Source organism: Amphiprion ocellaris, chromosome 2 (genome assembly GCF_022539595.1).
Source record: "Amphiprion ocellaris isolate individual 3 ecotype Okinawa chromosome 2, ASM2253959v1, whole genome shotgun sequence".
NCBI classification, from domain to species: Eukaryota; Metazoa; Chordata; class Actinopteri; family Pomacentridae; genus Amphiprion; species Amphiprion ocellaris.
This window is the reverse complement of record NC_072767.1, coordinates 32,871,410-33,015,588: the sequence shown is the minus strand read 5'-3', so window position 1 is coordinate 33,015,588 and position 144,179 is coordinate 32,871,410. Positions and strand designations below refer to the sequence as shown.

At 37.8% G+C, this 144,179-nt stretch overlaps 6 protein-coding genes and 2 long non-coding RNA genes across 10 annotated transcripts; 4 read left to right on the top strand and 4 right to left on the bottom strand.

The window, feature by feature from the left end:
- Window positions 1-5,637: 5,637 nt before the first annotated feature.
- tmem131 (transmembrane protein 131) lies at window positions 5,638-41,609 on the top strand. Its single transcript, XM_023289098.3, has 41 exons — window positions 5,638-5,925; window positions 9,389-9,450; window positions 9,854-9,894; window positions 13,067-13,135; window positions 14,209-14,329; window positions 18,817-18,933; window positions 19,041-19,163; window positions 19,259-19,339; window positions 20,571-20,721; window positions 20,806-20,862; window positions 20,966-21,027; window positions 21,122-21,230; window positions 21,729-21,837; window positions 21,930-22,083; window positions 22,178-22,348; window positions 22,862-22,972; window positions 23,318-23,452; window positions 25,899-26,003; window positions 26,110-26,196; window positions 26,340-26,492; window positions 26,584-26,659; window positions 28,193-28,307; window positions 28,415-28,553; window positions 28,671-28,780; window positions 28,862-28,934; window positions 29,044-29,195; window positions 29,283-29,425; window positions 30,740-30,926; window positions 33,551-33,736; window positions 33,833-33,988; window positions 36,983-37,422; window positions 37,506-37,690; window positions 37,781-37,911; window positions 37,993-38,111; window positions 38,192-38,344; window positions 38,437-38,587; window positions 39,861-39,976; window positions 40,064-40,145; window positions 40,231-40,334; window positions 40,446-40,594; window positions 40,688-41,609. The coding sequence occupies exons 1-41, from the start codon at window positions 5,766-5,768 to the stop codon at window positions 40,943-40,945; spliced, it is 5,403 nt and encodes a 1,800-aa protein (XP_023144866.1). The 5' UTR covers window positions 5,638-5,765; the 3' UTR covers window positions 40,946-41,609.
- A 1,811-nt stretch (window positions 41,610-43,420) lies between these two features.
- LOC129350119 (uncharacterized) lies at window positions 43,421-56,232 on the top strand. The gene is made up of 5 exons (XR_008603372.1): window positions 43,421-44,082; window positions 44,860-44,956; window positions 49,979-50,050; window positions 52,605-52,739; window positions 54,058-56,232. It is a non-coding gene; the product is annotated as an uncharacterized LOC129350119 (long non-coding RNA).
- Window positions 56,233-71,462: 15,230 nt separating this feature from the next.
- On the bottom strand, window positions 71,463-72,747 carry LOC129350101 (uncharacterized). Its single transcript, XR_008603340.1, has 2 exons — window positions 71,742-72,747; window positions 71,463-71,678 (listed from the first exon to the last, which is right to left on the bottom strand). It is a non-coding gene; the product is annotated as an uncharacterized LOC129350101 (long non-coding RNA).
- A 5,257-nt stretch (window positions 72,748-78,004) lies between these two features.
- Window positions 78,005-82,019, bottom strand: si:ch211-201h21.5 (uncharacterized protein LOC555526 homolog). Its single transcript, XM_023291439.3, has 6 exons — window positions 81,508-82,019; window positions 81,234-81,431; window positions 79,702-79,884; window positions 79,509-79,620; window positions 78,707-78,843; window positions 78,005-78,631 (listed from the first exon to the last, which is right to left on the bottom strand). The coding sequence occupies exons 2-6, from the start codon at window positions 81,414-81,416 to the stop codon at window positions 78,266-78,268; spliced, it is 981 nt and encodes a 326-aa protein (XP_023147207.2). The 5' UTR covers window positions 81,417-81,431; window positions 81,508-82,019; the 3' UTR covers window positions 78,005-78,265.
- Window positions 82,020-83,820: 1,801 nt separating this feature from the next.
- LOC111582634 (basic immunoglobulin-like variable motif-containing protein) lies at window positions 83,821-95,717 on the top strand. Of its 2 annotated transcripts, none has more exons than XM_023291429.3 (10): window positions 83,821-84,080; window positions 85,747-86,301; window positions 86,440-86,566; window positions 89,448-89,543; window positions 89,654-89,758; window positions 89,842-89,936; window positions 90,021-90,153; window positions 91,192-91,275; window positions 92,103-92,199; window positions 92,294-95,717. In XM_023291429.3, the coding sequence occupies exons 2-10, from the start codon at window positions 85,821-85,823 to the stop codon at window positions 92,594-92,596; spliced, it is 1,521 nt and encodes a 506-aa protein (XP_023147197.1). In that variant the 5' UTR covers window positions 83,821-84,080; window positions 85,747-85,820; the 3' UTR covers window positions 92,597-95,717. The 2 variants fall into 2 exon arrangements, with proteins under 2 accessions (XP_023147197.1, XP_035813655.1); XM_035957762.2 differs by having other exon boundaries at window positions 83,821-84,166.
- zgc:172121 (uncharacterized protein LOC337599 homolog) lies at window positions 95,535-101,922 on the bottom strand. The gene is made up of 8 exons (XM_023291431.3): window positions 101,673-101,922; window positions 100,184-100,251; window positions 99,702-99,859; window positions 99,518-99,621; window positions 98,503-98,664; window positions 98,213-98,418; window positions 97,169-97,248; window positions 95,535-97,086 (listed from the first exon to the last, which is right to left on the bottom strand). Exons 1-8 carry the CDS (start codon window positions 101,775-101,777, stop codon window positions 97,022-97,024), a joined length of 948 nt encoding a protein of 315 aa, XP_023147199.1. The 5' UTR covers window positions 101,778-101,922; the 3' UTR covers window positions 95,535-97,021.
- A 454-nt stretch (window positions 101,923-102,376) lies between these two features.
- nme7 (NME/NM23 family member 7) lies at window positions 102,377-123,562 on the top strand. 2 transcript variants are annotated; one of them, XM_023291426.3, is made up of 12 exons: window positions 102,377-102,521; window positions 105,173-105,274; window positions 105,811-105,977; window positions 107,262-107,372; window positions 108,883-108,933; window positions 109,108-109,315; window positions 109,435-109,540; window positions 113,893-113,957; window positions 114,571-114,639; window positions 114,906-115,007; window positions 122,761-122,868; window positions 123,431-123,562. In XM_023291426.3, the coding sequence occupies exons 1-12, from the start codon at window positions 102,519-102,521 to the stop codon at window positions 123,461-123,463; spliced, it is 1,125 nt and encodes a 374-aa protein (XP_023147194.2). In that variant the 5' UTR covers window positions 102,377-102,518; the 3' UTR covers window positions 123,464-123,562. The 2 variants fall into 2 exon arrangements, with proteins under 2 accessions (XP_023147194.2, XP_054870171.1); XM_055014196.1 differs by lacking the exon at window positions 123,431-123,562 and having other exon boundaries at window positions 122,761-123,200.
- On the bottom strand, window positions 123,493-133,380 carry atp1b1a (ATPase Na+/K+ transporting subunit beta 1a). Its single transcript, XM_023291428.3, has 6 exons — window positions 133,130-133,380; window positions 128,086-128,214; window positions 126,634-126,789; window positions 126,231-126,415; window positions 124,956-125,039; window positions 123,493-124,845 (listed from the first exon to the last, which is right to left on the bottom strand). The coding sequence occupies exons 1-6, from the start codon at window positions 133,221-133,223 to the stop codon at window positions 124,588-124,590; spliced, it is 906 nt and encodes a 301-aa protein (XP_023147196.1). The 5' UTR covers window positions 133,224-133,380; the 3' UTR covers window positions 123,493-124,587.
- Between the last annotated feature and the right edge of the window lie 10,799 nt (window positions 133,381-144,179).

The following is a 144,179-nucleotide window of genomic DNA, read 5'->3' as shown; positions in this document are numbered from 1 at the left end:
TGTGACATTTAAAGACACGGCCACATTAGGACGTCAATGCAGCAAAAGTCAGTACATATTTCATTAATGATATTCTAATCTTTTATTTTTTGAAAACTTCCCATGTCCACCTTTGGTCTTGATGACAGACTCGATCCTCCTCAGCATGGAGGTTACTAGTGTTGCGTCGATCATTGGATAGATGTTCTGCCAATTTTTCTCAGCTGCTCATTGCTGGAGGGGTTGTGTTGCACTGCCTTTCTCTTTAAAATATCTCAAAGGTGTTCTATTGGATTCAAGTCAGGCGACATATTTGTCTTTATAGCCATAGTTTTCTTTTTTTTCTTCTGTAGAAACTCATCTGTAAACGTCATCTCCCCAACAACTTTTGCACATATGCAACCCATATTATCACAGTCCCACTCTGTGCTTCACTGTCAGGATTATACAGTCACTGGTTGTCCTGGTGAGGTTCACACCAAACATGTTGGACTCCATCAGAACAAAATAAATGTGTCTATATTGGGCTTCTTTTTTAATGTCTCGTAGCAAAGTTGAATCTAGCAGTTTTGAACCAAACAGCAAGGAAGTGTGTTTTTCTTGAAAGCCATCCATAAAGATTGATGCTTCATGAATTTATGCAATATCAGTCACAGAAAGTCAGATTTCTATTGTTAATTTTTGTTCCAAGTCTGAAGCGCCACAGATTACCGTGGCTCATTCTGTAGCTCTTGATTACTGCTGCATCCCTGTTTCAGATCACATTTAGCTTATCGCTGAGCTTCCTCTATTCTCACAGTCAGATTTTCTAGTTCCTCTGGTAAATCTTCCCACGTGGAGCCATGAGGCAGACATGCAAATAGACACAACCCATAGGTCAAAAACCGAGAAAGTTCTCTTGTTTACAGGTCCTTTTAGAACTATGTTCATGCAGTTAGGCTGATTGGAAATCACAGGTACACTCAAATTTATATTAGTGATTACATTTTCTCTAACTTTTGCGGTTGTATTTTATTTTGTTCCATTGAGTTTCTACTTTGGGGCCTTTATTTTCAGTTTAGTCTTTCTAAAGGTATTGGCTTTTTGATAGTTCATAAGGGTAAATGCTCTATTTGTCAGCTTAGAGATACTACAGTTATATAGAGGTGATAACGTTTTCAATCATTTGACTTTTAAGTGGTTTTTCACATGGGCGTAGTCACCTTTGTTGTGCGCTGTATAATCTTCACCACAGAGACATTCTGACTGGTCATGGCTCTGTGCCATGTAGATGTGCCTGTGAGTCACTATGCAAAGTAGCAGCAGCACATATGATATGGTGGAGTGTATGCAATGCTGTGGTTCATGCTGCACAAAACACCTGAGTGACAAGTCAAAATGTCAGCAGCTTTAGAATATTTTATTAGTTTAACTCCAAAATATTTGCTGTCTGTAAGTATTATTTCAAATCCAGATGTAATTTCCAGAAAGAATGTACTCACTGTGATTAGATTTGTTCATCCCTTCATTCATCCACTTTCTTTCAACATTTTCTTGTTCCTCCTGGGGGATCTTGATGCGTTCCTAAACTAGTTGAGTTATGTGATCCCTCCAAGGATTTCTGGGTCTACTTCCACTGGGACATGCCCAGAAAACTTCCGGTGGAAGGTGCCCCGAAAGCATCTTAAACAGATACCTTAGCCCCCTCAGCAGGTTCCTACTGTATTTATCATAATAAAAGTTTCACTCGGAGTCAAAAGTAAGCAATACTCAACATCTCCAGCCTCCTTTGACCTCTACAGGATAAAGCAGGTACAGCTGATAGACTGATGGATGGATTACAGTGTGAAGTACAGTGAGAACACAGAACAAAGCAGTTGATAAACTTGCTAAATAATGACAGATGGCTTTGTTATGATTAACGTGTTTCTTAGACAGCTGGTGTTGTGACAAGTGGCTCTGCAGTCAGACATCCAGACAGCAGCTCCAAACAATACTTAGGCCCAGTGTTTGCTGTGTAGCGTAAATGCTAAATATTCAAAGCACTCCAACCGCCCACAAAGCTTGTTCCCGAGGTGACAGTGATAGAGCAGCTCTGAAATGAGCTCACCTTGCTGCAAGAAATGCTGCATAGAAACATGAAAGTGAGCATTCCTGGAAGCTGTAAAACAATCTGTTCTGCCTCAGTGTTTATGTGAACGACATCAGTAGAAGACAGCTTTGACCGTGTCTCAGTAGATGTCAGCCCTCCGGCAAAAACTACTGTTCTCCAGCTTTTCATCCATCAGTCCACCTGCCTACAGCTCTCAGGAAATTAGTTGTTTTGCTCTTATTGACCCCAACAATATGGCTCACTTTCATTAGTTCATCACAGACCCAGAAACTGAACAGTGAGCGAAATGATTTGCTGAAAAATTTAAAGAAAATTTACTACATGTGAATAAACAAATCCTTCACTGTGCCAGTGTCCAGTTTCCAGAGTCCTCTATATAACGCCATCAAGCTTTTTGACTGTTGGTAAGTTTGACTTTACCATTTTGTGCTTTTTATCCACTCATCAATCAATTTTCTGTCTTAATTTCAGGGATTTATGATTACTAAATAGTAAAAATAATATAGGCTCTAATGAGTTTTTGTAAATCTGTTTCTTGTTTTACCTTGTTGTTAATCCAATTTTGCAGACAACCAGAAAAAGTAATGACAGCCAGAACAAAAATGTGACCATTCAGAACTGTAATTAGTCTGAAACTTCATGAGCCAAGCTTCCTTTTTGTGCCACACTTTAGCTGTAATAAAACTAAACCTGCCAGGGTTTTCTGCAGCTTTTAGTCTCTCTTTAAGTCCTTGAAATGGATTTAAGTTTTCATTCACAAAAAAAGTGTTTTTACTTATTTGAGTTTTACTAAGTAAAAAAAAAAATCTAAAAACATGTTTTGTTACGTCATTATGGGCATTTAAGTGTAATTAATGACTACAATTGTGTGTGTGTGTGTGTGTGTGTGTGTGTGTGTGTGTGTGTGTGTGTGTGTGTGTGTGTGTGTGTGTGTGTGTGTGTGTGTGTGCTCGATTGTGATTGGGTGAATCCTGTTTGCTTTATATTATTATTAGAAATGCACACACTGCCTGACAGGGCAAAAACAAAGCCAAGAAGTCCGTCCAAGAGCTCTAAGTAGAGCTCCATGATAAAATAGCTGTGAATTGAAGATAAGGACCAAACATTTATACAACTAAGACAACTCTGTAGCGGCATCAGGACAAGCCTGACTGTCCTTGAGTGACTCAAAAAAGAACCGACTTAAATCCCATTTAACATGTGGAGAGACCTGAAAGTTGCAGTTAACAGATGCCTCCAATCAAACCTAATGAAGCTTGAGAGGATCTTCCAGGAGCAATGGGATAAACAGACCAAATCCAGGTGTGACAAGCCTGCAGAGACTTACACAGCAGAGCTTCACCTGCTGCCAAACGAGCTTCTGTAATGTGTTAAGTCATGAATTTAAATGAGTAGTTTCAGTTTTGATATTTTGATATCAAAAAAAAAATCTAAAAACACTTTATTATTATGGGTTATTGAGTCTAGATTGATGGAGAAAACACCAGTTGCATGATACAGGGGAAAAAAACATCCTTTAAAAAAAGCTTGTATTCTAAAGTGCAAGTGATACTTCGACCTGCTTTGTCCCTGGAAAACACAGACATGTAAACATGGCAGGAGATTGCATCATTTTGTTTCCTCAAACACACTATGCAAACAATTAGAGGTCAGTGACTCATAGTTATCACCTACTGTGTGTTTTAATGACTAATAGCTACTTGATCTTATTAGGTGACTCATATTTCTTTTAGAGATATTACAGTAACTTGATTGAGACAAAAACAAGAATATCCTTTATTTCTATTTGCTGAAACAAGTTGTGTTGATAGCTGCATGTGTCTGTCTAATATCACTTAATCCGCTTATGCAGAATAGGCTAAACAGCATCATTCTAATCTGGGACCTTGTCATGGTGCAGTAACAGCAGGAAGGCTTTCACTTTTGATCCTCTGTAAAAATGTATTGACAGTGTTGTACTGATAAGAAAGAGATGTTGCAGCCTGCAGAAAACAGCCAATCTTTGCACCGTTATCAAGCAAGCATTTATTAGTGTTATCTTTTTATGGCTGTCAAATTTTGGTTTTGCAGTCCAAAATAGCTCTCCCATTGTCAGTACAGTATCAGAAGTGAAACTCGCACCTCGCAGCAGAGTGCAACTTGTTTTTAGATGCAAGGGCAAGCAGCAAACTTAGCAGCCAAATGATGTAAAGCAACAAGTTGAAGTCTCCTGAAGCAGCGGGTCTTATCTTCCGTAGGTTTCCCGGTCACTTCTTATCTTAGTTCATCCTCAGTGTCCATTAACATTGTCAGCAATCATCGTCTTTATCTCAGTAAACCATTAACCATTAATCTAGTTTTATTTTTCCAGCACTAGCCACATGCTGGACTATTTATTGGGTCTCTTTTTTATCTGAATAAATTCCTTGATTCTGTATCTGGGACTACATAATGCAGGTGTTTACTGTTGTGATTGTATTGCATTGTTTGGACCAAATGAAGATTAGCAATGGGAAAGCAATGAAAAAAACAAGAATGGGAAATAGTAATAGTGGGAAATTACCAACCCTGCATCATCAGTTACATAAAGGTTTTGTCTGGAAAGTGGATTCGTGTGGATGAACATGCTTGACCACATCAGAGCTAACAAATTTATCGTGATTTCATCTGATGGAACAATGTGCTCCCACCCATCTCATCTGAGGGATGAATAAGCACATCACATTCTGAAAAGAGTCACACAAATAAAGCCCCATTGATTGATTATCTAACATCTAACATTACAATATATGTAGCATTTATAGTCAACATGTAAATTAGTATATTTTTCTGTGATTTGATTTTGTGAAAACAGGAAAATCTGTAAAACAACAGTCACTTTTTTTTTTTTACAGTTTTCAGCCCTTAATATACAGAATGTTTCTGTCAAATAACGACAAATATTAGAAAAATAATGAGATTTTATGCTAATTTAGATCTAGTAATTTTATGGTCAAATGTTGTAAAGGAATGAAGTAGCATTTGTAAAAAATGCGGACATTATTTACAGCTTGTGTCCCCTATTTTAAATACACAACACTAGAATAGTTAACTTATTTGCTGTGATTTGCTGGTTATTCTCTGTAATTTAACAAAACAAGGTAAATCAGTAATATACACAAAAATTTTTTAAAAACTTGTTTTTTCAGTATAACAAGGGAAAGATATTTATCAATTTATTTTTTACTGTTTATTTTACTGCTATTATTTCATTCCTTCAATGTTCCTGTCCACTGAACCGTCAGAGAACGTCCAGAGAACGTTCCGTGAACCGCCAACCAAAAAAAAAAAAAAAAAGCCCAGTTACTTTATACTTAAACTCTTATAATTATCACGGCCTGGATGACTGAGAATCCACGCAGACAAATGGCAGATTGTTTCTTCTTGTCGCCCTACTAAAGTTCCCACAATATTTGAATGATAAGTTAATAACTGTGAGAGATATCGGCAGTGAACGCCGCAGGACGTGTTGAGCCGTTGACGCGTCACGCAGCTGACGAGGAAGAACAGCAGAAGAAGAAGAAGAAGAAGAAGAAGAACAGCAGAAGAAGAAGAACAGCAGAAGAAGAAGAACGTCCTGTTCGGTAGTTAGCCTCCGCTGCTGCTGCTGCTCTCAGTTCAGCTGAGTTTCACTTCACGGCTATGATTGACAGAGTCAGCAGAGGTTTACACGGACATGTCCGCACACTCGCTCGGTTGTTATCGTAACAGAAAGATCTGCAGCATGGCGAGTCCAGAGAGAGCCCACTCCCGCACCAGAACCAGAACACCGTGTGTCGGATTATTGAGGATGTTATTTATTGCTTTTATCCACGCAGCGCGGGCGAATAAACAAGGTTTGTAACTTAGCTCTGCTACGTTAGCTAGCGCTAACTTCCGTAGACATTTCTGTGAAGTGTGGGTTGAGGTTAGCGTTACCTCTGCGGGCCAACTTTATCACAGCTAGCCCCGCTAACGCCAGCGTCTCCACAACACTGCGAAATTATAAGCCGGTTCTGTTTGCTGTTAACGAAGTTTCATTACGGACCGGGGTGTGTTGTCGTTTGAATGGCGAGGTCGGTTCAGAATGAGACAGCCACCGTCAGTTAGCTAACTAATGTATATGTGGCCTTACTGTAAACGTTAGCTCCGTTTGTAGCTTGTTGTCATCCTCTCCATATAAGGCTAAGTTAAGCTAACAGTTAACCCAGCAAACATACCAGATAGAGCAAGGCAGAGACGTTCAGAGTAGCTTGTTAGCACCGAGGCTAGTACTCATGTTAGCTCTCTGTACGATCTTAAAGCACAGGAATGAGGAGATGTCAGATTGACTGCATTAATGGCAGTCAGGCTACCGGACATTACTTCCTCATACCGGGCTCAGTGAAGGAAATCGGACAGATGGGTGATTCTTGCAAACGTGGCTTTGATTTTGACCCTTGGTTGTGTTTAGCCCAGGCCAAATGACAGCCGCTGGATATTTATCCTGCTGTCAGACCTGCTGATCATGCCGTGTCACAGTGACAAGTGGACAGCTGTCATCCACGTCCAAGATAAACTGTGCCAACTTTGAAACGTGTCTATAAATTGTTTACATTGGTTCCAGACATTTGCAAGCAAAGCTGCACGACATTGGAATAAAACTGACATTGTCATATGTAGATTTCTGAGGTTTAGATATAAACTGCAATATGAAAAAAATATGGTAATTAGTGTCAGAGGACTTGAATAACTATTTAGTTGGGGTGGTTTTGTAGAGAAGTGCATCTGCATAGAGACAAAATATTTCTAAAAGCTGAAAAAAGCCAATTGAAGCATTTCTCATATGGTATAATGTTATGTTTTTTGCTTTGGATGGCATTCCGATCTGGCTTTGCACTCATGCAGAACTTGTGCTGATTTAAATGAAACAAATTAGTTGTGTTGCTTCCTGTGGTGGCAGCAATTCCAAGACACAGCTGCCGGTGTACCTATTTTTGATCAACATCGTCATCTTTTCTGCCGTTGAAATATTTCTGTACCACTGACGTGTTTGTTTTTGGAGACAAATCCTCCTTTTCATTGTTTCTCTCCTGTACATGTGGAACCTGCATGTCGACAAACCCAATTTCTTCTGAGTGAAATTGACAAAACATGTCCAAGAACCCTTAATTCGGTGTAAATTATGTTCTATCACACAGATGTTTCTCCTAGTTTAGTCATGGATTAGTCAATAAAAGCCCTGTCACTTTTCATTTTGTAACAAACAGCAAAAAAATGTTGCAGCACGATATGTTTGAGTCAATTTGCCTTGCTTGACATTGCACTTCCTCCAGTGTGACTCTTGCACATCCACACATCACAATGGTGTTGCTAAAACAGTATATTATGTAGCCCTACTTGCAACACACTTGAAGCCAGGATCGCACTAGAGCGACACGCTTGTGATAAAGCCGCGTTGCATGAGATTGTTTGACAAACAGAGTGTGAATTCACTTTGTCATGCCTTCTACAAATGTTAACACTACGGGCTAAGCATACTGAGTCAATGTTAACTAGAGCGCTGCAAGATGGGCTTCAATGTTTAACCTATCTGGACAGATTCACACTGGCCTCTGCCAGGGGAAGTGACATGTGATTTAAAGGCGAGAAATGATCAGACTTCCTACTTTCTTTCAGTTGGGCAATCGCAGAGTACCTCACAGTTGTACTTTACCAGTCATTGTGACCGAAAGGCCTTCTGTTAATGCTTGTTTTAAACTGATTGAGAATACTGAATTTTGTAATATTTGGTACACATTTCTTAGTAAATTGTAACATATTTTGTTTAGATTTTCATCCACACAATTGTCCAGATTTTTAAAACTATCTTCCAACAAGTGCTAAATCTTGCAAAAATAGTCATTTAAAGTGTTGGAAAACATTCAGTTTCATTTTGAATGGATTTGAATTCAGTGCTCAAGTTCACTATTTCTAGCCGTGTTCAGTCTTCACCATTATACAGTAGTAAACCTTACTTCTTCTGCTGCAGCTAATGATTATTTTCATTGTCATTATTTTTTATTAAGATGATATCCTCCAGCGTCTTCAATAGTCCACAGCACAAAGCTAGTTTGTTTATTGTCATAGAGGAGCAAAAAAACAGAAAGTATTCACACTTAAGAAGAAAGAATCAGTGAATATAGACTTTTTTTAACCTTAAAATAATACTTACACTTATTAATCTGTTATCAAAATAGTTTGATCAATTTAACAGTTGACAACTAACTGATAAATTGTTGCAGCTTAGTAAGGCTTGATGTGAGCTGTGTGCCATGAACATGTTTAATGTTAGGAAATGCAAGGAAAAGAGGAAATTAGAAATTGAAATACTGCTGTAACTGCTTAGATCACCTGAAACTGCTGCAGAATTTTAATCTAAAACAGGCTTTATAGCTGACAAGGCTTAATTAAATGCAACAGTTTAGTTTATCATAGCAATAAACAGGTATCCCAGCTGCAGATGTGCTTTGAGTGTGATTGGCAGAAGGTTGATCTTGCAGAACAAGCTGTGGGATTTCTATGGTGTCGGGTTCTCAGCACAGTTGGAACGTCAGAAACGCAGAGATGAATTTGAGGCTCTCAGATTATACTGTGAGTAAGTCACATAGCAACCGATGCAAAGGACATCCAGCCCTCAAAATCCTATTGATAATGGTGCCATTATTTAGGATTTACTACCCTTTTTGCACCCTTAAACCTTATGATATCCTGTAGCAGACGTATGTGCTTCAGTCACAGTGGCAGATGATTTGGCTCTTCTCAGTACAAACTGGGTGTGACCCCCAACTTCTCTGTGGAGCAGGGAGTGAACTCAGATCTCAAGACAGAACTTTCTCTTGTCTCTTGTCTGCATTTCGAGCACAAGAGATTAAAGTTCAAGCAGGGACTTATCTTTGCTTGTAGTATTACTTTGTGGTTTTGGCAGATACGCTGACTGCTGACAGATGACTTTTGCTTTTGGAGACTCGGGTAGAGGAGTTACTCCCAGAAGGTTATGTTTGATTATTTCTGATTTTGCAGGAGTTTGTCTTTTGTTAAATTACAGCACTTCTGCTGCCCAACTTGAATCACAATGGTGAATCATTTAGAATCAGTGTTGGGGTTTCTAAGGGTGCTTTGCCATGCAGAACAAGTTAAATGTCTCAGCGACATGCGAAAGTAATTTACTTAGCTGTTTTTTTTTTTCATATGTACCCTTTCACCTTTAATCAATTATTTGAAACTGTGCTGAAATCTACAGCAAATTATTTAAATTATGTTGATAATACTTATAATGTTTTCTTGTTGTTTCTTTTACAGCATTCATTCAGTCAGACACAATTCTAGAAGTTCTACATTTTGGTGAGGGAAGCCTTTTACAGGTAAGGGCTTGTGTTTTGTTTTTTTCTTGTGGTGCTACAATGAAAAGTTGACTGTAACACTATAATTGATTGTAACTCTCTGTGTATGATATATCTCAGTAGGTGCCTCTTTGAAAAATACAGTATTTTATAGTATCTTTTCTAATGCTTTATTTTCTTTTTTCAGTGTTTTATTTTTGCTCCTTTTTTGTAAAAGACTTTGTAACTCTGGTGTTAAAAGGTGCTATAGAAATAAAGTTTCTTATTATCATGATGATTAAATACTAATATTTACTCCATTACAGAGCAAGAAAAGGATGAAATAAACCCATTTATTAAACTTGCAAATTCTCCCGCTGAATGTAATGTCCAGATAATTCATGTTGCAATGAATTTTTACTGTATGTTTCTGTTCTCTTTGCAGGCAGAGTCTGACATCGATTTTAGTTTATATCATCAACAAAGGTAAGAACTATCCTCCTTTCTTTTGCAGAAAGAACTTGAATGGACTAGATGTTAATGTATGTAAATGCCACTATGTTATGTTGGGGTAGATAGGTGCTGTTGTTGTACATCCTCACCATTAAGCATACACGATTTATCTAGATCGCATACTATTGCAAGCAGTTGCTGTAAGGTAGCCGTAGAAGTGGAAAGTGCAGCCTGAGGAGTTCTTGACACGTAAAACAACAGCAGTCTTATGCAGCACACGTCACTGTTCTCCAGGCTTTAACACGACCAGCATTCCTGAGCAGAGCAGAAAACAACAAAGATGCTACTGAAACTAGACAGTAACAAATACCAGCAAGCAATCAGAAAAAGCTTATCTTGTCAAGGTTGACCACAGCGGGCAAGAATTTTATTTGTCTATCCAGCTATACAGTATAAGCAAACAACCAAAAAACAAAAAAAGCTTGAGGATATTAATAACAACCTGCTGTAGCTTACAAAGCAAGACAACCACAACTTTAAGTTGCGCTGACTGACAGGTTTGCTTTATAGCATTCAGGTCACACCCATCTCACCTCCTGGCCGTGTCAAACACATGCTATTAACAACATCAGTCGTCAGGGAAACCTTTCAGTCTGTGTCACCTGTTGTTCGACCTGACCACAGCCCAACCCTCCCTTCCACCATAGCTCTGCAAAAGAGTGGCGTCCAGCAGGGCAGACCTTGGAGGCGTTTGTCTGACAGCGTGTTCCCACGAGCAGACAGGATTGCTAAAATGCCTTGAGTGCAGACACAAACATGGCTGACCCGAGGGCTGTTTGAGGAAGTTGTAGTTTGCTTTCTAGTGTCAGTCAGAGGCAGACGTCAGAGTGTTGTATCAAAGTGCTGTGGGAACTACAGTGACAGGGAATGCCTGAACACTGGGACCGCTTTTTGCAGAGTGTGTCTTGACTGATGGGAGTGGGCTCTGTGACAGAAGTGCTGAAACAAGTAAACAGTGTTTCCATGGCAGGAAGCAAGTAAACATCAGTCAGTCGACTTTTTAGCACCGTGTTTCTGTATACACATCACAGCTAACCCCGTCTGTACCTTTTATGCGTGTTTTGTCTGTATGCAGCATTCAGCCAGACTTTACTATTTGTACAGTATGTTGTAATCCATAAAGAGGTTATCTGTTGTGGCATGATTACTCCCTCGACAGAGCTTGGTGATGGGGGTATTTTGGCCTTTGGCTGTGCTGTTTGAGACTTTCTGTAACCCTCTGAACCCTGTGCTGTTTCTTGGCATTTGTTTTGCATTTTTCAATACAAAAAAAAGTCTTGTACCTTTTATGGAAATGGCACAACCACAGCTACAAGCAGAGTCAACTCAAGATGTTTTCTGTGCTGTATGACATGCATACAGTGCTATAAATCATTAAAGAAGTTAAATGAAATTTGAATTTCTATGACTATTTATTGTATGAGAATTGAAAAAAGCATGCACAAAATTTTTTCAAGTGCCCATAGATGTTATCAGTACTGGAAAATGCGGACAGTACATGCTATACACACCTAGCTATTTATATTTTTTTTTACAGTTTTCACACTACTCTGCACATCAGCCTTAGAAAGATATTTCACCATCCTGAATGTATCTTCTAGCAATTTGCTGACAAATTGTTCCTCTGTTGACTGTTTTTGGCCCATGCTTTGTTTATTTTATAGCTGAAGTGTGTTTCATTATGCACTTAATCTCTCTTCTTGTCTTATTCCTGCTCTGTGTAAACATTTCCTGCAATTCACCTAGAAGGCCTCAGAATTTGTGTCACAACTTGGTTGTAGCTGAGTTATTCATGGTTTTCAGTGCAACCAAGGAGCACAGAATTATTTTTTTTTTTAATAGAATCGAGTGCAGTGTTTATTTTTGGCAAATTCTGAGACATGAGAAATGAAACCTGTAGATTAAGATTAAAATTGGGATTTAGAGGGTTAAATGTCTAACTTCCCCTTTTTTCTTCTTGATGTGTCCATTCAATGTTTGTAAATATTTTCATTGTGAAAAAAGTTGTGGATTCCACTGGAATTAAAATACTTTTCACAGCCACTCTATATGTTCTTTTAATGCACTTGTGATCTTAAGGTTAACTTGCCACTGGACATGAGCAGGTCTGAGGCCAAGAGGCACAGCCCTCCTCATGATCTCCCCGAGCTACTCCAATTACACACTGACATTCAACACATTAGCTCTGAAGCGGCAAGTGAAAGGCAGCGCAGAATTCACAGCCAGGATCCATTTGGATCCATAATCCCACAAGAATTTTGTCAGTAGTTGTTATATTAATGGGAGAAGCGAGGGCAGGCTGTAGATGACAGATTATCCCGAAGGAAGACTGCATGGTGGATCAGTGTGAGCCTCAGGGGATGGAAATCCATCCTGGCTATAGCTCAGCTATTGGAGTGCACAGCTCTGTCTGTTGTCTGCTTCTGTACATGAACGCTTTGTATTAAATAGGTGAAACTGATCTCCTGTTAATTGTCTGACTCTAGGGTGGTGTTAGAGTAATTACATGTGAGTGATATAGCAAAGGATGGCGTTGGTGCAAAAGATAATAGAATAAAACTTTATCATTGATTTTTCTTTCTTGCATTTATGATGTTTCACTCAAGTGGTTCTCTTTGTAGTGAATGGTCACGTCACATCCAGGTGCCACGTCTGTATCAATGATGAACTTGTCTTTCCATGAGATTTTCATGAAGGCTCTCATTACACTGTTCTGTTGTGTGTTTCCTCTGCCAAAGAAGAGTTGCTGCTCTTTGAGGACACCTTGTCTATTGTTAAAATATACCTGTTGTTAAACAGGTTTGGTGAGTCATACAACTATGTGGGTTGCGCCCGATGCTCAAAAGTTGCTGCCTGTGTGAGAGAAGCACTGCACTGTGAGATTTTCACCAGGGATCAGTCTTTAGTGTCCTTGTCTATTTTCTTTAGCTTATGGATTTTCATGGAGGTTTTACATAAGGAAATGGTGCGCTGCAGATGGGAGTAGTCCCTTTGCCGCCTTAATGCATTGATCAAAAAAACATAGACGCAGACTCTGGTGTCTGTGCTTACGCATTTAGCTTCTCGGTTGTTTCAAATGCACAAACATGGATACTATTTTGCCTAGCCTGCTTTTGCTGCTATCACAGCTTCCTGTTTTTCGCAGCACGTCCCCGCATCGTGGGAACTGCCGACCTATACGATTTGAACCTCCAATGTTGGACTTTCATGAGCAGTGAGTGTATTTTTCTTTCATAAAATGGCTTTGTTATGTCTTATGTGATCTTATACTTTGACATTGAGACATCTGTTGTTTCTTTTTTTCTGTCGAAATTGTCCTAAAAACTAATTTACACCGTGGAGAGTTTACAGACAGGTTCAGTCAGTTGTAATAATGTAGCTTTCTAGAAAATGTCGACTAAAACCTGCTCTGAGAAAGCTGACCTTAGCATGTCAACAATAAATGGATTGCAGAAGAAGCATTTTAGCAATCTATGGAATGCACTTTAGAAAACCACATCTTCTTGAACTCCAGTGCCAGCACCTGGCTTTACCTTTGCTATACTTATTAGATTACATTCCATCCTAACAGCAGGTACACACCCATGTAGCGTGGCCTAGCTTTACAGCACATAACCAGGGTGCAGATTCAGGAGCTCTCAGAGCAGCGGGGTCACACTGAGAGAGCCAGCTGTCTCGGCCCGTCCTCCCCTGTCCTCGATAAACAATCCACTTATCAGCCGTGAATGTTTTCAGGGCATGAAAATGAAACCTTGAGAAAGTCTCACCCGGCCTCTAATGTGTCGGAGATGATGGCAGCATTTGAATTAGTGGTCTCATTATAAAAGGCCATATATGGAAGCTCGATTTCTGATGTGCATGGTATTAAAATGCTCTTTAAAGGAGCATGCAGTTTCAAGTTTCTGCGGGCTGATTTTTTTATATCATATTGAAATAAAAGAAACCCCAGACAGCCTCGGAGGTATGAAATCAAAGAGTTTATGGTGCGCTTTGAATGTTGGATTAGCAATGTGGAGATGGTAGCTCATGAATGTCAAGTCTCCACAGGAAGGTCTGTCATTTTACTTTTACAGTTAAATTCTTCACCACATTTGTTGTCTCTTCTTTCAGTTTTCATGTCATTCATTCTGTTTGATTTGAATCTAAATCATTTTACAACATTATGTCCTTTCCAAGTAACTGTGACCACTTTTATGAGAGGTTTTGTTCTGTTTCTTCAACGGTTACTTTGAATTTCTTCAATTGCAGTGCCCTTTTCTTACGAAGCCTTCTCTTCCTCTTTTACAGGCCTGTTGGAATGCCAAAAATGGAGAAAGTTTATTTACATAATCCTAGTTCAGAAGAAATTAGTTTGATATCAATATCAGCAACAACAGCACATTTTCACGCGTCCTTTTTCCAGAATAGGGTAAGTATTTATCGCTTTAAATTTGTTGTTTGTCTTGACTACTTGTCTAATAGGACTTTTGGAAATTCAATCATCCTGTTATTATAGAAAAGGTGGAATTATTATCTTGCAGTTGTATGCCTCTGCCAACTATCCGTCTATCTCTATGCATGTTCTTAAGTTATGGTGTTGAAAAATAGCCAGAAAAGTGTTGTTGCAGAATATTATATGTGATTTTCTACTCCAGGAACCTGCGGGCCATTTTGGAGCAGTCTTTGTGCATGTTCTGAGTGCAGGAATCGCCCCTGTAAAAAGTGTGTTAGGGCTGTTTTCAGGTTAAACTCCAGGCAGATACTTCTGTATGACCCAGAAAAAGCTGCTGGGCAGGGCTCGATGCTGAGTGGAGAAACTCAGAGAGGACAACACCGTTTGGTTATACGAGCGCTGTTTTTTTCAGCCTCTCTTCATGTCCTCATACAGTCAACATCCTCTCATTGCAAAATCAGCTTCTGTAACATAAAATTCAACATATAGGCTAACATAATCACAAACCATCGATTTGCATAAAACTGCAGATCTGTCCAGTACCTACTATTCACCGTTGGTTTGGCACACTTGGAGTTGCCACCGTGGTTGAAGCTGTTGGATCCTACACCGCAGTGAAGACAGAAAGGCTGAGACACCGATTACAGGGCCGACTGTAAACATTCGCATGACCTTGTGCCTGCCCTAAGTTCCTGCGGTGGAATGGCTATTTGAGTTCTGGCCAAAAAAATGTTTTATGAGGTCACAGTGACCTTTTGCCACCAAAGTCTGATCAGTTCACCCTTAAGCCCGAGTGGAAGTTTGTGCTAAGCTTAAGAAGTTCCCTCAAGAAAAGGTATTATTTTCATGAGAATGGGAAGACGACCATAAAACGTCATGCCTTGCAGGGGTGGAAACATACAAGTATTTCTCTTGATCTCCAGTCATGTGGTTGTGTCCTGATCTCAGCATGTTATTTGATCTTCCTCAGGGGTCATCGTTGACATTTTTTGATCCGTGTGGTAACCACTGTAATTATTGTAGACAAGAGATGCTAATCAAAAAATAAAATGCATCCTTCTTGTGTGTCTCAGATGCAATTTTCTATAGATTTGTTTTTGTCTAGTATCAACAGTGAACAAGTAATCAGCAGCCTATAGATGCTGACAACAGCGTGAGAAATTCAGACAGATACCACATGTGCTACTGTGACATGTGACTACACAGAAGATCTGTGGGGACTGTAGTCGCTGGCACTGCACAGATGAATGACATTTTGTGAAGGGACAGTGCAAAGGACATAAACAGTTAACCACAGTAGAGATGTGGACCAGATAGCATACACATTCTATACAAAAAACATACAGTTTAGTGTGGAAAGAATGCTAGAAATGCTAAAATTGACTCTTAAACACACAGGATGCAGTGTCTCAAGAGGGTGGGTCTTATATAGCTCCTCTACTGTAGGAGGATTAACTCCTGACTCTTTTTTTTTTTTTTTTTTTAAAACAGTGTGTTCACAGATTTGTTGTTCATGGCAATGTGACACTAACATTTGGAAGCATCTGCTCATTCAAGAGTTTATTTGTGTTGTTTACTACTTTGTACAACAATACTGAAGGCATCAAAGTTATTAAATACCACATATGGAATTAGGCAGTGTACAAAAAATGTATAAACCAAGCACAATATGTTCTAGTTGTTATAGAATAGAATATGCTTTATTGTCATTATACAGCGTATAACGAGATTGGAGAGCTTCTCCTTATAGTTGTCAAAGTAGCTCTTTCCTTCACTCAGTTGGGTTCAGGTGTTTGATTGTGGAGGTCAGGTCATCTGATGCAGCGTCTTGGTCAAACGGCCCTTACAGAGCCTTCAGGTGCGTTTTGACTCATTGTCCTACTGAAAAACCTCTGCGACTGGATCCACGATCTCCCGCCAACAGATGTGTCTGCCGTTTGAACTCGAGGAAGCATTGTTGTCGACTCTAATCTAAGAAGCTGTTAATTATTGATTTCTGAAGCTGGTGTCTCTACTGGACTTCGCCTTTGCATCAGAGGGAACTCTTGGTCTTCCTTTCCTGGTGCAGTCCTTCTCCAAACCAGTTTCATCACAGCGTTTGAATTTAAAAAAAACTTTTCTTGACTGACTGACGTCCATGTCGTAAAGTCACAATGGATTTTTAGCTCTCTTCACATCGTTGAGCGGTTTGTAATACTGTGGATCATAACAGTAGGTGAGCTGGAATATTTGCTGTGTAGCAACGCAACTGTTGGTCTCAAACACCTAAAGAAGGCAAGAACTTCCATCAGTCAACCATTCCCAGCGATGACTTCATGAAGCAGTTTAGGATCATGTCAGAAATGTACAAAGCTACACTGAGTAATCTAAAATATGTTTAGTTTTTAGATGTTCTATGCTTTATGAGATGCTAAAATATGGAAAAACCCTTGAATGAGTGGATTTGTCCCTCTGCATCGCATATGAAGAGTTCGTTTGAAAGAAAAAAAAACGGTTTTGTGGCCTCACAGTAGACGCATTTGGCCTTAAGGTCATCTGCAGAACCATTTTTGTGGTTGGAACAACGTGTGCCACAGGGCGTCCAGTTGGCTCTTTTGTTCAAATAGTAGCTGAAGAATGTCGAGTTTTTATCAACTTGCTCTCTTGGTGTAGTTTTCCTCAGAATAATAGAAATATCCTTGTCCGTAAAAGTGCAAAGAGAAACATGATGCAGACTAATCTGTACATCAAGATGTGACTCTAATATACTAGGTCATGCACTAAGGAATATTTTTTTTCTTGTTTTTTACTTTTTTTTCTTGAAACAGACAAAAGTCTCAATTGTAAATAGTTAAATAAATCAAACTTCAGGACATGAAGTTGTTCAGTGGGAGTGAACTTGGTGCAGTTTTTAAAATTAAATTAAGGCCTCTCTGTCACAGGATGTGTTTCAAATAGAGGCTTTTTATATCTCTGGTAGACAAGTTCATGTCTCCAGGAGTTTTTTTGGTTTGTTTTTGATGCCAGCATTGGGGAGCTTTAGTTGAGGTAGAATTCAACATTTGAGATCACTACACAACTTTCTTTTTTTAAATCTAAACTTACAAACTCTTCTTGTAAGATGTAGAACAAAATTTGTTCATAGATAAGAAGATGCTAGGATGATATTATATCACAGGGTGTTATTTTGGACCCTTTTTATGTCCTGTGTTTAATGAGTGCATGTGTACCTGCAGCAAAGAGGTGCAAAAACTTCAAACAGAGGTGTAAAGTGAACATATAAGAGCAATTAAATAACCGGTCTCTATCATTTGTATGACCATTAATCGGCAACTGACATTTTATTACTGTGAAAGCCGATTTGTATGCAGCAAGAGAGTAATTTCCACTTGGCATTGTAATAACCTGCCCCCTCACTTTTCAATACCTTATTTTAGTTCTCCTCACTTGGTTTCAGGTTGAATTTGTACTAAAATCTCTCCAGCCCCCATAGTCGAAATAGCAGAAGAGACGATAAAAATGGTGATACACTCATCTAGGTTGTTGTCAGTTTGAACCTGAAGTAAATCCCTGCAATGCCTGTTGATTATTAATTTTTAATATTCTCAAATCACCCGTGAGCAGAATCAATCACTGTTCATTTTGTTTTATTTGTGTGGAAGTTGCAATGATTAGTCAAGTGATGCCAATCTATGAGGATTTGACTCTTTGTCACACGTTATGAAACTGGATATTTTTGATTTTGGACAAACAAATCAAGACAGTCAAAGAAATGGTGGTAATTATGTGCTATTTCATAGACAGTGATCACTGAATAAATTTGAAATTTGGCACAGCTTCTACATTGTTTACTTGAGCTTCTACCTCTTTTAAGATTAATACACACTTCAGAGTGAATGTTTATTATTACACTTCATCTTCTTTTTGCGTCAACGTTTCCACCGAGCCTGTATTTGTCAAGCAGTAAGTTTCTCACTCTGAAGTGGATGTTAAAAGCGTTTTCTAAATTCCTCAGCGTTTTCACTGCCTCCACTATCTGTGCTCTGAAGACTATGTGATGTTCTGCAGCAGCAGATGTACCGCTAGAAGATCTGTTGTGTTCTGTGCTTTACTTTATTTAGTGCACAGTATCGGACAGCAGGACATCTTCGTCTATAAGCACAAACTCTCTATTTCTGTGGTTAAAGCTGCTTCTGCTGTTTGCTCATGCTGGTGTAAATGCAACAGGAAACATTTCAGGGGAATCTGCAGCACAACACCCAAAATAATCACCAGCTGAAACTACAGTCACCACCAAAATGCTAAAGTTAGCATGTAGCTGTAAGGTTTTCATACCAACAGACCTTTAAGGTCAGGTGTTGTGGAAATGTGTGTTGAGATCTTTGAAGTTTTTGGGTCAGTACATGTGAATGACTTAAAACATCTGCTCTGTTTGTTGTACTGCTCATAATGTATATTCTAACGCTTTTTTTATCTTTTAACAGATAATTCCACCAGGAGGGAACACATCGTTTGATGTGGTGTTTCTGGCTCGAGTAGTTGGGAATGTAGAAAACACTTTATTTATTAATACATCACATCATGGAGTGTTTACATACCAGGTACAGAGCAAATAAACAACAACACTGTTTTTGTTTGTTTTTAAGAAGCTGGAGTCGTAGTGCCCTGAAAGTGTGACTAATGTTGCTTTTCCACCTGTGCCCTGAAGGTTTTCGGGGTCGGCATCCCAAACCCCTACAGACTGCGGCCCTTTATCGGGGCCCGAGTTCCAGTAAACAGCAGCTTCTCACCTCTAATACACATCCACAACCCCTACAGTGAACCGCTGCAGGTAACTTAGAGAAACTAGATTCTGTCACAGTTATGTTTGCACACATTTGTTGTTGCACTCATTGATTTGTGTTGTTTTTCCTTGTTTCTCTCCAGGTTGTCGAGATGTACTCCAGTGGTGGAGATCTACATCTAGAGCTTCCCACAGGCCAGCAAGGAGGCACTGGAAAATTATGGGTGAGTTCCTCTTTTGTTCCTTTAGCAGTTGGTATCAAGCATCATGCACATCAGGCTAATCCGGTTTTGAACGTATTTAAGATTTGATGTTTACTAGAGCATAGAGAAATGTGGTTGTTCATTTCCCTGTGAACATTCTTGTTTGCAACACAAAGTGTCAGTGTTGTTATTAATGTAACTGTTAGCCTAAATTAATTTGACAATGGCCGTTTCAAGCAGACTTAGCACTATTAACTTGCCAGCATTATGTTTTGGTTTTGGCCTTCTCACCTTTTTGAAAGCACTTGGAGACAACATCTGAACCAATGAGAATGACTGGAGTGAGCGGTTGTGGGAAAAAATCATTTGGTTTGTGTTTCTGTTACTACACTTTGTAGATGTGCCGGTAGTCAGCAGCAGTCGGAAACCAGGACAAGATGTATACATGCTACAGTATCCTGGTTTCTTTAGTCTTCCAACTTGCAGAAGCAGATTTCTCAAAGCCAAGTTAAAGACTTATCTAGGTTTCTGAAATCAGGTTGTCAAGTCAAATCACAGTTTTTACTCCACCAAGGAATGCGGTGGAGTTATGTGACGACCGCCGTACGTTTGTCCTTCCGTCTGTTTGTCTGTCTGTGTGTAACATTACTCAAAAACGGATTTGGATGAAATGTTCAGGGACGGTCAGAAATGACACAAGGACCAAGTGATTAGATTTTGGCAGTGATGCGGCTTATAGTCTCGATCTATGGATTTGTTAAAGATTTCTGTATCATTGCGAGATAGCAGCACGGAGTCACTGTAACTATGAAAACAAGTGAACGCTTCTTCAGCTGCCCGCTGACGATCACATGATTGTGATCCTACTACAAATCCACCGCTGCGGACTTATCTGGATGTATCAGTCAGAAATAATACGACGATTAAGCAGCCTTGGCGGAGTATTGCCCTCTCTGAGTGCTTTTCTTGTTTTGTATGCAGCACTTTTGAAACAACTTTTGCTCCAAAGTACTTTTAAGGAAAAACGATTATGATTGGCATTGCAAATTTACCTAACAAGTTTAAATATTAAGAGGAATTAAGATACTATAGTGTTACAGATGTGACTTTTGCATCCAGAAATACAAAAACTGGATACTTAAAAACCTGATTTTAACAGGGATTTTGAAGTCCATGTGAATTTAGTCATTTTGAGTTGAAGACGAACTCTTAAATGCTGCCCCACTTACCCACTGTGATCCTTCCCCTCCAGGAGATTCCTCCATTCGAGACAAAGGGGGTGATGAGAGCCAGCTTCTCGTCCAGAGATGTCGACAACCACACGGCTTTCATCAGAATCAAAACCAACGCTCCCAACGAAGACCAGTTCATCATCCTCCCTGTAGAGGTGGAGGTCACATCAGGTGTGATGCCAAATCGCTGTCATATATCTTTTTAATTTATCGCTTGTAGTACATTTATTGTAACACCTGCATCGTTGTTTGCAGCCCCTGGTATATACTCCTCCACAGAGATGCTTGACTTTGGTACACTTCGATCTCAAGGTATGCAGTCCTAAACAAATACTACATCTTACTATCTTTTAAAAGTATTCTAAGTATTTCCTCTGACTACTACCATCCTCTGTCCAACTATTTTGCATTACAGATCGTCCAAAGCTGCTGAATCTACATCTTTTAAATTCAGGAACAAAAGATGTTCCGATTACAGTAAGTGTCTTCTGCTGGTTCTTAAAACCCAAATACTTACTTATATGGCTGTCTTAACTTTTTAGTAATCCGTCATTTTATCTGTGCCTTTCAGAGTGTACGCACAACACCATCAAACGAAGCAGTCACAGTAGACTTCAAAGCGGTCACACTGAAAGCAGGAGAGAGCAGATATACCAAAGTTGCAAGTATTAGTTTTGATGGTAAGTCATCTTGTTGACTTTTTAAAAAAAAAAAAAAAAAATACACATTTCACAATAAATTTCAAGAGAAAAAGGGAAATACAGTTGGATGTTACGGCCTCTAATAAAGAGATAGAATTCTAAGAGAAGCTGCGTTTCCACCAAAGATGGGCTCTTAACAAGGAAACTCTCAACATGATGTCAAGTTCCTCCTTTAAGGCTTCACTAGTAGACAAAACATGATCTTAACAAGAAGTATAAATGCAGTCCTGTGTGCTTAAACCTTTTACATCATCTTCCTTTTTTAAATGTTTGGCTTTATGTTTTTTCATACACCCTAGTAAAAATTCATAAATGATTAGACGCTTTAATGATCCTCCTTCGATCATGTCCTGACTCAAGCAGTTTCATGCTTTTCTGCTTCACCGTTGCACAACTTCCTCTTGCGGAGAATTGTATCTTTCTTTAGTGCACTTATCTGCTCTGTCAATCTGTTGTTTTGTTTTGTTTTTTTTGCAGCCTCAAAAGCAAGAAGACCATATCAGTTTTCTGGTAAAATAACTGTTAAAGCAAAAGAGAAGAGTTATTCCAAGCTTGAAATCCCATACCAGGCGGAGGTTTTAGAAGGGTGAGTTATTTTGTGGATATGCACCGAGTTAAAAAAAAATGTTCTGGAAGAGATTATTTTAAGTTTTACAGGTGTGTCTTCTTTTCTGGTAGCTACCTGGGCTTTGACCACACAGCTACGTTGTTCCACATCAGGGACAGCCCTGTGGACCCAGTGGACAGACCCATCTTCCTCACAAATGCCTTCAGCTTTGCAGTCCAGATACACAACGTGTCGCTTCCTGAAGAGGCCAAAACTATGTTTAATGTGAGCTTCAGCAGAACTGGGATTAGCAGGGGTTGTTTTAAATGTGATCTGTACAGAGAACAAGATGACATCACTTTTTCTTTTCCTGTTTCAGGTGCAGAACTTCAGCACGCCCATCATCATCCCCCCACACGAGTCACGTTACATGTTCTCCCTCCTCTTCCGGCCAGTTCGACCATCCATTCACATAGACAGCAACATCCTGCTCATCACAAATGCATCAAAGTTTCACCTGCCTGTCCGAGCATACACAGGCTTCTTGGAGGTATGCAACGGACGTAGCATTGGTGTAGAACTGCTCATTATTGTAGCTTGGTTTGCAGATTCAGTCACCGACAGTCGAAATTCTGAGCGGGAGCCCTGTCCGTCATATAAAACACTTCAAAACCTTCAGTGCCCAATTTGATTCTGGTTGTTATAAACATATTCTTAATCCTCCTGAGTCAGAATTCGGTTAAGTGAAAACACATACACTTACTGAGGATGTCACAGTTTCCATATTTGCAGTGAATAAACATCTGTAAATCTGCATAGAAACCACAGAAATAAGACGCTTTGCTATAACTTCAGAACTTGCCTTAAATTTGTCTGGTTTTTACTTTTTTTTTTCAGTATCCAAGTACTCAAGGGATAGTTATGTTTCCAGACAGGATCTGCTAACATCTAATTCAGCTTACTTTAATAGTACCAATTAATGGTGTCTCATTTTTCTCAATAAAAAAGAAAATTACTCTCTAGTTTTTGTGTGTAATGTGTTTATTTGTTGTTATGTAAACAGTCTCTGGTCCTGCCTCCCAGTCTGAAGGAAAACCTCCTGGACTTTGGTGTCCGCAGTGCAACGGACACTAGCAGCATCGTGTTTGTGGTGGTCAACAGTAATCCTATAGAGGTGAGAAGCTACCTGAGCTGACGGTGTAATATTTGAAACAATTTGTGGATATTTGTTCAGCAATAAAACTGAATTATAGAGTTCCATCAGCAGGGTGATTTTTGACCAATGCACTGCTCAGTCCATTGTGTAAGGAATATTTAAGTTTTTGAATATGCAGACTTGTGGTTTTGAATGCTTTGGGTACAGTTTAATCATGTTGCACCATAGGCTTTCATGCTAATGTCTTCATTTCCACAGAGGTAGCTGATAAAGTGTGAATACAGTCACACGTTGTTCAACAGAAGGACAAAGAGCCTCTGCGTCCAAAGAGAATGACACACTTCTGTCCTTTCTGTCCTCCAGCTGGAGATTAAGTCCTGGCTGGTCACAGGGGACAGTTTGTCCATGGAGCTGCTAAAGACAGAGAAAGGAAACACAACAGTGGCCCTGAGTCGCCTCCGAGACCTGCAGAACACTTCAGCTTCCCATCACAAAACGGTAAGGTCTCCACAATGTCGCGCATCATCACCGTCACTTAGGGCTGCTAGATCAAAATCATAATCAATATCACTAGTTATCAGTATTTGTGTATTTCTGTATCAGTATTTATATCATTATTTATTAGAATCATTTACTGGTTTCAGTCACAGCGTACTTTTACTGAATAAACGCCATAGTATTCACTTCCATTTTGAGCTGCATGTACAGTTGGTTGCATCAAAATAAGACTTAAAATCTTTACATTAATTCTGTGTGTGTCCTAGAGGCAAATTGTAAATACAGTATCCCGAAATGCCTCAGTTAGTGATCATCTGCTTAATAAGAGACATTGTAATTTAGCCATGTTCTCTAAATGCCACACATGCAGGCTACAATAGAAGCTAGCTACACCGCTGTGCACACAGAGCCTTCTAGTCTCCATTCAACTGCTCAGACAAGCTTGTGACCAAAAAATTAGTTTGAAAAGAGAGAAATAAGGCATTCTAGTGTTGCACATATGACTCAGGTTAAAGCCATTTGTTGAAATGTGAGGGTTTTTATAAGTGAAGCCTTTTAATTGACATTACAGTTGATCATGCTTATGTAGTTGTTGGAAGCCAAAAATGTGATTGTGGTGACTATTCAATTAATTGTGCAGCTCTGCCGCAGCTCTAAATTTAATAAATATGCATTGCTTTCTCACTGGAGCAAGCAGATGACAAAGATCCAGCATGGAATCATACGTTGATACAGCTTTTCATATTCGGCATGAGGACTAAGCCACTCAGGTTTCACTTCAACTTACTGGTCATATTGTAGCTTGTAGTTTCTCATGGGTTTATTTTTCCATATGGTGTTACCTCTTCTTTAAACTGAACATGCAGTTTGTGATTCCAAATTATGACCTTTATCAGGTTCCGTCTTGCCAGAAATACGTTTTTCTGATGAAATAACAGTATTCTTCATAATGTGGGCGAATCAGTGGCCCTGTTCTCCTGTATCAATTCCATGTTCTGCTTCTTTACCATGTTTTTACATGGTCCTGTTACTGAGGATGAAACATTGAACGTGCTAATGGCGGCTTCAATAAGCTGAGAAGATGATGGAATTTTGTGCAAGCAGGTGTTGTGGTGTCTCAAACAGATGGTGTTATCAGACAGTGTGACACTGATTCAATGCCAGATTGAGTAATTTTTAAAAATATTTACCATTAGCCGAATAGCTACTTTACTTTGCAGTAAAGTAGTAGTTTCATTTATTAGTAGTTTTAAAGTAGTAATCTGACATCTGGTACTGTAGCAGGCACACAGTGATGGGGAGGGTCCTCATAAAGACAGGAATTAAACATTACCTCTATTTAATATCAAAACTGCATCTTGTCATATTACAGAGCTTGTAAACTGCATACTGAAAGCAGCAGCTTGCTACAATAACATCAAGTAATCTGTTGACAATAAATTCATATCATAAGAACTTGTAATACACAACTTTTCAGCTACTTTTGAAACATGAAGAGTTTACTGTGGTGTTTTGATTATTTTTGCTCCTGGAAGTAAACCTGGTGTCGATCTAAAGTAAACTGAACTATAAAGTTTTTTAGTTTTAGTCCTTGGCTGTCTGCTGTGTTTCTGTGGCTTTTACCTTTAGGTTTCTGAAGTTTTATGGCCCTTTTTCCGATTACCGGTATTGTTATTTTTGTTCTCTGTTGTCACTCTGTGGTCTCAGAAATGTCTCTCAAGCAAAGAATGAACAAGAAACACAAGCTGTTGCCACAAACCAGGAAATTAGCTTCTCACAGTAGCTAAGACTGTGCTAAGAGCTAGCGGCTAAGTTAGAAGGTAGCTACATTACCAAGAAACAGAGTGGAGGAAAGGTATAATTAATAAAGCTTTAATATCTGGACCTTAGTGGACAATTAAAGTGATCTCATAGGGAAAGATAAATAAAATAGAGAAGAATAGCAGAAGCAACTGCAAGATTGACCAACTGATCAATCTCAGTTGATACCACATAATCAGAGGAGAGCATCCATATTTATTAACTCCTATTTTCTTTTTTACATATTCATGTATAGTTACTCTTATCCCTAGTTCAAATCTGCCATCTAAATTTAACATACGTTGCTGAATTGTTGCTTACCGGCCACCTGTCTTATATCATAACTCACCTCAAAGATTAATACAGTCATTTTTTGTATTAAAACAAAAGAAGACCAAACTGTCATTTTCTAAAATGGGGAAATTCTAGCTTGTGTTACTTTCCTGTATGTAAAAACTTTAAACAACAATATCAGAGAGCAAACCTTGTACGTTCACAATTTTGAGGTTAAATGCAAAACAAGGGACTTTCCAGCTTTTCTTTACGGAACCTGCAGCCTACTTGTTTTTAGCATTGAAAAAGCCATATCCATGCACTACTTTGCATAAAATCAGTCAAATTTATGTTCCTATTTTTGCCTCTGCAGGTGATATTAGCATCTGGCTATTATGCAGCATTCAGGGTGACACTAGTGGCCAAAGCACTGGAGGGCACGTATGATGGAGCCATACACATTACCACAGATTATGAGGTAGGTTGATCGTCCTGTTGTTTTTATGCGTTTTTTTCAAAGGAAATCACAACCTGCATTAAATCTAATGTTTGCTTGATGTTTTTTTTTTTTTATTTACCCCTAGATATTAACCATCTCAGTGAAAGCTCTCATCGCTGTGGGCACATTGAACAGCTCTCCCAAACACATCGTTTTGCCCTCTTCATTTCCAGTAAGTCACTTTAAGATCACGAGTACGGTTTCACTGTTGTCCTGCACAAGATGAGATAAAGTGTGGGTAAAAACCCACCTTCCTGTTCAGTGCCTGAGGTGTTGTATCTCATGACATGTCTGTATATGTCTTCCTTTGTTTAGGGGAAGGTTGTTCATCAAAGCTTCAGCATACAGAGCTCGTTTACACAGAAAGTGAGACTACAGCAGATACGCTCCCTGACAGAAGATATACGATTTTATTACAAACGGCTCCGCAACAACAAAGATGAGCTGGAGCCCAGACGTAAATCAAAGGTAAGAAATCCTCCCCATGGGTTGAAAAGAAAAGTGAGTCACATTTCTCCTTATGAACATAAACTTAATTTCATTTCTCCATGTTTTTCAGGTGGCAAATATTTATTTTGATGCTGGCTTGCAGTGTGGTGATCACTGTTATGTGGGCCTCCCATTTGTGCTTAAATGTAAGTTGTTGTTTTCGAGTGTGCGTGCCTAACATTCAAATCTCACAGAAATGAAGTCCCATTTGGGCTGGATTTATCTCTCTGTAGGGAGGTGGGATTATTTTAGCATCACCTGTGCTGCTCAGTGATGTTAATATTGGCCATTGTTCATCTGCCTCCCATTCATGAATATAGGTGATACTGTTTTTTGACAAACTCAGTGCTGTTTTTGTCATTTAAATCCCATCCGGAGCAACATCTCTGTATTGTGAAGTATGTTGTTCTTGCTTTATTTTATCATCTCTCTGTGAAACTAGAAGAAGGTGTTTTGGGATAAAAATAAATGAAGCCATCAGAGAACAGAAGCCATCAAACTGCCAAATGTTCTGTTATAGTGTCAGCTGCAGGTATTCTGTTTTGAATCCCTTTTTAATCATCCCAGTTTAGCTTTTAGCAGATTGGGTTTGCAGTGTACCCATGAATATACAGACAGCTGCCCCTCTCCAGTCAGTGGGCTGTTTTCCACTCCAAGAAACTAGACTGTTTAGGGCTGCCTGAACCTCTGTATGTGTTCTGACCACAAGAACCGTCCCTGTAGAACCTCTTTTAGGGCCGTTTTTTGGGGGAAAATATCTAATTCAGGGTAGGTACTTCTGAGCAGCCCTGAAAAAAAGCTGTGCAAGTCTTAATGTTAAATTGTCAAACTCGGACAAGGAACCAGGTGCCATAATTGTACCCCGCTACTTGTCCACCTCTTAAACATCGCCATCAACCACATAAAAGTTACCATGTAGTGTAACAGACACAAACCCTCCGTTGTTCTGTTTCCTACCTGCACACAGAATTGGAGTTTGGTCCAGTAACTGTTTGAGTTAATGTCATGTTGGATCCTTCAATGGAAACAGAAAAGCTTGAAAGAGCATATAAAAAGACTATCCTGTACATGTTTGCACCACTTTGCACCTCTTGATTAAACCCTTATAAACTCATCTTTGTGTATCAGAGTTACATAATTAAAAGTTTATCCATGAAAATCATCCTTTTCTGCCTTCCAGATTATAAAACGACACCATATGATTATGTTATCTAAGTAAAAAATTTGATTTTCACCAGAGGGGTCTTCAAAAATGGGATTCCAAGACAGTGCAGTGACAGAGAAACAAGGAGTGTCTTTCTTCTATGATTTCCATGTAGATTTCTGAACATGTATTTGCAATGGAGTTAGTGATATCATCAGTAAGTGCAGCTCACACTGAATGGTATCAGATGGTGTTTCATTTTTGTGTGTTCACATCTGACCGAGTCATGACTCCAAGGAAGGAGTGCAGCTGTGACGTATTACCTCTCTCCCACCACACCCCTGCTCGACCTCTTTTTTGCTTGCCTATTACAGGCAGTATCCTGTAATTTCCCAATGTTTTTATATATATTTATATATGAGGAGCACAGTGAATATTTGATATTTTATTCCCCACCTCCCACTGTAGTGTTAATTCCATCCAAATGGGGCACAGGAGTCCCAGTCAAATTACTAAAATGTTTTCTCTTCCACAGCTGAGTCCAAACCTCATGGGCTGGCATTACAGGAGGATATCTGGGACGCTGATGTAGATCTTCACCAGAAACTCCTCAGACGATGGCAAGAACTGAAAGAGCGTGCAGGACATAAGTAAGCACATTAGGGATTCAGTGATCCCTAATAAACGGTATTAGTTGTTCCTTAGTGTTGAACTGTTTACACAACCTAACAAGGTTTTCTTTCTTTTTGTATCGAAGGATTGAAGCCGTCTTTGAAGTCAACACAGACCTTCAGAAAAACGTGCAAGCTAAAATAACAGCACATTTGACCTGGCCTTCGCTGGTCAACTCTTCACAACGAATCATGTTCCCGCTAACCAACACAAATAGCTCCTCTGTGAGTGGAAACCACCCGTCTCTTGTTAGCACATTCACACCAGTGCATGCATCAATGTTTAAAGGTGTTTTATGAAGTTTTATGTTTGAAATCAACAACTTTCTGTTTCTCCTGCAGGATGAGGAGGTGATTCTGCAGAACCCTGCAGACGTTCCGGTCTACGTCCAAGTTCTCCCCTTGGCACTGTTACCCAACCCCTCCGTGTTTTCTGGAAAACTGGCCGACAGGTGAGAAACCACAAACACCTACATGTTCTGTTTTCCTCTCATCTTACTCTGACACTCATCTTCCCTGCAATTATTTTCCAGATTGCCTTTAGGAAATTTGTCCAACATCAACATCGACACAAACACCTTTGAGTTCCAGGTTCACAGAAATCAAGTGAGTCCTGCATCATCAAGAATTCAGTGAATCAGCCAGTTATTGCACTGTTAACCACAGTGCATGTGGAAGCTGTTTGTCTCTAACACACGCTCTGTTTGTTTGACAGACATCCCTAATAAAGAGCAGTACAGGGTTTGTCGAGGGCTCAACGAGACCCTTTGTATACAACCTCCTCCTGCTGCCTGGAGAGGTCAAGTCCTTCAGCGTGAGGTTCACTCCCGTCAGCAACCACAGTGTCTCCTCCCTCCTCATAGTCAGGTAATGGCAGATTTTAATGCTAGCGACAAAACAGTCTCTTCAGTAAGTGTGTGTTCCTTTTCTGAAATTGTACGCTTTGTTGTTCAGGAATAACCTGACCGTGATCGACACAATCGTGCTTCACGGACGAGGTACGACGGAGAGCCTGAAGGTTGCGGGGAAGCCTCCAGGACAAGGCAGCTCACTGAGGTTTAAGATGACTGAGACCCTGCTGAAAGACTGCACAGAGAGTGAGTTTGTTTTACTGAGTTTGAACGTGGACCACATTTTAAACTCCACTAACTTTCACAATATCTGCATAATATTCACATCTTAATTAAAAGAATCTGACACTCACTAAATGCATCGCCAGTGAGCTACATACTGGTCATCAGTGTCAGTCTTCATCCAGCCCAGTGGCTTGTAGACAATGCAGAGCAGCCAAAAGAAGATGTTTCTGTACTTGAACATTTAAGAGTTAGCATAAATAGCTAACAGACATTTATAATCTCACACAAATACATGCTAATACTTCTGTATGATTGAACCACTTGCCTCAGCTGATGTAGTTACTCCATGTGGACTGGTTGATTGGTTGCTCAGTGTGCATTCATCTGACCAAATTCTCATTGGTTGGACAATTACTAGTGTTTCTTTCGTGAGGAGAAAATTTCTACATCAGTAACCTTCCAGGATTAGTCTATTATTTTAGACTGCAAGAGGAACAGACACCCCTGTGTTTTCACAACTATGACATCACCAAACCTAATGGAGACTCAAACTCACTGACACCATGTCAAATACGTTTTCGGTGTGGCTGCATTTTGTTCAAACAAATGGCCAAAAAGACAAATGTAAACTTAAAAACAGCAGTTTGACTATCACAACAACCAACGTGGAAGTTCATCTAAACACTAACAGCTAACTGGGTCTGTGTTAAATTCCTCAACTGTTCTTGTTCTGAGATTACCATTTTTTTATAGTATTGTTTCAGAAGTTATGAATACTGTCTGCTTTGAATACGTTGTTAACATTTCAGTATAAAATAACCAGGTTCAAATGATTTAATATTCTGCAAGTAACAGCTTTGTTGAAATTTAGAATTCATTGAGGACAATCAGGTGAGCAGTTCGAGTGCACTCAATACAGTGTGGCCAGTTTAGTACATATATTTGTACAAATTCTATACTGGGGTATACTTACTTAGATGCCTCGTGTATAACCTCTACCCTTCAAAATAAAAGTCTGCCAAAGCCACATAGGGAATGCAGAAATGTACATGAGCACATATTCACACAGTGACCAAATAAAAGCAACCTGTTACTGCTGGAATCTCTCTGATACTAAATTTAAAGACTTATTACTGCAGTGAAAATCTGACCTAAAAAGAAATCAAACACTTACATTGTTATAACTCTGCTTCAGATCTATTTATTTTCTTGTTAAATATGATTTATTTGACCGTGTTGTTGTATCTCTTTACATTTCGCATCAGCTCCTTCTTTCTCTTTCAAAAACTGACATGCCTCATTTTTATTAATTTCTGTCCCCACATTTTTTTTCAGAAACAAAAGTCAAAGAGCCAGACTTCACTCTCAAAAGAGTCTTCAGAGTGGAGAACACAGGTTTGCTCCCGATCACCATCAGATCGGCAGAAATCAACGGACAAGCCTGTGAAGGATACGGATTCAAAGTTCTCAACTGTCAAGAATTTGCACTCAAGCCAAATGCTTCAAAAGACCTCATCATACTGTAAGTGAACAAACTGTGTGTGTCTGTGTGTTTTCACCCCTTCACCCCACAAGCTCTATTAATACTCCTCCTGTGTAAGCCTCCAGTAAGAGGATGAATTGGTTCTCTGCTGCTCTGCAGCTTCTGACCCCCTGGACTGATTCTTTTCATCATGATTAAAAGTTCGAGCCCCAGTTTGACATGGAGACACACACTTGTTATACACTTTTTATCCAATTACAAATTTAACACTCCTCCCCCCCCCCCCCCCCCCCAAAAAAAAAAAAAAAAACACAAAAAAGACTTGAGGTCATTTTGAGGTTTTAAAACATTTTTCTTTGAGTCAAGGTTTAATCAGAAGTCACAGGACGGTGGTTCAGGTGGTATAAATAGGCGTCCTTTCGGCTGTATTCTGATGTAATCACCAGACTCTTCCCCTTTTTAACAAAAGTAGTACAGTGAGGCTGAATATGACTGTAGTTTAATTTCCCCCTATTAAGGGTTATGACACATTTAATTGGCAGCAATTTTAGTCATAAGAGAGCACAAACATTGCATTGTGCCTGTTCTGCTTTGCAGTGACCCTAATTTCAAGCTGTTAAACTTCTGTAAACTTTCAAGAATGAAATTACCTGAACTGTGATACACTGATGAGTACAATCTAAAAGATAAGTATGTAGTGTAATGTTTTCAGAGCCCTACATGCCCTGCAGGTGGTTCCTCTTCTTTTGCCTTGAAGCTCTTCTCAGACCAGCGTACATGTGAAGGGATGAATTCATCGTCACTGCGCAAAGTACACCGGGTTTAGATGGAACCCTTTTATCACTCTTTTTGGCTCCCTTCCATCATAAAACCTGACAGTTCACAGTAGGAAAAACACAGGTTTAAATACTGTAATTGATTGAGGAATTCCATTTAGCTGCTTGAGTTTCAGGGTTGTTGAGTGAAACATGCTCGCTCAGCTGCATTCAAGCAATGTTTGCACAACAGGAAGGACAAGTAAGGACAGTTTATTTTGTAAATTTAGCTAAATTGATTGTTTTAGTGGCAATAATCTATTTTATTTTGATGTAACCAAGGCTTGGTGCGCTTGCAGCCCTTGTGCAAACATACTGTTGACATGTTTAGGATCTTTTCAGCAGTTTTTTCCATTCCTGATTACAGTTTTAACAATATGGCATAAATGCAGCTTCGCTGTCGCACTTATTGAGGCTCTTGAGTAGAACAGAGTTATTGCTGATGTTATCTTTATCACCTGCACAGCAAGTCAAAATGTCTGGTGGGGAAAAAAAGCTCCATTATGACTTACAACAGCAGATAAACCACAGATAAAAATAATAAAGTCAGCATTGGCTTTGTTATGCTTCATTCTGTCAGTGAACAGCACAACACCAGGGGCTGCAATTAAAGATAATATTTGATTAAATGTCAGAAAGTGGTGAAACATGTCAATGTGTGTGTTTTCTAAAGCCCAAGATAATGCCCTTAAATGTTTAGTTTTTTTTCCCACAACCCAAAGATAATTAGTTAGAAACCAGAAAATATTCAAATATGATCTGTTTAACCAATTATTAAAATAATTATTGAATAGCTGACAATTAATCAAATAATCGGCTACCAGAACTAGAGGGTGCAGCCTCAGTCTCAGCAGATAATAATGAAAAACAAGTGAAGTGTGGTTCACTTAGTCCTGGAGGTGATCTTGGTGTCTTTCTAAGAACTTGGAGGTGTGGCTTCTAAGGTATCATGCAGTCAGGCCACATTTCACTTCCAGTCCACATTGAAAGTGACACATCAGCTAAAGTCTCATTGATGAAGCGCAGAGCTTGAGCAGATTGACACGCAAACTTAGAAGGCTGTCCAACATAGGAAATAGGGTTTGTTTATACTCCTATTGTGTAACTGCACAGCGGGCAGTGACAGAGGTTAACGACAATAAAATACCATATAATTTATAAAGTTGTTAGCTGCCAACATTCCCAGGCTGTTTACTGCTTGTTACCTGCCCGCTACACTTTGGTCTGACTGCACTTCAGCACAGGATGTAAATGTTCAGTCCACATGCAAATTAGCAAACAGAGTCCAATGATCAGGAGACATGTCGACTTGTCATGGCAGGAAAAGAACAGGTAAAGTTTTATAGATGGCTTTTGATGGCTTTGTTTTATTTATATTTTCCATTAGATCATACCAGTTAGCCTCTGTGTTCAGTAGCAACGCCCACGTACTGACACATCTGGATGGAATGCCATGCTGTCTGTAGTATTTTCTATTTCCTGCTTTCGCATGTTAACATCTCTGTCTTAAAAAATCAACAGCGCTATTTAGGACAACTTCTAACCAAACGCGTATGTTTTGAGAAAGGCCATGCATGCCTCATTTTATTAGCTGTTTGTCAGGCAGTTATTGTTTCTGTCAAAGACCTTTAAACTAACCACACCCGGTTATTTTTTAAATGAATATATCGTGATGCATATAAATGGTTAACAGACTGATGAATCACTCGGATACCTTCCAGCTCTTTCTGTCCATCCCTGCTCACTGTGTGTCCTCTGATCCAACATTCAGGAGTCACAGGTTGATCACATGGTCAGATTGGTGAGTTTTTATGTCGCTGAAAATTCTTTTTCTTCTTTTCCTTTCAGGTTTACACCCGACTTCACCTCGTCTCGAGTGATCCGGGAGCTGAAACTGGTGACATGCGGGGGCTCCGAGTTCGTGTTTGTCCTGAATGCCTCTTTGCCGTACCACATGTTAGCTGCATGTGCAGAGACTCTGCCCAGACCAGGCTGGGAGCTGGAGCTCTACATCATAGTGTCTGTGATCATGAGGTGAGTGTCTAAAACGGCAGCCATAAAGTGCAGTCAAACCTTCCTTCAACCCGTCTAGCAGCTCACGTTTGTTTATGTTGTTTTTTGTGTTTGCAGTTCCATGTTTCTGTTGGTGATCGTCACAGCCTACCTGGAGGCTCAGAGCATATGGGAGCCTTTCAAGAGACGAGTGTCTGTGGAATCCAACTCCACCTTGGAGACTGGAAGACCCTTTAATCTCAGGGACATTGTGCAGATTCACAGTGATTCAAAGTAAGTGCAGCATGGAAAAGTCCAAGTTATAAAACATCTTTGGCGAAGGCTAATCAAGTCACATGGTTATCAGGCCATATACATTTGTATGGAACGATAAGGGACCACAGGGCAAATTACACACTCTGATGATTGAGTTTTGAGGTGAACAGAAGTAGATAAGACTCCTGAAGGAAACACAGGCAAAATATATCTTTTTTTCACAGAACTTGAACATGTTTCAAAATGTAACAGTTTTTGTGGCATGTGCAAAAGTTTGGGTATCACAGCAGGCAAAGAGTATTTGGAATTTTCCGCCATTCTTCCTTGCAAATCACTTCTCACAAGTAAAATGCAAAATTCCCCATAGATTTTAATCAGTTAAACCAGGGGAGGTTGTGTTTGTTGAAGTTGGTTTGTAATAGTTTTGCTTTGGATCAGTTGTTCAAACTACATCCACACTGGTATGTTTCCATTTATTAATTGCATAATTTCTGGACCAACTGTCCAGTGTGGACCAACGGTCCACACTGGACAGTTGGTCTGGCGTTTACTAAAAATGAGATCTTTTATAAAAGGCTGCTGATCATGTTTTAGTTTTGAAACTCCAGAGATGCATTTCAGAGCAGAAACTGAGCCTTTTTGGAACAACAACACCTATTTTCACTTTCTGATTGAGTCTTTACAATCATTCTTTCCTGGAATCATCATGCTCCTATCATGTAACTGCTTACTAGAAGAAAACAAAAAGGTATACCTCGACTGATTCAATAAGCTTCTATAACAAATTAGACTACAGATGTTGTTTACCTTGTTGTTTGTGGCAGCAGCTGTTGTGCAGCTACTTCGCCATTACTGTTCTTCCTCTATAGTATTTTCTACAAACAACCCCCTGCTCTGTGGTTACAGCAGCAACTGTATGCCCAGTGTACATGAATGGTCATGTGATATGCCTTTCAGGCGTGTTAGTGTGCAGAAATATTCTTTATGAAACAGTCTTTGGCATTTGAACTGAATAGCAAAACAAGACGAGCAAAAGCAGAGCCTGTATTCCTATTTATCTACTCGTATATACGCCCATACACAGATATGTTAAGAGTGCAGTAAAATTTCAGTCTTCTTTTGTTTCATTGCTGTGTTGATCTAAAATTCAAATATTCAGCACTTGTTCCCAAAGTTACTATCCAGATGTTGCTTTGCACACCTCAGATATTTACTTTGATGAGGTTGCAGGTGACGTTACCTTTTTCTGACTCTTTAATATATATTATGGTTGTCCATCAGTGCTGCACATTAACGGTGATCCGTCACTCCTCTGTCAGATGAAGCTTCCTGCACTACTTTTCAGTCAGTGAGGCTTTCACTTCTCTCTGCTCAGCATCTTGCAGTTTCCTTTAACTGACATTTTTGGAAGAGGTTTTGGGCAGTCGATACTTCAAACAGGAAGTACTTTGATGTATTTTTTTTTTTAGCCTTCCTCTCTCTGCCACGTTAAGCTTAAAGCAGCCAATAGTTGTTTAGTGTCACCACAAGGTTTGAACAGAATTTTGCAGCTCTGAAAGTGTCATCAGTTGACAGTTTGGATTCAGATTCAGAAAACTTTATTTGTCTCCAGGGGGCAATTATTGTATTGACCTGCCTCAAGTCCAAATAAGTCTATTAAGGCCTGACAGGTTAATGAAGTTGTGAGACTTGGCAAATGCATGATTCCCAAACCTTCATACATGCGGCAGTTACTGGTTTGTTGTTTCTGTGGTTAAAGTTAATAGAAATAGGCATATTAATGTTGCAGAACGGCTACTTTGTTGACCTCTGTTTGCTTCAGGATTTTATATTTACTTCTCACTTCAACCATCAACAAAACTTAGCCCGGGTTCCTGCAGTGTGTGTCTTGACTCACTGCAGAGAAAGATCTGCCTAATAATAAAAACTAAGTGTTCTGGATTCCCAACAGCTCTTGGCTTGTGGCTAACCACAGTTTTTAGCATACCAGGTGCTGTAGCCACTCATTAGCACGTATCACTGACCATTTCCATAATTTAATCTGGGACAGATTGTTAGAGAGAGAATGCAAACCACAGCTTAAGTGGTAAACGCTTTATCGCATATTTTTAATTTGCATTCTTATCCATATTGAGAATAATTTCACAGTGGTATGGAAATCTAGATTCCTTTCATTGTCCTCAAGTCTGCTTAGAACTTTTTTAACAATAGCACTTTGGGCATCATTTGTTGTAGAAAACAGAAAACTACAAAAATGTTTATTACAAGAGCCCAAAGTGAGATCTTCTGTCTGACCAACTGTTCAAAACCCAAAGACATTCACTTAACTGTAACTTCAGACAAGGAAAAGAAGCAAATCCTTGCAACCAAGGAAATCAACTGTTAAATATGTGTGTATGTGGGTTAGTGTTATGTATGTGTGTGTGTGTGTGTGTATATATGTATAAATCAATCAATATGATTGATTGATTGATTGATTCTTATCTTATTTAGAATATTTTCCGCTTAACTGCAGAAAACATGAGATGTCTTCTGCAGTGGAAATAAAGCTCATTATGCTTGCCCTGACTGGGATGACCCTCTGGCAGATGCAGACATAGAACAGGGTGCATTTCAAATGTGCACATTCGCTGGACAAAATAAGAAACTACATCAATTTACATGTAAAACATTTACATTTTTAAACTCTGAATTTATGGCCTGACAGGACCCACATGCCAATTACCATTGTGAATCCCTAATGTCAGTAGTTCGTACAGTAGTCTAATTTTTAACAATGTGACAATAAACTTTTATCTAGTTTAAAAATTACCAGATTGTCACTTCCCAGAGCTGCAGAGCTTTCTAAATTTAGTAGGAAATTGTTCACAAATCAACTAGCATTAGTCTTTACAGCTATCTGACATCGTATTGCAGATAAGAAATCTAAGAAAAACTGGTTTAAGTGGCAGAACATGTAACCTCAGAGGGCAGATGCAAAGTAACTGACTTGACTTCTCTGTCATCACTCAGGCTCAACGACTACAGCGACTCGGCCCAGAGCTCCAGAGGATTGTACACATCCAGCAACGGAGCAGCTCGAGTCGGAGGCCGACAGAGCAACAGCCGAACCTTATCAGACTCAGACAGCCAAGATAAGAGATCCAGGCTCGGCTTCAGCCGCCCATCTATGCAAGCTACTTCCTCCCAGCTGACCAAAGGAAGTTCAACCTCAGGCCAGGAAGGCCCTCCAGCTGTCAGTCAGCTAACCCACCGGAAAGCTCGGAGCACCAAGCAGCTTGACCTCCAGAATCAAAGTTTAACCGGGCCGTCGCTGCCTTCCAGAGCCCTCTGCCCTGAGGAGGCAGAATACGCCGACCTGATAGGAGCCATGGACAACGACCTCGACCGTCCAGAATCACTTGGTGCCGAAACTCTGCAGGAGCAGAGCTCTCAGTCCATACAAAACAAAGGTACCCACATCTGTCTGTCAGAGGAGAGTCAAGAGCTCTGTGATCATTTACAGCTTTGACAGTGTTGTTGTTGTTGTTTGCAGTGTTGGAATCCAAAGGGAAGCTGAGGGGTAAAACAAAAGCTCAGAGGAAGAAGGAGGAAAAAGAGAAAAAATCAACAGTAAAGACTCAGGGAGACGAGCTCAAAGATAACCTGGCTGATAACGACGACAGCTCCTCCACCACCACAGAGACCTCCAACCCAGATGTGGAGACAAACATCAAAGAGGTACACAGAAATCACAATACTGCAGTCCAGCTCACGTCCTCTGCTGTGCATCAACTCTCTGTATCTAATAATGTGCATCACATCTTTCAGGAACCAGTGAAAAAGAAAGGAAGGACAGTAGTCCCTGGAAAAGTTAAAGAAGAATCTTCAAATTCGCTTCTCAAACCCAAAACCAAGAAACAAACAACGACAAAGAAAGAGAACCCAGCAGAAAAATCCAGGTTTGCTTTTTAAACTAAAAGTGACAGTTTTACTTTGCCTGTTGCTCTGTTCTCTTTCTGATGAATCTTTTTTGTTCTCAGTTCTCTGGAGCTGCCATATGTAACACCACTGGAGAACAAACAGCGTAAGAGCTTCACACCAAAAGCTCTGCTCCCTCTCACCAACATCCCAAAGACCAGACCCCTCCAGAAACAGAGATGTGAGTTTCCTCACTTGAATGCTGTCGTGTTCTCGCTCATTGCAGCACTAGATGTGTTAGGGACGTGTTTGTTTTGGCAGTTGACACGAAGCTGGAGGACGGGCGACCCTCTCTTTTGGCCAAACTGTTGTCCAGCGGTTCGGTGCCAGAACTGGGTCACAGCAGCAGCTCCGAAGGCGAGAAGGAGTTCGCTTCTCCAGAGTGGGACGTCCCCCTTTCCAAAAACAGCATCCGTAAGTCAAGACCCCAATCTGTCATTCAAAGAAAGTCAACTCTTAAATCACTGACTGACCAGAGATGATTTTCTCCTGTCTTTCTTATGCAGAAGCAGATAGTCTTCAGCAGATTTCCCTCCAGACAATAAACGCAGATCCCTTCCTAAAGAGATCCGTCACAGCCGGGACCTGCTCCCCTCCACCCACCTCCCCCAGTTTACTGTCCAGAGGCTCCTACAGCAGTGTGCTCAACAGTAACAGGTATCCATATGTGCTTAAATGAATGAACACCTCAGTTTACAACATTTTAGACCTCCTTCTCCAATGTGAGGAAGCTGGCAGGTATGAGATCAATAACTGATCTCTTGTACAGATTAAAAATATCAGTAAAGTTTCTGATCACTTAACAGCAGTGGGTGATTTTTTTTTTTTGCTAATAGCTGATGTTGCTTGTTGTCCATTTTTTGTTCTCTGCATTTAATATCGTCATTCAGCCAAATTAGTTGGATTACTTTGAGAGATGCTTGGCATCAAGAATACTTGAAGGTGTTTAACTAAACCCAGATATTTCATAGTAATCATCAGTCTGGTGACTTGGTGTTTCTTAAGACTCCATCCTGGGCCTCATTTTGTTCTCTGTGAACATTTCCACTGGGACTCACTGTCTGCATTCCAACTTTAAATGTATACTCCAGCTGTCCTTACAAAATATATAGTGCAGTATGAAACAGTTGTGACATACTAATCCATCATAATATTTCACCTAAGGCTGTTTTCACACTATAAATGACAAGTTAGTAAACGGCCAAATGCCAGCAGCATTGTTGTCTTTTGAAGCGCTTGTTGAAAAAAAGGTTTAACAGTTATAATAACTAGCTAACAATGGGGAAATGTTTTGTAGATAAACAGAATAGGACAGGAGATTGCATAGAGAGAGAAATGAAGTGGAAATAGTGAAAGAAAAACGTGAATACTTGACGTTTTGCTGTCATTGTATCACTAAAAGTAGTTAGGAACAGCTCAGCCTTGATTGTCATGCAGCGATAAGTGCTGGGGTTATAGCTTCATATCGCTGTGCTCTCAGCAGCTCAAACTTGTTTATGCTCTCATGAGAAACTGTGACATATGTGATGTACCGTCCAGCGTGCAGAGGATTATGGGTCAAAATAGGCAGAAAAACATGCAGGAAGACATCCGTGTATTTTTTGGCATTTGACATACGATATATTGGAACATACAAAATCTTTCTAGATGCTAGTATGGGTATGTAAGGTAGTAGACACACATGATCTTCAAACACAATCATTGCTATGTGGATGATACTCTTTGTATGTCAGATTAAAAACCAGTAAAGAAGACACAACATGCCATTAGTTGCCCAGTCGTGCTTCAACTTACTGAGAAGTATCTTAGAAATCAGGTCTTCCCTTTTTGGCATTTTATTGACTTGTTTTATCGTGACCATCCAACTCAAAGCACACTATCACTGCTGTTCAAATAAAGTTATTCAATTCTACATTCTGTATTTTTACAGTGAGGGCAACCAGAAGAAGGCCCCTGGTAATAAACTGTCAACAGCCACTCCACTCCCGGGCAAAAATGGGAACCCCACCTTCGCCGCTGTAGCTGCTGGTTATGACAAAAGTCCAGGTAAATGTGTAGCAGTGAATTAACACTTCATCTTAGTTTGAACATTGTTCTCCACAAGGAGACACTGATGTTCTGATTTGTCATCAGGCGGCTCTGGTCCAGGTAAAACCGACAGCCAAGGCAAGAGTCTGGCACACATGCCATCAGTGGAAAGTGACAGCTCTGACAGGTACTGAGAGAAAGTGAGCACATTTACAAGCAGACACGTCAAGACACAGATTCTGACTGAAAATTGGTGTTATTTCTTCTTACAGCTCTGGTTTATGGAGTCCGATTGACACAGCCAGCAGTCCAAACTACCCTTCTGCCAACTCATTCTCCGCTTTTGGGCCCAACAATTCCTTCAACCTGACTGGAGGTAACTCAGCCGCTCACCGGCGTCTTACGAGCAAACACAGGAATGCAGAGCGGCTGGTTCGACAGTTTATTGGTCACTGCCTTCAAACTGAAGTATGTGTGTTGGTTTTAGTTTTCAGCGGAATGAACCTCCCAAAGTCTGAGCCGCAGCAGAGCTGGCCTGAGTTCACCACCGTTCCCTCGTCCATCTGGGACATCCCGAGCAGTGACTCCCTGCACTCCTGGCCCTGCAGCTCCAGCTCTCCGACCGCCCCGACTGCAGTAAGATGATCCACGGTTTGGTGTTGATGTAGCTCACAGGTGCTCCTGCTGTTCGTCACACCCTGCTTTATTCTATTTTTTTTTTTACTTTAGTCACTCCTGGGAAACTCCCGCAATCCGTGGTCTGCCACCACGCCCTTCGGCAGCTCCATTTGGTCAACAGACACGGCTTTACCTTTTGCTCCAACAGCCAATTCTACAACTCTGACAGATCTGGTCAGCAGTCCCGCCCCGTCTCCGCCGGCAACCGCCGAGATGAGCCGGACCTACAACCACTGGAGCATGTGGCGCCCCACCCTGAGCCGGCGCAGCTCCGAGCCGTGGCCCAGCTCCTCTGACAACGCAAATTAAGAAGCACCTAACAGAAGTGCTCTGTTCGCTAAATTCAAAGTCTTTTACAATCAGAGAATCCCGACAGAACGCATCGGCACCCTGCATTTAGTTCTCTGCAGCTTTTTATCCACGGGGCCAGAAATGCTAACTTTTATTTGGATTTGTTTTAACAGGTGCCCCTGAATTACAAACGTTGACAGCATGTTCTATGCTAATGCCAGTGCAGACAGTTTGCTGTTGTAGAAAGGCTGGTAATGCTGCATTCCTTCTCCAAGTTTGGTGCAGAGCCTCTAGAGTTCAGTATTAATGTTGGAACAGACGTCTCATTTTAAGCCACGTGTCTCGTTTTCACAATCATTTCAGTTCCCATTGGTTTTATTAAAAGTCAAATTTGCATCTGTTCACGTTGGAATCATTGCACTCGGCTTTTATTTGGCAGCAGGGAAATTTCATAATCTGATGGGAGAATTTTTTCCTATTTTTTTTTTTTTAACAACACAGACGGCCCAAAAAGCTTCAAGAACGATCACATTCCCCATTTTTAAAGAGGGCTCCGCCTGCAGATATCAAAGCCTTCTGTGAGAATAAATTGGTCATGTGATCAAAGAATATTTAAGTTTGAGGTTTGTATTGTACATCGCCTCTATTTGTCAGCAAATTTAAATAAAGGATTTCAGCAGAATGTCAGTGTTTTGGGTCTTTATTCTGTTTACGGAAACAAAATGCACAATCAACATTTTGTCTGAGCCGCCCAAACAGTTGTGACCCGGTGGGTTGTGAATGCAGAACCTCTGGAGGAGTCCTGTGTCTGACACTGAGACATTAGTGGATCCTTTGGGTTCTGTGGGTCTGACTTGTTTCCCTCCTGAGAAGTGGTTTAGAGAAGCTCCTTGTTTTCTGACACACGACTGGACAGTTTGCTTGCGACAGAACGTTCACTGATTGAAGTTTCGTGTTCTTGATTTAGTGAATAGAGTATCTGTGATGAAGCTGCTTTTCTGTCTGGCAGTGAATGAAGCTTGATGTGTTGACCTTTCTGTTGTGTGCTCAAGTTGTGCTTTAGACACAACTGGTCCAGTTTCCTCAGTGTGTTTGAGACCGGAAAACCTTTGTCCAGCTGTGATGGGAGACAGACAACGCGACACATTTGCTTAAATTTGATTGCTGACCTAGAAACAGTGCTTGTCATTTGCCTGATGGATCCACTCCCTGTTGACCCCCTTTCATTTCTTTTGCTTTGTTTAGTATTAAGACTGAAACATCCACCAAACTACAGCTTTTAGTGCAGTTGGAGCAGTTGGTGATTGATGGGATCTGACTAATGCACTTGCCCTCTGTAGAGACACTGTGTTGTTACACACAGATCTTTTCACTAGTAGCTTCATTAATTATTTGAGTCCTCCAAGGTGCCACCAGCACTTAGCAGACATCTAACCTCAGTGGTTTTGTTGCTGCTGTGCTGTCATGCTCACTAATTCAGAGTTTCTAGTTTCTCGGTGCTGAGTGTGGTTCCACCCTCTGGATGTTTGATCTGTTTCTTTCAAACATAAATGACGTGTTCCTGAAATTAAAAAAAAAAATTTCCTGCACTTCTTCATGACAGCTAATGACACACTTTAGTCAGAGCATTAGCAGGTCTGTGCTGCTCTCTGCTGGATTAAACTGAAATAGAACTCCTCTGTCTCCACCAGTTTTGTGATTTGACTCTAATGTGCTACAAAATCCTTCACATCACAAAGAAAAGCTATTCAGTTAGAAAAGATAAGAAACAACTGCCATTTGAATATGTTTCTTCCAGTTAATTATCACGTCATAAATGTATATAAATGCACATAATTAATGGTGTTCTTTTATTTTAGCCATTTAAATCCTAATTTACTATCAGTGATAGTCCAATAACAAAACTGCTCCCTCTGTCTTTTTAAACAATCCACTTTATTTCACAAAGGAACACAGCTCAATAATTTGTGCAGTTTTACAGATGATTCAGGAATAATAATGTGAATTTTAAATACCCACCGAGAAGACCCACTGGATATGTAACTGACTCTACTAGTCACTCCAGGGTTCTTCACTCATATTAAGTAAGGCAGGTTTCACCCGTTGCTCCCAAAAGAGGGTCTAATCTTCTGAATCTGGACCCCTTGACTCTAATTTAATTGATCTGAAGGTGTAATAAATGTAGCGGTTTACTTATTTTTCCATGTGACTGGTTTATTTTTATTTTTACTTTATTTCAATTATGAAAATGACTGCAAAGTGTCTTATTTATAATAATAATAGTTTATTTGTATAGCGCTTTTCAAAATACTCAGACACTGTACCATAGAATACAGTCTATGCACTTTACATAGTTACATTATAAAAATAAACAAACATTAAAGCAGAGGAACGTCATGAAACAAGTCATAAAACGCATCATAAAATAAATTAATATTATATATTAAAAGCAGTTCTGCACAGGTGGGTCTTGAGTGATTTGAAAGTGGTCAGTGTTGGGGTAGGGAGTCCCAGAGTGTGGGGGGTCCGTGTATATTTTGGCTCTTGGATTTTCCGTTCTGAAATGGGTATTGAAAAACAAAAAAAAAAGAGTGGTTATTTGATTTTCGTTTTAAAATACAAAAATTAAAATTGAAATACAAGGCGTTTTTCCTTTTCGTGATCAAAAAGGGATATACGAAATTTTAAAAATGCTTTGATTTTCATTTTATATTTAGAATAACAAAAAAATTAAATCAGTAAGAGACAGAGACCGGAAGTGGTCATCAGCAAGTGTGGAGCCAAACAGAGTACGGTGCATAGATTGTATATAATTTTTTTTCTATAGTTTTCATGGTCAAAATGAGAGATCAGGTGACCGATCTTAAAATAAATCAATATTGATTTTTTTTATAGAGCGTTAAAGTTTTGCGAAGCTAGGGGGCGGGACTACTTGATTGACAGTCTGGAATGGTTGACAGATCCTATGGAGGAGGCAGCAGAGACTCTGCTCTCCTCGTTTGGATTAATTCTGATATAATAACTGTTGGTTTGTTTATCGGTGCAGCAGCAGAACATTTTCCACAGACAGTTTTCCTGCCCGTTGGCTTGTTTTAACCAGTTTTCTACCTTCGGCTGATTCTACCAGCAGACACTGAAAGGACTCTAATAGTTCGGTAAGTTAATGTTTATTTTCGTATCGGTGCCGCTTTTAATGCACTTTATATGCAGCTTTAGTGTCAGATGTAATGTGTGCCATGCACTCCAGATGTTGGTGGAGTTTGTTTCAGTGTGTGTTGACCAGAGAAGAAAGTTAACATAGTAAATATTAGCTTTAATGTTAGCGATGCTAACCGAGCTAGCTGCTCAGTCGTAGCCTGATTAAAGCTAACGTAGCATTAGGCTAACGTAGCATTAAGCTAACGATGTTTGTGTTGAGTTTCATGTAAACAGCTGAAGTGTGTTGTGTTACTGTAATGTGGTACATTTATTTAATAAAACTGTTCAACGAGACGCTGGTTCACATTAATGTAACGTTTAGAAAACCTAAATGTGATTAAAACAGTAAGGTTAAGGTTCTGTGTTGTCAGTAGTCCTGAATATCTGCTGTCTCTTAAGTTAAACTGGAGAAAACAGTAAATCTACTCTATAACGGTTAACGTTGTTTAATGTCTGATTCACATATTGTAGTATGTATTCCTGCAGTGTAGATTGGAAAAATAACCTCCCAGAATAAGTCCAAAGTAATGATAAACACTACAGTTATTATATTTAAATTACAGCACAGATAAGCTGAAGAATAAAATCCTCTCCCCTACAGCTAAAGTGACTACAGCCCTTTCTGTCTTTCGCTGCTTGGAAAACTATATATGACAGAGGAAATCTATCCAGGGATGCTTTAAAATGAACCTCTGCTGTTGATGCTGATACTGTGACATCTGTCTTCATCTCAGGTGTCTCATTTTCACTGTGAGGATCTTCTGAGTGAAGCCGGCAGAAGGAAAACCTCATCTGGTTGTGAAGAAGGAGACTGAATGGACGACATCCTCAGTGAGCCACTTCCTGTTTAGCTTTCACTTACAGGACAGACCAACTCTTTCAGCAGTGTATTATTCTCTGTTCTTAGTAGTCACAGGTTCCATTTATCACCTTTAACTTCATCTCTGCTGTTGGAGCAGCAATACAATCTAAAAAGTCCATGTTATTTATAGCAGATATGCAGCATTAAAACATCAACACATTCAGGTCAAGAGCTTCATTATTACCTTTATTGCACATTTAAAAACTACATTGTTTAACTATTGTGAACTGTAAAGATGTGTAAACACATGTACTAAATGGACGAAGTATATAATCTGTTGCTGACAGTGAAGTGTAAAAACCGAACAGTCACAAGACAAGTTGTATTATGAAGAGAGGAGCTGAATCTGTAGCATTATTGTTATTACTGGAAGGATGAGGAAGACATCAGTGCTGCTCTTCCTCACAGTGATGAAGGAGAGAAGACTCTTCAGACAACCACAGCTGGATGTTCATGTTCTCTGTAGCTCTCAGTCCATCAGACTAGATGTCCCCAATGATCCAGACCAAGGCTGGAAGGAAAAGCCACTAACAGTGAGGAAAAGATCTACAAGGTTCTTTCATTCCAACTGCAGGAACATTAAATATCAGAACACATCAGGATATCAATGGAAAACAATAGTGTTGTATTTTGTCATATTTTTTAATCTTATGGAAATGTTTCTTTTCCTGGTTGAGGCTAAAGACCATTTTACTGCCTTAGATGGACAATAAAGTTTATTCTATTTTATTCTAATGTATCATTTGCATTAACATGAGCTCCACAGTTATCTGACCATACACTGTTGTAGAGAAAAAAACTGAAGCAAAGAACAGAGATATTAACTCAGAACTGAACTGAGAGATTAATGTTCATCAGTAACAGAGTTCTGTGGAGGAACATTAACGTAGATTTATTTATATCTGCTGATAATTAAAACAGCAGTTATCGATCAGTTATAATTTATCAGCTGTGATCTGCAGGAAACTTAGTTACAGCTTACAGTTAACTAGTTTATGACACTGACTAACCTGATTTAGCATCAGCGTTAACACTAAATGAGGAAACGTAATCTCAGATTTACATTAACTCCAAGATTTTAAACACATTCATTTACTGCAAATGAATATCTACTCCCAATGTCTCACTAATAATCATTATCAGCCTTAAAAACCCACAAAACACCCCTCTATACTCGACCACACTTAGTACAGTCCGGTTCCCCCTTCTATAAATCTGCTTGGAATCATCCACTTCCTGTTTGTCAAAGTGGCCTTCTACCTGGACAGGTTTTGTTGGAGCTCATGCAACAAACATTTTGGGTAACTGCACTTTAATATGGATGGATGACACTGAATTAGAGTCTGTTTTAATGAGACTGAGTTAAGATGTGCAGCTCTGTCATTAAATAGTCAATTATGTCTCAGAATTCACAGAGAAACGTCTTAAATGTTTGCTAGTTTAGTGTCCCACATGTTCTTTGGCTCAGCTAAAGCTAACTCTCTCCAACTTCTGGATCTCTTGAGTTGCTTGTTGTTAAAATATCTTGCTAGAGGTGCTGAAGCTCAGAAAGTCTGAGATGTTTGTTCAAAATAAGCTCATTCTCAAGTCTCATCTGAACTGTCCTCTTTTGTTTGAACTTTCCCTAAACTCAGGACTTAATGAAAGAGCAGCACATCCAGACTCAGTATCATTTATGTAGCGATTAAGCTTCAGTGTCATTCATTGATGTTAAAGTGCAGTTCTTCAACTGTTTGTTGCACATGCTCCCGACCAAAGCAATCCAGGTGGACAACGATGTGAAGAGAAAGCTCCAGAGGATGAATATCACACATTTACATTGGAAATAAATGTCCTTTAATTATACATTGTCATGCAGAAGTTGAATTTCCCTTTAATGGTGTTCAAATCTTTGTTGAGTGTTTTATTGATGTTGGTTTCTAAATGTTTTTTGACACTCGGCCCCAAAGATTAAAACCTTCTACGGCTCACAAGCTGCAACAATTCACACATTATCAACTATCTTTCTGACTAAACTAAGATAAAACGTGAAAAACTGCCTGATTCCTGCATCATGAATGTAAATCTTTTTGGTTTTTATGACAGTAAACTGAATATATTTGGGTTTGACATTTTATAAACCAAAACAAGAAATGAATTACTGGAGAAAACAATCAACAGATTAATGGACAAAGAAAATGTGTTTTCCAACATATATGGCTGAATTACTCCAACATTACAAGATACATACAATTTTAATTCAATTTTATTTGTATAACGCCAATTACAGGTCAAATTGTCTCAAGACGCTTTATTTTTTTTGTCATATTTAAAATATGACAAGGTAAGAAATTTAAAGCTCTTGACTAATTCAATATTTGGTTTTTAAGAGACTAATCGACAATTAAAATAACTTTCTCCACTAAAACTTATAAACATGAGGTAAAATAGAAGGAACAGTTTTAAATACTGCAGTCCCATGATGACAAGAATAAAGTTTGTCAACAAAAACTAAATCTGCTGGTGGATTCCATTAAAGTCCTAATAAAGGATACTAAAGGTTTGTGGTGCTAAAGTAAAGATATGAAGTTGAACATGTGGATGGAGGTTGATAAAAGTTGACCAACTCCATGGATTTTCTGGCTGGTGGTTAAAGACCTGCTCTTCTAGTGGTCTTCCTTCCAGTGGCTGTAAAAAGTCAGTCCATCCTGGCCGATTTCAACACCTCTTCATGACAAGTTGTTGTGCCTCGGACCTGGTGGAAGCTCCAGAAACTGGGGAAAACCCGTGGAGACTCGAAGAACTCGTGGCGACTCGAAGAACTCGTGGGGCGGGGGAAGGTGTGGTGGGTGGTGGTGGGTGGTGGGGGAGTAGAGGGGGGAGGCTGCCACCCACCTCCCCGCCCACTCTCCGCCCTGACTCCACCCAGACTCCGCCTTGGCTCTGCCCATGTGGTCACTTGAGGAACTACGATGCCAAAGGGACGACGAAATTATTTCTTTTCATCTGATCTGTAGCTCAGTGAGTTAAGGACTTGCCTGTGGAGCTGCAGGTCGCTGGTTCAAGACCAGACACTTCTTAAATTTTCTCAAAATCCTGACAAAGACAAAGAAAGAAAAGTGCCAGTGGTGGGTCTTGAACCTGCGACCCTCCACTCTGTAGTCTCTCCTCTTATCCCCCTGAGCTACTCGCTCAGATACTAATTCTTCTTTTTTTTGCGCATTTATCATCTATTTTTTGTCGTTTTCGAGTTTTTTTTAAACTCGAGTCTCGACTCGACCGTTTTTCTCAGGAGGTTGGACTTCAGCCTTTGTGCTGGAGGGTTGAACCTTCAGTTCCAAGACTTTCCAAGCGTCCACACCTCCCGAGTCCTCAGGACCTGAGCTTTCACACAGTCTGAGGGCTGAAATTTTCTAAGTCCCACAGTAGTTCTCTATTGGATTGAACTTTCACACAGTCCAAGGACTGATATCTTCCAAGTTCCTCAGTAGTTCTCTGTTAGTTTGAACCTTCAGACAGTCTGAGGACTGAAATCCGAAAAGTTCTTGAGTAGTTCTCTGTTAGTTTGAACCTTCAGACAGTCTGAGGACTGAAATCTTAAAAGTTTCTCAGTACTTGTCTGTTAGTTTGAACCTTTAGACAGTCTGAGGACTGAAAACCTAAAGGTTCTTGAGTACTTCTCTGTTAGTTTGAACTTTATGGTTAACAGAAGCCTTAAAACTTGTGACCATGAGTCTTGAGTCTGGAGTTTTCTGAAATGAGTTCTTAGTAAATCTGTCCACAATCAAACCAAGAACAAAGAAAGAGGAAATGTTTGAAGAAACAACTTGATGTTTTCATTTCAGACTAGAAAACACTTTGACCTTTATCTGTTTTTGCTCTTTTTGATCATTTTATTGTCTCTTCTGTTTAATTTGATCTTCTAAAGTCTAACTGGTGTCTTTTCAAATGTTGTGTCTGTAGTTTGATTCTTCTTAAATGTTTAGTTTTGCTCTTTTCTCACCTTTTATTCTTTTCTAATGTCTGATTTGATTTCCAAATGTTTTGTCTTTTTAATGTTTAATTGTTTTTTCAAATGTTTTATCAGCTTGTTTGAAAATTTTCCTTTTCTTTCCCAATGTTTAATTTTTCCATTAAATCTTTAAGGTTTTTCTTTGTAAATGTTTTACCACCGTCTAATGTTTAATTTTCTTTTTAAATGCTTCATTGTATTTTCTGTTTAATTCCTATTTAAAGTTTTATTGTCTTTAAGATTTCTAATTAAACATTTAATTTTTTGATTAAACGTTTTGTCTTTTCAAAGGTTTAATAATCTAATTAAATGTTTAGTATTTTTTAAATGTTTAATGTTCTTGTTTAATTGTATTTTTTAAATGTTTAATTATCTAAAATATTTCATCTTTAATGTTTAATATTTTTGTTCAAAAAATTTTGTTTATTTTCATAATTACATGTTGTAGCTTCTGTTTAATAATCTAATTCAATATTTTGCCTGTTTAATATCATTTAATTGTATTTAATGTTTAATTTTTTGAAAGTTTTATTACATTAAATGTTTTTTTTCCTTTGATTGCTTTTTTAATGTAGTTTATTTCTTTAATCTTTTTTTTCTGTCAAGATTTTAACCCCAACCTTGAAAATGAAACAAACCCTTAAATCACAATGAAAATATTTCTGTTGTCACAATCATGAGTTAAACAGTTATTCAGTTTATCAATTCAGCTTTATTTGTTTAGGACCTTTCACACAGATGACAAAACTAAACAAGCAAAGAGAAAAAACTATGATTAAAACTCAAAAATATATTAAATATATATTATCATGGTAATAAAATCTGTTGTGTCCAGGGGATGGAGGGAGTTTATTGAAGTCTTCTTGGGCTCACATGGTAAATCATTTAAAATATAAACTTGATATTCAGTCTAAGGAAACTGGGAACTGCAGAGCGACAGAAGAAGCAACAATATCTCCTGTTTTCTCCTTTAATGAGTCGACTCTTCTTGTGCTTTCAGACCAAAGAACTACAGACTGTTCACAACCTGCTCAAACTCTTGGTACAGGACCTCACCACATGGGTCAAGAAGGTTTCCGTCTCATTTCTACTCTGAAGATCACTTTCTCCTGCTCAAACTGCTGACAAATGTTTCTGCTGCTCTAAAGTCTGCTCTCCAGAACTTCCTAAAAATTCTCAAAGTCTCTTCTGCTGCAGGTTGCTTTGTAGAACTGTTCCAGAAAACCTCACTAAACCACATGGAGGGGCCTCAAGATAGTCGTCCAAATGAAACCGTACAAAAACCAAACTAGTACAACCTAAATGCTAAAGTCTCCTGCAGCCTACCAGAGAACTTCTTTAAACAGAGAATCAGGACAGGAACTCTTACCTTCTGGACAACCAACCTTGGTTCACAAACAAGAGTACAGAATGTGTCTGACCAAAAACCTCTAAAGACTCACTACAGCCAAGATAAAGACACAACTCAGCTGCATCAAACCCACTAATCAATGCACACATTAGCACCATGTGTTAACTGTGGCTAAAGCACCACATTTACCAAGACAACTATCCAGTACAAAGCCCTAAAACACACCAAGAAACACATTAAAGATGATTTTACTGCTGGAAGCTGCAAGCCAACGCCTAAAGAACAACCTAAAGCACTGGAGCCAAACCCGGTTCAGTGGGGAACAGAAGCAGAGGAAATGTTTGGCTGCAGACACATAAAGCAGGAAGACAGTGAGCTGCTCAGGTGTTCCTGATAACACCAAGCAGCTGCTCAGGTGTTCCTGATAACACCAAGCAGCCACCTGGACAGCCAATAGGAACACAGCTTACTGGAAGTCCAGAGGGCTGGGTTAGTCAAGTAAATTTAGTTTAAAGTTGAAGCAGAAAGTTAACAAAGAAAGTTGAAAAACACCTTCTGATACCTGAAATCTCTGAGTTTTCACACAAAGAACACCTGAACATGTCAAACTGGTTTCATAGTAGAACCACCATTGTAAAAATGTCATAGTATGGTGTGTTGCTCAAAAAACATTAGGACCCGGCTGTCTGGGGTCGCCGAGGAGCAACACAAAAACAGGACAAACGCTGGTTTTCAGGGGGTTAGGCGGCTATTTATTTGAAAGAGTAAGTTTGCAACAACACAAGATTAAAATTAGATTAAAATTATTTCTGTGACCATTGTGGGTTTTTCTTTCATTAACGGAGGGGTACCAACAATTTTGTCCACGTATGTATACCAGTAAAACTTCACTGATTTTTATGTGAATGTTCTTAAAGAATGTTTTAGAGATGAATGATAACAGATGAGGGGATATCCTCTCCTGAAGATGATTAAAATTTGACCAAAACGTCATAGTTTAGTATGTCGTCCAAAATATGGAAAAAACGTCATAGTTTAGTACGTCATCCAAAATGTGAAAAAAATGTCATAGTTTAGTATGTTGTCCAAAATGTGAAAAAAAGTCATAGTTTAGTATGTCGTCCAAAATGTCACTAAAACCTCATAGTTTATTATGTCGTCCAAAATGTGAAAAAAAACGTCATAGTTTAGTATGTCGTCCAAAATGTGAAAAAAAACGTCATAGTTTAGTATGTCGTCCAAAATGTAGAAAAAACGTCATAGTTTAGTATGTCGTCCAAAATATAAAAAAAAGTCATAGGTTAGTATGTCGTCCAAAATGTCACAAAAAAGTCATAGTATGGTATGTCGCTCTAAAAACGTCATAGAAAAGCCTTTCGTCCACAAAAGGTTACGTCCCGGCTGTCTGAAGTAGGTGAGCAACAACAAAAAAACAGTCCAAACGCTGGTTTCCAGAGGGTTAGAAGAGTATTCATTTGAAAGAGTAAGTTTACAACAACACAACATGTGAGGGGGTTAAAAGCAAATGGGTGTTAGTAAAATAAAAATAAACAGAACTAAAAGTGAACTTCACGTTGACATTGATGGGCATTCCAACCAGGAACCAAGTAAAAGATAATCAATATGAAATTTTTTTTTCGTTAAATCTTTGTTAAATGTTTTACCACCTTTTAATGTTTAATTTTCTTTTTAAATGATTCATTGTATTTTCTGTTTAATTCCTATTTGAAGTTTTATTGTCTTTAAAATTTAATTTTTAATTAAACATTTAATTTTTTAATTAAATGTTTTGTGTTTTTAAAGGTTTAATAATCTAATTAAATGTTTTGTATTTTTTTAAATGTTTAATATTATTCTTTTTTTAAAAAGTATTTTTAAAAAATGTTTAATATTATTCTTGTTTAAAATGTATTTTTTAAATGTTTAATATTATTCTTGTTTAAAAAGCATTTTTTAAATGTTTAATATTATTCTTGTTTAAATAGTATTTTTTTTAAATGTTTAATATTATTCTTGTTTAAAAAGTTTTTTTTTAAATGTTTAATATTATTCCTGTTTAAAAAGTATTTTTTTTAAATGTTTAATATTATTCTTGTTTAAAAAGTTTTTTTTAATGTTTAATATTATTCTTGTTTAAAAAGTATTTTTTTTTAAATGTTTAATATTCTTGTTTTAAAAGTGTTTTTTTAAATGTTTAAGATCATTGTTTAAAAAGTAGTTTGTTTTTTTTTTTTTAAAGTTATTTTTTTGGCCTTTTTTTTTTGGCTTTATTTAGGTGCAGTGAGAGAGAGACAGAAAACAGGGGAGAAGAGCAGGGGGAAGACATGCAGCAAAGGGCCACGAGTGGGAATCGAACCCGGACCGCTGTGTCGGAGACCAACCCCTGTACATGAATCACCTGCTTAACCTGGTGAGCTATACTGGCACCCACACAATATATTTTTAAATGTTTAATATCATTCTTGTTCAAAAAGCGTTTTTTTTAAATGTTTAATGTCATTCTTGTTTAAAAAGGGTTTTTTTTAAATGTGTAACTGTCTGAAGTATTTTCTCTGTAATTTTTAATAATGTTATTTGAAAAATTTTGTTTAATTTCATACTTACGTGTTTTGTATCGTCTTTAATTTTCTAATTCAATATTTTGTCTGTTTAATAGAGTTAAACATTAAATTACATTAAATGATATTAAACAGACAAAATATTGAATTAGAAAATTAAAGACGATACAAAACACGTAAGTATGAAATTAAACAAAATTTTTCAAATAACATTATTAAAAATTACAGAGAAAATACTTCAGACAGTTACACATTTAAAAAAAAACCTTTTTAAACAAGAATGACATTAAACATTTAAAAAAAACGCTTTTTAAACAAGAATGATATTAAACATTTAAAAAAAAAATTAAACAAGAATAATATTAAATATTTTAAAAATATACTTTTTAAACAAGAATAATATTAAATATTTAAAAATATACTTTTTAAACCAGAATAATATTAAATATTTAAAAATATACTTTTTAAACAAGAATGACATTAAACATTTAAAAAAACGCTTTTTAAACAAGAATAATATTAAACATTAAAAAAAAATTTAAACAAGAATAATATTAAACATTTAAAAATATACTTTTTAAACAAGAATAATATTAAATATTTAAAAATATACTTTTTAAACCAGAATAATATTAAACATTTTTAAAAAATACGTAATTTTTTTTTTTTAAGTTTTATTGTAATAATTATTTCCCCCTTTGATTTAATTGCTTTTTGTTATGTAGCTTATTTCTTTAATCTTTTTTTCTGTCAAGATTTTATCCCCAACCTTAAAAATGAAACAAGCCCTTAAATCACAATGAAAATACTTTTGTTGTCACAATCATGAGTTAGTCAGTTATTCAGTTTATCATTTCAACTTTATTTGTTTAGCACCTTTCACACGGATGACAAAACTAAACAAGCAAAGAGAAAAAGCAAAAAACTATGCTAAAACTATAATTAAAACTCAAAAACATATTTAAAAAAAAGATTTAACATGGTAATAAAATATGTTGTGTGCAGGGGATGGAGGGAGTTTATTGAAGTCTTCTTGGGCTCACATGGGAAATCATTTAAAATATAAACTTGACATTCAGTCTAAGGAAACTGGGAACTGCAGAGCGACAGAAGAAGCAACAATATCTCCTGTTTTCTCCTTTAATGAGTCGACTCTTCTTGTGCTTTCAGACCAAAGAACTACAGACTGTTCACAACCTGCTCAAACTCTTGGTACAGGACCTCACCACACGGGTCAAGAAGGTTTCCGTCTCATTTCTACTCTGAAGCTCACCTTCTCCTGCTCAAACTGCTGACAAATGTTTCTGCTGCTCTAAAGTCTGCTCTCCAGAACTTCCTAAAAACTCTCAAAGTCTCTTCTGCTGCAGGTTGCTTTGTAGAACTGTTCCAGAAAACCTCACTAAACCACATGGAGGGGCCTCAAGATAGTCGTCCAAATGAAACCATACAAAAACCAAACTAGCACAACCCAAACGCTAAAGTCTCCTGCAGCCTACCAGAGAACCTCTGAGAACAGAGAATCAGGACAGGAACTCTTACCTTCTGGACAACCAACACTGGTTCACAAACAAGAATACAGAATGTGTCTGACCAAAAACCTCTAAAGACTCACTACAGCCAAGATAAAGACACAACTCAGCTGCATCAAACCCACTAATGACTGCAAACATGAGCACCATGTGCTAACTGTGGCTAAAGAACCACATTTACCAAGACAACTATCCAGTACAAAGCCCTAAAACACACCAAGAAACACATTAAAGACGATTTTACTGCTGGAAGCTGCAAGCCAACGCCTAAAGAACTAAAGCAACGGAGCCAAACCCGGTTCAGTGGTGAAGACAAGCAGAGGAAATGTTTGTCTGCAGCCACATAAAGCAGGAAGACACTGAGCTGCTCAGGTGTTCCTGATAACACCAAGCAGCCACCTGGACAGCCAATAGGAACACAGCATACTGGAAGTCCAGAGGGCTGGCTTAGTGAAGGAAATTTAGTTTAAGGTTGAAGCAGAAAGTTAACGAAGAAAGTTGAAAAACACCTTCTGATACCTGAAATCTCTGAGTTTTCACACAAAGAACACCTGAACATGTCAAACTGGTTCCATAGTAGAACCACCATTGTAAAAATGTCATAGTATGGTGTGTTGCTCAAAAAACATTAGGACTCGGCTGTCTGGGGTCGCCGAGGAGCAACACAAAAACAGGACAAACGCTGGTTTTCAGGGGGTTAGGCGGCTATTTATTTGAAAGAGTAAGTTTGCAACAACACAACATGTGAGCAGAAAAATCACAAAGTCTGTCTTTAGTTCAGCTGAAAATATTAGTTATTGTCTTTTTTCTTTTCTTACAGTTACAGAAATGGTTTGATTGCAGTGATTGCCTCAAAAGGTTGTGCAATAAAATATGAAGTTAAGGGTACAGTCATTTTTGTCCAGGTCTGTTTCATGAGTTTATTTTTTTAAATAATTCTGTTGAACCACGGTTCAAAAGCAATGTCTGATTTTCATTGCTTAACTTTCATAGAATTTTATTTATTATTACTTTTGTTAGATTAAAATTATTTCTGTGACCATTGTGGGTTTTTCTTTCATTAACGGAGGGGTACCAACAATTTTGTCCACGTATGTATACCAGTAAAACTTCACTGATTTTTATGTGAATGTTCTTAAAGAATGTTTTAGAGATGAATGATAACAGATGAGGGGATATCCTCTCCTGAAGATGATTAAAATTTGACCAAAACGTCATAGTTTAGTATGTCGTCCAAAATATGGAAAAAACGTCATAGTTTAGTACGTCATCCAAAATGTGAAAAAAATGTCATAGTTTAGTATGTTGTCCAAAATGTGAAAAAAAGTCATAGTTTAGTATGTCGTCCAAAATGTCACTAAAACCTCATAGTTTATTATGTCGTCCAAAATGTGAAAAAAAACGTCATAGTTTAGTATGTCGTCCAAAATGTGAAAAAAAACGTCATAGTTTAGTATGTCGTCCAAAATGTAGAAAAAACGTCATAGTTTAGTATGTCGTCCAAAATATATAAAAAAAAGTCATAGGTTAGTATGTCGTCCAAAATGTCACAAAAAAGTCATAGTATGGTATGTCGCTCTAAAAACGTCATAGAAAAGCCTTTCGTCCACAAAAGGTTACGTCCCGGCTGTCTGAAGTAGGTGAGCAGCAACACAAAAACAGTCCAAACGCTGGTTTCCAGAGGGTTAGAAGAGTATTCATTTGAAAGAGTAAGTTTACAACAACACAACATGTGAGGGGGTTAAAAGCAAATGGGTGTTAGTAAAATAAAAATAAACAGAACTAAAAGTGAACTTCACGTTGACATTGATGGGCATTCCAACCAGGAACCAAGTAAAAGATAATCAATATGAAATTTTTTTTTCGTTAAATCTTTGTTAAATGTTTTACCACCTTTTAATGTTTAATTTTCTTTTTAAATGATTCATTGTATTTTCTGTTTAATTCCTATTTGAAGTTTTATTGTCTTTAAAATTTAATTTTTAATTAAACATTTAATTTTTTAATTAAATGTTTTGTGTTTTTAAAGGTTTAATAATCTAATTAAATGTTTTGTATTTTTTTAAATGTTTAATATTATTCTTTTTTAAAAAGTATTTTTAAAAAATGTTTAATATTATTCTTGTTTAAAATGTATTTTTTAAATGTTTAATATTATTCTTGTTTAAAAAGCATTTTTTAAATGTTTAATATTATTCTTGTTTAAATAGTATTTTTTTTAAATGTTTAATATTATTCTTGTTTAAAAAGTTTTTTTTTAAATGTTTAATATTATTCCTGTTTAAAAAGTATTTTTTTTAAATGTTTAATATTATTCTTGTTTAAAAAGTTTTTTTTAATGTTTAATATTATTCTTGTTTAAAAAGTATTTTTTTTAAAATGTTTAATATTCTTGTTTTAAAAGTGTTTTTTTAAATGTTTAAGATCATTGTTTAAAAAGTAGTTTGTTTTTTTTTTTTTAAAGTTATTTTTTTGGCCTGTTTTTTTTTTGGCTTTATTTAGGTGCAGTGAGAGAGAGACAGAAAACAGGGGAGAAGAGCAGGGGGAAGACATGCAGCAAAGGGCCACGAGTGGGAATCGAACCCGGACCGCTGTGTCGGAGACCAACCCCTGTACATGAATCACCTGCTTAACCTGGTGAGCTATACTGGCACCCACACAATATATTTTTAAATGTTTAATATCATTCTTGTTCAAAAAGCGTTTTTTTTAAATGTTTAATGTCATTCTTGTTTAAAAAGGGTTTTTTTTAAATGTGTAACTGTCTGAAGTATTTTCTCTGTAATTTTTAATAATGTTATTTGAAAAATTTTGTTTAATTTCATACTTACGTGTTTTGTATCGTCTTTAATTTTCTAATTCAATATTTTGTCTGTTTAATATCATTTAATGTAATTTAATGTTTAACTCTATTAAACAGACAAAATATTGAATTAGAAAATTAAAGACGATACAAAACACGTAAGTATGAAATTAAACAAAATTTTTCAAATAACATTATTAAAAATTACAGAGAAAATACTTCAGACAGTTACACATTTAAAAAAAAACCCTTTTTAAACAAGAATGACATTAAACATTTAAAAAAAACGCTTTTTAAACAAGAATGATATTAAACATTTAAAAAAAAAATTAAACAAGAATAATATTAAATATTTTAAAAATATACTTTTTAAACAAGAATAATATTAAATATTTAAAAATATACTTTTTAAACCAGAATAATATTAAATATTTAAAAATATACTTTTTAAACAAGAATGACATTAAACATTTAAAAAAACGCTTTTTAAACAAGAATAATATTAAACATTAAAAAAAAATTTAAACAAGAATAATATTAAACATTTAAAAATATACTTTTTAAACAAGAATAATATTAAATATTTAAAAATATACTTTTTAAACCAGAATAATATTAAACATTTTTAAAAAATACGTAATTTTTTTTTTTTAAGTTTTATTGTAATAATTATTTCCCCCTTTGATTTAATTGCTTTTTGTTATGTAGCTTATTTCTTTAATCTTTTTTTCTGTCAAGATTTTATCCCCAACCTTAAAAATGAAACAAGCCCTTAAATCACAATGAAAATACTTTTGTTGTCACAATCATGAGTTAGTCAGTTATTCAGTTTATCATTTCAACTTTATTTGTTTAGCACCTTTCACACGGATGACAAAACTAAACAAGCAAAGAGAAAAAGCAAAAAACTATGCTAAAACTATAATTAAAACTCAAAAACATATTTAAAAAAAAGATTTAACATGGTAATAAAATATGTTGTGTGCAGGGGATGGAGGGAGTTTATTGAAGTCTTCTTGGGCTCACATGGGAAATCATTTAAAATATAAACTTGACATTCAGTCTAAGGAAACTGGGAACTGCAGAGCGACAGAAGAAGCAACAATATCTCCTGTTTTCTCCTTTAATGAGTCGACTCTTCTTGTGCTTTCAGACCAAAGAACTACAGACTGTTCACAACCTGCTCAAACTCTTGGTACAGGACCTCACCACACGGGTCAAGAAGGTTTCCGTCTCATTTCTACTCTGAAGCTCACCTTCTCCTGCTCAAACTGCTGACAAATGTTTCTGCTGCTCTAAAGTCTGCTCTCCAGAACTTCCTAAAAACTCTCAAAGTCTCTTCTGCTGCAGGTTGCTTTGTAGAACTGTTCCAGAAAACCTCACTAAACCACATGGAGGGGCCTCAAGATAGTCGTCCAAATGAAACCATACAAAAACCAAACTAGCACAACCCAAACGCTAAAGTCTCCTGCAGCCTACCAGAGAACCTCTGAGAACAGAGAATCAGGACAGGAACTCTTACCTTCTGGACAACCAACACTGGTTCACAAACAAGAATACAGAATGTGTCTGACCAAAAACCTCTAAAGACTCACTACAGCCAAGATAAAGACACAACTCAGCTGCATCAAACCCACTAATGACTGCAAACATGAGCACCATGTGCTAACTGTGGCTAAAGAACCACATTTACCAAGACAACTATCCAGTACAAAGCCCTAAAACACACCAAGAAACACATTAAAGACGATTTTACTGCTGGAAGCTGCAAGCCAACGCCTAAAGAACTAAAGCAACGGAGCCAAACCCGGTTCAGTGGTGAAGACAAGCAGAGGAAATGTTTGTCTGCAGCCACATAAAGCAGGAAGACACTGAGCTGCTCAGGTGTTCCTGATAACACCAAGCAGCCACCTGGACAGCCAATAGGAACACAGCATACTGGAAGTCCAGAGGGCTGGCTTAGTGAAGGAAATTTAGTTTAAGGTTGAAGCAGAAAGTTAACGAAGAAAGTTGAAAAACACCTTCTGATACCTGAAATCTCTGAGTTTTCACACAAAGAACACCTGAACATGTCAAACTGGTTCCATAGTAGAACCACCATTGTAAAAATGTCATAGTATGGTGTGTTGCTCAAAAAACATTAGGACTCGGCTGTCTGGGGTCGCCGAGGAGCAACACAAAAACAGGACAAACGCTGGTTTTCAGGGGGTTAGGCGGCTATTTATTTGAAAGAGTAAGTTTGCAACAACACAACATGTGAGCAGAAAAATCACAAAGTCTGTCTTTAGTTCAGCTGAAAATATTAGTTATTGTCTTTTTTCTTTTCTTACAGTTACAGAAATGGTTTGATTGCAGTGATTGCCTCAAAAGGTTGTGCAATAAAATATGAAGTTAAGGGTACAGTCATTTTTGTCCAGGTCTGTTTCATGAGTTTATTTTTTTAAATAATTCTGTTGAACCACGGTTCAAAAGCAATGTCTGATTTTCATTGCTTAACTTTCATAGAATTTTATTTATTATTACTTTTGTTAGATTAAAATTATTTCTGTGACCATTGTGGGTTTTTCTTTCATTAACGGAGGGGTACCAACAATTTTGTCCACGTATGTATACCAGTAAAACTTCACTGATTTTTATGTGAATGTTCTTAAAGAATGTTTTAGAGATGAATGATAACAGATGAGGGGATATCCTCTCCTGAAGATGATTAAAATTTGACCGAAACGTCATAGTTTAGTATGTCGTCCAAAATGTGAAAAAAATGTCATAGTTTAGTATGTTGTCCAAAATGTGAAAAAAAGTCATAGTTTAGTATGTCGTCCAAAATGTCACTAAAACCTCATAGTTTATTATGTCGTCCAAAATGTGAAAAAAACGTCATAGTTTAGTATGTCGTCCAAAATGTAGAAAAAACGTCATAGTTTAGTATGTCGTCCAAAATATATAAAAAAAAGTCATAGGTTAGTATGTCGTCCAAAATGTCACAAAAAAGTCATAGTATGGTATGTCGCTCTAAAAACGTCATAGAAAAGCCTTTCGTCCACAAAAGGTTACGTCCCGGCTGTCTGAAGTAGGTGAGCAGCAACACAAAAACAGTCCAAACGCTGGTTTCCAGAGGGTTAGAAGAGTATTCATTTGAAAGAGTAAGTTTACAACAACACAACATGTGAGGGGGTTAAAAGCAAATGGGTGTTAGTAAAATAAAAATAAACAGAACTAAAAGTGAACTTCACGTTGACATTGATGGGCATTCCAACCAGGAACCAAGTAAAAGATAATCAATATGAAATTTTTTTTTCGTTAAATCTTTGTTAAATGTTTTACCACCTTTTAATGTTTAATTTTCTTTTTAAATGATTCATTGTATTTTCTGTTTAATTCCTATTTGAAGTTTTATTGTCTTTAAAATTTAATTTTTAATTAAACATTTAATTTTTTAATTAAATGTTTTGTGTTTTTAAAGGTTTAATAATCTAATTAAATGTTTTGTATTTTTTTAAATGTTTAATATTATTCTTTTTTAAAAAGTATTTTTAAAAAATGTTTAATATTATTCTTGTTTAAAATGTATTTTTTAAATGTTTAATATTATTCTTGTTTAAAAAGCATTTTTTAAATGTTTAATATTATTCTTGTTTAAATAGTATTTTTTTTAAATGTTTAATATTATTCTTGTTTAAAAAGTTTTTTTTTAAATGTTTAATATTATTCCTGTTTAAAAAGTATTTTTTTTAAATGTTTAATATTATTCTTGTTTAAAAAGTTTTTTTTAATGTTTAATATTATTCTTGTTTAAAAAGTATTTTTTTTAAAATGTTTAATATTCTTGTTTTAAAAGTGTTTTTTTAAATGTTTAAGATCATTGTTTAAAAAGTAGTTTTTTTTTTTTTTTTTTAAAGTTATTTTTTTGGCCTTTTTTTTTTGGCTTTATTTAGGTGCAGTGAGAGAGAGACAGAAAACAGGGGAGAAGAGCAGGGGGAAGACATGCAGCAAAGGGCCACGAGTGGGAATCGAACCCGGACCGCTGTGTCGGAGACCAACCCCTGTACATGAATCACCTGCTTAACCTGGTGAGCTATACTGGCACCCACACAATATATTTTTAAATGTTTAATATCATTCTTGTTCAAAAAGCGTTTTTTTTAAATGTTTAATGTCATTCTTGTTTAAAAAGGGTTTTTTTTAAATGTGTAACTGTCTGAAGTATTTTCTCTGTAATTTTTAATAATGTTATTTGAAAAATTTTGTTTAATTTCATACTTACGTGTTTTGTATCGTCTTTAATTTTCTAATTCAATATTTTGTCTGTTTAATAGAGTTAAACATTAAATTACATTAAATGATATTAAACAGACAAAATATTGAATTAGAAAATTAAAGACGATACAAAACACGTAAGTATGAAATTAAACAAAATTTTTCAAATAACATTATTAAAAATTACAGAGAAAATACTTCAGACAGTTACACATTTAAAAAAAACCCTTTTTAAACAAGAATGACATTAAACATTTAAAAAAAACGCTTTTTGAACAAGAATGATATTAAACATTTAAAAAAAAAATTAAACAAGAATAATATTAAATATTTTAAAAATATACTTTTTAAACAAGAATAATATTAAATATTTAAAAATATACTTTTTAAACCAGAATAATATTAAATATTTAAAAATATACTTTTTAAACAAGAATGACATTAAACATTTAAAAAAACGCTTTTTAAACAAGAATAATATTAAACATTAAAAAAAAATTTAAACAAGAATAATATTAAACATTTAAAAATATACTTTTTAAACAAGAATAATATTAAATATTTAAAAATATACTTTTTAAACCAGAATAATATTAAACATTTTTAAAAAATACGTAATTTTTTTTTTTTAAGTTTTATTGTAATAATTATTTCCCCCTTTGATTTAATTGCTTTTTGTTATGTAGCTTATTTCTTTAATCTTTTTTTCTGTCAAGATTTTATCCCCAACCTTAAAAATGAAACAAGCCCTTAAATCACAATGAAAATACTTTTGTTGTCACAATCATGAGTTAGTCAGTTATTCAGTTTATCATTTCAACTTTATTTGTTTAGCACCTTTCACACGGATGACAAAACTAAACAAGCAAAGAGAAAAAGCAAAAAACTATGCTAAAACTATAATTAAAACTCAAAAACATATTTAAAAAAAAGATTTAACATGGTAATAAAATATGTTGTGTGCAGGGGATGGAGGGAGTTTATTGAAGTCTTCTTGGGCTCACATGGGAAATCATTTAAAATATAAACTTGACATTCAGTCTAAGGAAACTGGGAACTGCAGAGCGACAGAAGAAGCAACAATATCTCCTGTTTTCTCCTTTAATGAGTCGACTCTTCTTGTGCTTTCAGACCAAAGAACTACAGACTGTTCACAACCTGCTCAAACTCTTGGTACAGGACCTCACCACACGGGTCAAGAAGGTTTCCGTCTCATTTCTACTCTGAAGCTCACCTTCTCCTGCTCAAACTGCTGACAAATGTTTCTGCTGCTCTAAAGTCTGCTCTCCAGAACTTCCTAAAAACTCTCAAAGTCTCTTCTGCTGCAGGTTGCTTTGTAGAACTGTTCCAGAAAACCTCACTAAACCACATGGAGGGGCCTCAAGATAGTCGTCCAAATGAAACCATACAAAAACCAAACTAGCACAACCCAAACGCTAAAGTCTCCTGCAGCCTACCAGAGAACCTCTGAGAACAGAGAATCAGGACAGGAACTCTTACCTTCTGGACAACCAACACTGGTTCACAAACAAGAATACAGAATGTGTCTGACCAAAAACCTCTAAAGACTCACTACAGCCAAGATAAAGACACAACTCAGCTGCATCAAACCCACTAATGACTGCAAACATGAGCACCATGTGCTAACTGTGGCTAAAGAACCACATTTACCAAGACAACTATCCAGTACAAAGCCCTAAAACACACCAAGAAACACATTAAAGATGATTTTACTGCTGGAAGCTGCAAGCCAACGCCTAAAGAACTAAAGCAACGGAGCCAAACCCGGTTCAGTGGTGAAGACAAGCAGAGGAAATGTTTGTCTGCAGCCACATAAAGCAGGAAGACACTGAGCTGCTCAGGTGTTCCTGATAACACCAAGCAGCCACCTGGACAGCCAATAGGAACACAGCATACTGGAAGTCCAGAGGGCTGGCTTAGTGAAGGAAATTTAGTTTAAGGTTGAAGCAGAAAGTTAACGAAGAAAGTTGAAAACCACCTTCTGATACCTGAAATCTCTGAGTTTTCACACAAAGAACACCTGAACATGTCAAACTGGTTCCATAGTAGAACCACCATTGTAAAAATGTCATAGTATGGTGTGTTGCTCAAAAAACATTAGGACCCGGCTGTCTGGGGTCGCCGAGGAGCAACACAAAAACAGGACAAACGCTGGTTTTCAGGGGGTTAGGCGGCTATTTATTTGAAAGAGTAAGTTTGCAACAACACAACATGTGAGCAGAAAAATCACAAAGTCTGTCTTTAGTTCAGCTGAAAATATTAGTTATTGTCTTTTTTCTTTTCTTACAGTTACAGAAATGGTTTGATTGCAGTGATTGCCTCAAAAGGTTGTGCAATAAAATATGAAGTTAAGGGTACAGTCATTTTTGTCCAGGTCTGTTTCATGAGTTTATTTTTTTAAATAATTCTGTTGAACCACGGTTCAAAAGCAATGTCTGATTTTCATTGCTTAACTTTCATAGAATTTTATTTATTATTACTTTTGTTAGATTAAAATTATTTCTGTGACCATTGTGGGTTTTTCTTTCATTAACGGAGGGGTACCAACAATTTTGTCCACGTATGTATACCAGTAAAACTTCACTGATTTTTATGTGAATGTTCTTAAAGAATGTTTTAGAGATGAATGATAACAGATGAGGGGATATCCTCTCCTGAAGATGATTAAAATTTGACCGAAACGTCATAGTTTAGTATGTCGTCCAAAATGTGAAAAAAAGTCATAGTTTAGTATGTCGTCCAAAATGTCACTAAAACCTCATAGTTTATTATGTCGTCCAAAATGTGAAAAAAAGTCATAGTTTAGTATGTCGTCCAAAATGTCACTAAAACCTCATAGTTTAGTATGTCGTCCAAAATGTGAAAAAAACGTCATAGTTTAGTATGTCGTCCAAAATGTAGAAAAAACGTCATAGGTTAGTATGTCGTCCAAAATGTCACAAAAAAGTCATAGTATGGTATGTCGCTCTAAAAACGTCATAGAAAAGCCTTTCGTCCACAAAAGGTTACGTCCCGGCTGTCTGAAGTAGGTGAGCAGCAACACAAAAACAGTCCAAACGCTGGTTTCCAGAGGGTTAGAAGAGTATTCATTTGAAAGAGTAAGTTTACAACAACACAACATGTGAGGGGGTTAAAAGCAAATGGGTGTTAGTAAAATAAAAATAAACAGAACTAAAAGTGAACTTCACGTTGACATTGATGGGCATTCCAACCAGGAACCAAGTAAAAGATAATCAATATGAAATTTTTTTTTCGTTAAATCTTTGTTAAATGTTTTACCACCTTTTAATGTTTAATTTTCTTTTTAAATGATTCATTGTATTTTCTGTTTAATTCCTATTTGAAGTTTTATTGTCTTTAAAATTTAATTTTTAATTAAACATTTAATTTTTTAATTAAATGTTTTGTGTTTTTAAAGGTTTAATAATCTAATTAAATGTTTTGTATTTTTTTAAATGTTTAATATTATTCTTTTTTAAAAAGTATTTTTAAAAAATGTTTAATATTATTCTTGTTTAAAATGTATTTTTTAAATGTTTAATATTATTCTTGTTTAAAAAGCATTTTTTAAATGTTTAATATTATTCTTGTTTAAATAGTATTTTTTTTAAATGTTTAATATTATTCTTGTTTAAAAAGTTTTTTTTTAAATGTTTAATATTATTCCTGTTTAAAAAGTATTTTTTTTAAATGTTTAATATTATTCTTGTTTAAAAAGTTTTTTTTAATGTTTAATATTATTCTTGTTTAAAAAGTATTTTTTTTTAAATGTTTAATATTCTTGTTTTAAAAGTGTTTTTTTAAATGTTTAAGATCATTGTTTAAAAAGTAGTTTTTTTTTTTTTTTTTTTTAAAGTTATTTTTTTGGCCTTTTTTTTTTGGCTTTATTTAGGTGCAGTGAGAGAGAGACAGAAAACAGGGGAGAAGAGCAGGGGGAAGACATGCAGCAAAGGGCCACGAGTGGGAATCGAACCCGGACCGCTGTGTCGGAGACCAACCCCTGTACATGAATCACCTGCTTAACCTGGTGAGCTATACTGGCACCCACACAATATATTTTTAAATGTTTAATGTCATTCTTGTTTAAAAAGGGTTTTTTTTAAATGTGTAACTGTCTGAAGTATTTTCTCTGTAATTTTTAATAATGTTATTTGAAAAATTTTGTTTAATTTCATACTTACGTGTTTTGTATCGTCTTTAATTTTCTAATTCAATATTTTGTCTGTTTAATAGAGTTAAACATTAAATTACATTAAATGATATTAAACAGACAAAATATTGAATTAGAAAATTAAAGACGATACAAAACACGTAAGTATGAAATTAAACAAAATTTTTCAAATAACATTATTAAAAATTACAGAGAAAATACTTCAGACAGTTACACATTTAAAAAAAAACCCTTTTTAAACAAGAATGACATTAAACATTTAAAAAAAACGCTTTTTAAACAAGAATGATATTAAACATTTAAAAAAAAAATTAAACAAGAATAATATTAAATATTTTAAAAATATACTTTTTAAACAAGAATAATATTAAATATTTAAAAATATACTTTTTAAACCAGAATAATATTAAATATTTAAAAATATACTTTTTAAACAAGAATGACATTAAACATTAAAAAAAACGCTTTTTAAACAAGAATAATATTAAACATTAAAAAAAAATTTAAACAAGAATAATATTAAACATTTAAAAATATACTTTTTAAACAAGAATAATATTAAATATTTAAAAATATACTTTTTAAACCAGAATAATATTAAACATTTTTAAAAAATACGTAATTTTTTTTTTTTAAGTTTTATTGTAATAATTATTTCCCCCTTTGATTTAATTGCTTTTTGTTATGTAGCTTATTTCTTTAATCTTTTTTTCTGTCAAGATTTTATCCCCAACCTTAAAAATGAAACAAGCCCTTAAATCACAATGAAAATACTTTTGTTGTCACAATCATGAGTTAGTCAGTTATTCAGTTTATCATTTCAACTTTATTTGTTTAGCACCTTTCACACGGATGACAAAACTAAACAAGCAAAGAGAAAAAGCAAAAAACTATGCTAAAACTATAATTAAAACTCAAAAACATATTTAAAAAAAGATTTAACATGGTAATAAAATATGTTGTGTGCAGGGGATGGAGGGAGTTTATTGAAGTCTTCTTGGGCTCACATGGGAAATCATTTAAAATATAAACTTGACATTCAGTCTAAGGAAACTGGGAACTGCAGAGCGACAGAAGAAGCAACAATATCTCCTGTTTTCTCCTTTAATGAGTCGACTCTTCTTGTGCTTTCAGACCAAAGAACTACAGACTGTTCACAACCTGCTCAAACTCTTGGTACAGGACCTCACCACACGGGTCAAGAAGGTTTCCGTCTCATTTCTACTCTGAAGCTCACCTTCTCCTGCTCAAACTGCTGACAAATGTTTCTGCTGCTCTAAAGTCTGCTCTCCAGAACTTCCTAAAAACTCTCAAAGTCTCTTCTGCTGCAGGTTGCTTTGTAGAACTGTTCCAGAAAACCTCACTAAACCACATGGAGGGACCTCAAGATAGTCGTCCAAATGAAACCATACAAAAACCAAACTAGCACAACCCAAACGCTAAAGTCTCCTGCAGCCTACCAGAGAACCTCTGAGAACAGAGAATCAGGACAGGAACTCTTACCTTCTGGACAACCAGCGTTGGTTCACAACAAGAATACAGAATGTGTCTGACCAAAAACCTCTAAAGACTCACTACAGCCAAGATAAAGACACAACTCAGCTGCATCAAACCCACTAATGACTGCAAACATGAGCACCATGTGCTAACTGTGGCTAAAGAACCACATTTACCAAGACAACTATCCAGTACAAAGCCCTAAAACACACCAAGAAACACATTAAAGACGATTTTACTGCTGGAAGCTGCAAGCCAACGCCTAAAGAACTAAAGCAACGGAGCCAAACCCGGTTCAGTGGTGAAGACAAGCAGAGGAAATGTTTGTCTGCAGCCACATAAAGCAGGAAGACACTGAGCTGCTCAGGTGTTCCTGATAACACCAAGCAGCCACCTGGACAGCCAATAGGAACACAGCATACTGGAAGTCCAGAGGGCTGGCTTAGTGAAGGAAATTTAGTTTAAGGTTGAAGCAGAAAGTTAACGAAGAAAGTTGAAAACCACCTTCTGATACCTGAAATCTCTGAGTTTTCACACAAAGAACACCTGAACATGTCAAACTGGTTCCATAGTAGAACCATCATTGTAAAAACGTCATAGTATGGTGTGTTGCTCAAAAAACATTAGGACCCAGCTGTCTAGGGTCGCCGAGGAGCAACACAAAAACAGGACAAACGCCTGTTTCCAGGGGGTTAGGAGACTATTTTTTTGAAAGAGTAAGTTTACAACAACACAACATGTGAGCAGAAAAATCACAAAGTCTGTCTTTAGTTCAGCTGAAAATATTAGTTTTTGTCTTTTTTATTGACCAAACTTTTCAGGAAGTAGATGAATAATTGAAGCTCTCATGTAGAAGTCCAACTTATTTTGGATCCTTGTGGAGAGTTTAATCTTAGCATTTGTAAAGCTGTTGAGTTTTTAGAGTCACATGGATTGTTTTGACATTTAATAACCGAATCCTGAAATAAAATTATAGTTGTGGATTTCTGTTGTTTAGTCTGGACTAAATAAATAACAGCAGCATTAATCTCAAACGTCATTATGAGGAGTCTGGATTGAGGTTTCTCTCTTGATAATGATCAAAACATGAAATTTAGGTTGATTTAAAGGAATATTCCACCTTAAATCTTTGAATGTTGACCTAAAAGGTTGGTTTCAGGAAGTATTCCACCTACAAGGTCCTCAAACATCCACCTTAAAGAAACATTCCACCAAAAATCCTTGGACATGCACCTTGTCAAAGATCATAGAGGTATGAGATCCCCGAGTCAGCCATAGGTGCGGGCTTCTGGCAGAATAACAGACAAATGAGGGGGCACAGTATGATATTATAACCTGTGATTTACCATTAATTCATGCTCTAACGTAATAAATGTGTGTAAACTAACCAAATGCCTATATTTGTTAAATATAGACAATCTTTATTTGAAACAGTGTAGAAATCAGAAGCGTACCTCACCGGGAACGGTGGTGAGTTGATTATTTTTGAATATGTCTTTTTTATGTAATCTTTATTTTGAATAGTGTAAAAATCAGAGGAGTGGGGAGTTGATTATTTTAATACTTGTCTTTTATAATGTTGGTATAGGGAGTAACCACATGGGGGCAGCAACTCACTGTAGGAAGTGAGGTCTAGAGTTGCCAAGAGAAATGATGTGTTAAAGGTTTTTATTACTGTGAGAATGGAAATGCTTTTAAGGTTTTGATTACTACGAAATAGAGATGTTTACAGAAGAGTTTGATCACCCTGTAAAATTGGGAGGTTGTTAACTTGGAGGCGAAGCGAGAAGACGAGACAAACTTGGGTCGCCGCACAAGTTAATGACCTGTATATATTTTATATATTTTGGGGGTTTTAGCGTAAGTCTGTGCGCACTGTGCAGAGATGTACAGTGTGATGTCAGTGATTATTAGGCGCTGACATCAGCTGCTCCTGTTCCCCGACCGGAGGCCTGCTCTTAGCTGTGGATGGAACAAATACAGTAATAGAAAGTTGAGACTGGGTGAAAGGGCGGGACAGTCCGGGGTTTTGATTCCTCCAGAGCACGCGGGGGCCATGAGGTCGGTGGATGGGAGCAGTGCACGAGTGAGGAGGGGGATGAATGCTGTCATCACGTATGTAAATTAAAAGTGTACTGTCATCACGTATGCAAACTGGATGCTGACATCGCATATGTAAATTCTGGAGAGAGAAGTTTGCTATAAATTGCACTGGATCGAGACACGAGTTGGGAGAGTTACGAGGTAGTCGCTGGATGCAAGCCAGGCAGCAATGTTCTGAGCATGGGGGATTTTACCACGTAACTTGGAAGAGAATTCAACATGATCTGTAAAGGAATAACTTTTCCACGGGAATTATGGATTTAAGGACTGCTCTTTCTGCACTGTTGGAGGATTACAAAAGACTGGGATCTAAAAATAACGCTGACTGAAGGAATATAACTGAACTCTATTATTTCCAAAAGGATTAACACCAGAGTGGATTATAACAAAGTTTTTATTGGGCCAAACAACATAAAGGATACAAGCAGATCTAAATCGGGACTGAACTCTCTCTCCACCTCCTCCCTGGAGCAGAGCCCCAGCGGGGCATCGGTCTTCAGGTGAGCAGCCGGTTTGTGCACACCGTCTGCTCTCCCCCTCCAAATTACATAGTTTGGGTGATTATTGCTCTTCTTAGATAAAAGCATAGTTCCAGTTAGGGGTCATATTAGAGGATTGTTATAGAAATTAATGTTTAATTGGTTGTCTGATGATTTATGGGCTATTGCTATTTTCCTGCTGAGATTATAATAAAACATTTATCCTGCAATTAAAGTTAACAGATTGGAAATTCTATTTATTTTTATCATGATGATGAATTAATCACATATATCTTCTCAGTTTGTAAAAAGTCAGGTTACTGTGTGCATTACATCTAAAACAAAGGTTCTGTCAGATTACCTAGTCGTTGGGGCCGAGGGTGGCCTTTTTTAAACTTATCCTTGGGGTTAACCATTCCTTAACCTCTAAATTTAAACCTAGCAACTTTCCAAGTGCAGAATCCGATGAGAGAAAAGCTGCCGTTAACAGTCGTGACTGGTAATTAATTTGACCATTCGAAAGTGGCTACTCAGTTGAGTTAGTTATCAGAGGAAGCAGGATAGGCGTCTGGATGGAGGCAGTTAGAAGCTAGGCGAATTTTCTCGCTTACCAGCTTAAAAACGTTCCTCAGATCTCATCTGGGTTGACCCATATGGGCTACGGGAACCGGACCCGTTAGATGGAGAGCTGGTCCAGTAATCCTCTGATAGTTAATTAATTTATTTGATTGATTTAGGAGGTTACTGGCCCTAGGATTCCACAACCTAAAATGTTGGTTTAACAGAGTATTCCATCCAAAATCCTCAGAGACCTGAGGGGCTGGTTAAAAGGAATATTCTACCTAAAACCCCAAATATAGACCCAAAAAGGTGGTTTATAAAAAATCCTTCAATGTAGACCAAAAAAGTTAGTATGGAGGAATATTCCACCTGAAATGTAGACCTGAGAAGTTGGTTTGGAAGAATATACCATCCTAAACATCTTTAAATGTAAACCTAAAAACGGTTTGGAAGAAAATTCCACCTAAAATCCGCCAACATAGACCAAAAATCTTGGTGTAAAGGAGTATTCCACCTTAAATGTAGACCGAAAGGATGGGTTGGAGTAAAATTCTACTATAAAATCTTCCAATGTCGACCTAAAAGCATTGTTTCAAGGAATATTTAAACTGTTATTTTCATTATTTAATAATCTGTTATCAGTCAGAACCCTGGAAAACTTATTTTCATCAGTTTTTTTTAGTGGAAGTCACAAATAAAGGAGCTCTTGGTTTTTCCCGGCGTTACTGAGTCCAAAGCTGCTGTTTCAACACAGACACATTCACATGCATCCATTAACCTCTCAGCACTCAAACATCCACAGACAGGAGGCTGGCTGGACCGAGGCTCGGTGGCGTCCTCAGACCCACGAGTCGGGGAGTCGCTGAACTTGTTGGTCCGGTTTGAAGGCCTCCGTGTGGTCCAGTAGAAGTCCATGTAGTCGGTGTTGGCTTTGAACCGCAGTGACTGGCCGCCATCAGGTGGACCGGCTCGTCCTCGTAGGACTCCTCATGTAGCCTTGAGGGAACCACAGGAACATTCAGTAGCTGTTGGAGTTCTTCCTGTCAGGCTCGTGGTAGAACGGCTCTGAAGAATCTTGTACTTGTCTTATCTGGAACAATCTACCAACCTAAACTGTTAACAGCGGTGTAAAGAAGCAAACACACAGGCATAGATTAGGACTCAAACTAGATTTATTTTAGAAAACAAATCAGCTTAGAGGCATTTGTTCACATGTGGCTGAATAGGAGGCCGTCCAATCAGATTTGAGGTCTTCACTCTGTAGGTTGTTTGTTTGGTGAGACTTTTGGACCTCCATCAGCTGATGTGGATGTTTGATGGTCTTCCTCTCTAGTGCCAGATGATTCATCCATGAATTCAGCAGCTACAGACTGAAATGAAGCTCATGCTGCCGTTATTGAATTCCTGTTCAAGATCAAATGTTCAGAGCTCACCTTGAATGCAGCCGTCTGCTGTCTGATAGTTTTTCTCATTGTAGTCTTCAATAAAGTCTTTTTCCTCATGTCAGGATGTGGTGAGACTCTTTCTCAGTCTCTGCAGACGTCCCTCATTGTGCATCTCCAGAGAAGAAACAGAAAAACTGATCACTGCTTCAGCATCACAAACGCTCTCCAGCATTGAGAGTGTTTTAGGAATTAATTCATTGTGTTGTGAACTTTGAAGGAGCAGAAACTTTACAGCTGCCAAAGATATGAGTTCCAATTCTGGATGTTTTAGAAAATGAAGTTCATCAAATGAACACCTGATTGTTGCTGATAACGCTCGTTAAATTACTGAAGAAATCTAACATAAAAACCTGTAAACTCTCAGGCAGCTTTTGTTAAAGTTTGTCTATAATTCTATCATCATGTTCTGGAACCAGGACTCTGCAGAAGTTCCTTCAATCAGAGACTTGTGTGTTTCTATTTAAGGCCTCAGGTTTGAACATACAGCAGAGGATTAGAAAGGAGGGATTTTAATATTTAAATCAGTCCAGTAAATGTTTGGAGTAAAAATGATTAAAATTTATATTTAGATAGATTTGTGTCAAATAATATTGTAGAGTCTCACTTAAATATATCCAAATGAGTTCAGTGTATTTACATTTTATAAAATATTTGATTTCTTAATTTCAATCCTGTAGGGTCTGACCCTAAATATTATAATAATTATGTAAATTTAAATAATAAATAATATTGTAGTGCAGAGTCCTAAACTTTAATCAGCTAAACTTACATAATAAATATCACTGTACAATCTTAACCTGAACATTCATATTATTGAGGTAAATTTACATAAATCATGATATTCTAGAGTCTTAACTGGAATATTTCTAACATTAATATTTTTGTATTGTGCTGATAAACAACAATAACCCGACTTTCAGATAATATTTATTGTCTGTGATTGTGAGACTAAATTTCTCCACATTCTGGAACTTTACCTGCAGCACTTGTAGGAATAAATCAAAATAAAATCTGTTCATTTCCACATTATGCACATTTATTTATTCTTAATATCTCAGACTGAATGGTAGCTGGCTGAAAAAACAAACTCATCTGCTGGACTGAATTTCCCAAAATGGAAAGATGGACAGAATTTAACACTCATGTATCCATGGCAACGCTAAAGTTTCTGCTTCTTACCAAAGTTCACAACACAAGTAAAGATTTTAATGTAAAACTTCAGAGATGACTGCTGACCATAAGTATTCTGATCAGTACTTCATGATCAATATCAGGACAGATGTTACAACTCCAGCTGTTACATTAGACTGCAGTTATTCACAGAGAAATTAAAACATCACATTCCTCATAAAAACTAGATGGGACTGATGGGATGGTCCAGGATCAGCCTGGTTTAGGTAGGATCCACCCTGCAACCCACAGGATCCACAGAATCCACAGGACATCCCCAGAGGTTCTGATGAACCACTGGGTCAGAGGAGTTTTAGCAGCATAAAGGGACCAACACAGTATTAGTCAGGTGGTCATAATGTTACACTGTTATATTGTCATGCAGATTATATGATCAGTAAATGTTACCATCAATTATAACGTCCACATTGATCAGGGAAAAAAAAAACAAAAACTATCAGTTCATTCAGAAACAGTGGGGTTAAACCTAAAGACACAGACCTTAACAACAGTTTGTTTCAAAGCAGAACACCAGCTGGTTTTCACTAAAGAAGCTTTCAGAGCAACAACTAAATGACAGTTTTGTTCTCAATAAGTTCACAGAGTCAGAGTCAGCCAAAATAATGTACACACACATCAGGAAAAGAAAATTCTTTATAGATAATTCATTTGTATATGTACTTCTACACATACAGATACCTCTTTCAAAGTTTGATCAAAGCACAATAACTCTGTGTCCTGTTGTACGATGTTTTCCCAACAGATGGCGCTACCCTCATGAATGGAGCATCAACAAGTGACGTCTACAACACAACAGAAATGTCTGGAAGCCAGTGGCCACCACTTTGAACACCTCTTGTAATTGTAGAGGCCAAAGATAACTTTTATTAATCTCGTGATGTCTGAATAAATTTGGTATTGAAATATTTATGCAAGCTTTTCTTTTCCTGATGTGTGTAAACATTATTTTGGCTGACTCTGTATGATGGGATTCTGACAGGTCACCAGGCAACATCTTTTTATAATAATGACAAACATACCTGCATTCTACAGGAGTGATTTTCCTCATGTGCAGGTAAAGATGTGTGAGGAGCTTAGAGATGACAGGAGCAGGAGTCATCCTCACTAATTCAGCTTCCACCTAGAAACAGAAAGACCACAAACAAACACACTGATATACTCTCAAACGTTTAACCTCACAGCCTCAAAATATCTGTTTAGGAAGTGTTGTTTCTAAATTCTGCTGAAAGCATTGACAGACATTCTCTTACAAGGTTGTGTAAAAAGCAGCCTGTCCTCTGAGCTACTGAGAAATCTTCCTGAACAAAGTTTCTATGTGTAAATCGGGTCAACAAAAACTAAAGCCTCAGTCAGAGATAACAGGTATCGCAAATTATAAACAACTTTCTTTGTTAGCTCAGACTTTCTGCTTCAACCTCACATAAAAAGGGGAGTTTAACTCATCAGATGACTGAAAATGAATGGCTTGTGCAGTTCTAGATCCAAAAGTAGGATGTTTCAACTCATGTTTTACTACAAATACATGCAATAATAAATAAATACAATGGCTGGTTGTTAGTTTATTCACTATTAATGTCACTTTATATACCAGATTGAACTTGAGCAGTGGAAGAGAGAAGGAATTTAATGAAATTATGGAGATTCAGAGAGGTAATGTTGCGCAATGTTAAGTTAAGCGCAGTTTAATTCAAACCAGCTGAATGTTAAACTTCAGTGCAGCTGAACGGGTTTCAGTTAACCTTAAAGTATAATAACTTTTTTAAAAGCTAAAATACACAGCAGAGAAATACAGGTTGACAAGTTCATTCTACTAATGACGGACAGCTGCTGCAGCAACTAACACAGGTGTTCAGCGGTAAGTTAGCCACCTGTGTTAATTAGCCCGCTAGCTAACTTAGCCGCTTAGCTAGCTAACGCGTCCGGACCAACTGCTCAAACACGACAAAACACAACTCTTCACAAGTCGCTGACTTAACGTACAACAAAACAACACTACAGGTTAGAAGTATTTATCTTCTTACCGTGTTTTACTCCAAAAACAAGGTCAACAGTAGCCAGAGATGCTACCAGACGTGCTGACCATAGATATATAGAATACTAGATACGCTAGCGTGCTGTCTTCTATATTATCTATGGTCTGACCAATCACTGCTCTCTGGCTCCGCCCTCTGAGAATCTTGTTGTCGTTTGGCTCCACACTTGCTGATGACCACTTCCGGTCTCAGAAAATGAAAACACAGACCTTTTTACGTTTCTGTCTCTTACTGGTTTTATTTTTTTGTTATTCTAAATATAAAATGAAAATCAAAGCATTTTTAAAATTTCGTATATGCCTTTTTGATCATGAAAAGGAAAAAAGGCCTTGTATTTCAATTTTAATTTTTGTATTTTAAAACGAAAATCAAATAACCACTCGTTTTTTGTTTTTCAATACCCGTTTCAGAACGGAAAATCCAATTGCCAAAATATACATGGACCGTGGAGGCAGATATGGAGGCGGCTCTTTCTGTCTTTATGTGGCATTTCTTTCAATATATCAGTTTTATTAATAGGCATTGATTTAAAGGAGACTGAATGTTTGCTTGTACAAATTTGTTTAAAAAATCATGAACCCTCTGTGAAGGTTCAGCTGTAACTTAGTATTTGGACATTAATAACAGGCCCAATACTTCATAAACTTTCTCATGTCTGTTGGTTATTTTCATCCTTGTAGGAGCAAAACAACATCTGCCAACAGCTGGACTGGCGTGGTGCAGTAGACTGTGGTGAATTGTGATAGTCTTAGCTTCAAATACCATGAAAATAGTGCACTGGGTGTTAGTTAAAGTGCTGTGTTTTGGAATTTCACAGATGTTGAATGATACCTGACGTGCTCAAGAATAGAAATGAAATATATGTGAAAAATATCTACATATTCTGACTTGATACTGTAATTCCATTTGGGATTTTTTTTCCCCAAAACTCGCTTCAGTTCAATATTATGTGTATTATGTAGATTCAGTAGTTCAAGATACAAAACCGTTGACATGATCGTTACTGTCCTGGGTCAGACGTGCTGCATAACATACACTGCCGGCCAAAAAAAAAGTCGCACTCTAATATTTTGTTGGACTGCCTTTAGCTTTAACTATGGCACTCATTCACCGTGGCATTGTTTCAATAAGCTTCTTCAATGTCACAGCATTTATTTCTGTCCAGAATTGCATTAATTTTCTCCCAAGATCTTATATTGATGATGGGAGAGTTAGACTAAGTCTTCTCCAGAACATCCCAAAGATTCTCAGTGGGGCTGAGGTCTGGACTCTGTGGAGGACAATCCATCTCATGCTCCCTGAACCACTCGTTCACAATGTGAGCCCCATGAATCCTGGCATCGTCATCTTGGAACATGTCCATGCCATCAGGGAAGAAAAACTCCATTGATGGAAAGACCTGGTCATTCAGTATATTCAGGTAGTCAGCTGACCTCATTCTTTGGGAACATAACGTTGCTGAACCTGACCAACCCCAGATCATAACCCTAAACCCCCACAGGCTGGTAGGCACTAGTCATGATGAGGGCATCACTTCATCTGCCTCTCTTCTTACCCTGATGCCCCCATCACTCTGGAACAGGGTAAATCTGGACTTATCAGACCACAAGACTGACCACATTTGTTCCTCGAAGATGATGGTTCATCACTATCCTTACAAGTTTTAATACTGTGTTGGACGTTTCTTACCCTGATTTTAGTAGCTTCAGAAATCTAATTAGTTGTTTTCTTTGCTTGATGCAGGTCAATAATTTGAGCCTTCTGTGACAGATTAATATCCTTTCCATGACCACAGGATAATGATAATAATAATAATAATAATAATAATAATAATAATAATAATAATAATAATAATAATAATAATAATAATAATAATAATAATAATAATAATAATAAATTTTATTTGTAATGCACTTTTCATTTAGGCAAAGTCTCAAAGAGCTACATTTAAGATATAAAACGGATAAAAACAAAACAATAATGTAATAAAAACAGAAAATCAGATAAAATAACAATAAAAAATAGAAACATTCAGGGGCACATTTAATTTAAAGCTTTGTTAAAAAGAAAGGTCTTTAGGCCTTTTTTTAAAACAACGACTGTCTGTGGAGCTCTCAGGTGCTCAGGGAGGGAGTTCCATATGTGAGGGGCGGCTGAGGTGAAGGCTCTGTCTCCCATGGTCCGGAGTTTGGTTCTGGGAAGACGGAGGAGGTGACAGTTATTGGTGTGGAGGTTTCTTTTCGATGACTGATGACAAATGAGTTATTTAAGGTATTCCGGAGCATTGCCATGAATGCACTGATAAGTGAGAAGAGCAATTTTGTAGTGAATTCTATAGGGTAAGGGGAGCCAGTGGCGTGAAAGGAGGATGGGTGTGATCAGGTGTTGCTTCCACACTCGATATGTCTTCTGACATGGTTATTTAAGAAACGAGAAGCTCCTCACTGCATCAGCTAGGGTTAAATAAGCTGTTGACAGATGAAACATATTCATCACTTCAGTAATTATCCAATGGAAGGCTCTTATCTATTTGCTGAGTTAAATCCAGGTGACGACTTTTTGTTTTGGTCAGGCAGTGTGTATTCTACACTACAATCACTGCAGTTTGCTAACTGTTTTGTTTCCAATTGCAATTTTGATTTGAAATTCATCATTCAGCTCTAATGGATACTGGGACAGATGTGATGAGTCCAAATTGTGTTTGCACTTTGTTTCTACAGACCAATAATGACCAAAGCAAACAGTTATTGCTGACTTCTGCAAAACATGGTGTAGCATTCAGTAATTTTAATGGATACATTTAAAAAACACACAAGTCAGTGTTTTGCTCCTCACCAGGATGCACATCCCTCTTCAGTCACTGATTAAACTGCTTCAGACTCTTCATGATTCAAAATTTTATATATATATATATATATATATATATATATATATATATATATATATATATTTTTTTTTTTTTTTTTTTTTTTTTTTTTTAAAAAAAAAAAAATATATATATATATATATATTTATTTTTTTTTTTTTTTTAAACATGAAAATACTTCCTTCATGTTTTAAAATGTCTCTGAAGGAACTCTGCACAGTTGTTTCAGTATGTTGCTGCAGCTCGAGCACACCAGCTCACATATGATTTTGCTCAGTACTGTATTTTACTAATATTGTAAAAGAAAAAAGAAAAACTACTCTACATAACACATTGGTACACTGCAGGTTGAAGGTACAAATGTTTAACTTTGGTGTTGACTAGGTATTTTGCTCATGATGTGTTTCAGCATTTTAAAAAGCTCATTTTCTACAGGGTTGTCTGAGGGACTTCAACAGCAGCTGACTTAATTTGGCACAGTCACATTTGGTCATGACAAACACACTGTGGTTCTTCTTCAGCTGATTTGTTCGATCCACCACCATCATGCCGCGAGCGATGGAGCCCTGCAGCTCCACTCGGACCGGACACTCGATGCTCTCCGTCAACACGCTGCTGTCGATGCAGGTGGCCATCGCATAGGCATCATAAGAGACAAAACAAGGCCCAAAGTAAACGTCTCTCTTGTTCACCATCGCCTCCTTTGAGTAGGCCCAGCACTTAGCGGTGATCGTCTTCATGAAGCGAGCAGCTGGAGCATCCTGGTTGACCAGCTGTTCAAAGAACTCCTGCAGGAGGGAAGTCAGTGATAATCAGTTTGAAGTGTGACACTCAGCCTGCAGGGTTGTGTACCTGCATCTTACCCACGGCAGTGAATTCCTGCAGGCGTATTCCCACGATGCGATATACGTGGTGCAGAGGAACTCTTCAAGGACGATGTAGGCGGACTCTGGATCCATTGCAAAGTTAAACTCTGCGCATAGTGTCACATTCCCTTTCCCTGCAAACATAAAACCAGGTCATTCAAGCCCAAGCATCTCAAATACAAACAGCTGTCATAATGGGGTAGTGTTGATGAAGTGTAAACTAAGTTACAAATCCAGATCTTCAAAAAATCACCAACAGACATCAGCATTCGGAGGGCAGCAGGAGTTATTTGTCGACAAAAAATCCAGGAGTAATTCTTAGCAGTGATAACACCCCAAGAAGAACTGAAGAAACTGAGCTGTGCACCGTTCTTTATGCTGTGAGTGCTGGTCATTTTTCCACGCCTGTAGGGCGTATGATAGGAGTGACAGTTTTGACACCATTATACTTTTCTCAATCTATTGGTCAGATCATGAGGTCAGGTTATCATATTTCACCACAGATCTCACTATACAGAAGACATGCATTAAGTTATCATTAGGTCATCTTTTACAGAGAACATACCCAGAGATGTTCAGATTTTTTGCTCCACATCTTACCCTTATTATTTTATGATAGATTTCATGCATAATATACTAATATATGTCAAAAGTTATAATACCTTAAGTTTACACCACTATGTGTTGAGTGCATATGTTTTACTTCTGCCCTACATTCTAATAGCATTTGCCATAATTGAATTATCTCTCATTTTTGTAATATTTTTTTTACCCAAAAAATATTACAGTACAGTGTTACCTTCCATGTTTCCTCCCATTATGTACAAATCTTTGAGCTTCTGGGGAAAACCAGGATCCAATCTGACAGCCAGGGCCAGATTAGTGAGCGGGCCGATGGCCATCAGAGACACCTAAGCAGAGGATGTTTCAGTAGTTTTTTGAAGCACAACACCAGCTGCACATCACAGGCAGACCACTGGGAGGCGTCTCACCTGGTTCTGGTTTTCAGACACCAGTCGGATCATTGCACTGACTGCATGCTCTCTCTGGATCTTCTCCTCCCACCGTGGATCTTTGTCCTTCAGAACATCCCCAAGTCCATCAGTTCCAAAGTGGTCCCTGACTGTGTTAGCGGGTCCGACTAAAGGACCAGCAGAACCTCGAAAAACCGGAATCTGCAGGAAAAAGCTCTGTTTAGGGCAGTTTAGTTGACATACATGCAGCCACGTTTGTCTGCTTGCAGAATACTAAAGCAGTAAAGTTTACCAAATTAAATGTAAGACCTCCTGCAGTAAAATTCACAGTTTTTTACCTCATTAACATATCTATAGAACGTTATTTTTTATAAACTAGAAAGAAGCCATCAATTCCATGGCTGAAAAATTAAACTGTGCATGAAATTACCATATGGTCAAGTGAAATATCCAAATTGCAAGAGCTGCTATTTTTTTTGCCTAAAGTAAAATGTGTCAAAACTTTGTATTTAAATGAAGTGTGGTGGTGCAACAAGTCGTATTCTCTCGGTATAAGGAACATGTTGGTTTGGTACAGCTCAAATCACATTATTTTTAGATTTTTTTGAGGTGACAAGAAATGTGGAAATTATAATTCCCACTAAGACTGGGACTCATATCGCAGATGCAGTATCTGTCAGAATAATTTTTGCACATCATTCAGCCGGAAACATTTGTGAAAAACACAAGGTATCCAATTATAAAAGGTATCCAATTTTCTTATTTAATTTTTGCTACCAGTTTAAGACGACATGAATGTAGATGAAGCAGTGTCCCTCTACTGGTAGGAAAAAAGTGCACTGGAGACATTCCTCCTTAACACAACTATGCCAAAGCCTTGTATGTGTTGAAGACACATGGGGTCTGAAAAGATTCTTTTTGCAATGAAATGTTGAGCATTCTGTCACGAGGGACAGAGACTCTTTAAAGATGACGCTAGGCCGTGGTGGCAACAAAGGATAGTTATGTACAGCAGTTATGGTTTTTGATTTTAGCGCCTTCTTTTACCACACAATTTATAGAAGATGTAGCTTTCATTTATTCTTTCGTTGAACTGAAGAACATGGAGGCGTTAGATTGATCACCAGAACAGATTAAAGTGTCACAGTGTCTTACTAAAGAAGAGCAAACATCATACGACACCACTGGTGAGAGGCAGGAAGGTGAATTTCCTGTTTTGCTTCACAAGAAATATCTTAAATCCCTAAAGACATCAGTTTTAGTAGTAACATCCATGACTTAACAATAGATGCATCCGGAGACTGATTTTCATGTCTCGATAAACAATGCAAGGCAGAAGAAGAAGAAGTTTAAGGAATAACACAGAACACAACATCCTGCTGATTCACATGCTTATATCTAATTAACACTTTGTTATATTAGCTTAATTGTTGTTTATTAATTGTATGTTTTTTCTTCTCTTTTCTTCTGTGTGTGTAAAAGTAAATCCTCAAAATCCCCCTTGACAATAACATCAGGTACGAAACTGTTTATCTGCTTCAGTAACTCACCCGCTGACGCTCACAGACAGAGAGAACCTTCAAAACGTTCTGACAAACGTTCTCCACGGCTGTGTTCCCAAACACACAAGTGATGCCCAGAACCTCCACATCAGGCGCTGCCAACGCCATCATGATGGCCTGAGCATCATCGATGCCGCAGTCTGTGTCAATGATCAGCAGCTTCTTTGCCATCGTTTTCTAAAAAATCTAACAAACATCAGATTTATAATAAAGGTCAGAGTCACCGTAATCTATTAAGTCTACACAGGTACAATGAACTCACACAGTTTGACCAGCACAGCCTTCCTTTTTATATGATGAGTTGTCACAGAGTGGAAGCTATCAGCAGCTTTATTTAGGATAATAAGGATGCAGTTATTTCCAGCAGGAGTCTGTTCTACCTGTCGGTTAGTTCCACCTAAAGGATTCAGTGAAGATGAACCAGTTTACAGCATTTCTCTTATATGTTCAGGGATTTCTGTCTTTTGTATCCGTGTCCACTGACAGAAACTCCTCTAGCGCATCACTGCTGTCAGCATTTCAGTCAAAGATTAAACAGCAGTTTACCATTACTCACCCTGACCTTTCAGGCTGGAATGCTCTTTGACATGGGGTAAGTTTTTGTTTGGGAGGGGACACATCTCAAGCTTAGTTCCTTTTTCAAATGTCTGCTGCTTTTCCTTGTTTGTTAAAATGCATTCATACAAACATTACAGATGAACTTCTTCAGATGAATCCCAGTATACAGCAGGTGAGGAAACCCCTGGGCAACATCACCTAAATATGATCAAATTATTCTAAATTTTTTTCACCTTACAGTATTTGTATAGTTTCTGAGTTGAACAGTAGAATGTTTCCTCTACTGTTCAACTCAGAAACTATGGAAATACAATTTTACAAGCAAACAATCAAATACTTTAGACAGACTATATTTAAAATATGGGCCCCAAAGTAGAAAGTCAGTGTGAAAAAAGTGAATAAACCTGTGATCACTGACAGACACATGAGAAAACTGTAACTAAAACAAAGTAGAGAACATTTGTGATTTCCAATCAGTCTAACTGCATTAACACAATTAGAAAACTTCTAGTCAACACCAGAACTTTCTCATTTTTGAACCTCTGGGATGTGTCTATCTGCATGATAGCATCATGGCTCCACATTAAAAAGAATAGCCAGTGGAATTTAACAGTGATGCTTTACAGTGATGGATAAAGACATAGGAATCTTGGTGAGCAACTAAAAATCAGTTGAAACACAGTTGCAGCAGTAATCAGGAGGTACAGACTGAGCACTAGTATCACCGATCAGAGGTATATTGGCCATCTTCCTAAAATGATGCCTCAGACACTACTTTCACAATCTACCTCTGAAAAACACATGGGCAAGTGGTTCAGACTTGGCACAGAGATTATCAATGGAAATCTGAAGTTTTCTGACGGTTTAAACTGTGAAGGATGATGCATAACATCTATGGACAGTTTCCAAGAAAAACACTGTTGCTTGCTGTTCAGTACAAAACAAAACAAACAAACAAAAAACAAGATTAAACTGTGCTGAAGAACACAAAAACAAGCCTACTGAATGTTGGGAACACATTCTTTGGCTAAATGAGACCAAAATGAATGTTTTCAGCTCAGATGGGGCTCAGCATGCTGGATGTGAACCATAGTGAATGCATAGTCCTGGCAGTGAAACACAGAGTTGGAAGTGTGATGATATTTAGTGAGCCTGAGTGCAAAAAGGTGTTGGTGTGATGATATTTATAGATGGTACCATGAATGTCTGCGGATATACAAAAATGTGGGCGGGCAAATTGACTCCTAGCCTGCAGAAGCTTGACAATAGATCCAGAGCACACCGCCAGAAACACACAAGAGTTTCCAGAGAATAAACTGTGACTTGGATAAGTCTGTCATCTGACTTGAATCCAATAAAACACCTTAGGGGTACTTTAAAGAGAAAGGTAGAGAAAGAAAACACCTCCAGCAAAGAGCAGCTGAATGAAAACCGTCTGTGAAGAATGACAGAACATCTGTGGAGAAATCTATGCAACACCAGTGTCCTGCAAGAGTCAAAACTAATAGTGGACATGTGAAGTATTGAAAAAAATAAACGATTTAAATCTCAAGAAGTCCAAAGTCTGAACAACTGATATGCGTTAACAGCTGACAAATGACACTTTTTGATAAAAATGTGACAGGTAACAGTTTTTACTGATATTTTTAATCATTTAAAAGTTGTTAAAAGCTGAACTGTTCAGCCTTTAAAAAGATCAAACTAAGATCACCAGTGAACAGACTCACCTTCCGTTTGTCAAGAAAACTTTAAAGAGCCTCCGCAGGCGCTGCTATGATTGGTCTAAACTGTTGGATCGTCCCAAGGTTTACCGACACGGGTGGGAGACACGGAACAAATTATATGTACGTTTATTGTAATTTTCACGCAGTGCAATAAGATACGATTTTTAATAAGGAATTGACGGGTTTGTTGGATCCAGTGGTCTTTTGGAGTGTTTTGTGTTTTAGTTTACTTTAATTATTTTTGTGTTTATGTTTAAACACTCCCTCTTTACCTACAGAATGGTACTGTCCGGCAGCGCTGCACAGGAAGAGAATGCGGGTCTTCAGGACGACGCTTCTTGATTTTTAACGTTCATTTTTAAAACGTCTAAAGCTGATGTGCGTCAGGTTTCAGTTATGTGCGGTTAGTTTGACGTTTTGCCGGTTTCCAGGCCGGTGAGCTGCTGAGACTCGCTGAAGCTACGATGAGAAAAACAGCGGTTGGGCGTGTTTACAGCTGCTAACAACACAGCTCGGATGTAGCGGGTTCACCTCGACGGCAGCTTCACCTCAGGTGAAATGTTCCGTTAATGTTCGATATCCGCTCAGATAGCCGCAGCCAGGCTGTTTGTGTAATAGGTGACTTATTGTGGGTTAAAGGTAATGTTGAATTCTGCTGTTTATTGTCGCTGGAAGTTAAAACAATGACACTCAGGGTCATGGGCGTACATTTATTTTGAATACTAGGGGGACACATTGAGCAGGTGTGGGCGTCCTACAGGAAATTCTAGGGTCAGTCTCGTGATTTTCTGAAATTTTCAAAATTTTGTGCACCAATTTGTTAATTTTTCTGCATCGATTTGTGGTGAAAATGTCTTTATACAAAGAAGAAGGCAAAATGCAAGCATCACTGAGTATGAATCTAAATGCAGCATGCATGCCCACTTAGTCTGACTTAGAATAAAAGTTAAAAGTCCAATTTTTCTGACAAATCGTTGACTGCTGAGTTAATACACGCCATAGTCAGGTTTGGCTTTAAAGGACACTGATCAGAACACAGACACTCCTCTAACCAGTGAATAAAAAAGCTAGGGATGAATGATTTGGGGAAAATATCTGATTGGGATTTTCTTCATAGGTACTGTGAATTGGTTTGCGATGTAGTATTTTAAAGCTTCGGTTTCAATATTCACTGAGGAGCAGATTTAAAACATGATGGAGCATTACCTCATGAGAGGCTATAAAAAGCATCTAACAAACGCGACAGCATGAATTTGTAAAACCACTGAAACACACAGATTAAACCTGGGTCAGAGGTGCTGCAAAATGTTCCAGGAGTGGCAATTAACTAACTGTTGTGTCTATTGTTTGTATCTCTATGTACAGAACTTTGAGTGAAAGCACTTTATAAATAAATTTATTATAAAAAAAGATGAGAATTTCTGTCTACTTGAATTAATTGAAACAGAATTCTTTAATAGCCACAACTTCCATACTCTAAAATGTACCCTTTGCGATTTGCTAGTTGAATTGTATCAAATATTGATATCAATCTATATTTATATTTATGTCGTCTTAAATTTATATTTATTTATATTCTTGTTGGGTATGTAATGGAGTATAATGCAATAAAATGTGACTTTTAAATATATATTCTCCTATTGATCAGCATTTCTCACTCAGTATTATCCTTGCACATCACTTATTTTAGCGTGATTTACTCTTTAGTCCTCTTGCCTTTGTGATGCTGATTTAAATGGTGAAACAAATAGGTTTTGCTGCGTTCTGTAGTCTCTTTTTTACAACCAAATCTTCCTTTTTTAAAACTACAGTAAATGTCAGAAGATTTCTCTTATAAATTAATCATTTTTTTAAAGTTAATTTCCCTTACTTCACATTGCACTTATTGTGATGTGATTATTTTGCATGTACACATCACAGTGATGCCAAAACGATACATTGTGCAGCCCTACAGCGGTATTTCAGCCTGTTTTCAGAGTAAAAGTCCTTTGCTTCTTTTTTGTGTTTATTGGAGGAGGTAAATGCTTGTACCCCCCCCCACCACCACCACCCAAAAAAAAAAATCTACTCCTCTGCTCAAAATTCTGACTTTGTAAACTGTCGTCCAAAGATAGTTTCAGCTGTTCCCAGTTCACAGTGTGAGTTCTATATCACTGCACCTCCATCTTCCCTTCACTTCTCTGCAGAGATTCTAAAAATGTCTGTCCTTTCATCCCCAGAAGAGACAGCCACCTCTTCATCATCACACTCAGCCTCAGCCTGTTCCGTCATCCATCATATTAGTGGCTGTCCGATGCCGAACACATCAGAAAGTCAAGGAGCAAACCTCCCGGGGCCAGCGGAGCCGTCGGGGCTGCAGAGGCCCACAGATGGGGAGGAGGAGCACAGCCTGATCAGCTCTCTGGCCCGGGACGCCGTCAGGGTGAGACGGGCTTCCAGCGCTGAGCTCCACCTGCCATGGACCTGCCCAGTCACTCACTCCAGAGAGAAGTTCTACACCGTCTGCTCCGATTATGCCCTCCTCAACCAGGCGGCCTCTGTGTACCATCCACCATCCAGAGACGTGGTCCAACGCAAACAGGACGACGGGCCGCCTTTGGTGAAGTCCAAACCTTCAGTGGACTTCAGCACCGGCCAGACTGTGGGAGCTCATGTGGGATCAGACGGAGACTGCGACATGGAGGAAGTTTCCTCCGGGAACACCAAGCCTATTTTAGCCTGGGAGATCGATACAACAGACTTTAATGCTGTGTTTACCAGAAAAATAAGAACAAGTGAGATTAATATTACTCTTGACATCCATCATAATCCTTCATACACTTTTCAGAAGTTAATTGGCTGTTTGGTTGTCCATATAATTAACTTTCCTCCTGAGCAGGTTAACTCTTTAAACTGATGACGGTGTATTTCAGGCAACGGGAAGAAATGCAGCAGCAAGAAGAAGTCGTCAGAGAGACCCAGCAGGAATCTGCAAGACGTCTCTCCTCATGCCTCGCTGGAGGAGATCAAACAGAGAAAAGTGCTGGACCTCAGAAGATGGTAAAGCTATATTTAGCACCTCAGCCATTATAAAGAGAAACGCAGTGAACTGAGCTTCACATCAGACTGTCATCAGCAGGCCTTCATCAGAGCAGAAATAGTACGAACAGATATAATAAGATATTTAAAATCCAACTGATTGCCTCTGAAGCTGGTTTTTAGATGTTCACTCCTTCTAGTGGACTGTCAAACACATTCTAAGAGACTACCAGTGCACTCATTTCCCCATGTATTTTGTTACTAGGGCTCTGTAGGTCATGTTAACATCCTCTGGGGTAGAAATTTAGGGAAACGTGGAGTCATCCAAAACATAATCTTTTGTGGTAAAAAGCTTGAGCTCCCTGTAGCTTTCCAAAGAAAAATAATATTGCATGAATCATCTTAAACCTTTGTTTTTAGTCTGACAGAAAGTAAGCAGAAATTAGCCACGTCCAGCAGCTTTTTTGACTGCAGAATACAGCGATTACTTTTTAATTATATGTAGAGAATGAAACAACTACTTAGCGAAATCAAAGTCTTACGTTGCAAACAGAATGGGCATGTTTTTATCTTGTGGCCACCAGTTTGATGTGAGTCTATTAAAATAAGTTTACATAATGGCTGACTCAGAGCTGTCAATCACGGAGCTGACTTTTGTTCTTCTTGAATAATAACAGGCAACTTCCGGTAGTCGAAATCTGTTGCCTCCATCGTCCAAGTCTCAAACTGAAGCATAATAAATCTACATATGTAATGCATTTAGCTGTTGAGTTTGAAAGAGCCAGTGTAACACATGTAGACAAACAGTGTGCACGGAGACTATGCAGTGTGGTTACATCAAACATTAAGTATACGGATGTTTGGAGATCCCTATTGCAGTTTGCAAAATGTCTGTTCAGGTTGACAATTTCTGTGTTTCCCTTCAGTCGGACTGAAAACAAACGTTCCACTTGGCTCATGTAAAAGACGTTTCTTTTGCAAAGCTGCAGGGAGCTTCTGCATTTTGCTCCAATATATACTGTTTTCTTTAACTCCTTGTTTCCTTTAATGTCTATAATGAAGGTGGAGAGTGTTAAGTTAACCACATTGACCCTTAGAACCCGACCGACACACTTTGTGTCTGAATTCAGATCCCCATTACTCAGTTGAATTGCTCTTAAAGTATTTATTGCAGTCAGATGAAGCACTTACCAAATTAAACTGCATGACTTGACCTTTTCAACTGTTGAAGTCGCTTGTCTGTGCGACGAAGTGAATGTGATAAAAAAAATTAAAAAACTTTGAACCTGCATTAACTTTAATCATAGTTAAAACCCATTACTCATTATTGCACCGATATGTTAATAATTAGATATGTTAGTATGCATGCAGTGCAGTCGATACATAGATATTAACGCTGTGGTTTATAGAGCATAGCCAGAATAGAAGTAATAACAAAACATTTCTGCAAAGTTTTATGTTTACTACTTTCTTCACCCTTTTTCCTGGTTTGCTGCATCTGCAGGTGATATACTGTATGTGAACACTTCAGTAAATAAAACAATGAATTTTATTTCCAAAACACATATTTCATACATTTTCCCACCATCACAGTGATGATACTGCCAAATTCTAAACAATCACAAAGATCTCTCTTCTGCCAGTGGTCAGATACACATAGGAACAAATCCATTCCATGATACATTATTTTTCCTTTGTATAAAGGGTAATATGAGTTTTTTTGGATTTTTGAAAGTTTAGTTTGAACATTTCGACATTAAAAGAAAACATCAACCAAAAAAAAAAAAAATGAGTAAGTTGCTCAAAAAGGAGTGGGAAGAAGTCAAAGCTTATCTAATCCCACCCCTTCTCCTTAGACAATAATTGTAAATCTATTCATCCTTCGTCTTCAAAATACTAGCATTTATAGATAATAATAATAACAGTAATAATAGTGTTGAATATGGTTTAGAATAAATATACACTAATATGTTAATTTGCATTTAAACAAAAGCACAAAGACAAAAGCTTCTAACAATAGCAAAACAAGCGCAAGAAAAGAAAAGCTCAACTAATAATCCACATAAATAATAAAGAAAACGAATCATTAGAGAAATAAATAATAACAGCAACCTGTGCACACCCAGGGATTGTCACACTCCCACTTCATCCCTGTATTCTGTGAAAACATCTTTATATTTGTTTTAAACTGTTGCAGGTTTGGACATTGCTTAAGATAAGATAAGATAAGATAAGATAAGTCTCCCCACGCCAGGGGAAATTTACATTGTTACAGCAGCTTATGTATGTATGTGCTTGGTCTCCTCACCCAAACTGTTCCAGAGTCTCAGTCCACAGAATGAAATACAGAATCTTTTTCTGTTTGTATGGATTTTGTTCATTTTGAAGTTGTATTTTCCTCTTAATTGCTATCCCCCTTCATGATCCCTGAGCAATCTCTGTATATTCTGTGGCAAAATGTTATTTTTAGCTTTGTACATAATTTGTGCTTTTTGGAATTTCACTATATCTGTAAATTTTAATAATTTTGACGGTATGGAAAGTGAGTGAGTATTATATATGAAGAGTGAGTGATTATATATGGATAATCATCAGGTATAATTGTGTCAAATGATAGAATATGTGGATAGACTTGGCTGTTCTGAAAATCCAAGATACAGTGCTTAAAATTACCAAAATGAGAGCCTAAAAGTTAGTTGAAAATAGCTGAGTAAATGGAAAATATACCAGGATGAAAGCAGGATTTTTATCCTTTAAGTCTTTCATAGACAGGACACACTTACAAAAGTGTAACATGATGAAAATGTGGTGAGGCTGAAACACGTTTAAACAGTATCCCTCTCTGTTGTCTGATATAATAGTAATTCTGTGGATCTGTGTCTGGTGGTCATTGTTCCCTCAGGTACTGCATCAGTCGGCCGCAGTACAAGACTTCATGTGGAATCTCCTCTTTAGTGTCCTGCTGGAACTTCTTATACAGCACTCTGGGAGCAGGGAGGTGAGCAGCATGTCTTCCTCAGTCAGATTTCATGTAAAAATACAGCTCCAGATGATCACTAAAAGTGCACTAGTTTCTTACTGAGTATTTCTGTGTAATTGCATTGCCAGTCTTCCGCCCATCTCTCAGGAGGAGGCTCTGCACATTCTGGGGTTTCAGCCGCCTTTTGAAGAAATCAAGTTTGGTCCCTTCACAGGCAACGCTACGCTGATGCGGTACACAAAAGGGACTTTTGGCTCTTTAAAATATCAGAAAGGGATTTTTGCGCAACTCTGAAATCGGTGCATTTTTCCTGCAGGTGGTTCAGACAAATCAACGACAATTTCCGAGTGCGAGGCTGCTCCTATATTCTGTACAAACCTCACGGAAAACACAAAACGGCAGGAGAGACAGGTGAGTCGCTCAGCTGTCACCATCAACCCCATGTCTGCTCATAAGTAGACTCGGCAGAAGAAATAACCTCCTCGTTGTTCTCAGCTGAAGGAGCGCTGATGAAACTGACACAAGGGCTGAAGGATGAGACGATGGCCTACATTTATCACTGTCAGAACCACTACTTCTGCCCAGTCGGCTTCGAAGCTACGCCGCTCAAAGCAGCAAAGGCTTACAGGTAGGTCACAGCACTGCAGTTAGAACTGATCGTTGTATTTTCCTGATTATCTTCTTAGAATATTGTTTAGTCAATGAAATGTCTGATACAGCTGACAAAATGCTTCCAGTTTTTACAAGATTTTATCCATCTAACTGTTAAGACACCAAAACCTTTCAGTTCACAATGATATAAAACTGAGAAGAGCAAAAAAATCGTCACATATGAGAAGCTTGGATGAGAGAATTTCTACCATTTTTCATTGTTTCTTTTAAAGGGTGACAGTACAGGTGACAGTACAGGTGAAACTGGTGAAAAGTTTAACTAGTAGATATCACCATGAAACTTACCCAGATCATTCCTTACAATCAGGCAATTATTCTTATCTCGTAATTTTACGTTTAAAAATGCAAAAATTATATATCTAAAAATGCTTAATTTGCATTAATTTCCACTAGCAGAACAGTAATTCTGAATACTAGATGAAGCAGGAAACAATTCTTGTCCTGTTGGGGACATATTAGAGTCGAAGGTTTTTACAGAGGGGATTTTATCTCTTTTTATCACTCCATGAATCATAAACGCCTTTGAAGACTACAAAAAAATAAACTTTGACCATGTTTTTAGGGAATAAAACGATCTTTAAACCAGGCTATGAATGATGTATGAGCAAAGCCTTCTGCAAGAATCTTCACAACATTGATGAGAATAAAACTGGAAAGTTTTGTGCAACTGAAGTTTAGATTTCTGGCTCAGAGCATGAGAGAAAAAACTAATTTTGAGAAAAACTTTGAAAGGTATGTATTATAATTTATATCTACAGACATGAATAAACAAATTGTAGTAAAATAATCAACTAAATGTGTACTTTAAATGCTTTCTTTCCACTTCTCTGAAAGAAGATGTGTTCTGGAGAAGATTAAAATACATTAAAATGACATTTATTTGAATGTCTCTCCTCAAAAGACAATCAAATTAATACATTTGTCTGTTTATTGACGATTCAATCGATCGACTACTTGTTGATTATAATGAGTATTGTTGTATTTTTGTGTGAAGGGGTCCTCTACCCACTAATGAAATGGAGTACTGGATCTTAATTGGTGAACCCAGCAGAAAACATCCGGCTATTCACTGTAAGAAGTAAGTCTGTGTTCAGGTTTTAATACATTTTATGATCTGCTGTTGTTGAGTTGCTGATAGTAGGTGTCTAGTAGCGGCTTTTCCTGACTGAATGCAGACAAACCCAACATTTATCAACCCCTCAGAGGAAAAACAGGAATTCTGTGAGACTCTCACTGGCCTCCTGAGTCTCATTATTGGACTAATTTCAACAAAACTTCAACAATGAAAATCAGATACTACACATGATTTGGAGGATTTTTTTCAGTGCTGCAAAAATGCAGCAGTGGGCTTCAGTAAGTGTCACTTTTTCACACAAAATGCTGCGTCATGAGTAACTTCATAAGTTGTGCCACCTGTGTTAACTGGCAATCATGCAGTTATGATTAAAGATGAACCCTACACACACCAGCCAGTTTATAATGAACACCTGCAAAATCTCATGCAAACCTATACAGCAACTCTGCAAGAAGTTCTAGTTTTACGAAACTTTTACATTTTCATTTCTTGTTTATGTTGCTACAAAGGTGATAGTTCTCCTTTATATTTATTCTTGAGGTCATAGTGTGGAAACTCAATTGCTTTTTATTGTGATTTATCAGTTCATGTCAATCAAATTGTTTAACATAAATATTTTGATATTATTGAAGAATGCCTAATAGTGGTGATGTTTGTAAGTGCTTGGAAACGTTCTTCCCATGAACAAAAAAAATGAAGGAATGAAAACCCTTATTAGTTTATTGATCATCTGACAGTTGCTAAAAATAGTTTAAAAAGTAGAAGAAAACTCTGCCTCAATAAAATCCATGTTTGGGTATCAGAGGATTAACAGGAGCTTCTCTCTGCAGATGGCTGGACATAGTGACTGACCTCAACACACAAAATCCAGAGTATCTGGACATTCGCCACACAGAGAGGGGCATCCAGCGCCGCAAAACCAAAAAGGTTCCTATTGTCATTCCTGTTTATTTGAACGTGTTTTCTCCGTGTAAATGTATCTGGGACTGTGCGTTAGTAAAAGCCGCTCTCTGGCTCACAGGTGGGCGGTAACCTCCACTGCATCATGGCCTTCCAGAGGGTGAACTGGCAGAAACTGGGGCCCTGGGCGTTAAATCTGGAGAACCTGCGGCACGACTTCCACCACTCGAGCGCCGAGCGAGCTCACGGGAGCGTCGCCGAGGACACCGAGGAGAGAACGTCGTCCAAGCGGCTGGCCCACCTGGGACGATCGCACAGCATGGGGAGTCAGAAAGACAGCAGCTGGAAACGCATGTCCAACACTACAGAGTACAGGCAGAGGAGCTCACCTGACAGCGACCTCGAAGAAGACATCACAGACTGAAAGGTTCACGGGACACACAGGGGAGGAGGAAATACAGGACAGAACAGGAGCATTTTAGAGGATAAGTCTGGTGCTTTTCTGTCAACAAAAACCCCAAAAACAACAATCTGTTAGAGAAGAGGTTATTTAACTGATTTCATTTTTGTAAAAGGCTAAATCATTTCTTAAATCTGTTGGACTCTGTAGTGTTTAGTGACGGTTATTCTGGCAGGAGCATTTGTTTGGACTGTTTTAAGCTACAGATTTCTACACATTTGAGGCTTAACAGCAGCAGGACGACGCTCAGTGCTTTTGTTCATTCTAGTGAATGAATGAACTGCCAGTGTGACAGTGTGGTTCACTCATGTGTTGCAGTTTTTTGGATGACAGTGCAGCTCTGTGGCACACAGGGATTAAATATATCAGGCTTTGGATACTCATATTCAACTTGTTATTCCGACTAGTTCATTGTTGTTTTTGGTTGTTTCATAGATTTCTTGAGAGTGTAAAAAATAATAGAACATCACCAGACTTCTCCTTGAGTATTTTTAGGACTGTCACAGGTTGATTCAACTCATCCCTGAGGTCGTTTTAGTTTTGCAGCTATAAAGAAAATATTAAGTGTTTGTCAGTCAGTGTTGCTGAGTGTCTGTCTGAAACAATTTCTTTTACCACTTTACTGCCTTTTGGCAGCAAACGATGCACAAAAAACTGCTTTAAATCATCACCAAGGCAGCTACACCAGTGAGCCACATTCAGTTACTAAACCACGCAGCGGTGTGTGCAGCTTTAAAGCAGATTTTCACTGTTTTCCAAGTCAACATGGCAACAGGTTTTAGCAACTTTCCGCCAAAAGTCGTCCAAATAGTTTCGAGGAGGTAAACGGTTTATTCAGCCCTGTGTTATCTGTGTTTCCACCACAGTCTGAAGTGCTGAATCAGGTAATTGACACTACAACAGAAAATTGTGACAGCCATAACCAAACTTTAAGGTAGACCTTCTCATTGCAGCTCAAAAACTCAGATTCCTTCTTCTGCAGCTCTCTTGTGTCAGTAGACACAAAAAAGAAACTGATTTGAAGCTGCAGGTTTTTAAAGAAAATGCTGTTTGTACTTAACCAATCAAAAACATTTGAGCGCACAAGTTGGTGAACGTTTGGAAAATGCCACTACATATGACCAGAGAACAATTTCTCTCTAAGCATTTAGACTCGGGCTCATCAAAATGCATTTTTAAATTATGCAACAGGCAGATCACAAAGGCTGCAGTGTAATGTAGTGAGTCTGACCCTCAGTTTAAACTGTCATTTTAATGATTAATGCTGCACTTTTTGTGTGACAGTCACGCATCTAGTGGTATCTTATGTGATAATGCTCCGTCATGTTTTAATTCTATTGCAAAGTGAATATAGAACTGAAACTTGACTTGAAAAAAAATATATATTTCAAATCCGATCACAGTATTTGTCAGGAAAATCGCAAGTAGATGTTTTCCACAAATCATTCAGCCCTGGTCCTTCTGGTGGAAACACGAGTAGAGAAGCTGAGTTCCTCATCAGGTTCTTTTGTTTGCTGTAATCATTCCTTCTAGCAGAGAGACCTGTTCAAAAAAATCTGTTTGTGTAGGCGATTGGAAACAAAATCCACAGACCTGATAGTGTGGAAGAAATATACAAAGTTTATCTGAAGAAAATACAAGGTTTGAGCAGCAGACTCAGTTAAATCAAAAGAATATCTTCCAAAGTTGAACCTTTTTTTTTAGAGATGCAATCAAAAATTATTTCACTGTTAGTTAACTGAATAGTTGTTTGGTCTACAAAATGTGAGAAAATAGTAAAGAAAAAAAATGTTGATCAGTGTTTCCCAAAGCCAAAGATGACGTCCTCAAGCGTCCCCAAAGATATTTAGTTTACCATCGTAGAGGAGGAAAGACATAAATAAATACATAAATAAATAATCACATTAAAGAAGCTGGAATTACAGCATTTTGACTTCATAAAATTTCCAAACTGATATTTCAAAATAGTTGGTAATTAATTTAATAGTTGACTTTTATTTTTTTAAGCACAAAATTAAATACTTTTGTCTCCACTTAGTAAGGAAAGATTGTCAGTGGGTCACACCAGTGGATAATCATTCTAAAACCGCTGCAGTCTCCTGTTAGCTTTAGTTATATGGTGGAATGTGTTTTTGACTTGGTTCCACATCACTTACACTTGAAGCGCATTTAAGACCTGTTAAGGGCCGATACGAACAAGAAAAATGAGTAAAGTGAGGAAGATAATTTTCACATCTGACAGTTGATTTGTTGTGAGTCTTTCTCTTAGACGGAGGTCTGCGGTCGGCTAATGGATCAGTTGCAATAAATAATGCTATGTGGCTTGGAAAAAAATGATCTCCTGATAACATGTAGCAAGCACAAAGATCCAGACAAAGCTGCTAGTTTTACAGGGCATTTTGTTAACAGGGCATCAAACTGCAGCCTCAAACACTGAGTTGGATCAGCACCTGTTACAGTGTTAAAAACTGAATTAAAGCGTTTTTATTATTTTGTCCACCCCGTATGAACCTAAAGAGGGAGATTAGATGTTCGTACATTTTCATTCCCTTCCACCACCGATCACACACGCATTCCTCTGACTTTTGTTACGGTTCTGTCACATCATCCTAAAGACCCTGCAGAGATTCTGTAGAGTCCCATGACGTTCAGGTAGAGCTGCGTAGAAAACACACAACACACACTGTAAATTCAGTTCAGACACACTCGCTTCATTGTACAGGTACAGTCAGTGGGCGTACTGTGGTTAGTTCAGTGGAAATGCCGTCCAGTCAAAGTGTCGTGAAAGCAGCTGATGTTTTGTTGTGCTTTGTGAAACCTCGAGTAGGACAGTAGATGATCCTGTTTTTTTAACAAAGGTGGGAGCTGTACACAAGTGAAAGAATTCAAAATGTGAACCACAGAAAGTGAAGACTGCATGGTTTATTTTCATGTTTATGTACAGACATGCTGTTCTTTTGTTCGCCCCTTAGTGGTGCCATTTGTCTTTGACCCAGCGCAGACGTGGTCGTGTACTCAAGTGGGTTTGATGTAGTGGTTTATTTATTTATTCCTTTTACAATAAAATAAGATTTTTATAAACTTATGGAACATATATATTTATTTCTAACAATCATTGTTGGGTCATTCAACTTCACATCATCAGAGGCCTTCTGGTAGATCATCTCCAATTTGCTTTTTCATCAGAAACTATTGATATTTAAAATGGAATCTGAAATTTCAGCCTGATGCATCAAATACTTTCCGAGATTTTAAAATTTTTTTTTTTTACAAAATTGCCTGTCGACCCTCATTCAGCGTGTTTTTTTGCACATTGAAATTTGAGGTTATGATTAAAGATAAAAGCTTAAGGTTTTTACTATTATTTCTCAATATGTCATTAGTTCAGAATCTGTAATATTGTAGAAACAAGTAGATCTAATGGTATCTAATTTTGAGTGAGTGTTTCACATTTATGACCAAAAATGTGAAAAAAGAAATTGAGGCCGTCTTGTAAAGTTCCGTCTTTGAGCTCATATTAACAAATAAGTTAATAATGCAGAAGTAAAATCAGAATTTTCTGCTCCATATGTAGTTGCATGACACAATAATACAAAAAAAACCCTGGAAAATACCTAAAACTATGAAATATTTGGTCACAAAAATGGAAAAAATGTTGTTAAACTTTTATATATATTTTTTTATATTTATTTAATTCATTTTGACATATTGTACTTTTTTTTCGTATTTCGACTCACTCATAGTCAGACCATTAGATCTATTTGTCCAGTGTTGCAGATTCGGGATCAATGGCATAATGAGAAATATTGATCCGTTTCAGGCATTTATCTTTAGTAATTCCTGAAATATTGTCATTCAAACATAACATTCAAATTTAAGTGCGCGAAATAACGTCCTGAAAGTGGATCGACTGGCAATTCCTGATATCTTTTTAATCTTATAAAGAATCTGATGTATCAATCTAAAATTTCAGATGCAAATTTAAATATCTATAATTTATGGTTTTAAAAAAAGTTTCAAGCAAATCCTAAATGGTCAAGCAGAAGGCCCCTGGTGACTGTAGATGGAATACCCTTGTTATTATTTATAAATAATAAATAAAATATACAGGTTTGATTTAGTCTCAAAAATAGTGAAAAACCCAAAAATAATGTGCAGTAAAAAAAGCTCATTTATTTGATCTCCTGTCCTCTTCATTGATTCACCTTATAGCACTTCTTCACACACTGTGAAAAAACTAAATCATTAACAAACAAAGCAGTTTTCCATCTTACTATATTTGTTTGCAGAACGGAAATTTAAAGTCAGCAGTAACTGGTCTTTCATCCTGGCCTTGTAGAAAACTGAGCCAAAGATTTCTAACTGGTGGATGTTGGTTGCTGGAGCTGTTCAGCTTCCTTTTAACTCACGTCTCAGCTCTGCTGTCTGAGCAGGACCAACACGGCAGCATCCTCCTAGTGGACAAAGAAACGCTCATCAGAGAAAATACTGTAAAACAGGAGAGAAATGTCTGGGAGAAAAATCAGCTGAACTCACCGATCAGAGCGGCTCCCTGCTTCAGCCATGTGTGACTGAGGTCAGGTGTCCACGCTGATGTTGTCCCTGATGTCAGCCACCTTAGTATGAAAAAGAAAACAATTAGCTGTAGCAACACAACACTGTAAAAATGCTCTATTCATAAAGGAAAAGTACACAAGAATCTACTAGCAACATACCCTTGCAGGTGAAAAGGTAAACGCACCTTTCAAGCGTTTCAAAGCACTATTAGGGTGTTATATTGTATATGTTGTACTGTTGTGTCATAATTACTACTGAATTAACTCGCAAGTAGTTTTTGCCGTTGTTAAATGTTAATCGGCACAGTAACTTGTAACTTATGTATATCAAAGAACTGTTGTGAGAAAAAGTAGAGGTCAAAGGATATGTTTTATTCATACATGGATATTTGATTTAGGCATAGAACCACACCAAGTCTCAGAAACTCCACTCAGAATGGCAGTTATAGCTACGCTGCTAAGCTAGCTAGCATTAGCAGGGTTTTAGCTAGTTTTTTTCCCCCTCCTTCATAATTAAATTTCACTACTGCCTCAAATATTTATTTCTGGATAATAAATTACTATTTTTATGAGATGTTGGTTTATAAAAACAGGAAACACTTCAGGTAACATCAGTATGTAAACGTAGCTTTTGCTACTGCTAGCTGTGGATACATCAGCTGTGACTAGATATTTAGCTTTCATGTTTATTTTGCATTTACTTTCTGTAGCCACTTAACAGCCTTGTTCTGTACAGTCGTCTGTCCAAAGAAAAGCTGACATGCTGTTATATAAATGTGCCTTATATATAATACTGTAGGGTCATAACCCTAATTAAATTAGTCAGGGGAATTTGTGTAATTAATACTGTGTGGTCGAGACCCTAATATTTAAAATTGTTAGGTACATTTGTAGCATCTTTCTCTTTTGGAAAGCACTTTGGCTCAGTGTCTGTTGTTTTAAATGTGCTGCATAAATACCAATGTCTTGACTTTACAGTGTCCCCTGATACAACCACAGATTGTTGCCATGGCTACAGACTCACCCCCGCTCAGTGTCCCACTCCTCTCCACTGTTGGGATAAACCACCCAGCTCATGTCTGGCCTCAGCAGCGTCCTGGCAGAGTCCAGCAGCGGCTCCACCACAGCTGGATTACAGCAGTTCACTCCCACAGCCAGCAGCTGTGTGGATCTGCTGCCGACCTGCACAGCGTCGGTGAACAGGCTGCCGTCTGATATACGCTTCCCATCCTGAAGTGGAGGGAGACATTATGTGACTGCAGAATAATTAACAACAGACTGACTCTGGTTCTACTGTTTATCAGCAGCGGTTACCTTACAGGAGAAGGACAGCCAGGCTTTACAGTTTGGGAACTCTCTCAGCAGCTCCACCAGCGCCTCCGCCTCTTTGATGCTTGGGATTGTCTCAAAAGCTATGACATCAGCTCCTGCTGCTGCTAAGCAATCGACTTGCGGCCGGTGCCAAAGTTTAAGCTCCTTGGAAACGATATAACACACCAGAGACCGCTGTTTATCACCGAGATCTACAGTGAATTAATTCTCTGCAGACACCACAACCATCATTAGAAGTATTAAGGAAAAACACAAGTCAGCAGCCACACTTTCATTCTGTGTAACCTTCTCATTGTGTGTGGGATACAATGACTAAAGATGGATGCAAAATGGCTATAAAAAGACACTATGGGACACAAAATGACTACACAGAAAAACAAAGCAACAACCAAGAGATAAAGAGAGAGATAAAATGGATACACAGAGACAGAGAAAGAGTGGCCACAAAGAGAAGAAGAATACTACAGAGGGAAACAAAATTGCCACAAATAGACCCAAAATGGCTACAAAGGGACACAGAAAGAGTACAGAGATGCAACATGGCCACAAGGGGACACAAAATGACTACAAAGAGACAAAGAAGACGAAGAAGAAGCAAAATTACCACAAATGGACCCAATATGGTAACAAAGAGAAACAAAATCGCTGCAAAGGAATACAAAAAGGGCACAGACACATAATGGCTACCCAGAAACACAAAGCAACTAAAAAGAGACACAAAATGGTCACCAAGTGATGTAAAATAACTGTAATAAGAGACAAAAAAGACTACAAATAGTAACAAAATGGCTACAAAGGGATACAAAATGGTCAGAATGGGACACAATATAACTATTAAGAAATAAAGGATGACCCCAAAGAGACAAAGACAACAACATCGGGCAACAAAATGGCCACACATGGACACAAAATGACTACAAAATGACTACAAAGTGGCACAAAATGACTACATAGCATGTAATACTGTTTAACCACAATGCAGCTGAGAGTCACTCACTTCAACACTCATCTCCTCAGCATAAGCGCCAGTATACTCTGAGCCGTCATGCAGAAAAGCCCCGTACGGTCCAACAGAACCAGCCACCAAGAGACGTCTCTGCCCTTGAGAGGAAAATAAACACAAGCACAGTGACACCAGAGTTCACAGTGACACAGTGTCGCCTGAGTGTGTAGTTTCATACCAGAGTCAAATCTGTTCACTGTCTCTTTGGCCAGATGAACTCCAGACATCATCAGCTCTCTGGCACCTTCAGAGCTCACATCCAGATGTTTGACGAATCCTGAGATACTCGCCTGGTATGTAGCCGTTGTGATGACATCAGCACCACTGAGGAGGAATCTGTTGATACACAGTCACAGTGAAGTGTGATCACACTAATGCTGTTTACCATGTCTGTGCATCAAGACTCAGTAGATCAGTCAATCAGCTACCAATTAATCTAATTCTCCATATCCCGGAGCACAAAATGACACTATTAAATGTCTTGTTTTACTGGCCAACAGTCCAAAGCCACAAATTTATTCACTTTACTGTAACGTAAGATCATTTTGGAGCCAGAAATTGCTTGAAAAAAAATCACATAAATGTACTGACTTTATCACCTGCTGCCTTTTTTTTTTGGCTCAATAATATTTGCATGTGTGACATTTTGCATGCACCTACCTGTTGTGAGCATCTTTAATGGCCTGAGGATCAGTCTGCAACAGCCTGGCACTCCACAGAGGATCTCCCTGTGACACACATGATGCTGACATTTAAGTCTGACTTTTAAAATCTGCATGCATTTGACTGACAGAGCAACACTGATTCCTGTTTTCAGCTGATACATGCCATCATATAGTGTTGCACAGATCATATATAATTAAATTTGTACACAAATATTATTTTGAGAAAATACCACAATCACAGGACTGTTTATTTATATGCAAACAACCTCTGAATTAATATTTATTTTATTAATCCAATCATGTCCTTACAGGTTTTATACTAGATTGTGGCCAGAGTCATGAATGAGGCTGAATCTTAACCCTCAGACGGAGAAAAGGAAGGTAACAGTCTGCAAGCACAGAATCAGTGTCTCCATCTGGTGAATTTATTAAAGTATTCAACTACTTTCCTTAAATCATACAGCAACAGCATCGACTGCAAAAACAAGGGCTTGAACCCAGAATAACTGTTAAAGTCAATTGTCTATCTACAAAATGACACAAAACACCTCCAAAAAGACGCAGTGCAACTACAGAGGGACTAAATATAACTGCAACGAGACACAACATGACTACACAAAGGCACCAAATGACTACAAACTGAACACCTTTGCACTTGACAGACAGCAAAAAAACAACAACAACAAAAAAAAAAAATTCCTCTCACCTCCCACACTACCTGTAGGAACCAAGGTCTTATCACACCTGAACTTGTTTTCCGGCACTTATCCAGGTTGTTTTCTCCTGACTAGATCCTTGTTTGTGTTGTATCTACTCTCATATGTACGTTGCTTTCGATAAAAGCATCTGCTAAATTAAACTGTAGAACTGTATATTGTACAAAAAGACACAAAGTGGCCCCAAAAGCCCCCCAAAAAGATTACTAAGAGACACACAATGGCCATGAAGGGACGCAAAATTGCTATAGACTTAAATTGACCACACAGAAGCACAAAGCGAGTACAAAGAGACACAAAATGGCTAAAAAGGACACTAAATTACACAAAATGAGTACACATCGGCCCTAAGTGACTACAAACAAACACAAAGTGGCCCCAAAAAGAGTATTAATGGACAAAAAATGAACACAAAGTTAACACAGAAATAAAATGGCCACAAGGGGATACAGAATGCCAGCAAAGAAACAAAATAACTAGAGATATGCTAAACACAAAAGAGCTACAGAGGGATGCAGTTACTGCAAAGATACCACAAAGATTACAAATGAGACACAAATATCTGTAAGACAGTTTCCAGGAGCCTTTAGTCTCTCAGTATGTGGGAATCAGCCGAGTTCATTCTTTAGTGCTGCACTTAATTACAGTTCTGAGCTAGTTCTACCTGACTTAATTAGCTCACTTCATGGAATTTAATACTTTCATTCCACTACACATATTTGGCAGCTGTTGCTATTTTCTAGATGAAGATTAAAATAATAAATTCACCTGCAGTTTGGCTCCGTGTGCTTCCAGTTCAGTTGATAGTCCACCATCCAAGATCAGAGGTCCATTATCATTTATGAAGTGTGTTAGAGAAGCAGTGAAACTCATGAAGAATCCGTTTATTTAAGAAGCACCGAGGTTAGATTTGAAACGGTAGTTCAGACTAAACACATGCGGTCGAGCAGTTAATACTAACAATACAAAAATGACAATAATGAACCTGAAATATTTCTGTTTATTGTTGTTCCGGGTAACAAAGGGGTCGAAGGTTGCGTTTAGAGCCGCTCGAAATTTTGACAATTCGGCTGATTACGACCTTCACAGCACCGCCACTAGATGACGTTTTACATTTCTGGACGACTGTCTGAGCCTGGTGTCTAGAATTGGACCGCAACATAACATAACTTAAGATGCAAACTCCCGAATGAGTCATTTATTGTGATTTAACTAGTTTACGCATATAAACACCACTTGAAAAATGCCAACAACGTAACCAGGTTAAGGCTCTTCGGACATATAACTATTTCTGTGCTAGTGTCTAATATTCATACATATAAATTTAACTTTCGTGGTGCAACTATCCTGTATCATTTGTAGTATATTTTTTGTTAAGTTTAGGCTTTCTATAGCAACAACAAACTTTAGTTAACAACTGGCGCATATTATTGGTTGAGCGCCATATACTATACTGTTGAAACAACTACAAACTACCCGTGAACTCACCACGTCATGTCACTATTGTTACTATAGAAACCTAGTATAGCCCAGGACAGCTAACGTTTGCTAGCTGATCGCAGTATTGGGTCATGTAGTTTGTTTTTTAGTTTTTTTTTTTAATTATTACAAAAGATGGTAAGTTGAAATTACATTCTTTCATAATATTGGTGTGACGACGCTCTGTGGTTAAAGTTAGAACTTCGGTTATAGCTGGAACGACCCGAATTACCAAACGTTAGCATAGCATGATAGCATAATAGCTAACGACACGCCACCTTAAACTAGTTAGTATTGATCTGTAGGTTAGATTTTTTTAAGTACTGACACTTTGGAGAAACCAAGTCAAGTCATATACTTTTACGACATGGCTTTACAATTACAACTGAGGCTAAATAAGTTAGTTAACTAGCTAATATATGTATACATGGGTGAGCATTGACGCTAGTTAACTCTTAGCTAAATCTGTGTTATCGTTACTTGTACTGCACATTTCAAACGACAGCCGTCGAGCCGAAATGATTTCCAACGAAGAAATAAGACTGGCGTTACGAATTTAAATAACACGTTAAAATGACTGCAATGTAACACAAAACGCCAACAAAGAGTGCAACGATACACAAAGTGGCCACAAAGAGACACAAAGAAGTCACCGAGGGATGCAAAGTGACTTCAAGGATACTAGAGATAATAACAAAGACACACACATTTTTAAGGTCTAAAGAGATACAAAGTAGTCATAACGATACACAAAATTAAGTAACTGCCAACAATGTTTCGTGTCTCTGTCAGTACTGCTGTCTTGACTGCATTTTCTGAAGTCCTGTGCTTAAATACAGGTCAGAGCTGCTTGTACTTGACTTAAATATTTAAATTTATTGAACTTGAAACTGTGTCACCTTACAGTGTGTTTTCCAGTAGAGTCATAAGATTACATTCTGAATTTACCTAACAAGTTAAAGATTTCTGCGTAATTCCCCGCAGTATTATTTATTATCTAAATTTACTTGAGTGGTTTGAATTTTACGGTTTGGATACTAAATCATATATAGGACACAGATTTAACTGACTACTTTTAAATATTACGGTTAGGACACCACAATATTATGTTTAATACAGATGAACCTGACTAACTTAAATGTTACAGTTAAGAGCATGCAGTATTCTTTACTATGAAAACATATGTGAGTAATTTAGATATTAAGATTTCCTATGAGTAAACACATTATTGTTAACAGAATTATCTCGTGTTTTTCTTTCATTCATCTGTATCATTTGTGTCCATGTTTTACACAGTATATTTGGAGAAGCAGTTGGCTGGTCAATAGATTTTGGGTTGTTTTAAAGAAAACTCAGCTGTCTCAGATGAAATGCTAACATACTGATTACTATTGCAAGTTAACTAATATAACATACATACTCAAATCTGTATCAGCAGTAGGTTTAAAAGTGACAGTATGCAGCTGTTCTGCTCAAGTGCCCTCAAACAAGAGAATGAAATTACCTCTGACTTTCCTGTGTTAATAGGTAAGCTAAGCAGGTTAAGAAAATCATAAAATGTCCCAAAATGTTGTGAATCTGCAATCCTTGGCAGATAATACAAAGTTTGACTTTACGCTTCACCTACACTTTCCCCTACACACCTTCCGCTCCTATAGGAGAAGAGAAAGGTTGTTTATTTTCTAACCAGCTATAGTAAGGGAGTTGGGACATCTTGGACTCATTGTCCTTCACTGACATGCTCACACCAGTGGTTAGGACAAAGTCTTCCATTCACCTGACTTGCATGACTTTGGGCTGTGAGAAAAAAACTGAAGCTCCTACAGTGACCATCTGCATAGAAAGTGCTGGAAGCCAAACAGGTCCTTGTTGCTATGAGTCACCAGTGCAAACAGATGATTACTAGTGCGCACTGCACTTCATTGTTTTTTCTTGACAAGATGAATGAAATCAGGTTACGTGCTGATGCTGGATCAGTCCTAGCTGCTATTTACAATCACATTTGTATCGCAACACAATTACTGCTGTTAAGTAAGCTGCTATACAAGGAATTTCCAAAAACCTTTCAGTTTGTAAGAACAAATACTTGCAAAATATATCAAATCTACCTACCACAGTCTGCCATTGCAACTCTTGCAAGGAACATTAAGCAACTTAGAACTTTATTGGATTAGGTCACCCAACTCTAAATAACAGGTTTACAGATATTTTTGTCAAAATTGCATTATTGCTGGGTAGTTCTGTAGTTCAAAGTCACATTTGAAAAGTCTGCACTGCTTTGCTTTGCCACAGTTGCATAACGTTGACAAAGATGAATGCAGACCTGATGTTTACTTTATTGTGTGGCTTAACTCAAGCATGTTTCATGTCTCTGCAAGTTGATTTCACAATCAAAACACTTTCTGACAAGAAGGGACGAAGGTACATTTAATGACATGAAAGAACAAAGCATGCATTGAACAAGGATTAATAGTAGTGTGTGTATAGTGTGATTTAAAGTAAGTGAAGTATATGTGATTTTTAGAAATGGAGTAAAACATGCAAGTGAAATGTAATTATTTGGACTCACAGCAGTCACGGCTTTCCTTGATCTCAATGAGTGTGATTGTGAAGCCATTCTAAATCTGTGAACAAGGGTTATGTATATATATTTCATATAAATATCTTAATTTTTGATTAATGCCTCACGGTTTTAGGCAACATTATGATATCTTAATGAGCTTATTAAAGCTTAATATGGGTTATTCGCTGGTTTATATCTGAGTTGATCTGTGTCTCGACTCTTTCAGGAGGATCGCTTCGCCCTTCTTGCTGAGTGGTATGACCCCACTGCCGCTCTCCTGCGGCGCTACCAACTGTTCTACTACCCTAAAGATGGCTCAGTGGAAATGGTACGCAGATATTTCTACACCTATTGACTGCTTCTGATTTTTTAGCCATTATATTAAAGCAAGGCTGATGGAAGAAGAGTTTATCAAGCTTTTCTGACCCAGAATTAGAATATATTAAGTAGATTTGTTGAGCAATGTGTCGCTATTTTCCCTGTATAGAGGAATTTTTGGAGCCCCCACAGAGAGGTTTTCACCGTTTCCAAAGGAAAATCACCAGCACTGTAATGATAGGAATAGAGAACAGAAATAGCTGTTGAATTTTTTAACCAGTTTTTATTAATTAGGGTTTTATTTGCTCAAGCATAATACACATTTTTATCAAAGGGTCAGAAAATGCATTAATTTCTGTCAGATAAGGTAACACACACTAATTGCTTTTACTGTACATGAACTGATCACACTTCCTGATATTCATAGTCAACATTTTTTTCTGTCTGAAGTACCTAATATTTGCAGCTGTACCTTTTTTTAATTGCCTTTTAAGAAATATATCAGATTTACTTTTAATAAACTATTATATTTGTTTTGATTTTCAGTTTGACGTAAAGAACCAGCGAATATTTTTGAGAAGGACCAAATATGACAAAATCCATCAAGAGGACTTATTTGTTGGGAATCGAGTGAATGTGTTCTCTCGGCAGCTAAATCTGATTGAGTATGGGGATCAGTTCACAGCAAACAAACTTGGCAGCAAAAAAGAAAGGTAATTTTCTGGTTCAGAAACTTTTTGCACACCTTACAGTGTTGTTGATTTACTTTTAGGTGAATAAAATGGACATTTTACTCATCAATTTACACTCAATTACCCATAGTGACAAAGTGAAAACATGTTTGTGAATTTTCTTCAAATTTATTAAAACTCCGATAGTTAAATCTCTCATTTACAAAAATAATCAGTGACTTTACTGTGGCACTCTTAATTGTTGTCAGATTCATTTTGGTTGCGTTAATAACCCTTGAGATGTGTGTAGAACTTGACTGGAGTCCACCAGTGGCAAGCTGAATTGCTTAGACAGAGTTTAGAAACAGCTGTATATATGAGATCCCACAACACACATTGCACATCAGGACAAAAGCCAAACCGTGAAGTCCAGAAACTCTCTGCAGACCTCTGTAATAAAACTGTGGAGAGGCGGAGATCAGGTCAAGGATATAAAAACATTTATGAAGCTGCGAGCATTACCAGGGAACATTGACCTCAATACCTGAGAAATGGAAGAAGTTTGAAACCACTAGGATTTGTGTGAGAGTCGGTTGTCTGGCCAAATACATTACCAGAACAAGAAGGGCCCCTGCAGTGAACTACGGTGGTGACAGCGTCATGCTATGGTGATACTTCTCAGCAGCAGGAACAGGAGACTGGCTCTGAACTGAGGGAAGCATGAATGAAGCCAAATACACAGATGTCCTCGAAGAAGACCTGCTCCAGAGTGCAGCAGACCGAGACTGGGGCAACAGTTCACCTTTCATCACCACAGTGAACCAAAGCATAAAGACAAGACAAAGCTGGAGTGTCTTCTGGACCAGTGTTTGACTGTACTTGAGTGGCCCAGCCAAAGGTCAGACTTAAACCCCACAGAAAACCTGAAGATGACAATTCACAGACACTTTGCAGTACAAAGTACAATATGCACATTTTTGTAACGTGTTTTCACTTTGTAACTATGAGTAACTAAGTGTAACTTGATGGAGAAAATAGTTTTCTTGAAAACCATTTCAGTTTCAGAAGCAACCTTAAATTTAAAAATGTCATATAAATACACAAGACTAACTAGGCTCTTGGTAGACGTGTAGTTTTTTTTTCTCTGCTACGGACACAAGTTTTCATTTTTTACATATTACCCAGCCCTATACAATAGAAACATCCATAAATACACACTGTTGTTGCTGTTTATGTCGTATGTCTGACCTTGATGAGTTGCCTCCTGCTGGCTGTGATTTCTAATGCTGCTGAATCACACCTTTTTCCCTCTCACTGTTTTTCCAGAACTCTCGCCTTGATAAAGCCAGATGTAGTGACGAAGATCGGTGACGTCCTTGAATTGATCTACTCCTCCAACCTGATTGTGACCAAAGCCAAAATGACAAATCTTACCAGGTAAGGTCAAAGCCTCTCTGCACAGCATCTAGTAATAATACTACAACCATCCTGTGGTAATGTATCAGACAAACTCTTGTCTAACAGGGAGACACTGGCGGTTTGGTGCCAGTATCCTCAAATAAACAGATGGATGGCTCTGCTTCCTCACACACATTAGGGACATATGGCATGCCAAGGGGCAAACAGGGTCAGAATTTAATTAACTACTAACTGTTTTATCAGGTGGGCATTCATGGTGTAATCATACTATCAAACCAATTTCAGCCTCAGATAGAACTGAGTGTTTTTTTGAGGATAACAGCTGCAGATACTAAGCTGAGGAAACATTGACCTTCCAACTCCGTCTTTACCTCGACGGTCTAATACAGTCCCCACATTACTTTTGATGCTACATGGATCTGTCTGTCCATCTCATGCTACATTTATCTGTCAGTCCTGAACAAGATCCTGAGATACTTTAACACCTTGAGGCAGCAACCTCCTCAGCAGCCCAAAAATAGTGAAGAGCTCTTCCACTGTGCCACGACCAGGAAATAATCCACATAACTCCTCCTCCTGGATCTCAAGAATCATCACCTGATCACAGTGAAGGGGTTTGCGTGTCCCTGTTTTCCAAGCAGTTATGTTGTCGGCAGTAGGGTCTAGATACAAAAATCCCCTATGAAGTGGCAAAAATGGATCACAGGAGGGTCGCAAAGTTGCATAGCAAGCCAGACCGCAGGCAGACAACGTGTTAACCTCTGGCATCATAGACTGACTCTAGAGACTACCTCATTTTCATTCATATATATATATATATGTGTGTGTGTGTGTGGATTTATACCCATTAATTATTCATCTTAATGTTTTTAACTGCTTGGATTTTTCAGATTTTATTTCTTTATTGACATAAAACATTTCTTCACATTGCATACAACAAATTTCTGATGAGAATGTTGAACTAAAGCTAGTAGAATTAAAGAATGTCATCTCATACATACTTACTTACATATTAAGAGAGAGTAGGATGTGACAACAGTGTCCTCAAGTTCATTTCCTGCAAATTTCATTTAAATTGAGCAGTTCCTTGCAGGAAATTCTACTAACTGTCTACTAAGTTCAAAGTAGAGTAGCCGTAGAACATTCTACTATAATTAGTACCAGTTTACCAATATTGCCTCTTTTCCTTCGTATACATAGTATAATATTAGGGGTTTCCATATTTATTTCCTATTATCAAGGTCTAGCTTCTATTGGATGTCTTCTCTGACATGCCAGCAGTAAAATTCCTTTAGAAGTATATCTAATCATGATGAAAAACTCACTAAACACAAGCACATGATATCAAAATAAAGTGCAATTTTATGTAAATATTGTGACCTTGGAATTATTTTCAGAAATAGGAAGCTGAAGCACACAAAAATATAATTGACCTCTGTCTTTGCCAGTGGTTTAGTACTTAGTGTTCAAGTGCAAGATCATATGGCCACTGATTAACTCTTTGGTTTATGATTTTCTTACATTGCAGCAGCCAAGTGGGAGACCTCTATGTGGAACATCAGACGAAGCCTTTCTTCACGTGAGTGCCAGTGTGAATGATTTGTCAGCTTTGAGCCAATACGTTTTCTGCCATCATCATTAACAGAAGCTGTGACAATAATCCTCATGATACTGTAGTGACATTTGAGCACATTTAATGCAGCTTTTCCATTTTGAAACGAGTGCATCATTCCAGCGTTGCTCCATTTTGCAGTAACCTGGTACAGTTTGTGTCCTCGGGCCCTGTGGTTGCCATGGAGCTGATGGGTGATGAGGCCATGTCTATCTGGAGGAGGCTCCTGGGACCTGCAGACCCTGCTGTGGCGCGGAGGGAAGCACCGCAGAGTGTCCGTGCCCAGTTTGGAACAGATGGCATCAAAAATGTTGGGCATGGCTCTGACTCACTTGCTGCAGCAGCAAGAGTGAGAATGTTAATCTCTTCACTTGTTTCATATTCACGTATACTCTTGTAGAACCATGGTTCGCATTTCCAGGAACATTTCAGCCCACTAAACCATTGTTTTTCTGTTTGTTTTATTAGGAGCTTGAATTTTTTTTCCCTACCACAGTTGGCTACGGTCCCTCCAACACAGCCATCTATACAGACTGTACATGTTGCATCATTAAACCTCATGCCATATCAGAAGGTAAGAAGCACCGATCTAGTTATAGTATCTGCACCCTATGATTGTTATCAATAATACTACAGTTAAGCTTAAAAGTATCCATTCCCCTACTAAATTTTGATTTATAGTGCAATTTTTATTTGACCAACAAATCTCTAAAAATATGCAAACTAGTGACAAAAGATGGTAAGACACTGTGTTAGAGATGTTAATGATAAACATTCGCTATTTCTACATTATTTTTTCATTTTTCACTAAAATGTCATGTCCAAAATTATTCATACCCCACACTAAAAACACTATCAATTAGTTGATATAATAGTGCTCTAGCCAGTTTCTAGTCAATTGTAAGTCATGGCCAGTTCTGGCCATGACTTACAATTGACTAGAAACAAGGAACATAGAGGAATATCAGGTTCCATCAGTGAGAAACAGTTGTACATTGTGACTGCTCACAAGATAAGGAAAGACTATGAAGTTATATACAACTGTTTTCAAGTGTCAGTGGCCACAGTACAAAGCATTCCCAAAAAGTACAGGGAGTTTCACACTGTAAAAATTCTCAAAGGGTTTTGTAAGAAGTGAGATGTGATCCTTGTGCTGACAAGAGATGTAGAGGCCAGGAAGAAACTAAGGATCAACACCAAGACCAACCTGATGAATCTGAGCAGCAGACATTCCAGTAGACACTGAACAAGATGGAATTACCTGAAGTTGGGGGTGTGATTTTGTTTTGATTAAACAGAGAATAAGCATTAAACCCCAAGAATAAATATCCATCCCTAAACAATATTAAGATTCTAGAGGAAAACATCAGGCAGGCTGCATAAATCAATCTGAAACATACAGCCAAAACGGTTGAGAAATGGTTAACAGAAACCAATATAAATTTGGGAGCAGCCCAACCAGTCCAGACCTGAATCCTCCCAAGAATCTGTGGTGGGAACTTGAACACCCAGAGTGATGGCAGTGAAGCCTTCTAAACTCAAAGACCTGTAGATCGTCACAAAAGAGGAGTGGAACAAAATCCAAGTGGTGACATGCAAGAAGGTTGGTAGTAATTCTAACAAGTGTTTGGTTGCTGTGGTGGCAAATAAAGGCTTTGGTACCGATTACTAAGAAACGGTGTGAATCAGTTTGAATACAGAATTAAATTAGAAGTAAAACCAAAGACTAAAAAAAACAAGTGACTAAAATTCAGCAATAACATCTGTCATACAATGTCTTACTGTATTTTGATTTAGAATGTGTTTCTCCTGTCTGTTGTTCATGCATCCGTAATTAATGCAGTTCTTCTGACTGAATGTCATGTTGTCATAACTCGTTCTACTATGACAGTGCTTGTGTCACACAAAAGCACAACATGGTTACCAAATTTGACTTTGGATTTTTCCAAATCCCTGCCCTGATCCCTGTTCAGGGAGCATGCCACTAAAGCTCTGACCTGTGAAATGTGAAATTCTCTGGACAGAGCTGAAGTATGCACACACAAAGTTGTTGACTGAGGAGAGACCCGCGCTGAGCATGTAAGGCCAAGTGTTAGAATAAACAAGCTCACCAGAGTACCACAAAAATGAATTTAATTCCTATTCTTGATTTTATCGCGACTGCTTGCCCTCAGTAGTCATTTGTTTGGTGTCTGATTTGGACAGGCTTTTTTACCTTACTTTTTATTATGATGATATATTTTTTCTAGCACCGCCATCTGATCAACATTGCAGTTTGCCCAGCACTTTCATTGATGATCAAATACCTGCAAAACTAATGACAATCCCATCAACCTTAGTTGAGCTTTATATTTATTGCTAGGAAATGTTAGCATGCTACCAAGCTAAACTAAAGTGGTAAACCCAGTCATTGTAAGCATGCTGACATTCGTATTTAATTCAAAGCGTTGCCTCACAGTGCCTGAAACATGACTCTAAGCTCTTATTCTTGTTCCAAAACACTTATCCACATCCCATCATGGAGCCTGCTCTTTTTTATCAGAAGCAAAAGTCTGACGGGAACATTGTGAGCCCAGATGACATTTTGATTGGAAGATCCGCATCATCGCTCACAATATTTATTCAACAGGAGCAGGAGAAATTATACCATTAATCTCCTTCATCTGCTTACGGTCCTTTTAGTCTCGGTGTACACATCGTTCTCCTGGAGGGACATTTCGATCTTTGACAATAACATAATGATAATGGCTGAATGATATGTCTGTGGAGTCTGGTGCTGTACATTCTGCTCACTGGCACGACTTCCTGCCACACCTACATGGAGTGGAGCCATTATAAATATTATTTCTGTCGTTATTACAGCCGTTCTTCCTGTTGTGACGTGTTAAAATGTTTGCTGTGAGAAAAACTCAATGAAAGAGAACGTGTTAAAAGAACACTACGCATAAGCACGGACATGTTTTGTTTGCCTCTGGGCATCATTGAGCAGCTGTTAAACTCGCAATCATCTGCAGCAATAAATTACCTCAAACATAAAGTATGCATCTGTATGCATGTTTCAATTAATACTACTTGTTGTTGACAGTGCTACTTTATCACACACGCAGTGATGGTGTTGTAATTAGGAGCGTGCTATGATATTTATATTTCAAAAGCTCTCTCCTGTTGTCTTTTGCCCGTGTATCTTGCTGTAAAAAGTAACAAACTAGAAAGCAGTTGTCAGATAAATCTTCTTTTAAAACACAACATAAAATTTGTCTTTGATGTTTTTTACTCATCAAATAACCACAGGTACGTGTTGGTCTGGTTGTGAGTTCAATTTGCTTTTGCATGGTCCTAATTATTTTATGTTGATTCATTTATTCAAATATTTGTGCTGCAAGTTTTTATCTGAAGAGGAGTTTATACAACCTTACAAAGTCCACTCGCAAATTTTTCTGTGCTCATTGTGCTTTGGCAGCTTAATAAGTATTATCTAATAGTATAAACGATAGTTGTTTTGCTCACTAAGGCAAGCTATTTGTTGTAGAGAGGTAGTGTCTGCTCTGAAAATGTTTTCACAGTTATAGTAACCCTGTTTGATAAAACCAATTCAAGTACATTTTAACTTGCTGTGCTATTTTATGTCCTCAGTACCCTGGTTTGAATGTTTTGCAGTCATTTTCAGAGGCAGAAAGTTTTGTCATCTCTCCATAATTTGCTAAATGGCCTGACTCAAGTCTGCTCAACTATTTTTCAGCCAGTTTAATGAGCTGTTTTGTACAAACTATGCAGGTGGAGTAGTTGAAAACATCCTAAATTGCGCAAAACATAGTATTAGCACAGTTTTAATGTGAGCACACAATGTTTACTTTTAGACGTGACGTGACATATTTGATCTGAGCCAAAAATAGTAACCCAGTGTGAGTGGTTTCTCCAGCTAAGGCCAAAATGGGATCGTCAGTGAGTTCAAAGACAAATAGTGTCAAAAGCCTCTCTCTGATTTCCCTTGAGAATCACTTAAGAAGCTAATTTACGTGGCGGCTACATGTACAGGACACAGCCAATCACGGCGGCGATAAAGGAAGTTGTGACTGAAAATGCACTCAGACATGACTGGAATAGAGAAGCTACTGTTGCCAGGCACCCAGAATAGGATCTCCTAGCAACAGCACCAGCTGCTTTTGGGAGCTGCATTGAGCGTGTGCCTATCCGAGGCAGGCTGCTGGCTGTTGCCTGGGGAGGGCGCAGAGAACTCAGGAGGTGGTTTCTCACCTTGTACACATGACTGGACTGTGTCTGAACCAGACAGAAATTCATCGACAGTGACACCTGGTTCAGAATGAAAGTCATGACTACGCACTGCTGTGTTCAGAATTAATGGAAAATGTCCTGTCTGCTGAGTACACAGGCTACTTTTTATCAGGATGTCAGACTGAGATTATGAGACTGGCGCCTTCATTCAATTATGTGTCTGCTGCAGTCTGACCTTCACTGTCACTGCTGCACCTTTGTCACTGCAGCTGTACCAGCTCTACAGTAATGTATGGCCACATTGACAAGAACTGCAGCTCTGTATGTTGCTTTCTAAAAGGCTGACTGTCTGGACAAAAATAATGTTCCCTGTAATAGACAGGACATCTGTAAGACAATCCCACTGTACTTTGTCCACAGGAGACACTGAGGTCATTGCAACCTAAGATAATATTGATGTCTAAATAGGTGCATTATGGTGGCTTCATAGCATGTTCGATAATAATATCTCCAACCATTTTAAAAAGAATATTTTTATCTGCCTGTTTTCCTCAGTTAACTGTGGCTGCTGCTTCAGAAGTTTTTTGATTAGGATCACACTCAAAAGTTTATCGTGGCAGTAAATAACTTACCTATCAATTTGTGTAAACTCATATAAGTTCACAGATAAGAAGAGCTTTGATGTGTCTACAGGTCTGACTGGGAAGATCCTCAACTCCATATCTGCAGCGGGATTTGAAATCTCGGCTCTTCAGATGGTAAAAATCTGACCAGTAATTCTGTCCTTGTAATCTTGTGTTGTAAAGTCTGTCATACATTTGTGCACACATATCTTATATTCCCATATATCGTAGCTTTACCAGTGTACTGATGCACAGTAATACATGCACAGTATCAGCTTCCTGTGATCTACCCCGACCTCATAATTGAACTCAGCGTCAGTGATGCAAGCAGTGACCCCTCACAGTCCATTCATTTTGCCCCATCAGATGTGATGTAGTAGGACAAAATAAATCAATCCGTTTTATCTCTGTGGCCACATGCTGGGGTGCACAAATGGGAGTAAAAGAAAAGTATATATTAGCAATTTATGCAGGAGCCTTGTTCCAAGGAAATGATTTCATATCTCTTGTGTTTGTGATGTTGCATTAGTCTTTTGTGTGGAAAGTACAGAAGGTTTTTGTGATAGTGGAGCTGTTGTCACAATTCAACGCACATATGCTAAGTAAAGTATTTCTATTTGCTGAAGTCACATTCCTTTATTGTGTGTGCTACTTTTTTTCTTCATGTTTAATCTCCTGAAGTGCAGTCACCTTATTCCATTTTGCATTTTCATAATTGTTTTTCATGTGTATTATTTTCCCGTCACAGTTCAATGTGGATCGGGCAAATGCAGAAGAATTCTACGAAGTTTACAAAGGTGTTGTTACAGAGTATCCCGTGAGTATGAGCATTGTTGTACCATCACAGCAAGTCTCTGCAACATTGTTCTTGTAATTACTGCTTTTCAAAGTGGAAAATCTAATGTTGCACAATAAATTAAACTAATTTGAAATTATCTAGAAGAGTGACAAAACATGTCAGTCTCAGTATCTAAATTTGCAGTTGTTCAGCTCATGATTTTTGTCATTATCATAGTTATTCGTCTAAATACAGGTCTAATTGATCATTACAGTTTTTACTGTATTTCCACATACCTCCTACAGAGTATGGTGACTGAGCTGTGTTCTGGACCCTGCATGGTCCTTGAGATCCATGGCGCTGACACACCAAAGACCTTCAGGGAATTCTGTGGACCCGCTGATCCAGTGAGTGTTGTTTTTCCCTCATTATATTCTATCGCAGTTTTTTACACTAGTAAAATGTCAAGAGTCAGTTTAGATGCTGTGAAAATCAATATATCCTCTGCAAATGATTATCCATCCGTCAACCTCGTAGTGAATAGAGTTGTCCAAACGTCCTATTTACTGAAAATGCCTGTCTCACATGTAATATACACACCAAGCTTAACTGTGTGAACTCCAAGCTGTTTCTAGGCATTTTCTTTGCTTCGGTCACTTTTTGGGTCACTGTGGCCCTTATCTTTCATGGCAGTATCAAGTCCTGTTCCTCTATAGAAACGACACAACAAAGGTGAGACAAAAAAAGCTGAAAAGGTCTTCTGTGCAGTAGGACAGCTATAGGGCCATAAATCATAGAAAATGTGAATTTGTATGATTTTTTTTTATAAGAATTGAAAGAAATGGGATCAACATGTACAACATTTTTGTGTCCACATGTGTTACCAGTACTGAAAAAGATGGCTCTGCATAACTTCAATGTTTTACTATGTACGTTTTTTGTTTGTTTCAATACTTGTCTCCTCTCTGCTCTGTGTAAAAGCCGCCTGTAGTTCACTGAAAAGAATTTTTGTTACGTGACTGTCGGTCACAGCTGAGTCACTAATGGTCTCAAGGTTGTGTGGAGGAACACAGAATTTTTTGTTCTTTACAGAATCTGGTTTGTAAAATTTATTTATTTATAGCAATTTTTAGATGAGGCATGTAGAATACGATACTTTTGACCAAACATCATGATTTGGTTAAACTGGTGATTAGTTTAACGACTTTCAGACGTGAAAATCTCTCTGCTTTTACAGTTTCTGCCTCTGAGTAATGGTGTAATTTTGGCGATTTTTTTAATTCTTTCTTTATCCATTTTAAAATGACATGCATTTCAAACCCACCAGCAGTTTTGTGATTCAGAGGATTAAAGTAATAATTGAACAGTTTTGCATTAAATCCTGCCGTTATGAAATGTTGCTGAGCATTACACGGTCAGGTGTTTCTAATAGTTAGTCTTCAGAGGTCATATTTTTCTTATACTTCAAAAATGAAGCCATCTCTGCTCTTTCTTAACTTTGGGTGTTTAGCTTGTGTAACAGAGGTTTTTATTGACTGGAGGCAGTTCAGCCAATTACACAGCACTCCTTTTGTCTTGTAGCCTTGCATACCTGTAAGCCAGGCTAAATCTGTTGAGCCTAGTTTTTATTATGAAGCCTGCGAAACATCTGCTGAAGTAATTAAAGCTGGCAGCTGGAATCCAGACCAAAAGTTGAAGGAGAAGCCTTGTGTTTTTCATCTTAACTGAGTTAAATATTTGAGTTTCAAACTCCAACTGGTTCAAAGTTGACTCCATGAAAAATAATACACAGATGAATCCTGAATCAGACAATGTAAACTTATGAGAAACCGTCTTTTTTTTCTTTTTAGCTCCTGCTTAGTTTTTGTAGATTTTGTGACTGAGGCGATAAGATAAACGACTTGGCCCATGCAGTGAACTCGTGTGTGTTTGTGTGAACACGTGTGTGCATGTGTATGTTCTAGGTACCGTGGAGACAGAGCTGTAGGGCTGTGCTAGTGCGTGATGTGAAATCTAATAAGACGCTCTGCTTGGTTACCATAAGAATGACAGACTACACACCTGCACAGTTTTCTCTACAAGTGCAGCAGCTGCCTGTGACTCAGCGAGGAATCTTGTTAAATTATTCTCAAAGCTTCAGGTGTCCTGTGACTTCCTCTGGTGCACATTTAATTGTTTTGCTTTTTTTTTTTTTTTTAAATTCAGATGTATTTACATTCTGTGCTTTAGTCCTCCAGACCACAGTCAAAATATTGCTGACACTACAGCAGGGAAAGTGTTAATTAGCAATTGATTTCCAGGTCACATGATCCTACACCACTGCTCATTGATGCCAAAATAATTAAGTCTTGACAAACGCCCTCTGTTCTTTCATTAGTTACCATCTCAACATCTGCCTCTGGTTTGGTTTCTTACTAGCTACACTTAAAGAGAGGCTGTGAATATTTATGAGTTTGCATCATCATTCAAAGTATCTCAGTGGCATACTGCTAAAACTGAGGTCTGTGTTTTGTTTTTAACCAAGTGATTTTGCTGCTCCCAAAAAAGATCCTTCATATCCAAAGTTTGAAATGTTCACTATTTTTTATACCAGAGTTAGTTGTCCAACAATTTTTACATCTTGACACTTTGATTCATTTAATTTGAGTAAAGTGTCCATGAAATATATCCAAAGAAAGTACAAGAACATGGAAAGAATAAGAAATTGAGCACTAGAAGTAGGGAATTTAAAAATATAATAAGTTGTAACTGGTCCAGCTGTAATATGAGGAATAAAATGACTTGGAATCGTTGTATCTTTAAGTATTTCTCAGGGATTTTTGGTCATAAAGGAATCTAGAGCTGTTAGTCAGTGCCAAAGGAAAATCACCAGCACCAAAATGGTAAGAACTGAGATTTGTAGATAAAGCAGTTTTGTTTTTAACCAGTTTTGTTGCTTGAGGTTTGGTTTACCCAAAGATAATAGACATTTTTGTTCATCAGATGGTTAGGGATAACAGGAAAATGCAAAGATCTGTCAAATCCTACTAACACGGTCTCATTGCTTTACTGTACTTATCATGTATACTGCCGTGCTTAGTCATCTCTCAAAGGCCTGTTCTGAGTCAAGAAAAACCCTGGTCCTGATCATTTGGTATATTTGACATATTCACACTGTTCCAACTAGACCATTCTGATATCAGCTGCTATCAGTTCATTATAGACTTCTTTCCCCATTCAGAACTCTGTAACCTCTCTGATTGCTTCAGACTTTACTGACTAACTGGGAGGTCAAGCAGTTTCATCACTCTGTGGCCTCAGACTCACCTCAGCATTATCTGACCAATCACCTAAACATTAGCACTCCTGCTCTTCAGTGGAGGTTAACTATTTGATACACAAGATAAGCTGAAAGTCACAGCAGCACTGAGATCTCAGAAGAGCAAATGTTGTAAACTAGAAGAAGGCTTTAGGCTGGGTTTGTTTGGCTACACATTCTATTGTTTGTACGTTTTTTTTTTTCTTTTTTTGGTGATTCCAACACGCGTGTCAAGACCTCATTATCAAGTTGACTGACTGGACTACACAAATGCTGTGACCTTAGACAGCAGAGGTCAGAGTGTTGACTAATAGTTAAGGGTCAGTCGTTTGTAGTAAGAGGAGGCTATTGATTAATTCCAGTTGGCTAATCTATAAGCAGTACAGGTCTAGTGTGAATAAGCACATGTACATTTGAGTAGCTGGACTCACTGACCTCAAACATACTTCATCATAGTAGATTTGATGGTAGATCAATTTAACTCAGAGGTGTCTTTACAGGAGAGAGCAAAAACATCAAAACATAAGGCGCAGGACATGTAACGGCTTTATCTAGACTTCACATATCTTGGAATAAAGGGCCCCATGTCTTCACACCTCCACACTCCTAGCTGCTGTGCACCACACTCACTCAGTCATGAGATTGTGCTCTGTCTTGTGATGTGTCCTGATATCAGAGTGGACGGCGAATCTCTGTCAGCCAGTCCTGACCTGCACCCCCTTACAGCTTTATTCTCTGAGAGGTCACACTCCCCATTTAAATCAGCAACTTAATAAAGCATCACTGCCCTCTGCCACACATCTGCAGTTCCCCGTGGTCACGCACGTTTATGTACAGCAGATAGTGAACATTAGAGGCAGTGAAATGGGCCCAAACTTCCTGTTACAAGTCCTGCATGTGTTAGTGAAAAATATGTGTATCCTATTGATTTCTAACCCATAATGGTTTTGTGGAAAAAGATATCAGCTTTCCCTGGTGGCGACTGTGCTAAATTTAGTGCACTATAGTACCTTAGAAAGGCATCCTAATAGAGGTAATTGCAACTAGATATTGATGCCACTCCTTTTAAACTTCTGTGTTCCTCTGTATTATCATTTTATGCACTTTTGGAAGCAGGTTTAGATTATGTTTATCTATCTGAGCAGTTATATGGAATGAAAATAAAAGCGGCACGGTGCTAACAGACAGTGGTAGTTATAGTAGTGGCAATAAAAGCAGAATAAACGGCATTGTAAAGTAATAAAAAAGAAGATACAGGAGTAACAAGCCTAACCTCCAAGTCTAAGATGCTACATGTTATCTATAATGATGCTTTCTGAAGTATTTATACAACTTTTGTAAAGGTTCTGTTTTTCCAAGAGACTGTGACTCCCAAATTGAAAAAATTGAGAAGTTCTATTGAATTATATTATTGTATTGTTATAATTGAGATGTCTGTTCTGTGTATTTTATTCTGAAAGTTAAAAGCTCTGAGCAGTGTTTAAAAGACAGTTAATTTTTTACAGCATATCCTGTACATGTGATTCCCAGAGCAGTGTTAGCAGCATCTACATAATCTTTAACACAAGAAGTAAAGGCAGCAGTAATACTTGCATCGGTTCAGTGTCTCCGTCACCTCGGCAGGGTGGGACAGTATAGACGGCCATGTGACCACCATGTCACTGTGGTCCAACCACTACTGTCCACAGAAGTCAGCGGTCATTACGTGAACATCGGTCTCGTACACTATGGGACTCATTAAAATCTAATTAAAGCTTACAGCAGGTCACTCATGGGTAGCTAACGCAATTACAGAGAGCAGTACTTTGCAAAGATTCTTTTACGCTAAGTAAATCTCCCCCTAATTTCCCTTTTGACATCGTTGGCTTTTGTCTCATGTGGCACAGGGCACATAAACAGGCTTCTGCCCAGTCACAGCAACCACGCAGACTGTTTATTTTCTACCCAGAACATGTAGACACGTGTCATTAGACACCAATGACCAGCAATAGTAGGAGTCCTGCATGGTTTCTTCTTGTTCACCTCCTTCTCAATGAAAAAAATGTGACTGATCCTTCTCATTATACTGGCCAGAAGACAGCTCTTGAATAACCAGTTATGGTTTAGTCGTCCAGCAACATCACTGAGCTACAATGACATGATTTATGTGTTACAATTGGTAGCTATGCCAAACACTTTGATCTTCAAGGCCAAACTGTTTCAATCACAGTCCTCCTATCTCTAATAATTACACTGAAGTTTCTTGCAATAGGAGGTGCAAGAAGAGAAAAAGAGTTTGTCATGCTAGAAGCTTTGTGATGCTTTATATAAAGACAGAGGGGCTTTCAGTAAAAACATCAGTGTGCTAATATGACTACAGTAACAATTAGAGATGCAAAGAATAATTAATTAGCTGTCCACTATTAAAACAATTGCCAGCTATTTTGATATTAGATTAGATGCTTCAAAAATCTTATATTTAAATGGATATATTTTAGTTCCTTTGCTTCTCTGTGAAACTAAATAGAATATCTTTGGGTTGTAGACAAAACAAGACATTTGAGGACATCACCTTGGGCTTTGGGAAACACTAACTGCCATTTTTCACCATTTTCTAACATTTTATAGACCAAACAATTAATTATTAATGTAGTAAGTAATTTACAGAGAAATCAGCAATGAAAAGAATCATTTGTTGCAGCTCTAATTACAAAACATGCTTGCACTGTGCACACAATATGTATACTATGATCACTAGCTTGTTAGCATGATGAAGTTTGCTAATTGTAGGCATAACAAGATTCATAGATGAGGTTGGTAGGAACATATCTGGAAGTTTACTATTTTAACCCTTTGATGCACAAAATGGGTCAAAAGTGACACAAATCCAATGGAAAATGGGTATCTCCTGACCCACATGCACATCAAAGGGTTAACCTGATAATGACACTAGAGGAAAAGTCAGTGATTCCCTTAATTAAGCAGGATTCAGCCTCTGAAGACCATGAATGTCTACACTAAAGTTCACAGCAATCCAACCTGTGTGTGCAGAGATATTTCAGTCTTGAATGAAGCAGTGGACTGACCAATCCTGTCATCCACAGAGCCAAATTAATTAGTTATGCTGACTTAATGAGGTCAAATTGATTGACTGAAAAACAGTCACAAATTATTATCACCGTAGACAGCCTTCTGATTTTAGTGCCTAAACTGTACCAGAACTCTCCACAGATCAGCAGTTTTTGTTTCTGGCAAAATAAATAAATGAATAAATAAATAAATAAATAAATAAAAAACAGTATCATACAATGTTTTAAATGTAAGCTTACTAATTTACTTTCCATAATTCCCCCTTTGAAGTAGCATTTTGGTTTTCTCTGCCTAAGTTTAAAAAAAAAAAAAGTTTTAAAATATATACGTAAATCCAACCATTTAATGCAGCAACAATTAAAGTTATCAGTGGATTTTTGTCTTTCTTAGGCAATGAGGCATTTTCAAGGTGGTCATTTAACAAAAATAAATGGGTTGAAGGCACCAACACCACTTGCTTGGTCTCCTTTGTAGTGCTGAAAATTAAATCCAACAAAATTTGGAATTGTTGGAAAAAAGCCTGTTTGAGCTGCATGGTTGATAAGTCTTGAGAAACGTCCTTGTGAAGAAAACGTCGACTTTTTGATATATCAATGCCAAGGGGATACATGTGAGCGTAATTTGACTTTTTGTCATTGCATTTACCAAAAGTATCTACCAACTTGAGAAAATAAGTCAACAAACCTGACATTTCAAGTGTTTGTGAAGACAACTAACATCAGAAAGGAGCTGATATACAACCCAAATATCCCTCTTTAACCCCTGTAGTCCTTGAACCTTCAACCTTTCATTGTCTTTCATAGTCAATTCGGTGTCTTTTTGCGCAATTGTTTGAACTGGGAGACTTGTTTTCGACACACTTTTTGTTTTTGAACACAATGACTGTCTTTGAGGCAAGGGCTGGGTTGATTTATGACCTTGACACTTGTTCCTGTCTTATGTCGCTCTTAAACCACTGGAGGGCAAAGAAGGCATCATAGGAAATGTTTTTCTGCCTCAAAAAAACAGTCAGATTCTTCACCTGACAAGATCTGTGTTTCTGCCAAACCAACATCACATGATATCTACTATATGTTGTGTAACAGCTGCACTACATTGGAGTTAATGGTCATGTTGGGGAATTAATTATTCACGTGCCCCTCCCTGAACGGCAGACCTAGTGGGAAGGTAGCATTTCCTGGAGGCACCGAGGGCAACGGAGCCCAGCTTTGACCTTGGGAGCGTCTGATGTTGAAAGGAAATAGACAGACACTCAAGATAAGTGTGCTGCCTGGACTTAAGAGCCGCTTTAAATAAACTTCTTCAATAAAATGGGCCCATACTTTATTTATAGTCAATATGGATGAGAACATGTTAAAAGGCTTATGGGAATTGTTTGATTTGTTCTAAAATGGAGTGAAGTTGAGGGAAATTAGTGCTGAATGTGGTGTATGTGGTGAAACGTTATCAAGAAAATGTAGAAGGAAATCTGAATTTGAAGTAACACTAGTCTGTCTCTGCAAGTACTGTTTGTGAAACGTTTGCTGAGTGTCAGTGTTTTGTCACTTCCTCTGCTGGATCACATGCTCTGCTGCTGAATAATCACTCTGCTGGAGACACACAACAGTACAGGATGTTCATTTTCAAAACTCAGCTCTTTCATCCACACGAAACTTTGACATTTGGACGGACAGTGTGTTACGTCATCGCCTTTTGTTTCATGTTGTTTTATGGTGTTTCATGTTGAGGTGGGAGCTAATGGGAGGATGTTTGATCAGTGACCGTATCACAATCGATATGTTTTCATTTGACAGGAAATCGCACGGCATCTTCGTCCGACCACGCTGCGCGCCCTTTATGGCAAAGACAAAGTGAAAAACGCAGTCCACTGCACAGACCTCCCAGAAGACGGTGTCCTGGAGGTGGGTGACACGTGCACATTGTACTCTCCATGTACTGCAGCCGACACCCACATTGTTTCATCTGTGTAGCTCCTCTCATCCTGCAAATGGGTTTTATCATTGTCTCTCGCTCCATGCATAAATAAGTACCTTAGCCAAGAACAAAGCCCCCTCGAGTCCGTGAAGCCACGTCCTTAGACCAGTCTCATGACTCCGCTCTGTGGGCCGGGGCAACCTTAGATCACACTGGTTTTGAGGAGAACAAGAATGGCAGAGGAATTTGAAACAAAGCCATTGTTTTGCAGGGAGTGGGTCTGACCCATCGAGCGTCATTGTTCAGGAAAACTCCTGATCTGTAGCCTGGACAAATGCCTCCTTGTTAAACATTAGCCTGTGACTGACTGAGCTGCCATTTTCCCAAGACGGGAACATAGTGGCCAAGAAAGGGCTTGTGCAGAGAATTTACTCTGTGAACTTTTACAGTGTCACTATTCTGGTAGCAGACAGTAAGGCCCAGCTGACACTTGACATTAAGCATTAATTCAATAGAGAGTGTCAAATTTTCTTTAACTTTCTTTTCCAGGTGCAATATTTCTTCAAGATTTTGGATGGATGAAAGCAAACAAGAACTATGTATTCAAAAACTTCACAGTTGTCTCATTTTTCTGTTTATTGTTTCAGCCTTATGCAGATTAAATAAAGTGACAAGAGCAGACTCCTGACAAGTGTTTGATCTTCAACATTGAATTAAGTATTTTCACACCAACTAAACATCTTATTACACGGGATACTGCATTGCCTCTGATATTCTCTAACTTTTTGACCAGCGACTTTGGTATTGGATTCATACATTACACTTTGAAAAAAAAAATGTACAACTGCATAAATATAAAATTCTTCCACCATGAAAATGGCTAAAACATTCAATAGTAAGTTGCATCACGTCATGTGATGTCTCCAGCAAAACAGATTTCAAAGCACTGAGTTGCCACTGTTTCCATGGAGGTGACAGTCATCTAGGCTGGACCCACAAAGCTCTACACTATGAATTAAGAATGAACAGATGTAAGAGTATCAAACAGAAATGTCATCAAACCATATCTAACAGCTAAGGTGAACAAAATGTGTACAAATGTATCCTTCCACTGCCAACTTGGATAAAGAAACACACAAAAAAAGGTTCTATGGAGCGCAGTCATTTACTCATACATGGGCCTTAAAGGTTCAGAGTACCATGCTAGTGTTTCAGTTAGTCAGAGCACATTGACACACACTCCACACACTCACATAAACTAACACGCCTGCACACAGACACGAGCGCGCACACACACCTTGGACCACTAAAGCTGACATAAGACAAGAGATTACAACAGGACTGGACTACAGCACTGGACACTCCAAAAATATATAGAAACCACGTGAGGATGAAATACCTTGGGGACAGAAACACAACTCTCTACACGTCAGTAGTGGAATTGCAGTTTTACAGTAATAGATGAACACATCCCATGGCTCAAGGAATATTTTCATTTACAGTAGAATAAATATTTGCTATTGCTACTCTTGTATTTTACATTCTAACCCTCGACAAACACACAGAAAAGCTAGTGTAAAGCACACGGATTAAGTGTAGGTCCTGTATATTATGAATGTTCAAAGACTAGTGGTGTTTATCTGAACTCTTGTATTCTCTCTACATTTTGTTTGTTTGCAAAATGAGAGTGCTCATTGTGGCTGAGGTCACGAGTTCACTGTGATCTTAACGTCAAAGCGTCCCTGATAGCGGTCTTTCTCACTGTAGTCGATGTTTGCTCCATATGCTTTGCACTCGATGCGGATCTCCTCATTCATGGTGAGGTTGGTGAACTGAATGGCCACCAGAGGCTGCAGGTACTGGGGGTGCAGCAGTTTGCCGTAGTACGGGTAGTACTGAAGAGGAAAGCCCTCGCCGATGCCAAAGTACTTGATCTCTCCAATCTTGTCCCCATCTTCCTCTCTCTGCAAACACAACAGTTGAATCAAACCTTTTGCAACATTTAACCATAAGACAAATATTGATTCCCCTGATCGGCAGGTACTAAAACATCACATTATCATTTCAAACATACCTTATTTTTGCAGTGGATGGGGATCAGGTTGGAGAGTGCTTTGCCCTGCAGAGCCTCTGGGAGGGACTGATTGTTAGCGGGACCCTAATAAAAGAGAGACGGGTTGATGAACAACATCCTGTTCTGGCAGTTGTGTTAAGTTTGATTCTGGCTGGCAGGTTTTACATGGTGCAACCTGCAAGCGATGTAGTGTGGAGATGTTGACTGATGATCAAATCAAAGTTAAAAATCTGATTTGAAATACTGCACATGTATGTCTGTCTTAAATAGCCATTATCAGACTGTTTGATTACTAATCAGCCGTATTGGTATAATATGTAAAACTAAAATATATCAGTCGACAACTACTAGGGTGATTTCACTTCATTTGGAGCAATTAATTAGTAGTTATTATGTTTCCACGTTAAATACAGCAAGTTTCCAAACTATTTAAACAGCAGTTACTTTTTTCGCTGTGACAAAATGAGTAGATCAGCATACCTCACAATATGGGTGATTAATAACTGTATGAAAAAAATATCACATATTGAGGGGTACTCCAGATTTATCACTGCTGTCTTACAGCAATGCTGGACTATCATCAAAAAGAATACAAATGAATGCAACACAAGTGCATTACCCATAATGCAATGTTAACAGGTGGCAGCTTGGTGTGCTATGCTAGAAGTGGCTAATATAGTCTCCAGCCTGAAGCGGAGATGAATGCTGGTCTACAGAGGTCTGAAAAGTGAACTTAATTTTCAGCTCCACACCCCCAGATTATTTGAATTTCCACGCTGGTAGTCTTCAGGCACTGCTTTGGATATGGTGTGTGTGTCACTGTGGGAATTCCCCTTTAAGAAAATGGACCATGTTTGGGGGTGAAATGTCTGAACGATACCGAGAAACAATGCAGTTTAGAAATGACACTAAGCTTCCTACATACATGTGGTTGAAACAATAACCCATGTTGCTCTTTCATATGGAGTCTTTGCTGCAATCAGCCCACACTGACACTGATTAATGTATTAATGTTCTGACTAAAGTTTTGTGCTGCTTATTTCCACTTTTTCAGAACGCTGATAGATGATGATGATGGGTGAGTTACATTAACACTTTCCTTGACACTGATTGTCACATGGGTGGACAGGTATTAAGGTCTTGATGGGTGACATTTCATGCTAATTCACATTTTTCACAATTAAACTTGACGGTTTTTTGTCCATTTGAAACATTCCCTCCATTTAATCCCTCTACACATTCTATAACATGGTTGTAAGTGTGCAGTAAACCTACCCTTGGTCTGAAGTTGACGATCCTGTTGAGCTTGACAATCATGCATGGCTTTCCATCCTTGAAGCCAAAAGTTGAGTCGGGCTCCCCTGAGCAGCTACCAAGCCAAGAACTAAGGAAACGGCAAGCTTTCCTCTGTCCTGCGTCACTTTCCAGAGAGCCGCGCTCAATGTAGCTCTGAGGAGTGGCTGCAAAAGGTGCATCAAAGAACACATTAGACCTGGAGATGTAAGTGGATACTGTACACACAAAGCAACACTCTGAAAAGAATTTTACATTTTTAAGAAATTATACCATTCTGTCTAAATATCTAATTATGAGAGACAAATCTTAAGTGACGATTGTGACATACACATCAGGGATCAGCCAGACTCTGACAATCCCTGTATGATTGACTTATACTTGCCTCCACAATCCTCAAACTTCATCATATCATCCTGAGCTTCTTTTTGATAGCTCTCAAGGAATTTCGCCATGCTCTTAATGTACTTTGCATATGTAGACGCATCAGACAGACTGAAAGAAATTTCAGATTTGTCTGAGCGCGGGGTGTGTGATAGACCTGAAAAACACACAATAGTTCTGGTAAGGAAATATAAAATACATTGGGGAAATAAATGCAGCAACTTAAGTAAAACACATTGTAGAACAGTTTATTTAATTTGTGAAAAAGAGTGAAATTCCTGATAGAAGCAACACTGCATGTTGTGTGAGTTATTGTACGACTGGTCTATTATCTTAGGACAATGTGGGGTCTTGGGGATTTCCTCAGATGGTCTCTGTCAGCTTTTTACAGCAGTAATTTTCCACAGACCTTCTGCATAAGGCCTCGGTGAGGCGTGGCATGAGGAGAGTGAGATGGGTAAGAGGGCTGAACGGAAACAAGACATTCATGATCCTTTCCCAGCCTCACTGTTGGGTCTGTTTATTTGTTGCTATAAATGTGAGCGAGAGTCAAGTTGGCGCAACAGAGACAGAGAAGTAGCATTTGAATTTCAGTGGAGGCTTGTGAAAGTTCACCAATCCCCTGCCCCCACCCATCTATGCTCACGTGTGTCTCTCTCACAATGGAAACTTTTAGCCCCAGAGTGGGAGGCGGGCTCGAGCTCTGAAAAAAAAAGTACTCTCTGCTTCCTTGATCGTGCCACTACTGGAAACTCGCTTCAGTTCAAAGCTCACCACACTTACTTTTTTGCTTTCCGCTAATCTTTGATTGTCAACAGTCGTGGACAGAACTGCAGGCAAACTAACCCGAGCGCATGAAGTCAGTCATCTACAATGACTGCTAAAAATACCGCCAAGGCTAGAGCATGTGCTGTGCAAACAAGTACTGGCACAAAAAACGAGGCAGGGCACTTAAAAATCTGTCTCCGAGCTTAGAGGAAATTTCAAAACACTCGTAGTGTGAGTGCAGCAGGGTTTGATGACGCTGAGTTCTCACAAGATTACAGATTAGAAAAAAACAAGCTTAGAGGAGTCTTAACGCTGAAAAAACATTCCTTTTTTTCCCCTCCAAACAATAAACTACAAACTCTGGATGTGCATGCACATGTAAACATGTCAACTGTGACGCATGATCATAGCACACATGAATCGTTTTAGTTCCCCTGTAGCCTGAGGGGGAAACATTGACTGGCTGAGAGGAGTGAAGGACAAAATGGCTGAACCTATTTAAGGTCAGACAGACTCCTGATAGAGTAGCTGCTTAAAGGCACACCCCAACAGTCGTTTTTAACTACATGATCACAGCCAGTTCTGATCACTGTGATAACAACCAAGTCTTGAGCTGAAGAGGCATCCGTTACCACAGAAGATCACTCATACAGCCAAAGTAAAAAGGTGAGGAAGATATATTTACCTGGGGGAGCGACTCTGTCCTGATAGGTGGGTTTGTAGTTACTTAGTGTAAGCAGCATAGCCTGAATGGTCCCGATGAAAATTCCAGCCAAGCATCCGTAGAAAATCACGTAGAACAAGAAGATTTTAACTGTAGGAGGAAAAAGTCAGTTCCATTAATGATGTAAAATAACAGAGCTGCAACAATAACCAGACAAACTGATTAGCATGCATCTACTTTAATTACGAAAAGGTCAAACAATGTCTGATTTAGTCTCTGAAATGTTTTTTCTATCAATGTAAAGCAGAATTTTTTGAGTTTTTAAAGCGTTGTTCAGACCAAATAAAGCATTTAAAGATGTCAGTTTGGCATGTTTTCACATTTCATACACCACATGCCTGAATGCAGCAGATCTAAAAATGCTCATCAATTAATTTCTTAAAATGCAGTGAATAAGTAAAGAACTTCCTAAAAGCCATTTCATTTGTTCTATCAGCCTTCTAAACAGCTGTTGGCCAAAACCTGCAGGAGACACTAAAAACCTTGAGAATAGCATTTCTTTCACAAACTACAGCTACTCAGTGTGACTCCCTTATTTTCTCATCATGGAAGCTGTTATAGAACAATGATTGCTTTCCACCCCCCCACCTAATTTAAAATTTATCCCAATTATGCAACGGCAGGAGGGCTGCGGTTCCAGTGCAACAGGGTGAGTCACTGGTTGTTCCTGTTAGCCACAGCCACCTCTCACACAGACCCTCCCCTCACTGTGTCACTTACAACAGGTTTGGCATAAAAACACTGTCCTCACTTAAGTGAACAAAAAGGCTCTTATTCATGTTGTGGCAGACAGCAACTTTTTTTTTTATTACCATTTCTTGTTTGTCCACTTTCAGCTGAGTTCACTGGGGAAGATATGCATCAGAACTTGAAACTGTACTGTCAGTTGGCTGATTGTTTAATGTCAGAATCATCTAATACACTGCAAACCAAAGAAATAGCTCCGACACACGGCTTAAAAGTGGGAGCAGATCTCCACTGGAATCTTTATACATAACATTTCTAACCACCTTTAGATTAGTCTAGTTGTTTGTGTCCAAACCGGCATCTCCAGCTCAGGTAAAAAAAAAAAAAAAACAACAACACAGTGAGCATCTGTATTAATAGTTTTTAAAAACTAAAATCTACAGTGTGTTCCTACACCATCCATTTAAAGCAGCACTAAAAACCTGACTTTCTTCTTTTTGTACAAACAGGTTCATCTGATACGCCTCTTAGACTAATGTGAATATTCATTGTATTTACATATATTTTGAATTGTTGTTCGAACCAAGAGCACAGGGCTTTGAAATCTAAGAAAACGTCCCAATTTAAAACTTTGGCTTACAAATCTTTCAGATCTCATTCAACAGTTTATTCATTCTATTATTTTTCAATCCCTATCACAAAGTAAGAGCTATAGTATCGCCTGGGCTTGATATTGCTGTGGATTTAGGCTTAAGACAGCCGGACCGTTGTTCCTGTTCATGATGGGATTGTTGTTGTGGCACCATCCTAAAATGTCTTCTTGCTGCCAGGATCATGTCCAGATCATCCACTGCAAAACCAGTTTGCTGGGTTGATTACATGTTCAACCCCACAACCTTATCTCCTGCCAGCAGAATGTAGCCTGAGAGGTCTGCAGGAGATACAGTGGCGCTCACTGTGCCGGCCCTAAGCATGCCCAGGTGTTACTCAAATATTGTTTAAATACACTAAAAGCATGTAAACAGTGTTTCCAACACATGGGCAGATAATATAACCATGTCATTGTCAGTGGCAGCGTGCATGTGAGGACGGCATACCGCAGTGACAACGCGCAGCAGGAGTGAGGAAAGGTTACAAACTTTCTGAATATAAATTTAACACACGAGTAAAAGCGGCACACAGCCTGGATTATGGGCTTCCATATGTTCCAACACGGCTACAAGTTGCCACAGCACCTGCTCTTGATGTAAATGCATGAAGAGCTATGATCGTGTCGTCAGCCAGGGCAGGATTCTCCATGATGCACCTGTTCAGAGGGAAACTATAGAAGGACTGCTGTGTCAGGCGCTGACACCCGTGTTGGATTACAATTATGTGCTGTGATTTCTCTAGAGCCTAACAAATTAATGTTTTGCAATCTGCACAGCTGTCTAAATGAGAAATATACTAATTAAGGGTCATGTTTTTGTTCTTTACAAGAGAGATAATATTTATAAGTAATCAAGGAAAGTGATATTTCAGTAAAGATGAAAATCGTGGTGTCAGAATTTATCATAGCGCAAACTCCAACACAACTATTACATAAAATGCCTTGATTATTTATGTTTTTCGTAAGCTAAATTAAAAGAAACGTTCAATATTTAACCTTTAGTGTTGATAGGCTGTTACTAGTGACGTACAACCAGTCAGATAGTGCTGTGGGCAGAACTGCAGAGACCACAGAGTGGCGACTATACATTCAGAGAGGGAGCTGCATCAGCACCAATGAGCATTTTTCAATCAGTATCATATTACAAATATGTTCTGAAAATGTAAATACTGAAAATTGGAAAAAATATTTAATATCAGAGGAAATCAGTGCTGCGTTAATAGTTATTTTCACTGTCAGCTAACCTGTTGATTATATTCTCAATCAATGAAATAGCTGCTTGGGCTATAGAATGTAAGGAAATGGTGAAACAGTGGTTTTCAAAGCCCAAGATGACATCTTTAAATGCCATGTTTTGTCCCAAATCCTAAGACATGTCTGAGAAGTAATGAAACCGGAAAACATTTACATTTAAGTAGCTGTAATCACACAATTTGGACTCTTGCATTTCTTAACCACCATACTTAAACCGACTAATTGAAAACATTTGGCGATTATTATAATAGTTGACGACTAATCTAGTAATCTTTGAGGCTCTAGATTTGATAATCAGCTGGTCTGGTTTTCCCTTGCCATGCATTCATAATTCAGGCAAACAGGCGTGTCAGACTATGTGAAGTTTTAGCCAGGACTTCCATTGATCATACCTTGGATTTTTCATTGTGTTTAAGTTGCTTTAAAAGGAGAGTATGTCCTCAGCATGATCACACTGAGAGCCTGGACATCGGTATTGTGTGAGTTCAGTGACACGAGCCCAAAAACGTCAAGAACAGCCCGAGATTAAAAACTGAATGCCAGAAATGTAAATAGCACGCAAAGTGTCCTAGTGGTGGTGGAAGGCAGAGTTTGAATGGAGAGCACTTCCCCCACCAGACTGCTGCAGCGTGTTGTGAAGGGACCGAGCCCACGTTCACGCCACTCTCATGTCTCCACACTTCCACCGACGTGTTCAGCCGAAGCCGCTTTTCAGGGTTCTCCTACAAGCTGCTCGGCTCGAAAATGTCGACACGAAAACGCCGCAGAGACAAAATGAGCGCCCTGTTTCACACCGTCACTCCCCGTTTCCTGTCACTCGCATGCTGGAAACTGCAGAAAATGTCACAGAAAATGAAACACAGTGGAGCTTCGTGTGGACACATACAGACTATAATGAGTAGTTTTCCGACGTGCTGCGGTTGTTTTCAGCTACTCAAGGGCACAGAGCAGACAGACAAACCTGTTGCTGTCGGAGCTCTCACTTTTACTGAGTGCGACATCACTCTCCCTCACAACAAAGGCCTGTAATAGATGCTTACTAAGTTTAACTGCGAGCCTGGCAACAGTGGAGCAGCACTGACGTGGTGATTTTCTGGTGAATTTCCACAGCTACTCTAACGTTTTAGCACCAAAAAACACAAAAAAACCCCAGCAGCTACAACAGCGACACGACCGCTCCATTACTGTGATCTTTATCATCACAATCCGCCTTTTTCCGGACAGTGTTCATTCTCGCCAAGTCTAATTTCTTCCTTGTTTTCTTTCTTCCTTTCGGGGGTGAAAATAAATAAATAACCGGGAGATGGAGGGGAGAGGGGGGGAAAGAGGGGCGGCCCTTGAGACATGTGAGTCGTGATCTGCTCCGGCGTGTTACCAAGCGGTGTCTGGCCGAGCCCGGCTGTGCTTCACACCGGAGGAAGGGGGGGAAGAAAAAACACCATATTTAATTTCTTAAAACGCTTTAACGAGCTTAATAGGCAGTATATAACAGTAGGTAGTTATCCTATCAAATCAACAACCACTGCAGACCGAATTAGGCGAGCATTGCCCCGACTTAAAGTATTGAAAACAGTGGTTAAAACGATTAGATTCTATAATCTTTCTGCTTTGAGTGAAAGGAGGAGGAGGGAAAAAAGCATAACTGTGGGCCTGTATACAGGAGGAACAGATTAGCTGCTCAGCTTATTAATGGCAGGAATAAAATGTCCTCTTCCACTCTCCTTGGTGGGCTAAAATTAAAATAAGGAGAATAAAAAGGCTGGAGAAAAGAGGTGCACAACAACCAAAGCCCAACTTTGTTTCACCATCTGGTTCAGTAAAAACTCCTGGCCCGGTACAGTCTGTCCTTCAAGATGACCTTTTCATAAAGGACAATTATTAATGAATGGCCCAATATGGGCTACGCCTTGGCAATCATTACCTAATACTGTGTATTAACCACAAAACCCATTTTAAATCTTGTCGAACAACAGTGAAAGCGAGCATGCAAAAAAGGGAACAAATCATCTAATTATAAATGCGAGTTAATTGGTTTAGTAGCTTTTTAAAAAAAATTAGCCTCATTTTTGACTCCATTCGACCTGTAGCACGTCCAGCAGGCTGACTCCGCCGGTGGAGCCCGTCTGGAGCTGCACAAGTGAGTTTTATTCGGATTTAGCAAAGCAACTTGGGGCACACAGCCTCCATTGAAAAGCGAAGTCACGACGCAGCATGTCAAAGGCACTGGGCTCTAACAGGTGCTGTCTGTCTGTCTTCACGCTCAGGAAACCGACGGGAAAACTGTATTTTTTAAAAAAATGCCCCCTTTCGAGGACAGTTTCCATTCTGCTCCGGCCAAACATCACCGTCGCCGTCGTCTACAAACGGTCGCTAGCTTGTTAGTTCGCTGAAATAAAGGAAAAGAGGAGTACTTACACCAACTGCCCCCTGTTCGTCCTAGAAACTCCCTCTTCTCGGAATTCCACAGAAATTTCCTCCATCCGCCGTCACTGTCTTTATTTCCAGACATATTAACTCCCCGGTAATGTCCCCCCTTTGTTTTTTTTCGGTTTACCTGATTTTCTTAACGGTTCTGCTGGAGCAGTTTGTAGCTCACACTGTTAACTGTCCCTCACAGGAAACGCGAAAGGACAGTTTCGTACCCGACTCCGCCAATTGTAGCACACACAATTTATCTCTCGGGGAGACCGGCTCCGCCCGCCAACTCCCGTAATAAGTTACCCGCGAAGAGGGAGGGCTCAGGCCGGCAAATCACAACCTTCCCCTGCTTTTTGCGTAAGAGCCGAGCGGAGCGGAGGGGGGCTTCTTCCAGGCAGGTAACCGGCGCACAGAGCAGCCACACAGGGGGGAAAAAAAAAAGCTCCAACAGTTGCCGCAAACGGTTTAAATGATGCCGCTGTCATGGCAACCGCTGCGGTCTCCAAACTCGGACATGGTGATAAAATAACGGTTAAAAATGTGCTCTCAATGACAAATGTAGGGAAACTGTTAACAAAATCAGCTGTAGTTTGTGCTTGAGTTGATAAAATAGTTGTACCATACTATATCTGGCAGGTAGATCAACTCTTTTCTCCTAAAAGGCATATGCTAGCTATGATAAGTCTGCACTGGCGGTGTGCTAGTGATTAGCTTTATTCAACAGTTGCACAGACAACACAAAAAATAGTGTTCTGTATTATAAAAGACGTTGGTTTAATGTCTAAAGCTTTAAATGAGCAAAGTATACTGATTATCATTATTAACTATAGTTAGCACATATGTCGTTAGCACTTTGGCAAGTTTGGATGGTACAACTGTGGCTAATGTAGGTGTGCTAATAAGTAGCATAATCCAATGGTTGATTGTTGTCTACTGTACACAAATGACACATAAGTAAAAATATATCTTCTCTATTAAAAAGCACATTGGTTTAATGTCTAAATCTTTAAATGAGCAAAGAAATATGATTAACTAGCAATAAATGTGCAGTGGTACACCTGTGGCTAATGTCTCTATCTTTAAATGTGCTAAATAAATGAAAGAGACCTGACTATACTGATTATCATTATTAACTAGCGCTAACTATGTAGCAGAACCTTGCTATATTAACTTGACTAAAGTTAGCACATATGTCATGAGCACTTTGGCAAGTTTGGATGGTACAACTGTGGCTAATGTAGGTGTGCTAATAAGTAGCATAATCCAATAGTTGATTGTTGTCTACTGTACACAAATGACACATAAAAAGTAAAAATGTATCTTCTCTATTAAAAAGCACATTGGTTTAATGTCACGTGCTAAAAAATCTTTATTGCTTAGTAATAAATATGTAGTAGAACCTTGCTATTTTAACTTGGCCAAAGTTAACACGTCATTAACATTTTTGCAAGTTTGTATGGTACACCTGTGGCAAACGTAGGTGTGCTAATAAGTAGCTTAGCCAACAGTTGATTGTTGTTTATGGCTATACTACACTGAAGATTCTTAACATTACTATATGTTGTAAGGTCTTATCCCTAATCTTTAACATTGCTAGATAAAGCTGTAATTTTCCTTTCAGCATAGAGAAACGTTTTGGCTCAGCATCTGTTATTTTAAATGTGCTATCAAAAAAGGTGACTTCACTTTAGATGCATTCTGCTGATTATTAATATTAATTAGCAATAAATATTAAAATATACATATATATTAATTTGGGTAAAGCTAGCACATATGCCGTTAGCACTTTGGAAAGTTTGGATGGTACAACTGTGGCTAGTGTAGGTGTGTTAATAATTAGCGTAATCCAACAGTTGATTGTTGTGTTACTGTACATGAACAACATAAAAATTCTCATACTCAAGTTCTTGAAAATTATACAACAGGTCTCTCTTTTAAGCTAGCTTCTGTTGCAAACAAATTTTGCAGTTTCAACTTGGCCTCCATCTTCTGACAAACTTGAACATTTTTGTTACTTGTCCATACTACACTAGACAGGTAGTATAACCTTGATATTTTAACTAAGATACATTAAAATTAAATTGTTAGCATTTAGCACATTTAGCAAATTTTGATGTTGCTTCTGTGGCTAATATAGGTGTCCTAATAAGTAGCTTAATTAACGTGTACCGTACATTCAGACCCACCTTTGTGATACATAAAAATACTTTATCACTAAGAGAATTTATTTTAAACACTGCTACAAACAATAAACATACTGTTAGGTTGAATGTCAATTTGTGCTATCTTTCTGCTATGAAAGTGGTCTGTTTGGCATTTTAACCATTAATGGATCATAGAGCCTTGTTACTCTAACAACGATAAAGGAACCATCATCCTTTGGCACTTCGCGCTCTAGTCTGGTAATTATCTGGTAGTTTAATCCAACAGTTGTTTACTGAGGACTGTTCATTCAGAACTCTAAAAAGAAGAAGTTTCATGTGTCTGAAAGATACATTAAACTTTAAAGCAACTAAATTCTAAATACTGCTACGAACATGCTATTAGGTTGTTATTTGGCTATGAATGTGCTCTGCCAACTAGCATTGTTGTTTTTAAAACACATGAAAAATGGCCATTAGTCTGCTATTGTTCTACTATGAGAATTTTTTGATAATTGGGATTTTTTAAAACTGGTAATAGATAGGAAAAACTTTGTTGTTTCAACTAGGATGAAGTTCCCCCTATTTTGTTAGCCAGGAACATATCTTGCAAGTTTTTGTGCTGTACCTGTGACTAAAGTAGGCATACTAATGAGTAACTTTATCCAACAGCTGATTATTGTGTACTGTACCATCAGATGTCTCGGATGGCACGTAGTCTACAGGAACTTATTTTAAACACTGTTACAAACATGTTAGGGTGACTCAGCCTCATTTTTCAGAGCTATAAAGGTAATCTGCTAGTTAACACTTTTGTTTTGAAAACAGACAAAGAATGCACTTATTTTAAAAAACAAAGAACTGAAAGTACATTTAAAACAGACTGTAAAAGAAACAGAATGGAATACAATGGTAGCAAGGCAAACACAGACTGCACTACACATAGTATTTACATGTTGAATATTAAGCAATATTTGCCACTTTAAGCTAGCTTCTTTGTCACACTAGCCTAGTAAGAGTACATATTTCACCTTAGTCTTATACATAAAGACAGCACATTAAATGATGTTTTGTGTACTTGGACATTTTTTAAAAAAATGTGTCTATACTACACAAACAGTATAACCTTGATATTTTATTTAGCACTTCACATTTTGTTCAAGAATTTTAAATTGCACTTGTGGCTAACATAGGTGTGCTATTAAGTAGCTTAATCATTGTATATTGTGCATTCAGACCAACTTTTATGGCACATTGTTGTAGAATTTGCTATTTTAACTAGGATAAAGTACAAAATATTGAGTTAGTGCTTAACATATTTTGTAAGATTTGATACTGAACCTGTGGCTAACGTAGGATAGGCATTATTTTCTGGCTGTAAAAATGGTTTACCAATTAACACTTTTTAAAAAAGAAAACAAAAAACATAAAATATGAAGCTGCTATTTAAAAAAGCCAAATTATAGTTGAAAGAAGGAGCTTATAATATATTTTATATAGGTTTTAAAACCTGAGTTAAATATAGTTGTATCAAAGTGAAAATTAATTGTTTTCACATTTTGAAAAGTAGGAAACAAGGATTTAAGTGTCCACTTTCAAGCTATCTTCTATTGCACCCTTGAATCGCAAGACAACATATTTAACAGTAGCCTCTGTTTTCCTGACAAAATTAAAGATGACATTTTTGTTATTTGTCCGTACTGACAAATAGTAGAACCTTGCTATCTTGACAGAAAACATAACAGTTATTTAGTTAGCGCTGTGTACTACCTTTTTATTTGTAAGCTTGCCAACAATTCATCTAATCTTGGACATAATTAGGAGGCCTTCAAATGATACTGTGTAGTAGATTGTCATTGAAGTTTCGGTGTATGCACTAAAAGCCCATCATCATATTCTAGCTTGTCAGAAATGTTAAACAAATTGTCATGGGGAGAACCAGAGATAAAACAGAAGTGAAAACTGGTAGAGCACAAGCTAAACAGGAAAGGAGGTGGGTGAAAAATACAATTGCATATAACCTGACCATACTTCTGGGATATCTGCTGTTCTGAATAGAAAAAGGAAACATGTCAAATGCTGGAATTAGTAGCTGACGACATTTGATGATTTAATATTCACTGCAGCACGCAGAGTCACTTGGTCATGAGTCAGATTGTGATGACTGTGCTGAGAAGTCAGAGGGCGACTTCCTGATTGACCACACATTTGAAACTTGCCATTGTTGACTTTATCAAGGAACACTTCACTTTGCTTGAGATAAGAAGGAAGAATCCACAAAGGACTGAATTGTACTGCACAGTATGAATTACCAGTATAGCTGTTCCATTTTAAGAGAGCAGAGATAAGTTTTCTGCAGATTTCTTTTATGCTAATCATGTTTCTCATTAAACATTTGTATGATGAACTGAATCAATGCCCAACAAATGTAAACAAGCCTTCTGTCAGTGCAGTTCAAAACCATTCACCTTCCACTGTAAGTTATGGAGGAGAAAAACACAATATAAAGAGTTTCTGATTACAGATTCATTTGTTGTTTATTAAATTACGCTGAGTTGTTTCACTTTGTTAACTGTGCCTCCTCACTGAAGCAAACTACTGTCCTTCAAGTACTAATCTGCAAATTCACACATAAATACATTTATAGCTTGTTACACTCTGTTGCCAGTTGTTAGGACACTGCCATCACTTAACATATACATGTTTTAGTACAAGATTTTCCAAGTGCTTTTGTATATAAATACAAAACCACCTCCAAATGCTCTGTTTATACTGAAACAACAGCAGCAGAAGTTTGCTTGAGAGAGAATACAGAAGAAACCATGAGCTTTCAAAGCAGCTGTGAAAGAAAAACAACACTTACAAAAATACCAGTTTCAGAGAGGTGTGACAGCAGTGACGTCTCTGTTAAACTGCCACATCAGTTTTGGGAAGCAGATTGCAAAGCTCCGCCAGAAATGACTGTCGTAAGTCTTGTTATTGTTGATTTGAAAAGAGTGTTGTTGCCAGAAGACATATAATCTCAGAAAAACATGTTTAGGAACATTAGGCATGTATGACATATACAGAGGAAAAAGAACACCTTTAAATTGTCAAATGCTTTCATTCATGCTAGTGATCAGTAATTCTATTTGAAAGGGTCAAACAGCCGGTGTTACGTGCTGCTCTGTTTTCACACAATTAAAAGTAAACAATGTAATGCACTCCTTTGCGAGACTATTGATTCTGCAGTGATAACATAGCAATCCACTGTTTACATAGATCAAGGGTTTGCCAAGATTACCAGGAGGTGCAGCATTCTGAGACAGGTTGTGGAGGGAATCTGGTATGCAGCCTGCGAGCTGTACTTGAGCTGATCAACAATAGTGTGTCTATGTAGCGAGCTGGAGGGACGATGGCCTCCTGGACTCACTCTTTGACAGCATGGTGGATACGTACTGACAGTGAAGCAAAGCACATTTCTTCCATGTTTAGATGAGATATGGCAAGAAACAGAAACAGAGACAGAATGGACTAACTTAGGTCCTGACTTCTTGTGAGTAAAGTGAAGCTGAGGTGATCGTTTTCTTTCAAAAAAAATGTAGATTTAAAGTCCTGTTCTGATTGTTATTTTAATCCCTAATCCGGGTTGATCTATGTGTATCAAAGTTGCATATTTAGAAGTTTGTTCTATGAAAATAACCCCTTGTTCTCTTAAAATGACTTAGATATAACTCTACACTATTGCTTCCTCTAGACCAGGGGTGTCAAACATACGGCCCGTGGGCCAAAAGCGGCCCACCAGAGGGTCCAATCCGGCCCACGTCACGACTTTGTAAAGTGTGAAAATTACAGAAAAGACATTAACTGCAAACTGTACATTTGTAAAACTAGAAATTTAAAACATTTTCTAGACATTGACAAGTTGTGTTGATCATAAAGTAAACTACTACATTGTTCATTGTTCTTTTGTTTTTTTGTGCCTCATTTTTGGAATATTTTGCCTTGCTTTTGTTGTTTTTTTTTTGTCAGATTTTTGCCATTTTGTGTCTCATTTTTGGAATATTTTGTCTTGTTTTTTTCTGACTTTAGTCATTTTGATCATAAAGTAAAATACTATATCGTTCAGTTCCAGATGACTAAATATTTTGTGCCTTTATAGATACACTGTGATCTGTAAGTTATAATGTGTAAACTGAGGCATAATATTGTTGAAATTTAACTTTTTTTCCCCAGAAATTTCAGGTTGTTCATAATGTTTTGTAAAAAGATAATTCCTTAAATGTGAACATTTTCAGAATTTACTTTTTTGCACTAATACAAAGGAAAGATTTGGAGTTGTAGTTATTTATAGGTTACAATGCTCTGATTGTCCCGGTCCGGCCCCCTGAACTAAAATGAGTTTGACACCCCTGCTCTAGACTGTGTGAATCTACATCGTCCCTGCCGCTAACTCCACCCACCCCTCCACTATTCACTGCAGCTCAGTGCACCAGCTCACCTACAACACTGCTCAAACACTGTAGAACTCCTCGACATTACACAATCACAATATCTGATTATGTCACCTGCACATGCTAAAACCAGGAATTGATTCTGAAGAAAACAAACTGATAATGACACAGAAAATCTCACCCTGCAAATTGGATTATTTCTTTAGGTTTTTTACCTAAAGAAATAATCCAATTTTTTACCTTTTTTACCGATACTTCATTACAATCAAAAGCTTTTATTTATTAGTTCATACTGAAGATGATGATGCCGACACCATGCATTCTTAATTAAAAGTGAGATCAAGTGTATGACACCACACAAATTTAATTACGATAACTGAATTTCTGGTCTGACATCACTATTACATTTCAATGAACAAGGCCAGTGTGTATAATTTTGACACAGACATCATCCTGCTAATATAAATACTCACTAAAACAACAACTATGTATTTATACACAGCTCAAAATAGTCCTGCACAAACACAGTTTATGCTATTCACACTTTTTCAGTAAATTTTGCTTAAATTTTAAATTTTAAAACTTTTTTTAAAGAGAAATTTTGTATTTGTCACTTATTTTTAAAGATTTATGTCTACAGTAGGAATGAATGGACACTAGTAAGAAATGGACTAATGCTTTGTTGGTTTTGGTCTTTTCATGGGACGTTGCCAGCTGTTTACAGCATGTCAAAGACTCCTTTTGAAAGCCCAAAATGTGCCTATATTTGTACTTGAACTCCACAGTCCTCCAACATGCCAATTCAAAAGTCAATCTTCATTTCTGTAGCAAATTGTATGCAATGAATTCAGTATAACATGGTGGTTTCTCTTAGTGTAGTAGTGCATTTTCATTGAGTGTCTTTCTGACAAAAAGTGGATGACAGGCAATTTTTTAAAATCACACTCTCTTTTTTGCAAGAAAATTGCTGTGATTTTCTAGTTGATCTCTATCTCTCTATCTTTCTTCCCTTGTCTACACTTCTCTACATTTTCTCCAGTGTGCCACATTTCTTTAAATATAACTCAGAAATTCATGTCCCCAGGGTACAGGATGTGAAAGTAGTTCTTAGATTATTTATATTTATATATATATATATATATATATATATATATATATATATATATATATATATATATATATATATATATATATATATATATATTTTTTTTTTTTTTTTTTTTTTTTTTTTTTTTAAAGGTGAAATGCCAGTAAATGTAAGCCATGGGGGTGCTATTCACTACACTTGAAAGAAACCTGATTGAAAATGATAGATTTCTCTTCGGAGGCAATATTACTGTACAGCAGGTGCACAAGATGATGGCCATAAAAAGTTGAGAATGTTGTTATGCCAGTAAGTGTGGGTGTGATGAAGCCTTTTACCAGCTGTGCATTCCACCTTTCAGCAGTTGTGCTTCACTTTTATACGGTTATGTTCACAGCCTGTCCACAACCACAAGTCCCACTTTCAAAATAACACAACACTTAGAGAGCATTGTTAGCTATCACTGCCTTATGAATACATTTAGTAGCAACATGTTATGACTAGTGCTAATTTTCAAGTGATAGTTCCATGAAGAAGGTTGAATATTCCTAAAAATCAGCATAACCATCCTTAGATACACGACAAACGCATAAGCACACATGTCTTTATTACTAACGTTCATCTGGAAAAGCTGCCATTCATGCCTCGTGTCAAGGATTATTCCAGGAGGGGCCTGCTCATCCTTTTCTTCTTAACTTCCTAAACAACATGTGGACCCTTAGGGGCCACATGGATTGACCTTTACATTTATGGGGCCGCCCTCTCCCTGTGTGCTGACCGCCCCGTTATGCTGTGTCACAGGTGAATAAGCAGGCCTTACCACGCGATCACATTGAGTGCAAAATGATCAACAAAACACTGGATTTCCAAGAATACCCAACAGAAGTAATCTCAGAGAGAAACCCACCACAGCTGAACTTCTTATAGGAACGGACAAATTAAAAATGCTACATTTATAGTAGATGCTACAGTTTGTCACATTAAAATTGCAGCCAGTTTTAAAAATGGATCTAAAATATGTGTTTAGGCAGTTTTTTTTTTTAAATGTATAACTTTTTTTATGGTTTTCTGTGAAGGTGTAGATTGATAGAACATATGCAGAAAGAAGCATTTATTTTAAAAACTGCAATCAGGTTTAGTCATTGTACCTTTTGTGTTTTCTTTTACAGCAATACAGACATTTTTAGCATAAATTGGTGAATAAAAATTCACCAGAATGTAGGGAATTATGTGTTTGATGTTTAAATATTCCTGCAGAAGGACACCCAGATGCCTGCTTGCATCCCCCAAATGTTCAAACAACATCTATGTCCAAGGTTTCCAGCACACTAGTGGTTCATACATTCAAACTTAGCTCGATAAAATAAATTCTTAACAACCTGGGATTTTTGTGGTTGCTAAATTTAATCAGATTTTCTTTAGTAGAGGGTTATTTCTAAACAGTGTAACTGTTGCATAGCTAAATTAACTAGCATGAAAACCTAGCATTAGCTTGCTAACCTAATGCTAGTAAAATTCTAACTATAATGATGGGAAATATAGCTGCTGGCATGTCACATTACCAAAAAATCTGGCAGTCAGCAACAACAGGATTCAATTTCATGATTCTCATGTGATATCAAAACAAACATATTACACTTTCATTCATTTATTTAAAAATAACTGCTACAAACATAATATATCACATACAAACACTCATAGATATGGATGACGTATAATGACAGTAGCCTTTATATATATATATATATATATATATATATATATATATATATATATATATATATATATATATATATATATATATAAAAATTTATTTATTTATTTATTTATTTATTTATTTATTTTCTAACCTGTTTCTGTGCCTGCACATGTTTCACGTGTTGGCATATTGACAATTATCTCCAGCATCTATACATGCCAAAAAAAAAAATCCTGCACCATTACATTTAAGGAATTTTGGCACTGACTTGGCATCCACGCCTTAAGCTGTTGTTTTTTTGGTGATTATGTGGCAGCTTATGAAGATACAGTAATTTCCTGTTTACGAGTGATTTGGAGCTAGTGTTGTTCTTACTTTTTAATGGTACAGCACATTTTAGTCTTAGTGCTACTAAGAGGCACAACAATGATTTGATTGGGGTAGTTTCTGTTTCTTTTTCCATCAGCACAAAATCTCTTATTTACTTTTAATTATGAGCTCATGTAAACAAGGCATCAATTGTGAAAACATATTTCAATCCATTTATATTTCATTACATTTTGAATTTTCACCTGATACTTGAATTTTGTGTTTTTCTTCACTTACAGACATTTCCACCATAAATTGATTTTTTTTTTTTAAAAATGGCACAAATTGGTGCATAAATATTCACCAGAATGCAGGAAAACGAACTGCTTGACATTCAAAGTCCCCTTGCTTAATCTGTCTGTGGTCCCCCCTCATAATCTAATGAACCCTACGCTGGTAAACCTAATCCAGCAGATCATAAAACATCAGGCAAGGAGATACGGTCTCTGCTTTATACAAAGTTATTTACAGCAGAGTGAACATAAAACTCAACTGCCATTTGATGTTTTGCTGTCAAGCGGACAGATGGAGAATCTGCCCTGCAGGGTTGTCTGAGTTACACAGCAAAATCAATAAACTGCACGTCACATTATTTTCCATACAGTGACCACAGTGAGAGTTGATCCTCTCAAAACATATACTATGTGTTGAGCTCCGTTTTATCGTAAGTGGCAAGAATAGGGTTAAATTCTGCTTGGGTATTAATCATCATTTAATTTACAATATTGTTATTATGTGTAAGAATTCTCCTGTTGGTACCCTTGTAAAATATGACAATCTTCCCTGTTGCTTTCTGCCTGGTTTTAACGTTGTCATAATTACTATTCATAAGACAATATGGTTGGACCTTGGTGAAGCTGTCTCTAAATTATTGAATTAATATGGTTTTATTTCATTTAGATTCTTTGCAGAGCATGAAAGGTAAAGCTGCCGTTTATAGAAAGGAACTAGATAAGACTAGTAAAGAGTTATTGTATGTTAATAATGTAGTACTATTTGGATGCATTATTAACCTATAATTAGGAAATTAACCTGTTTATGATGTGGCTGTAACAAGAATTCAAAGTGCATTAGTACATATTTATGTGATTGCTGATTAATAGTCACTGCTGAGTCATTAGTAGGTTGTCACTAATATGTTTGTCTTGTTTCAACATCATTGAAAGTAGCTCCTGATGTTGTTTTTATCAGCATAATAATTGTGATGTATTGGTTTGCCATCAACCCTTTTGTTTTTTGTTTGGTTGTCCATACATGGGAAAACTACCAGCCAGCAAGCACTTAGCTTAGCCTAGCTTAGCCAAAGACTCTAAGAAGACCT

Excerpts from the sequence above, each read along its gene's own strand:
- LOC111582634 (XM_035957762.2), top strand. The coding sequence starts at position 84,097 with ATGTTCGATATCCGCTCAGATAGCCGCAGCCAGGCTGTTTGTGTAATA. Across the intron at positions 86,302-86,439 it reads TACCAGAAAAATAAGAACAA|GCAACGGGAAGAAATGCAGC; the intron begins GTGAGATTAATA and ends GGTGTATTTCAG. Across the intron at positions 86,567-89,447 it reads GTGCTGGACCTCAGAAGATG|GTACTGCATCAGTCGGCCGC; the intron begins GTAAAGCTATAT and ends TTGTTCCCTCAG.
- nme7 (XM_055014196.1), top strand. Across the intron at positions 105,978-107,261 it reads CTTGGCAGCAAAAAAGAAAG|AACTCTCGCCTTGATAAAGC; the intron begins GTAATTTTCTGG and ends CTGTTTTTCCAG. Across the intron at positions 113,958-114,570 it reads AAATCTCGGCTCTTCAGATG|TTCAATGTGGATCGGGCAAA; the intron begins GTAAAAATCTGA and ends TTCCCGTCACAG.
- tmem131 (XM_023289098.3), top strand. The coding sequence starts at position 5,766 with ATGTCCGCACACTCGCTCGGTTGTTATCGTAACAGAAAGATCTGCAGC. Across the intron at positions 26,197-26,339 it reads TTTTGCCCTCTTCATTTCCA|GGGAAGGTTGTTCATCAAAG; the intron begins GTAAGTCACTTT and ends TCCTTTGTTTAG. Across the intron at positions 29,426-30,739 it reads GCTGAAAGACTGCACAGAGA|AAACAAAAGTCAAAGAGCCA; the intron begins GTGAGTTTGTTT and ends ATTTTTTTTCAG.
- si:ch211-201h21.5 (XM_023291439.3), bottom strand. The coding sequence starts at position 81,416 with ATGGCAAAGAAGCTGCTGATCATTGACACAGACTGCGGCATCGATGAT. Across the intron at positions 79,885-81,233 it reads CTGTCTGTGAGCGTCAGCGG|ATTCCGGTTTTTCGAGGTTC; the intron begins GTGAGTTACTGA and ends TTTTTCCTGCAG. Across the intron at positions 79,621-79,701 it reads TGTCTGAAAACCAGAACCAG|GTGTCTCTGATGGCCATCGG; the intron begins GTGAGACGCCTC and ends TCCTCTGCTTAG.
- atp1b1a (XM_023291428.3), bottom strand. The coding sequence starts at position 133,223 with ATGTCTGGAAATAAAGACAGTGACGGCGGATGGAGGAAATTTCTGTGG. Across the intron at positions 126,790-128,085 it reads GGACAGAGTCGCTCCCCCAG|GTCTATCACACACCCCGCGC; the intron begins GTAAATATATCT and ends TGTGTTTTTCAG. Across the intron at positions 124,846-124,955 it reads CCATCCACTGCAAAAATAAG|AGAGAGGAAGATGGGGACAA; the intron begins GTATGTTTGAAA and ends TTGTGTTTGCAG.
- zgc:172121 (XM_023291431.3), bottom strand. The coding sequence starts at position 101,777 with ATGAGTTTCACTGCTTCTCTAACACACTTCATAAATGATAATGGACCT. Across the intron at positions 99,622-99,701 it reads AGTGAACAGATTTGACTCTG|GGCAGAGACGTCTCTTGGTG; the intron begins GTATGAAACTAC and ends TTTCCTCTCAAG. Across the intron at positions 97,087-97,168 it reads GCAGGGAGCCGCTCTGATCG|GAGGATGCTGCCGTGTTGGT; the intron begins GTGAGTTCAGCT and ends TTTGTCCACTAG.